Raw genomic sequence first — 106,527 nt, 5'->3', positions numbered from 1 at the left:
AGATGTTTTAAGGATGAAAAAAGATATGTAACATCTTTATTAACGCATGTTAACAAAAGAAACAATAAAAATTGCCTAGTTTTTTTTATATAATTATTAAGTAGAGGAAAACATACAGGGACGTGCCAAAAGAACTATAAGACGAACAGACTATGAAAAAAAATCTTCCATTTGCCCCGGAGGGTTAGCAGCATGTTCGAATAGTGACAACCGCTTTGATGCTCATTGTAAGCGAAGTACCGATGATAAACCGACTAGAAAAAGTGAATTATAAAATAAGGTGAGATTTATATTTAAGAAACTGACAATACACTATTATGTTCATATGTATAACAAGCTGTTTGTCTCTTTCAAATCAACTCGATTTAATTTGATTAATATATCAAAATGTTCTCCAAAATGTTTTGAAAGTACATTTTTGTCGTGAATTAAAAACTACCGTCAAGTCTCCCATCTACAACTCTAGTTGATCTTCGCACTTCTGGTGTTTGGCAGGATGCTGAAACAAAAAGTGTTAATAAATAGACTGTTCTAATGAGTTAATTTAATAAAGGCGGCAGTTAATTAATCATAGTATTTGTTCTTAAGTTATTAAGTATTCGACAATTTGAATATAACAGTCGTATTACTTAATCATAATTGAAAAATAATAAAATACCGGAAATACAAACAACGAAAACAAACAGAACCAGAAAAAAGATAATGTGATTAAAGAAAGAAAAAATCCCCCCCCCCCCAAGCCGAAAACAACTGAAGAAAATACAGATAAAATAAAGCACACAATTTCAGCTTCTTTTAGCCTATAAAATGAATGTATGTTGAATACATGTAATTATTACAAATACAATGCTATCACTTCTAAGGTGTATTTGAACTATTAAATTACTTAACAAAGCGATAGTCAAATGGAATATAAATAACATATATCATCGATAACTTTTTTGTTTAAATTCTTAGCTTGACATCAAACCCATTTGACAGTGACTTCCAATAAAATAATAGGATATTTTGTATGAAATCCAGTGACTTAATCATATATATATGCTTTCTTCGAATAAATTGTTTTCTCCCTTTAATTGTTCGATTATTTTATAAGCCATGGAAATTATATGTTGACCGCAATATAACCTGTCGATTGATTTATTAGTTGTTCGTCCATTGGCAAATATTTCATGCACATTTAAATAATTATAAATGAATTACAACGGTAGTTTCGGCAATGGGTAGACCAAGATCAAGGGCCGGACATTAAGAATGTAAAAGGTTTGCCGTAAAGAGGTGTGGATCCCGTAAAATGCTTATTGAGTTGGTCTTTGACATGCGGACAGTGTGGCAATATCCTTACAAGAAACATCAAATTTAAACAGACTGTTTGTCTTATTCATTAAAAGGTAACAGCGGAACGGATACTCCTTTAGAAGTGTTATACTGCTGTACTGTAGAAATCTAGGTGTCCATATGTCTTTAATGTTGTCAACTTTCTGGGTAGTACCCGCTAGGGAATATAACGAAATCATCTCTATTGCACAGATCAATGTTAAAATTCACACAATGATACACATTCATCTAATAGATATACCATTTTAATGTTTACCTCAAATTTTATGTAAAACAATGCAATTTTTGAGCCTGTCTCAAGTCAAGAGCCTCTGGTCATTGTTAGTCTGGTATGTTTATTAAGTTTAGTTCATTTAAATGTTTTGGAGTTCAGTATAACGTCCATTTTCACTGAATATTTGTATTTAGGGGCTAGCTGAAGCCCTCCTTCGAGTGCGGGGTGCTTGCTCGCTGCGTTGAAAACCCATTGCTGGTCTTCGGCTGTTATCTGTTCTTTGGTCGGGTTGGTGTCTCTTTACATATTGCCCATTACTATTCTCAATTTTAATCATATATTTTTCTAGTTGTTTCAGTTGCAAACAAACGGAATTAATTTCTCACCGTCTTTTGTTGTAAGTGTCTCCTGTGTTGGTTCTGGATAGTCAGTTTCTATTGTCCCTTGTGTTGGTTCTGGAAAGACAGTTACTAAAAAATGTGGAAATTTAGGGCGTGCTTTTTCAACTATAACATCGCATTCTCTTATACTTTTTTTGTGTGTATATTTGTAGTGTCTCTTGATAAATGATCTTTTAGAGCTTTTTATTTGTATTTAGTTAAAGAGATAGGTTGTTTTGGCTATTTTTATCTTCTTTTCTTTAAGATGTCTTATACCATGATGTTAGTGGTGAAGTATTGTTTAGGTGAAGGCTGTGGTGTACATTAAATACATACTTTAGTTAAAATATCTCATTTTGAAATCTTAAAAACATTTAAAAAATGGAAGAAATCTATGTGTTCCGTTTCAAGAGCTTACCAGAAACTTTTATCATCACAATACTCTTATTTTCCCTTTTGCTGATCAGTTGATGATTTATATGTTTTTGTACAAAAACCAAGGTAGCATTTGCATTAGGCATATTGGACATTTTTAAAATGCTCTTTACGGATCAGTTAAGACCCATTTGGGTTTGATGCTCGCATGTTTTTTATATGTTGGTCCCATCTGTATGCATGGAAGAATATTCAAGAAACATGTGCCATTTGCACTGAGATTGGAATTCTAAGTTTTTACCACCATCACTTGGTCAGTATCTAGTTAATTAAGTTGAATTGCAATAAAATATTATTTTTTACCTTCTTTTTTATCCAGCATTGGTTGTGTTGTTTTCTTCACGTGTACCACATCTAGAACTGTATTGAATTATTGATCGTATTAGAAAAAACAAATAATACAAAGAAAATAATTAAAATGCACTTTTTATGTCAAAATCATACGAAAACGATTCTGGTGTTATTCGAAGATAAAACAATGTTTCTATGGCAAAGCACAAAACAAGTATACAGATGACAAAAAGACATATAAATATATATCATTTAAATAAACACACATGAGTATATGTCTGGTATCTCTAATGATGCTTTTTAACTTCCAACTATTTTACATAGTAATTTAAAGTACTTTGACTAAATTACCGGCATACCCCTGTAATAATAATTTCTTTACCAAAAAACAACAACTTAAAAAGAGAAAAAATATTGTGCTTATTATTTCACATTTGCATTTTCTTGTATATAAAAAGAATAATAGGGAAATACAAAACATCAATATTTTTTATTGTTTTACAAACCTGTAGACGAAGACGATTTGCAGCTTAAGATTCCCATTTGATAGCATTCTTTACAACCTTTAATGCTTCGAAGTAGCTATTACATATCCCGAGCGTATTACAGAAGAATATAAGTGTCTCTCAAAATTAAACAGATCATCCAGTTATTAACTAAGGTAACATCTCTCTGAAAATAAAACAAAACAGCCAGCAATAGACTAACGTCTTATATATGAAAAGGCTAAAAGGAATTTTAACCTACAATTAATGAAAATAAAAATAAAACAAAACAGTTGGTGATAAACTAAAATCAAATTCCCCGGCATAAAAAAAAAAAAAAAAAAATAAAAAAAAATTAAATAAAACAAACCCCAAAGCTACACAACTTTAATTTGACAATAGAGCTATGTTTAAGGGTGGTAATACCCTTTAACGTCAGTCGTCAAACAGTCATTTTCGACTGACGTTAGCGTCAAGTTGGTTAAAAATTTTACCGTGATTCGTCAAAATATCATTATCGTGATTCGTCAGATGTCTCAAATAATTTTCGTTACCGTTATTTTTAGAAAAAAATTAACGTGATTCGTCAAATTCAGTCGATATCTTTATCGACTAAAAGAAAGTGTACATTTTTATCGTCATACACCAACAAGTACCATTACGACCCTCAGGTTTCTGACAGAAAATTATTATGGATTCATTATCATTCGTTGAATACACATTTTCGTTGTTTTCGTGGGTACAGGTGAACCACGAATTCAAATGTTCCACGAACATCATATTTTCAATAGGCTTTGTATACAGAAATTGGCAAAACTACGAAATCAAATACCCACGAATATGCAAGTTTTCAGCAATCCACGAAAATTGATACCCACGAAAATAGATGAATCCACAGTAGAATAGATAACGAACGACTAAAGATCAATGTATTGGTCCTTTGTATTCGAAAAAAGAGTTTAAAATCCCAGATGTTTACGTAAATTCAGTGTACTGTGGACAATAATCAATTATTTATGTTAAGAAATGTGTACGTGCATGTTTGTTCAAGCCTTCAAACTGCTATATGCATGGAATTTGAACTGGTAAAACATTTTTTTTTTCAAGGAATGACTGTTTTTTTTTCTATGAAGAAATAAAGAATATGTTATTTCGAAAAAAAAAAAAAAAAAAAACTATTACAATCAAACCTAATAATTTAATCCTTAATTCCTGTATAAGCCGTAGTAAATCAATCAAGAAAGTCGATGACGTCACGGTCACATGACAAAATCATGTCTATACGCTGACAGAAAAAACACTGACAGCCAATTAGGAGACGCATTACATTCCGAATTAAATTATTAAGGTTTGAATGTGAGGTACAGACAACTTATCAGAAGATTTTGCTGTATGATGTCTCATGCAAAGATAATATGTTCATGTATTTCATTTTTTTTATCCTGTAATCAGCCAACTATTGTATCAATAACAGGTACACAGTTTTGAGATGAAGTTTGCATGAGACAGATTAAATGTTAGTTTTTTGACAATTGCGTATTTGAAAACTGTAAATCGGAGGTATGTGAAGGAAATTTATTAGCACCATTTATTTAAAAATCCAAAAGGATTATACATGTGCAAAAAATTTCCCAAAAATTCCGTTACTTACAAAATGACCATTTGCGATCATCCCGGTCGGTTATTACATTTTAACATGTTTATTTACACCACAAGTGACCTTTATGCACCTACGCATCAATATTTTTCAATGAAGACGTAACCCATCGTTCACCTTCAGTTGAAATTCAGAAGGAGCATAGATCAATTCTCTATGGTTGTTTATGATGTCTTCTTTTATAACTGTACACATCCGATGATATGGTAAGTTTCCAACTCAATGCTTAATTCACATTTCATGTATTTAGTTTTGGTAATGTTGGTTAGACAGGCATTCGTTTGATGTAATTGAGCCGTTGATTTTGCAATTTTATTAGAGACTTTCTGATTTCAATTGGAGTTCTATATTTTTTGTTGTTTTACTTTTACACATGATTGTTGTTTGTGCTGTATCTGTAGGGGCAACACCATATCTGTCATGAAAGTAGTTCAGGTACTTAACAACACTTGAGTTTGATGATAGCTATAGCATAAGTTTTCATAGACACATTACGTTTTATTTGATAATAATTTGTTGGAGCGACTTTTGTTTTCATTTACAGCCTTAACACATTCGGAAATAGTACCCATGTCGTCTTTTTCATGTTATGATAATTGTTTGACTAAATTCATCCGTATTTTATAGTAGTGTTTCTTAATACTACGGTTCTTTGGTTAACACATGTCTTAGAGAAGTGGTGTTGAAAGTGTTCAAGTAACCAGTAATATCTTGTTGAGTCAATTATATATGAATGTAGAGCGATTAAAATTGTAATTAAAACGTTTCAACTTGGAGTCGTCAAAATTGAGATTCTGCAACAATTATTATACTTAAAAAACAGATCTTTATAGTATGGGGCTCTTTTCAATTGAGCTTAATATACTATCGACAAGGAATACTGTATACATTCAGGACATCGAGACATGGTTGTTGACAAAACATTATTTCCCGTTACATCTTTACAAACATCGACTGGTCTGAAAAGTCTTTTACATGCAATATCCGAGATGGTAGTTTTAAATTTTAATGGTTTGAATGGGAATTTGTATCATCAATATATTAAAATAAAGTTGTTCAGAGAAATTTCGAAAAGAGTAGAGAATAAAGCTTCGTGCGGATGTGATGAATATCACACGGATGTTGTGCGATTGGCAGAATCTCAACTAATTAAGGTAGATCATAATTATATACTTTTTGAGACAGAATTTTCTTATAATTTGCCAAAATGAAGATTTTACTATGCTTTTTTCAAAAATATAATAAAAATTATGGGTCCCAGTGCTATTTTTCAAGCTATAAGTCGTTGAAAATTGACTAAATTTGGTTAGATTGTTCATGAAAAAACACATATGTGTGCAGAAAAAATTTCTATGAGATAGAATTTTGAAATAAATTGTGAGAAGATAGGTTTTATTGAATGTTTTAAGAAAATAAAAAGAAAGAATGCTGTCACAGAACTTGTTTTCTTGCTACAAGAAAAGATAAAAAAAAAATCCATATTAGACCAGTATAAATGATTTACTAAAAGAGTTGTCTCCCCTTAAATTGCTCATTGAAAAAATGATTCTAAAAACCCCCCAAAAATATATTTGTTTAAATATTCTGAATAATACAACTTTTCTTTATACAAATAAACAGTCTAATTATTAAATTGCAAATCTGTTTTCAAATTTGAAGATTTGGCCAAATAAGTGACCGATTTTGTACTGTAATTGTACAATCCAAGATGGCGGTATACCATGAATCTACCTTAAACATCATGAAGAGAAAGTTATGTAAAATCTTTTGACATCGCTGCACCTACGTCGCTGAGCAGAGTTGACGGACGGATTAACGGGATGAACGGACGGACAGATAGAGGTAAAACAGTACTCCTCCAATATTTCTAAAGCGGGGTTATTATTAGGTTGAAACAAGTTATTCAAGAAAATACTTTTAATAATGAAATAAAAATGTAAATTAATTAGGTTACAATGTGGTATATAAACAATATAATGATAGGTTTAATTATTTGAAATGTACAATAAACAATGTTCAACTTACTAAAAGAAAAGCGACTTGTCCAGCACAGCAGTTATAATTGTCGTTAAAATGAACATATATCTAAGTAAAACTTGAGTATAAGATAACATTATATTTCATTTTGTACAATCATTTAATGTTCTTTATTGAAATTTATCACAAAACTGAATAGAAATTGTAAATGAAAAAACGATGAATGCTATATGATTGAATTTAACACACTGAATACAAAATACACAAAATCAATATAATGATTTTTCTTACAACGTAAATGAACCATTTCTATCAAAAGACATAACACTTACCGACCTTTACTTTTGTATGTTACACGTACAAGAAGTAATGACTACAATAGCTCAATAAGAAGAAATAAAAGGACATCAGAAATATGATAAAATCAATTTCGCTAAAAATAAAAAAAAAGGACATTCAGTTGAAAAGAAAAATCGCGTTTTATGTATATACATGTGTACCATATGTGTATCTTTGAATTAGATATTATCATTTCAAGTTAAAATAATTATTTTGAAGATAGTTATAATTCAAGTATTCCACTAAGATTCATTGCAAATTTTGTGTTCGTATAATTTTACCTGGATACAAAAACTGTCAAATCATAGCCCGATCGTTACACAGTCTATACTATTTCTATTATCCTTAGAAAAACACACAAATGAATATTCGGATTCAAATGAAACGATCATTGTAAACTACATAACACATCAATCACAATTTTATGCTGATAATATATTCATTCTCATGTGAAGGACTAGGTAAGAGTACGGCCGAATTAGCTCTTAAATCATACATTTTTTTTTAGCTATATTGAATTAGCAGCATTAAAAGTTAAATATATGTGCCACCAAATTAAAGTTATGTGGTGATTTGTATACAAACCAATACAAAATTACAGCTATAATTTCGGATATTGCAAGTCACAGACTTTTCAAGCCAGTCCGCATTGTTAAAGATGAAAAAGAGAAAAGATCTTTCCTTAATCTTTCCTTTGCCAACAAAGGTATCGATGGCGTCAACTTAGGCAATATCCTTCATCATAAATTAGTTCAATCGAAAATTCCTCCTTATTTCAAAGACCAACCTGTACCAATCATTTCTTATACCTATACTAAAACTATTGCAACTAAAATTTTCAATTACAAACACGTTTTGCAGGATCTCGATATTGACGACTTTAAGTCTAAACCTCCTGATTGCACTTGTGCTAGTTCCCAATTGACATATAATTCTGCTGGCCACGTTATTACCGGTGACCTCAACATTGTTAATAACACTTCTCTACGACATCTGTTATCAAAAGATCCGAAATATCGTGAGCCTTAATCCATCAATTGGAAATACAACTTCAAAATTTTGATGGATTCAGGCAATGGGCTAAGCGCGAGAAGGAAGACGTAGACACTCTTTCCGAATGAATTAAGGCAGTGAGGTCGTTGATACAAATCAGAATTAAGAAACTGAATGGATCTATCAATGCCCATGCTACGTCAATCTTTAAAGACCCAAATGTTGCAAAACACCTATCCTACCTTCATGACAAATATGTGGTTGTCCCTGCAGATGAAGTCCCAAACAACATCGTTTTTGTGTGTAAAATTCATTACATTAACTGCTTGATAAACGAATTAGGTATTGAAAATTCACTTGGAAACTCAACATATACCCTCACGACACTTACCAAAGAGGAAATCCTGGATAATCATAGGTCTGTTCTGTGTTCCTTTGGAATTTCAACCAAAGATGAAGAACTGGATTTTCCACCACTGTATTGGATACCTAAACTACATAAGTGTCCTAACAAACAATGGTATATTGCCAATTGTCTTCCAAGTGCTCCACGAAATCTCTTTCTAAATTATTAACATCTTTTTTTATCAGCAATCAAAGACGGGCTTCAAAGTTATTGTGAAACTGCCTATTATAGAGGGGGCGTGAATTATATGTGGACGCTTAAAAATTCCAAAGATCGTTTAGAGTACATACAATCTAACTCTCTTTCATCTTGTAACAGTATTAAAACATTTGACTTTTCTGCTCTTTACACAAGTTTTTCACATTCCAAACTAAGAGACAAATTGAAAGAGTTGGTTATTGCTTTGCTTCATAAAAAAGAATGGCCAACGTAGATACAAGTATCTTGTCTTGGGGATGGATAAATCCTACTTTGTAAAGGATCACTCTGATTCCAACAAAAAATTCTCTGAAACTGATATTATCAAGATGCGTGATTTCTTGATTGACAACATATTTGTTACGTTCGTAGGACTTGTTTTTCAACAGACTGTCGGCATTCTGATGGGAACAAACTGTGCCCCTCTACTTGCCGACTGGTTTCTTTATTATTATGAGGCTGACTTTATGCAGGAACTTCTTAGGAAGAAAGAAAAGAAGTTAGCAATATCCTTTAACTCTACTTTCCGCTATATAGATGATGTTCTTACGCTAAATAATTCAAAATTTGGTGACTATGTGGAACGCATCTATCCCATCGAGCTAGAGATAAAGGATACTACAGATACAATTAAGTCGGCCTCATATCTTGACTTACATCTAGAAATTGACAATGAGGGTCGGTTGAAAACAAAACTTTACGACAAAAGAGATGATTTCAGCTTTCCAATTGTGAACTTATTTTAATTGTGAAGTAGCAACATTCCAGCAGCACCTGCATATGGGGTATATATCTCTCAATTGATACGATATTCCCGTGCTTGCATTTCCTATCATGATTTTCTTGATAGAGGGTTGCTGCTCACAATGAAGCTATTAAACCAAGAGTTCCAAATGGTGAAGTTAAAATCATCCCTTCGTTAATTTTACGGACGCTATCACGAGTTGGTTGTTCGTTATTGAATATCCGTTTCCCGAATGATATCGGATATGTTCCTTACGTCGTAACTACAATCCCCTTCCCTTTCTTGAATGTGACCTACCGAATAAGACTATTTACCGGATTTGTTATCACATAAGAAACACGATGGGTGCCACATGTGGAGCAGGATCTGCTTACCCTTCCGGAGCACCTGAGATCACCCCTAATTTTTCGGTGGGGTTCGTGTTGTTTATTCTTTAGTTTTCTATGTTGCGTCATGTGTGTTGTTATTTGTTTGTCTTTTTTCATTTTTAGCCATGCTTGTCAGTTTGTTTTAGATTTATGAGTTTGACTGTCCCTTTGTTATCTTTCGTCCCTGTCTTGTATGAATATATACCCTTTTCATGAGTTACACGAAATGACAGCAAATTATGGTCAAAATGTTTTATATGTAGCTCATTTTATTTTAAATTCTAAGACATATCGATATGATGACTTTAAGATACTCATTTTAATTTAATATTTCGCAATGATTGTTGCATTTAAAAATATTTTTTTCTGTTGGTCCTTGCTTGTTTTCAAAGGTTGAGGATGATAAAATTACACATGCTTTATCTGAACATGCTGAAACACTATCACTTACCTTATACGATTTAAAGTTCTTGGTAGTGAAAATACATGATGTCGATGTCCTACCTAAGGACTTGGGATTCATTGTGGAACCCATGTTGATTGTTTATTTGTAAGAATATATAAAAAAAAAACTCATTGTTGAAAATGTACGATAGCCTATACATGTTAACATCCACGTACTTTGATGTTTGATGAATGGTGAAGTGGTAACATATTTCAAAGCTGTTTCTTTCAAACTAATTATTGATATTGATCAAAGTTCCTGAACTCAAATGTTTCATTTGAAATCATTATCTAGTTATATTATTAATTCGTATATTTTAACAAATTTGATTCGTTTAGGGATAGTCACATGTTAAACTATATTTTCGAAGGTAGAGAGAAAACGGCGGACAGCAAAAAGCATATTGACCGGAAAAAAGCATATTGCACGATTATTTTTAGAATATCTAATAAACAGCTGCGCCGTCAATAACTCAAAAATGAAATTTTGAATCAAACCAAAAAGTATACAGATCTTGAGATTAATATAACAAAGAAGCGTGTACAGTTTCAAGCAATAATCATAAATTGTTTTTGAGATACGGCGCGACATGTAAAAAAAAATTCCCCTTTTTTACAACATACTCAATAACTCAAAAATGAAATTTTGAGTCATCACCAAAAAGTATACAGATCTTAAGATCAATATAACAAAGAATTGTGTAAAGTTTTAAGCAATAATCATAAATCGTTTTTGAGATACGGCACGACATGTAAATAAAACCTCCCCTTTTTTTACAAAATACTCAATAACTCAAAAATGAAATTTTGAATCATCACCAAAAAGTATACAGATCTTAAGATTAATATAACAAAGACGTGTGTAAAGTTTTAAGCAATAATCAAGAATCGTTTTGGAGATACGGTGCGACATTTGAAAAAAAAACACCCCTGTTTTAGTTACAAAGTGCCGTAACTCAAAAAGTTTAAATCTTATTTTCACCAAAAAGTCTACAGATCATTTGACCATTATAAGAAACAAATATATTAAGTTTCATGAAATTTGGATAAGTCGTTCTCAAGTTACGGTGCGACATGTTAACGCCGGACAGACAGACGGACAGACGGACGGACACCGGACATTTGTATACCATAATACGTCCCGTCAAAATTTTGACGGGCGTATAAAAACCGATATACTTTGTGACGTCATATAATGAATTTCAGGATATTGTTTAACGTTTTGAAACTAATGATATCTGTGATCGATTATTTGACGAAAAAAAAAATCTTCAAATACATAAGATGTCCAAAAAAAGTAAATGAAATAACAACTTATATGTTGTTATTGTCAAGGAGACAATGTAATATTTATAAAGTTCCAACAAACCTAAATGACGTTTTTGATACAAACATGGTCGGGAATTAATAATATAGCAAATATAGCCTTTGTATGAGGTCAATACAGGACATATCGACCCAAATAAGTATATCAACCTCGGACTTCGTCCTCAGTCAATATACTTCTTTCATGTCAATATATCCTTGTATCGACCTCATACAAAGGCTATATTTGTATAATATGAATGGGAACAAATATAAATCAACTAGTACAGAATTTCATTTTTTTACAAATCTTTATATCATACTATTTGACAATTGTATATACTGTTGATCACTATCTTTAAGAATAAAATATTGAGATTTTTTTTAATTTTTTGAGCGATATGAATACAAAACTAAACATATATGACCAAGTATCTACACAATAAGAAAACTATATTAAAAATACTTGATATCACATTTGTTTTGAATTCAAAGGAACACTTATCATGTTTATATTAAAATAATATAATAAAATAATATGATAAAACAACCTTTTGACCTCTTGGTTTTGAAAAAGATAGAGACGAAAGACACAAAAAGGGACATTCAAACTTATAGGTCAAACTGGCTATCAAAAAAAAAAAAAGAGGGAACGACAAACAACGGTAATCAAAACACTACACGTGCAATAAGATAGAAAATAAACATGTACATTTTATATTCATTTTTTAAGTACTGGAAGCTTAGATGTACTTCACATTGTATTTGGAAAAAGGCAAACTACCCATAATATAAGTAAATAAATAAGTAAATAGATAAATAGAAAACATATTAAAAGAAAACATAATCTCTTAAAAAACATCAACATATAAATACATTGGAAAATATTGATAAATATATTTCACACAAATAAATGAAATTCTTTCAAAAGAAATGTTTATATACAATATGATTTTTCTGACATTATACCAACACTGCAAAATTAAAGAACAAAAAATAATCATCGCAAATTTGTATAACAAACACTTTTGGCTTACATTTTAGACGAAGTATAGATGAATGTAATTCTTAGTGTTAGTTTTGTATAACTGTTGGTAATCAAATTGAGAATGTAATTCGTAGAGTTGTCACATATATATTGAAACAGATGATTCTATAAACCAAATACGATAAAGTGCAAGTCACATGATAACGCTATACTTAAAATTAAAAGACATAACGACCCTCTTTCCCACAAACAATCTAGAAAAAAACAACTGAATATATATACAAATGAATATATATTTTTGAACGATTAGCAAGTATAATAGACAAACATATGAAGTGCTTTAACGAATCTGTGTCATACAATTGTGTTTTCTCACTGCCACCATCTGTCCAACTCATCATATTCTATGAAAAAAATTGTCACAATAATTAAAATGATAATAATAGTGATGAAATCTATGGTTTTAATAATTCAATGTTATCCATATTATATAACAATAATAAAGTAATAATGATAATGATAATATTTCTGTTTAAATGCAATTTTGTCATTTAAAGCTTAAATGCGATTTTGATTTTTTCGATTTTGAGAAAAATCTAGTTTAATTCATATAAAATATTTAAAAATGCGAGTTTAAATCTGTCGCATTTTTTCGAAATAATAAAAACCTCGCAATGATATATAATATACAGTATACATTGTGAAGAGAGTCAAAGGTTTATTTTTTTCGCACGAAAAAACGGCTTCCTGTGTCACTTGGTTCCTTATGACTATCAGACATTAAAATATCACTTTAGATACCGTCATGGCGTTCCTCTTACATTATTGTTGTCTTAACGATAAAGCAACAATGGCCATTTAGACACTCCATTTTTTTTTTAGAAATGTAAGATGTTGATATTTTACCTTTCGTCTCCGATTCAGAGAAGTTACCGTCAGAGTTTTCAGATGATTGAGATTGTCCCTCTTCTTCCACGATTCCACTTGTCAGCATCTAAAGCAATAAAATGCGACATATCCTTTCACCCAAAAACAATATTTGTAGTTGTCTTTCGTTTAATTTTTTTTTTTTAACAATCATATTTTCTTCAAATGTACGACCTATTACCAGTGTATGTTTTATTTTTTTGCGTGACTGGAGTATTCGGGTTAAAAATATAACAACATTATAGATTTATACCATCGTCATTTTAAGAAGAAATACATTTCAAGTTCTTATTGTTTACATGTATAATCAAATGCAAGAGATGTCACATATAATGTAAATAATTTTCTAGAGCATCTGCAAACCATTAAAACTACAAAACTGTAAATAGTAAGTCAGTCATCCTTTTAACGAAATGAACTTAAAATTTGTGATAATAGTCGTATGATAGAAGCATTGAAACAGCTTATACATGTATTTATGATGAATATATTATCGAAAGTTTGTTATAAGATAATAATTTCCAACACAGCGGAAATATAATGGAATAGAATATACTTTAGTAAATTAATTCCAACCTTTGCATATTATTTTCACTGCAAGCAATATTAAAGGATGCGTTCCTTTTGTGATACTAGAAAGGCTTTGTCATATATGTTCAAATAATACAAATATTATAGCAAAGTGAGCATATTCCCATTCTCAATTTTTTATGCACTTCATCTGGCATGAATAAATATACATACATTCTATAAACAGACGTAATACATATTTTTATTCATCAAACTAGTTTATTGAATTGATATCAACCTATGTATTGTTATTGTAGGGTTACTTTTTCTCGATTTCTCGATCTTTAAGATATGTTTTGTAGATTGATGTTTCTATTGCGTCCCGTTATGTTATCTGTTTTGTCTTCAAATTGTGAGTTTTGAATGACATTTGGCATATTTTTGGCGTCATACTTCAAACAGGAAATTATCCATAGAACTTCTATCGGTGTCAAATAACTACGAGCATGCTTTTACAGTTGTTGTCCATTCGTTTTCGATGTGTTTTGTTATTTGATTTTGCCATGTGATTAGGGGTTTTCCGATTTTGATTTTCCTCCGAGTTCAGTATTTTACTTTTTGTTATGTTTAAGGTAAATCGGAATATTACGATTGATAACTCCTTTAATTTTAAAATCAAATATGAACAGTCCCTCCTTTGAATAGTGACATAATGATAACAATTATACTACATTCTTCTTATATATGTTGTACGCTTTAGGTGGCTCGCGAGTCTAAACCAAATTTTTATTTTAATATAGGATTTGGCTATATTTTTCTACAAATGAACTTTATCTTATACTTAATAGAAAACTAAAGTAAACATATGGGGCACCGTTCATTTACGCTCACAATCTGCCTTCGAACGAAGCATACATTTTTGTAAAGTTGCTTTTTTTCTGTTGAACAAAAGAGAAAAAAGGCTATATCGAGATAAGAAAAAAAACTAAATTACAGAAATCGCTCAAATTTTACAAAAGTTTACCTTTAGTACAGCTTATTTGAAAATAATACTACTAATAAAAAATATAGGTCACCGATGAGTTTAAAAAGATATTTCAATTTTAATGCCAAAAAATGGCATTTTTGCACCAAAGGGAGATAATTTACAACTTTTTCAATGATATATACAATTTAAAAGTCATCTGGAGCCAACGCAAAGTCATTCTTTTTAATGTTTTTTGTACCATATGATAAAGTAACAACTAATAAAGGTAATAATAAAATTTGTAATAAAAACTAACTGTTTAATTTTTTTCCGAATTTTTTATACCCTCGAGCCTCCTTAACTAGTTAAACTAAAATTGATATAAACGTCTATCAAATTAGTGTAATTTTAATACAAAACAACATAAACGCATACTGCAATTGTAATAAACATGATAGAAATGCATCTTTTGGTCTGATCTTAAAGAATAAAGTACAAACCATCTTCTTTATATTTGCGTTGATTTTCTTTAATTTCTTCAACATCTTTAAGATATAATAAAAGTAATGACAATCTTGTTATATGGAATATATAAATTAACTGCAATAACAAATTAATATTAAATCTTGTAGTGGTCCTATTATTTTGTCATATTGAGATCTATTATAAGTCATTTAGTACTTGTGTGATCTGTAATAGAGTATTTACAGTGAACAAAATTTTACGGACAGACACATATGGACGAATGCTAGTTGTTCGACGGCTACATATTATAAGATGAGTATGTAACGGTATTTTTAAAACGACTAAATCAATCATCTTTTACCTTACATAAGATTACATACATATAATGTATTTCAAAGTAAAATGAAATCCTTAAGTAATTTATTCAAATAACACAAAACTGCACATACATTTCTAAATCAAGTTATTAGTTTGATTCCCTATAAAAGGCATTTGCTTACCTTGTCATTTTTTCTGTTATTTCTTTCATGATGCTTTTCAAATTTTTTGGTCTGAATATCCATCTTGTTTTGGAGTATCTACGATGAAGACATAAATAAGCAGTATTGAAATAAATTTATATGTTTTCAAATAAACAATTAATCTGTTAATTCTATAAAATATGTATTAACATTATCTTGGTTTAGGGTGTAGTCGGATTTATTTTTTAAAGAATAAACTCTTCTGTACAACGCAGCACTTCACATGTATATACATGAAGATGGGACCATTACCATACACGAAGATGATATTATAGTCTTAAAGACAATTATAGTTACTGTAGTATTTGAATTTTCCAACTTGTAGATAGCCCTTTTGTTCAATCAGGCAAAGAAGAAAACTTTGAACGTGATCGAATGTATAAGTAGAACATAGGATTTTTAATTTGTAAATGAATAACTGAAGAATGTATATTTCAAAGTATCAATTTTGAAACATACAATAAACGAATTTTGAGTATTTATTGAAAATACTTTTTAGATTCTACAAAGGTTCACTAACTCATAATTTTGTATGTATTTATGACGTTTTAAGAATTATCGAATTCATTTAAAAACCTAACTTTTGGCATACATTTTCGAAATTTTACCTGTAAAAATAATATTTGACGTAAAAAATAATATTATTCAGATGTCTCATAGCGATTTGTAATAATGATAATAATAATCGGAAGAAATATACTAAGGTATTTTCCATTTTGGGAGGGATGTTGATGATTCCGTTATTGTGGAACGGGAAAGGCTTATTAACTTTATTATTTATTATAAATGTTATAAATTACCATGATTACATCATGTACATTGAACAGACTACAGAAACTCAAGAAAATATAGATAATATATACACGGAACTTTGTGATATAATAATACAGGAGATGAACGATGAAATTCCAGTTTTTAACGCCAGTGGATCCTCGAAAAAAACCCAGCTAAAGGTGAAAAAGCAATTTTGGAACGATGACCTACAAACATTATGGAATGATATGCATTTAAAAGAAAAACAGTACTTGAAGTTTGAAGGACGTACCAATGTGAAAAATGAACGAAGAACAAAGTTTCAGCTAGCGCAAAAAACCTTTGACCGCAAGCTACGCCAGTATCAAAGACAATATAAACAAAGTATGTGCACTGACATTGAAACTATGACGACGAATAATCATACAGATTTTTGGAACAAAATCAAACAGCTAGGGCCTCGTAGACATATATGACAATATATGACAAGGACGGCGAGATTGTTAGTGACGAAAAGGTTGTTTTAGAAAAATGGAAAACAGATTTTCAAAATATATATAGTATGGATAATTCAGCGGACGATTTCTATGGTAATTTCCAAAAATATGCCTCTAGTCATAAAGTCATATTAGGAGAAAGAATGCTCGATCTTTGTTTATTGAAAACGAAAAGTTGAATTCAGCTATAACTATACTAGTAGATGAAATTAGGCCACTTGTCTCAAGAAAAAAAAAAACCCCGGTAAATCGTGAGGAATTGATAATATCTCTTATAAAGTAATGAAGACAGAAAACGTTACAGCCGTTCTATATTCTATGTTTCAATTAGTTTTCGACACGAGAATTGTACCATTATTATGGCACCAGGCCTTCATCTGTCCGATACTTAAACAATGCTACAGACAAATCATCAGATAAACGCATTCCACTACTCTATCGAGGAATCAGTTTGTTGTCGTGTGTTTCGAAGCTGTTTAGTGGATTTATAAGCAATAGAGTGTCTTCATATCTGGAGGATAATGATTTACTTTCTGAGAAACAAAACGGCTTTCGTAAAAATCGTCACTGGTGTAATATGGTTCGTGTGAGGATGATATATTCACCCTTTACATGCTTAAAAGCATAATAAAAAACAATCCCAATTATTGCCACATTTATTGATCTAAAAAAGGCTGTTGATTTCGTAGATCGTAATATGTTGCCGTACAAACTGTTGCTTAATAATATTGATGGGAAAATATATAACTCTATTAAAAGTTTCATATGTGCAAAGAACCGCAAGTATTCGATTAAACAATAAAATGTCCGATTGGTTTTTATGTAACTCTGGTGTAAAACAAGGTGATAATTTATCTCCGACATTATTTTCTGCTTTTATTGATGATATATATATTTGCTAGATACATTACATGATTGGTGTCAAAAATGGATAGTCTTTTTTAAAAAAGGAGTGAATTTCAGTTCAGAATCGGAGGGAAAATCTTGCAAATTACAGTGAAATATAAATACCTTGGAGTTATTTTCAACGAGAAAAAAGATTATACATCGAATGCTGAAAATCTTTTTGCAGCTGGTGGAAGAGCACTCGGAGCTATTATATCGAACATACACAGTTGAAAAGAATTTGGTATAAAGACTTATGAAAAACTGTATGTCTCTTGTATTGTGCCTATACTCGACTACTGTTCTTCAGTGTGGGGTTTTAAAGACTTAAATTGTGTCGACACTGTTCAAAACAAGGCCATATGATACTTTTTGGGAGTTCACAAGTTTGCTCCAAAGCTGGCTATCAATAGAGATGTTGGATAGTTATCTTCGAAAGAACGTCGCTGGTGTTTTATGGTTAGATATTGGAACCGATTGATGGATATGGACAATAGTAGACTTTGTAAAAGGGTGTTCCTGTGGGACTACGAACTATCTACGAAAGATTGGTCATCTAGTGTAAGAACAATAATGTCTTTAGTTGGTATGGATGATAACTTTCAACAAATGCTTAAATGGGATGTTAATAGCGTCAGAAACAATCTTATGGATATATGTGCAACAAAATGGCATACAATCTTATCTACTTTTCCGAAACTACGTACATATAGAACTTTTTAAATCTACATATTCAACAGAAACATATGTTAAACAAAATTTAAAACGTAGAGAAAGATTAGATTAGATTAGAAACAGGACGTTTTGTTGGTGAGCCAAAATATCAACGGATATGTAGAATGTGCGACTCCGGACATGTTGAAAATGAACTACACTTTCTTATTGAATGCAAATTTTACAATGGACTACGTAATCAATTATTCTCTTGACTTAGTGAAACCGTATTAAATTTAAATAACAGTGAAAAGTTAAATTTATTATTGTCAGAATATACGCGAAAAACAGCTCGATACTTAGAACATTCATTTACAAAACGCAGACAACACTTATATTTAAATAATTAACATGTATATGAAATTCCTGATGACAATCTGAATGAGTACTATAGTATCTATTTGAAGTGACTTATAGGTCCATAGGGCCGGGTGTAATTTAATTGAAATATTTCAATATTGTACATAATTTGTTATACACAATGTCACTATAATAAACATATTTGTATTGTATTGTATTGTATTTACATAAAAGTTCTATTTTTGTCATTTGTTGCCATTGTGTACGATATAATTTTGTAATCTGTCATATTTGCATTAATTTGAATAACTGAAATACAGATTTGTACTTACCGATATTTTATCCTCCTCCAAGACTTCAATTGTTCTACCATATTTGAATAGAAAACGTGATTAAAATTTTGCCAGCCAAACAATGGTTTGTCAACGCATGTGAATAAAGTGACAGTCGGAGAAAATATTTATTAAAAATGCTATGTAAAACAAAATTGAGATGATATTTGTGTTCGCAGCTATCTCCATTATAAACTAGACGAATTAAGTGTTAAGAATTAATGTAATTTGCAACACTGGTTTAACAAATTGCAAAGGTTTGGTGTACATATATGAGATACCAGATACAACTTGCTATGTTTGGTATTTTTCATATGATTATAATGTTTATTTATTTATAACTCAAAATTCGAAACGGAGTAAATACTAACGCTGAATAAAAAAGACCCATTAGATACCTGGATTACATCTATAACTGGGACCGACTTGCACAATCCTAACTGTAAATTTATGGGGCATCGATTATCATACCAGGTTATGCTCACGTTACACGAGCCTTTGTGACATGCTAACGCCTGAATTAAATTCAACTTGATGTCTATGTTTTGAACGAATAAAATTTCAACATATTTCAGCAAACTGCATACTAAATTCAATGGATGTGACATGATTGATTTTATTATCTGAGAGATCATTTATTTGTTGTTATAAGCAGGATAATTCAGTTACTGTCGTCGGTTGATGTCTATAAGTTTTTTCAATGCTTTCACGTATTGTCATTGCGGGCCTTTTATAACTACGCATACGGATAGGTTTGCGTATTTTTGAAATACCGCATGATGCCATAACTTCGCAAAACCCATTATGCTATGACCTCTTGGGAACTTGTCTCATAACACATATCCTTATATTGATTTATTTTAAGATGGTTTTCAATTACATCAAAAGTAACATAATTTTGTATTACCCTTTTGATTTTAAAGCTCCATTTCCCTCCGCTTCGTTAGTTGACTTGAGTCTCAGATCAAAATTTGTGTTGTACAAAAATACTATTACAAAACAAAATAGAAATATCATTATTAATAAGCAAGTACGAGTACTATTATGTTTCCTTATAACAGGAGTCCCTAGCCTTTATATCTCTGTTTTTTTTTTAATATCACTCTTAGCATTCAATGAAAGTACATTTTGCAATAACAAACGTCTTAGTCGTGGAACTAATTCGTTTCATATGATAGAAAATCTATTGTTATACATGTTATATGCTTAGTTCTATAAACAGTGGAATTCACAACAACATTCTGACCGTATATGTATATGAATAATCCACAATAGCATGATATCCGTATCCCATTAATATTCTATCTATTCACATCCATTGATGGAGTTACTTCAAAATGTATGAAATGAAAGAAAGTGGTGTGTTTTGTACGTTTTAAAATGTTATATATTATAAATACAATAAATCCATTAAATATTGTATCAGTAGTATAATAAACTTGTCTTATGTATAGTAAAACGATTGCTTGATTGCTTGATCCGTTTTTAATGCCCCTTTCAGCACTATTGTGATATATACTGACGATCAGTTATTATTGCTGAAACCTGAGTATTCGGATTAAAGAACGACATTTGATAGAAAAACTTAAAATCTTCGTTATTTATAATTTGAGCAGAGCGCATCTGCCAGATGCGGGATTCGAACTCACAATCTCAGTGACAGGTTAGTAAATAGTAGTTCGACTACCTAGACAACTTGATCACCAATGCCCTTGTCTTTCGTGGACAAATGTATTTAAACAAATGACAAAATAAAAAAGAGGCAGTGTTATCTTTGTGTGTTGTATACTAGCTATCAATTTTAAAGTTTTAATCCAACATGTTTTGCATAAGAAAATGCCTGAGCCAAGTCAGGAACATGACAGTTGTTATTCATTCGTTTAATGTGCTTGAGCTTTTGAATTTGCCATTTGCCGAAAGACTTTCTGTTTGGAATTTCCTCGGAGTTCAGTAATGTTGTCTTTTTACTTTTTACTGTTTTACCGAATTTCATTGTTGAAGGTCTCAATATGAATTTGAGATGAAGAACAGTAAAAAATAAGCGCCGATCTGTTGGTTTTCATTATAAGATAGAAGTTAGGGTGAATACACTATTTTAAAACACTAATTGCATTTAAATATAGTATATAGCATGAACATATATAATAAAAATGTGCTCTACACTAAGTTACAGGTAATACCTCGTACAAACATTGGACTGTCATTTAACTTGTCGGTGTTTCTGTTTTCTTCATCGTCATCTGTGTTCTTTTTCATGCACTTAGCTTTTATGCACTGAGCTTTTATTTTAGAGCATAAGTATGGAAATGTACACCAAATTATAAAGTGAACAATACAAACAGGTAACGCAAGAAGCTGTAGGTGTATTGGAAAAATCGTTTTGACGCTATATTCTTCGAGGAAATCAGTCTGAAGCTGTGACCAGTGGAATTCAGACTCCTGATGTACTTGTTGAAATGTATCACTAAAATTAATTATTTAGACCGATTATTAAAATTGTTAAACTGTACAGGTATTTTCCTTTCAACAAAATATTCAAATTAAGAAAGAACAATATTTTACATTGTACTTAATACCACATTCGTATATAAATAATTGCGTTAAATAATTATTAATAGGATACTGTTGTTACAAATACAATCAACTGAAATAACTATTAAAGTTATTGAAAATATAAGAAGCAATTATAAAACAGCTGTTCAGAGAACAACTGAAGGTCTTTTCACCTGTAAAGATCTATTTTGATATGTAAATATTATAATTACTTTTAAAATGTCATTTTCAGCGTCAAATGATAGCTTATTGTAGGCTGATTCCAAAAATATACGTTTTCTATACATTTTTTTCTTGAAAAAGTACGATAATTTGTTACTTCCGGTATTTTTTTAATGTTAAACTTTACACTGATCCCAAAATTATATGGTTCTATATACTTTTATATTAAATAAGTACCCGTCACGTTTAATTCCGGTTTACACAAGGTCATTTCCGGTTGGCTTTTCGAAGTTCAAATTGCTTGCAACCAAACGCAAAAAGTTCCATGACTTTATCATGTACACATATAAAGTAGAACTAGAGGCTCTAAAGAGCCTGTGTCGCTCACCTTGGTCTATGTGCATATTAAACAAAGGACACAAATGGATTCATGACAAAATTGTATTTTGGTGATGGTGATGTGTTTGAAGTTCTTACTTTACTGAACGATTTTGCTTCTTACAATTATATCTATCATGAACTTTGCCCATTAGTAACAGAGAACTATATTTGGTAAAAATTTACATAAATTTACCAAATTAATGAAAATTGTTAAAAATTGACTATAAAGGGCAATAACTCCTTAAGGGGTCAATTGACCATTTAGGTCATGTTGACTTATTTGTAGATCTTACTTTGCTGAACATTATTGCTGTTTACAGTTTATCTCTAACTATAATAATATTCAAGATAATAACCAAAAACAGCAAAATTTCTTCAAAATTACCAATTCAGGGGCAGCAACCCAACAACCGATTGACCGATTCATCTGAAAATTTCAGGGCAGATAGTTCTTGACCTGATAAACATTTTTTTCCCCTGTCAGATTTCCTCAAAATGCTTTGGTTTTTGAGTTATAAGCCAAAAACTGCATTTTACCCCTATGTTCTATTTTTAGCGGTGGCGGCCATCTTGGTTGGTTGACCAGGTCACGCCACACATTTTTTAAACTAGATACCCCAAAGATGATTGTGGCCAAGTTTGGATTAATTTGGACAAGTAGTTTCAGAGGAGAAGATTTTTGTAAAAGATTACTTTAATTTACGAAAAATGGTTAATAATTGACTATAAAGGGCAATAACTCCTAAACGGGTCAACTGACCATTTTGGTCATGTTAACTTATTTGTAGATCTTACTTTGCTGAACATTATTGCTGTTTACAGTTTATCTCTATCTATAATAATATTCAAGATAATAACCAAAAACAGCAAAATTTCCTCAAAATTACTAATTCAGGGGCAGCAACCCAACAACCGATTGACCGATTCATCTGAAAATTTTAGGGCAGATAGATCTTGACCTGATAAACATTTTTATCCCTGTCAGATTTCCTCAAAATGCTTTGGTTTTTGAGTTATAAGCCAAAAACTGCATTTTACCCCTTTGTTCTATTTTTAGCCGTGGCGGCCATCTTGGTTGGTTGACCAGGTCACGCCACACATTTTTTAAACTAGATACCCCAAAGATGATTGTGGCCAAGTTTGGATTAATTTGGCCAAGTAGTTTCAGAGGAGAAGATTTTTGTAAAAGATTACTTTAATTAACGAAAAATGGTTAAAAATTGACTATAAAGGGCAATAACTCCTAAACGGGTCAACTGACCATTTTGGTCATGTTGACTTATTTGTAGATCTTACTTTGCTGAACATTATTGCTGTTTACAGTTTATCTCTAACTATAATAATATTCAAGATAATAACCAAAAACAGCAAAATTTCTTCAAAATTACCAATTCAGGGGCAGCAACCCAACAACCGATTGACCGATTCATCTGAAAATTTCAGGGCAGATAGATCTTGACCTGATAAACATTTTTACCCATGTCAGATTTGCTCTAAATGCTTTGGTTTTTGAGTTATAAGCCAAAAACTGCATTTTACCCCTATGTTCTATTTTTAGCCGTGGCGGCCATCTTGGTTGGTTGACCGGGTCACGCCACACATTTTTTAAACTAGATACCCCAATGATGATTGTGGCCAAGTTTGGTTTGATTTGGCCCAGTAGTTTCAGAGGAGAAGATTTTTGTAAAAGTTAACGACGACGGACGACGACGACGACGGACGACGACGGACGACGACGGACGACGGACGCCAAGTGATGAGAAAAGCTCACTTGGTCCTTCGGGCCAGGTGAGCTAAAAAAGGTCAAAATCTAGAATGTAGAATTTACCTATGATCTTGACCTTAATTTCTTAATTATATTTGGTTAATGAGTTATATCACCAAACGCATATTTCGAATATAAGATGGGAGACAACTCTAATTTCATGTTAGCATACCCTTTAAACTAACATGTATGTGTTACGAACAGTCGCAACTAACAATTTGGTAAAAGTATGTGGTCGATATCTTATACGGTTTTTAGAAAGAAGTGGAAATAAGCCAAAATCATAATTAATAATATGACATTTACTTTGACCTTGACCATATTTTCTTTTTCTTTTTGGACCAAGGGTCTTAATTCAAAATATCCTATGTCTCTATCACTCATGGTTTACGTAATAGTTATACACCCCATTCTAAACTCTATATTGTAAACATTGATTATTAAATGAAATAAAACTATAGATATATTTTATTGACAATATCAAACCATGATGTATAAGATTTTTTTTTATTACATGAAAAACCCACTAATAACCGTTTTTTGGTTATCTTCGTTCAAACTCGTTTTTTAATGTTAAACTTTACACTGATCCCAAAATTATATGGTTCTATATACTTTTATATTAAATAAGTACCCGTCACGTTTAATTCCGGTTTACACAAGGTCATTTCCGGTTGGCTTTTCGAAGTTCAAATTGCTTGCAACCAAACGCAAAAAGTTCCATGACTTTATCATGTACACATATAAAGTAGAAAAAAGGTCAAAATCTAGAATGTAGAATTTACCTATGATCTTGACCTTAATTTCTTAATTATATTTGGTTAATGAGTTATATCACCAAACGCATATTTCGAATATAAGATGGGAGAAAACTCTAATTTGATGTTAGCATACCCTTTAAACTAACATGTATGTGTTACGATCAGTCGCAACTAACAATTTGGTAAAAATATGTGGTCGATATCTTATACGGTTTTTAGAAAGAAGTGGAAATAAGCCAAAATCATAATTAATAATACATTGTAATATGACATTGACTTTGACCTTGACCATATTTTCTTTTTCTTTTTGGACCAAGGGTCTTAATTCAAAATACCCTATGTCTCTATCACTCATGGTTTACGTAATAGTTATACACCCCATTCTAAACTCTATATTGTAAACATTGATTATTAAATGAAATAAAACTATAGAATATATTTTATTGACAATATCAAACCATGATGTATAAGATTTTTTTTTATTACATGAAAAACCCACTAATAACCGTTTTTTGGTTATCTTCGTTCAAACTCTGACAAGTGAGTATATTTTACCAATGTCAACGATGTTTGTCATATTCCTATTAAATCCATGGGTTAATATGGCTCAGCAGGTCAAGGTTGACCGTATCGTGTATTCCTATTACAAACAAAAATACGTCATGCTCCTTCTATGCAGTTGTCAATATGGAAGGATATGAGACGGACGACATTTTTTGGCACGCGTTGGACTTGGTAAAAGAGACTAAAGATAAAGGCTATACTATAACCCAAAGTACCTACCTGTATCACTTTAATAAAGGTAACCATAACTATATTTTTTATCTAACGGTTAAAAAAAAGCCCCCTTCTTCTGGAGAATACATAAATATTCATATTCGGACCTACAAAAGGAAAAGTGTGCCTGCAATAGAAATCCGACTACCAGACACGCTCAGCATACAAAGATACAGATTTAATATTCCGTAACTCTCTCTTTTGGGTGCAGGGGCTGATTCAGCTAGGGGTTTTCAACTCAACAGAAAGGGGTTAGGTTTCGAATCATTTAAATACATTGATCTTTAAAATCGGGTCGAAACCGCGAAACCCCTACTCCGGATCGGTCACTGAATAACGTGGGGAGGGGGGATTCCGATAGTTAGAATTCCCTCCTTTAACAACATTTCGATGTTTTAGAATAGAGACATGATCGGGATGAAAAATATTACAGCAAAGGAGTAATTAAAGGATTATTTTTGTATTCAAAATAGACGCTTATTTTTTTTGCAATTGGAACTTTCTCAAATGTTTTTTTTTAATATCTTGAAACAATTTGTAGTGAAAACTATTAGTAATTTCTTATGTTCATGCTATTTAAAGAATTATCAATTTCTATAGTAACGAATAACAATGGACTTTGGTTGCGGGATGTAGAAGAAGGGGTTTCCAGAAACACCGTTCGTCACACCCTGTGGTAAAAATCCGTTGTTATTCGTAACAATAGATCTATTCAATTTGCACTTGTTTCAAAAATAGAAACTATGAAGTATAACAATAGAACTGGTGTGTAAAATAAACAATTACCTTTTTTTCTATTTTGTCATAATCTTTAACGGTTGCGAAGGAAAAAACAAGGAAAACAGTGTTTGGGGAGTAAACTCTTACATTACAAATTGTTTCGCTAAACAGGTTTCACAATCACAATAACAGTTCGACAACATATGCAAATAATCTAAGCGACATCTTGAGAAACGAAAAATCACCGTATTTGGCAGAAGAAAAAGAAAAGTGGAAAGACCTAATATATATATATAAAACAACTTTTATAACTCTTACCTGTAGATCGCTATGAGCAGATTCAACAATAAAATCACAGCAATTAATCCATATGCTGCCTTTAGATATGGAGAAACATATAATCCTAAGGTCGATGGACATCTGCTTAACGCACCACTAGTGTAAATAGTTTTATCGAAAGTACAATCAGGTTCCTTAACTGAAATAGGTTTATAATGTGAAATTTATAATTGTCGACTCTTTCTTAATCTCAACTTAATGACATATGTATTGAATTTTAAAACTAGAATGAAATTAATTATCAGACTCTTTGCCTGTTTTTTTGCACGATTCTGTTATAATAATTGATTTTCTCAAAACACATGAAAGTTAACTGTGAGAATTTTAATATCAATTTCTAATGTTTATTTTTAAACAACAAAAAAGGCTGGTAGTCGAGAATAACTACAAATTAACATGTGTTTCCTTAAGTGTTGCCAAATTGAACAGGTTTGACAAACCGGTTACTCGGATAATCGTTCGACTGATTACCCGGTTAACCGATAGTTTAGGTTGGTGTTTGAATACCTTATCTATAGTACCCTATAAATGTAAGTTTTTAATAATACGATAAATTGAAGTTTGTCCTTTGAAATAATTAGACTGTCTGTGAGGAGACCTGGCAAAGTTTCACTTTTAGACTTTCTTTCTTTTTGAAGATCTCCCCGGACATTAATTTGTTTCAAGTATACGAAACCAGTTTGTTAGTGTTTGGTAAATCCGCCCGTTCCAACCGTCCAGATTTTCTTGTACATATTGTTGTGTATGCATTTTCGTTTAAATTTGTCGGAGCATTTTATGGTCACTGATTCCATTGTTTACGAGGCAAAGGAGGCGGAGCTCGACGGTGATCTTATAACTTCTGAGATGGAAGTTGAAGCACTGGTTTAAGCTCCTTTCGTTCTTTGCTTTTCCTTTGATACACGGCGGGGCTGGAGAATACAACAACAAAAATAATTCAATCAAAACCCTCCTCAAAAAATAAGAGAAGCTCAAAGGAAACTATTACAAAAATCTGGAATGCAGATTTTTGTTGCATCATCATACACAACAATTTTTTAAAAGAATGACCTTTGATAACTATATTGACAAAGGCATGACAAAACACGAAAATTGATAAACAAAAAGTTACAAAACACACTATACAAAAACTAAGACTGTAAAACACGAACACCACCAAAATAACCGGATGGGGATCGATTTCAGGTGTTTTGCAAGGGTATTTAAATCCTGTTTCACAAGTATAAACCAAGTTATTTAGTAATCATCATGAAAGAAGCCATTATGTATGGATATAATATATCTCGAAATCTCAATGTGTTTTATGCGTTTGAGTTTGCTTGAGCTTAATGTTTCTCTGAAAACAGTCTTGCTTAAGAAACATAGAAATATAGACGAATGAAGATTAAGTCTACTACGGTCGACCAAGGAACAATACTGTTATTAAATGCTCTTCTAAAATAAAACACGAGAAGTGGTTAAAACTATGAAATATTTTACTCACGTGTATCACTGTCTAGATTTAGCTCTCCAAAAAGCATCCAATAACCATTCTGCATTACTTTCTCTATCTCTGACCAACTCATGTCAGAGTTTGGGTAAAGTAGAGAATAAAATGACACATTGTAGCTCATCATGATGACTGACATAATAATCATAAAGGCAAACGTGTCTTTAAACTGAAAGAAGAGAAAAGGATGTTTTTTTTGTGTGTAACTTTGTTCTGTGGAAGACTTTCTTTCTTTATTGTAATTGAATTCTTTATAAATAATTGTATAGACAGTATTGTTAAAATTTAAAACAAAATAAAGTTTTGAACTTGTAACTCTAAAACTGACGTACTATTTAGAATTACTTATCTTATTTCATTATACAGTGAAATCTGTTTTAAGAGGCCACTAAAGGGAGAATAAAAAAAGTTTTTTCTGAATACAGGTGGTCTTTTGATACAGGTTCAAACCATATGAAATGTACTACAGAGGGATCGTAAATTTTCAGACTGTATTTTGTTTGGATAAGACTAATCATTTCTGAAAAAGAATCACGTTTGTTGCATGACGCTACATATTTCAGGGTAAACGATTCATTGTCGTAAATTGAAAAAAAATGAAGAAAAAAAAAAATCTCAAAACTGAAAAGTACATAAAATTATTGGCAAATACAATATTATCAAATAAGTGTAAAACTGTGGTATCCTTCCTACAGTTAGTTATAAAGTCACAGTCAGAAAACGATTCATTTGAGCAAGACCCTCTCTAACTAAAGTAGTATCTGTATGATATTGAATATATATACATAAACATTAGCCCTTATCGCTCCAGATTTAGTTCGATAATTGTATTTTTATATATTTCTATTACGTAAATGTTAGACGAAACATACCATTTTCTGAATCATAACAAGCTTTGGTCCAAGAAATTCAGACATACTGAACATATGTAGAATACGAATACTGAGTAGAATGAATGTTACTACCAATAATATTTTCGACGTGTCATGATATATCTGATCGTCTCCAAACTTGAAGCCCATTGCACTTGTGTATGCTAACATTACGGTCCAATCTAAACGGTTCCACCAATCATTCAAATAGTTTTTAAATCTTTTTCGTAAGGCGGACACAATTGCCTGAAAAAGTACATCTGATTTAGTTTAATTGTATCTTGAAAGTTAATATCATATTCATATGTCAACAAAAGAAACCAGATCATGTCATATAGAATAGAATTGAATATATCGTACTGAGCTGAGCACACTGTCATAAGGTCTAGTTGTCCCGGGTTTCTCGCCTAATTTTACTGTTGTCTATGTTTTCAGTGTGAAAGGAGAATGCACATTCTAAATTTACAGTTAATAAAATAAAACGTTTGAAATGAATGAAAAAAGTTATGCTTGTGAAAAATGAACAAAGTATGCAATCGAATATCTAGATTTATAATTTATTATTTAATTTAAGATTAAACATATATTTATTTTTTAATTTTCCTCTAGTTACGATCTTTTGATTGTAAGAAGCTTCTTCCCAAGGTCAAAATCTAGGATGGTCTATGAATTTAATAAATATTTCAAAAAGTTTGACTGCACATGATGTATGAAAGATTAACTGAATGAAAAACTAAGACAAAGTAATATACGAAAAAAAAGAAATAAATTTTTACAAATATTCTTTCTAGATACTAGCTTTTGATCATTGAAAAGCTTCTATTCAAGTTTGGTACACATCAGAGTGAATGTTATGTTAACTGTCCATACAGATACAACTAAGTCAATTTATAAGTAAATGACGTAAAATAAAGTTTTTGTTTTACAAAATTTACCTCTGGATAGTATCTTATGATCATAAACAAGCTTCTGTCCAAGTTTGGTAGGAATCCAGGGTAGTTTAAAAAAAGTTATTAAAAATTTCAAAAACTTTAATCACAAGGTAAATATTTGTGGACGCCGTCGACGACGACAAAGACACCGACAACGTCGATGACACCGACGACGACGACGACACCGACGACGGAATGTTGGATCGCTACGTCTCGTTTTTGCGACAGAAGTCTCAGGCTCGAAAAAAAAAAGTGAGCAGACATTTTCAATAACAATAAGAGGTGTGTATGTTTTAAGAACCTGCATTTTTAAAAGGACGGTAGAATTTCTTGGTGCAAATAGTTCTTAGTATGTCTTTTCAGTGAATAATATTATAATTCATCGCTTGATTGTATTGAAAGTTGGGCAGCTGAAAACTAAAGACAGTGTATCTATACCTTTTTTAGTATATATGTAACACTCATAAACGTGTCCTTCCCCCCAAACGTGTCCGATTCCCCCAAACGTGTCCACATCGACGTCACTGAACTGCAAAACATATATGGGCGCCCAAACGTGTCCATTTTTCAACTAACCCCTAAACGTGTCCAATCTCCGAAACGTGTCCATATCAAGCGTTATTTGGCTATTGCTATTTCATTAATGATAATACTTTTACTATTTCATTAAAAATAAAGATAAAGTCGTAAGGTCTTTTTTAAACCGGCAGTACAAGCTGGGTAAAAGTGGGGGCGTCATTTCGTCTATGTCGTATGTAAATTATAAGCAAACATGTTTATATTAACTGTACATATACCTGGTCAAAATGTCCCTTTCTCTGCGCATTAGAACATTTATTTTCTCTCTAAATATGCATGAAACTATTGGACAATAGCAATCAACAGTCTAAAGTTAATTTATACACTAGAAATGTAAAATTATTAAAACTTGTATGTTCTCTCTAAATATGCATGACATACTTGCAACTGGACAATACGCAATCAACAGTTTAAAGTTAATTTATACACTACAACTGTAAAAACATTAAAACATTAAAACTTGTATGTTCTCTCTAAATATGCATGAAATACTTGCAACTTGAAATACGCAATCAACAGTCTAAAGTTAATAGATACAGTACAAATTTAATTTGCAATTAGTAAAAATACATTTTTATTGTGCCATTCTCATCTAGGGTCTGTTTATTTGAAAACAGAAGTCTGTTATATCATCTTATAAAATGTGCCTCGTCTAGGACACTTATCTATTTGTATTACTACTCCTCTTCGCTAAAAACCGCTACTAAAACAGCAGTCCCTTTGTTCATAGCAGGATTGTTTCTGTAATCAACGATATCTTCTTTATTGTAATATTTGTAGCTGGTCATATCGTCCAGGGAGTTTTACTAAACAATTCCGCAGAATACATCTGTTCACTATCAAAGTACTGCGTGATACCAGTGTTGACAAATGTAGACTGGCTCCCGGTATGATAATACAGTTGTAGAACCTATCTAAATTTCTAACATGATGTCATTCAAATAATGCATGAAATATTTGGCACTGGACGTTATGTTTAATCGTGTGTCTAAAGTGATGCTCGAAACCTAAAATTTATTAAAAATAACTGAATAACAGTTTATGATTTGATGAGCTTTTAAGATATCAGAAATGTTGAATAATTGGAAGTAAATAATGCTGAACGATCGCCGTCGGATTGATATAAAAGACATCACCGGAGTTTATAATAAACAAATAATTTACACAGTAAACAATTAATTCAACTACCTTTAATTTTTTGTATGTTCGCTATTAATGAGCATGAAATACTTGTAACTGGACAATAAGCAATTTCAGTCAAAATTTAATTCATATGATACAGATTAAATTTGCAATTATGATAATCATTAACAACCGGCATTGAACAAACTAATGCTAATAAATGGCTACCTCATCAATTGCTTCCCTCTTAATAGAATTGCCGTAAACGTTATCGATTTCATTTAGGACATACATGTATTAGCGCTAAAAGACGTGAGACGTTCTGGTGTGTAATAGTGGACACGTTTTGGGAAAAAACAATTATTGGACACGTTTGGGGGTTCTGAAATCGGACACGTTTGGGCATTATTGAATATTACGGACACGTTTGGGGAGAATAGACACGTTTGGGGGAATAGGACACGTTTGGGGGGAAGGACACGTTTGGGAGTGTTACATATATATATTTTATATTGTTGTATGTTGTATATACATTATGTACACAGCCATGTATCACCATCATTGATGGCGATCCGATGGATACATCTGTTGTAGGGTTGTCACTGACTCAGACGTACTTATAAATATAATTATTTTCTGTGACTGTATCTTACATTAATTTGTAGGATCCTTTACTATAGATAATTTAGCTGATCTGTAACAATAACATCTTCATGCCTTATATATCATGTACTGCAGTACGCCGCTAGATTAAAACTGACGTGGAAAGGTAACACACGGCCAGCGAAAGCTCTTTTTTTGAGAGCCTAGATGGTCGTGTGGTCTAGCGGGACGGCTGCAGTGCAGGTGATTTGGTGTCACGATATCACAGTAGCATGGGTTCGAATCCCGGCGAGGGAAGAACCAAAATTTTGCGAAAGCAAATTTACAGATCTAACATTGTTGGGTTGATGTTTAGACGAGTTGTATATATTTTGAAGTTAACATTACCAAATTTATATAATAACCTTAGACGTATTTGGAACAACTTTTTAGAATTTTGGGTCCTTACTGCTCTCTAACTTTGTACTTGTCTAGCTTTATATAACTATTTTGATCTGCGCCTCATTGTTGAGTCCTTTGTAGACGAAACGCGCGTTTGGCGAATTAAATTATAACCCTGTTACCTTTGATAGCTATTATATGTGATTATTATCAAAAAAAAATATGAGCATACTCTTTTAAGGACGTTCTTATGTGAAATTAAAAGCATGTAAACTTTAAAATTAATATGATAAGTCAGACTACCATTAGTTTTAGACCAATATAAGCCAACTATTGATAGGTTATTTATCTTATTTACGAAATATTTTATTTTAACAAAATGGCAGGACTTTTACACTAAATTAGCCTTGGTATTATTTTGGTCTCAAATCAAAAGATCAAAATAATACCAAGGCTAAAAAAGGGAAAGGAAATCTATAGTATAAGTACTTACATATTGGTGAATGATCTTTTCTGAGCTTAATGTTATGAGGAACAATATTTAACACTGTATCGTAGGAGAAAAAAACATACTGACAAAGATTCCGAAACCTGACATGAGTTCATCCTTAAAGAAGTTGTTCTAGTTCCTTTAAAATTATATATCAACGAAATAATGAGTAGAAGATTTTAAAGGAAATGAGTTTTTAGAATAATGGAAAGATTGATTAAGGATCGATGTTCACAACGTAGCTATACAAAACAGAAGTTTTGAAGTTGATGTCATCCCTGCGAAAATTTTACGATCACGAACTTCTTAAGAAATACCTGTTTTACCTCTGACGACAAATATTTAACTTTGAAAGAAAGCAAGCATTAAGCAAATAATAAAAAGACGTTAAGACATATACAGGCTAAATATGATAATTTAATACCTGTTTGGTCTCATCTAGGAAAAAACTGATCATCCATCCTATAATCATGAAATCTGTATACGAGAGTTCTTTATTTAAGTTGAAAAGTAACATGTATGAATATGTCACCAGCAGACCTAGGTACCCAATCTGAAATACAAAAGAATAAAAATATGAGAAGTAAGTTGAAATTTCAATACATGGTACGTTTATTTTAAATCTTAAGAAAAAAAATATGTCAGGTATATGACAAGTGTTATCCATTCGTTTGATTGTTTTATGTGTTTGAGTCTTTGATTTTGCCATTTGATAAGGGACTTTTCGTTTTTAATTTTTCCCGGATTTTGGTATTTTTGTTATTTTAATTCTTTTGCATATTGAAATAAATGAACGTTGGAACTCTGCTTTCTTTAAAATGATTTTTGGATTCAAGTTTATATCAACTATCTTACCATCTGTACAAAGACTTTCATAAATGGCAGCTTGTATTTCTTGTAGAACCTGTAAACATTGTGAATGTAATATACGAATGTTTTAAAAGGTCAAATAATATTCAATAGTGTTATACAACTCAGGACTGTGTGGCGTTCGTAATTGAAGGGATAGTTGTTAACCGGTGTTCAAACGTTTGTTTTCTTACTAATTTAATAATAGAATATATGTTGGCTATATTGTACTCATCTATACCATCTAACTAGAGATATAGGATACAACAGATACAGACAAGTGGAAACAATATAATAGGGCTTGAACTTCCTAACAGGATAACATTGAAAGAAAGTAGCTGCACATAAGGAATTTTTTAAACCAATAGTTCCAAGTGGCGAAGTTAAACTTAACACTTCGTAAGTTTTACGGACGCCATCCTCAGATGGTAGACCATCCTTGATTACCCGTCTCACAGATGATAGCGGATATGTTTCGAAAAGTCGTAAAAACAATCCCGTCCCCTTTTTACAAATTTGACCTACCAAATTAGACTAATTACAGAGTTTGTCAACAAGAGCATTATGACGGGTGCCACACTCGGAACAGGATCTGCTTTCTTTTCCGGAGTATATAGTTTAAACATAAAAAAAAATCATCGTTTTTACCGTTATAATAACGATTTGCTTTGGAAAGAACCAGTCAATAAATATGTCTACCCTTGTTTCACTTTCAATTTGGATATTTTTTCATTTTGATAACTGGACACGCCTAATACAAACATAACCTATCTCTAGCCAAGTGGTTCAACTTCAGGTAACATGAATACGGATTCGATGAGGTTGAATTATTAACTTGCAAGTGAAAAGTCCATCAGCAATGTTTCTTAACGTAATTTGACAAAATGGAACCAAGCTGGCTTCTAAAAGCGATTTGTTTTGCACTATTTCACTTTCATGGAATATTGAACAATACAAATCATATTTTAATTTGTTATATATCTCGAAGCTATAAATGCTCCTATAATAATTAAGAAATAATTGATACAAGCTATACTTCAATGTAGTTTAAACATGGGTAGGCATTAAATTCGTGATTATTTTTACCCGAGCGATAGTGAGGGCTCAAATAACACGAATATAATGCCTACTCATGTTAAAACATCAATTGTTTTGATTCAGATTAGGAAAATTAAGGTAATTTCTATGTTCGATGTGTGAGGTTAAGGTGATTATGTAAGCTCTTCCATGAACCTCCCTTTTTTGTTTGTAAAGAGGCAAACGGCTGGCACTGTAATTTTTCAGAGGGAGGAGTTTTTGAACATCCAGCATAAACGATTATCGTATCTAGGTCAAATATTTCAAATTCGGAATGCGACACAGTCATAATAAATGAATTAGTAACAACTTGTGCATCATTTAAGAGTTTGGAAGTGTTTTAAGTTAATGAAATATATTAAATGCATGCCAATTTGATAAAATTCATTATTCTGCAGTAGTCAATGTACGCACGTGCAAACAAAAATTATTGGATTTAAAGCATTGGTTTATTCATAAAGCGAAAGAAGCACGCCATATTAGAATATAAGTTTAAATATAACAACTTACCATTTAAGAGGACGGGCCTCCATGTTTATCATCATTAGAGGCATCATAATGAAGTGGATGGTAGCTAGCAGGATGAAACACCAGATCTAAGGAGTAGAAATAAAAAAAACCCAATGATATGCTGATTGGTTACCTAAATATTTATTAATGTTTTCTACAAAAACAGATTTTTTTATATTCATTACAGATATAAGTATATCATTAAGAACAGTGGCATTACTGTTTATACGGGTTTCAGCATAGAGAAACCTCAAAATCGTATAAGTACATGTAGCAATAAATACATAAAGGTCACATATGTAACGATTCAAGAAAACAAAACCTAAAAATTTACTGATTCCTGCTTTAGATAATAACATAAAAATATAATTTCATCTTGTATATGTCATTGGAAAAAATCAATCTAGCTATTTTTTTATAATGATAAGAAAGAAATACGCAGCCTGTCTCCACAGAATATTTCATCTCGTATTTAAAATATTATTTTTTCAATAACGATAACATTTACAAAAATCTAGTTTGGCTGTTGGTGTATGCAATTGTTCGATGGTCCGCATGCGTTATTGATATTCTTACATACTAGGTAAACACACGAGAACCTTTTGAAGGTATCAGTCTTGTTACTTGTTTTTTTTTATCCTAAAATTTGGAAAACATACATCAAAATAGTAAATCATTGAGTTTTTCTGGTCCAATCTTAAGGAATTGTCAAATGTTTCAACCACTGGTACAAGTATGTATGAACGTAAACATGATGTTTATCGTAAAAACGAAAGGCCAATAGATTCAAAATGATTAAACGCATGTTTTCTGTAAATTATTTATTTTAGAGTTTATAACTCGTATTTCCAAACGACAGCCAAACTGCGTGTTCATTGCCTTAAAACTGCAATTGAAAATTTTGATTAAAACGAAAATGATCATCTTCCGGACCAAGATCTAAAACATGCTACGAAACAACATCTGATAAACAAATTTAATAATAGTTTTAGATATTTGGATGATATTTTGGCTCTCAATAATGACGACTTCAGTATGAATACTAAAGACACTTACTTTAAACAAATCCTATACTAACAATTACCACTGCTCTTTCCTCAATCTTGATATCTATATCACTCACGGAAACGGAAAGCGTAAAATTAAAATTTAAGATAAAAGAGATGATATTTCATTTCCTATCGTTAATTATCCATTTGTAGATGGTGACGTTCCCTTGTCACTATCTTACGGTGTTTATATATCTCAAGTTGTACGATTTGCTCGTGTATGTAACAATGTTTAAGATTTTAACGAGAGAAATTTATGTATTACTGAAAAATTATTACACCAGGGTTTTCGATATCACAAACTAGTCAAAACATTTACTAAAATTTATCATCGGTATAAGGACATCATTCAACATGCAGACTTCCTATACGTTCAGGTATTTCACATCCAATTTTTTAAAGAAATATTCTTTACATAGCACAAAAATGTCAGTATTCACCTCAGAAACTAACAAAACATTTAAGTAGACTTAAGAAGGGATGTAGTTAAAATACATATAGGGTTTTTGCATCGGAACTAAACACATTTATTCAAATACCAGTTGTTGGCATGACACGGGTTATGTTCTTCTCATATATGTTATGATGGTATGATACTAAAACCTTTACGGGAAGGATTGTGCCTGGTATTCATTTGATGAAATCATAATCTTTCAGTCAGTTTAATGAAACATGTGTTAAAGTCTGGAGCTGGCATGTATTCTGTTGTTAATTATGTATTATTGTCATTTTGTTTATTATATAGAATACATTCTTTGAAAACAATTTGACCCTTAGTAGTAAAAATAATCCGACGAAAAATGTAAGAATCTTAATAAATACCTGACGAAATGAAAGATTTGATTCTCCATACCACATTTTATTGAGGATTTTGTTGACGGTGGTGTTATCAAGAAATGTCTTGTTTTGGGTCTTAATTGCATCTTCTAAATATCCGTGGTTAAGCAACAGTCGACTTGCGTGACTTACTGGTTCCCCTAATTCATTTTCAACCTCTTCTTTATTAGTAGCATTTTGTTCTTTTGATTTCTCTTTCTTGGATTCAGTCTCATAAATACAACTTGTTATTTGAATAGCACGCTGCGTTAATGCTCTAAAAAATACACATATTGTGGTGTAAAAAAGTTTGATATGATATATAAAATTTATTAATTCTTCTACCTTCAGGTTATTGGACTCCACATAAAGTACAAATAAAAACTAAACCCCTGACGGTTGGAATATTGCCTGATATTCATATGATTAATACATAATCGTTCTTTCAGTTTGATTGAGGTCTGGAGCTGGGATGTCAGTAACTGCCAGTAATCCTTTGTTTTATATGTATCATTGTCCGTTTGCTTCTATTCTTTGTTACCTTTTTCTGACATCGGACGCGGACTTCTTTATCTAAACTTGCTTGAGGTATATATATATACTATCTATAATACTAAAATTACGAGGTCCAATTTGTCAGCCGTCATCACGTAAAAACGACGAATCAAAGAATTCAACTTTATATACAACTAATATAGTACAAAGGTGTAGATTAAAAATTACACCACTCCAGGCCCTGTTGATTTCCACGTAATTAATATTGCCAATAATTAGGAAGTTCCGGGTCGAGTCCGATACCAATACCAATAGTATAATCACCTGTTACCTATTACCTTATCTGTACGTTCCGCATCTGACAGGCTCACCACCAAACGGTGTATTCAGGATTAATATGCTATATACACGGGTCATAATCACAGGGTTGACACTACTAAATTGTCAAATTGTTACCTATTGTAGTATTTTAATCCGTAAGACTTTCTAAGATAACAATACGAATACTAAAAATCTGGACTAAAAATAAGTTTCAATTTGTGAGCGGGCAAGACGTAAAACAGCAAATCAAAGAATTCAACTTTATTTATAACTAATATAGGACAATGCTGTTGATTAAAAAATACTCAATTCCAGGACCTTTTGTTTCCCAAATAATTAATATTACCAATAATTGATAAGTTCCAGTTCGACGGGTTCAAACAGAAAGATTTGAAAGCAGAGAAAATTGTGTATCTTATAATCGGCATGACTTTATCAGATGACAGTACTAATACCAAGATAAGGCTTGCGCATAGTTTTATACTTTAATTCAGTCACGGACCCGCGATATCACGGGTGTGTTCTAGTATATACTGCTAATATTAATCCAAAGGAGTTTACGTAAAAAACAATCAAATATAAACAATAATACATATTATATCAAATATAAAGATATGCAAGTTTCAAACGGTAATTCTACACAACAACTTTTCACAAATTAAAGTGAAAATAGTCTTCTACTAATGTCAATCATCTTCTTTTCATAAAAGTGATGAAGATTTGTCCCCACCATACGATGTTTATCTACGGTATCTATAGACAATTAAATAGTATATCCCATATCGTTCGCTATGACCGAGCACGCATTTCTGGTGACGTGATTGATTTGGAATTTTCTTTCGGTATCTTTCGCCTCTTCTAGTAAACTGTTTTTCATGGTACTTCTAAAATAGTGTGTCCTCAAAATTAATTCAAACGGTGAAAAAATAGATGCTTTTTAAGGATACTTTGAATATATTACTTACACTTTCAAAATTTGCAATTTTTTTCTTTCTATATGTGTTGTTCTCCATTCATCTATTGCCTCTTGAAGAATGATACATCCGATTAAAATATGATGAATTCGAACCTTCAAAATATATCAAATTATCAATCATACACTCTGTAGAAGAATGATCAATTACCGACACTTTTTTCTAAATTGCTCACCTTAAAAAAAATATCTTCACAATGAAATGGAACATATTTGAAATCCACCCAAAAAGATGGAGCAAATCATTAACTTCTCTTAATACTGTAAGATTAGAAATTATTGCAATGTTTGTATCATGTGTATTGCTTTGAACGAGCTTTGTGTATACCTGTTTTTGTAGGATGGTTGTGAACTTTTTATCAATCTTGTTTTTACACTTTCTTTTAATCTTGTTGTGCAAAGAATGCAACTAGTTGAATATAATCAAACAACTCTCATTCTGATATACAGTAGAATACAAATATATGTATAAGTATATTTTTCTAAAATTCCATTATTGATCTCGTATTTTTGGTCATTCTTTAACAATAGGTGTACGGAATAATGTCTGAATTTACAGTTTTATGCTGTATGTGCACACGAGTTTTCATCTAGAATTCATATCTCAACATTTTACCATATTCTAAGTTATATCAAAACAAACTGTAAATTCAGAAATTTCGTTAAATTTAGCTTAAACACCAAGCCTTCCACAGCCTATCCAACGAAATACGATATATCAGACGTGAGAGTTTGTATACTTTAAATAAGAAACGCTTTCGTCGATTTGCAGATTACCATTTTTTACCTCAGGAAAAGCGTATTTACTTTTGGGATGTCGACAGTCTTTGAACAAATATGTTCAAAACACCTAATAATTACATAATACCCGTCCGTTCGTCAAAAAGTATTGATCAAACTCCGTACGTTGATTGATTTCGTTCAGAAACTATTTTGCGTAAATAGAGGTAGAAAATGTAATCACAAAAATATTTAACTCCGATGATAACTCAAAACAAGTTCCTAATCAAATGGTAAAATCAAATTTTAAACTCATCAAACAATGTCATATATTTGACTTGGTACAGGCATTTTTTTAAAAGTAAAAATGGTGGATACCACTTAGTTTTATATCTATCTAAACCTCTGACTTGTATGACAGTCTCGTAAAATTCCATTATATTGACAACGAATAGTATGTGGACCTGCCGAGGAATATTGGTTTTTGTACGAGCCTATTCCAAATGAAAATTCCAAGAGAACTTAAAATAACAGCAAAACCGTCAGCAAATGTCTACTTGAAAGTCTTTCAATCGTAGTTGTGCGATATATAAGATAACGAGAGGCAAGGACTGTCATACATTACTATGCAGCGTGTTTTACATTTTACACCAATATATTGGAGCTTTATTGTCAACTCCGTAAATAATTCATGAAGATTGATGGAAGTACCGATTGAAACAGAAAATTACATTTGTTGGTTTAGTAAAATCTGTAAATGCCGACTGATAAGATTGATTAATTTATCCAATCTAACCAATTAGTGTTGACAAGCCAACTTCATTTAAACAAAAAACATTTTATAATGCTTAAAGTTAAGCTTACGCATCCTGTTTCTACAAGCTGTTTTGCCCCAGAATAGAACTTTCTCTGCAGTAACGCTAGAAAGATTAACCCATAGAGTTCTGAGATGGAAACTGCCAGCATCATCGTCTTTTCTGAATTATATAGAAAAAACCAATCACAAAACACATCATCATCATCATCATCATCATCATCATCATCATCATCATCATCATCATCATCATCATCATCATCATCATCATCATCATCATCATCATCATCATCATCATCATCATCACAAACATAACAATAAGAAGACAAGTGACAATTGGGATAAAAAAATATATTGAGTTGACGAACAAGCACAATTTATGTTTTCTATAATAGTCACCTTTACAATAACAAAATTATAGCATTTACAGGTTAAACATATGTTTTATGACCAAAGGGTAGTATTTGTGTCCCTTTTTGCCATTGAGGCATACACTTTGCTGAATAATTCTGCTGTTTCTGTGAATATTGAATATGAATTACATTTTTAGGACAGGAAAGATTATTGTTAGTTTTCTTGAGTTTATCTTGTATTTCCATCATATATTTTTTATGACGTGGTCATTAAAAGATCATCCTGTGTAATGGTTAACTTTTGGGTTATCGACAGGAAAAAATACCCCAACATCAAGATTCACCATAGATCTAAGAATTTCAGTTACTGCGAGAGTAAATGTAAGCACGTCTTCTCAATCTAAATTAGAAATATGCATACATTATGAATAAACTTTATATTCAGGGCTTTAATTAAACTATGCATACTATGTGACGCTCGAATTAAATAATGTTAAATACATTTACATGACAGTTGTTTTAAGTAAAAAATCTTATACAGGTAAGAAAACAAACCTTCAGATTCCGCCGTGGTCACAACAGTGGCTGTATTATGCTCCTCTTCTTCATTTCCTAGTGTGTCAACACCTAGGCCAAAAATAAAAAAACGAAAGTTAAATTTGACATTATATTTTCAAAGTATAATCGAAAACTAAAGAGATATATCATAAAATATGGAATAAAACAATTAATTAAAATTGGATTTTCAAAATGTATTGAATTTTACCTGATTTAATTTGCGCTACTTTTGCGTACATTTATTTGTATGTTAGATGGTAATGATGATAAAATTTCCGCATAAATGTATTTCTTCTACGCGTTGAAAGCTAAACACAAATCTATTCTTTCTGTGGATTATTCTGGCCGCACAAAGATTAATAAATATAGACAAACTAAGTTTTGGCGTTTAGTATATAAGGTATAAAAAACATTTTAAAATTTTCTGATGATTATTATATTTATGTCTGTATGTATGTATCATGCAGAATTTTACAAAATTATCTTATTTAAATCTATTGTTTTGTGCACATACAAATATATAATATATAAAAATATCTACACACAAATAAGAAGTCAAACCTCCAGATACTTCCGTTGGCAAAATATTTTGCGTTTCGTGCTCCTCTTCTTCACCTACCACATTGTCAATATCTAATCAAAATAGTTAAAGATCTAAGTTAAATTTTCCAAAGTATATTATATTCAAGTCACCAACTGAAAAACTGAAAAAGAATTGTTTAACATATCAATAAGCAAAACTAATAACTAATTATACATGTCACAATAGTAATAGATATTAACAAACTGGTTTTATTTGTGCATTTTGCAAAGTATAAGACAAAAAGAATTTTTAGGAAATTAAATGTCAGTAGTATAAAGGCAGTTCAGTCCTTGTTGCGGGCTTGTTCAATACTTTCAGTCGGTAAGAACAAAATCAAAATCAATGTTTCAAACAAATAATGAGGGGAGGCCTACAATCAGACAGATCAAAACTGTTAAACTTGTTCTTTGAAAACGATTTTAATGTTTTAAAACACTTTGTCGATGCTTCTTCGTGACAACTTTTAGTTGTGCACAAGTGCACGAATCAAACAGAACTCCAACGAACTGAGTGTTTACAGACTTTAGATTCTAAAAGGTAATTTGCTTTTCTGTTTTGTTTTTTTTTCATTGTTTTTGTTTTGCTGATTTATAGACAAAACTATTTTCTTATGCAAAAACAGAAGTGGAATTTATTAAATGTATATACAAGGATATGAACTCCTTTCTTAAACATGTGTAACACAAGTAAGTTGTACTTGTAAAACTGTAAAAATTTGTTGATTCCATTATTAGTTCTTATAAGTTTTGCTAATTAGTTATTATAACTTAATTACTCTATTTTGATCATTACAGCAGCACAACAATGTACAAAATGTTAAAGACCGACAAATGAGCTAAGATATATGTAAACTTATTTGTAGATCTTACATTGCTGAACATTATTGCTGTTTACATGTTATCTCTATCTATAATGATATAATATATATCTATATAATGTTCAAGATAATTACCAAAAACGGCCAAATGTCCTTAAAATTACCAATTAAGGGGCAGTAACTTAACAACTGGTTGTCTAATTCATCTGAAAATTTTAGGGCAGATAGATCTGGTCCTGATAAACAATTTTACCCTGTCAGATTTGCTCTTGATGCTTTGGTATCAAAAATATAAGCCAAAATCTACATTTACCCCCATGTTCTGTTTAAGCCATGGCAGCCATCTCAGTTAGTTGACAGAGTCACCGGACACATTTTTAAAACTAGATACCCTAATGATGGTTGTGGCCAAGTGTGGTTAAAATTGGCCTAGTAGTTTCAGAGGAAAAGATTTGTTTCCATTTGTGATATCACTGTAGGACACTTTCAATTTCAGGTCAATACTAAATTTTTGTGGGGTACGTGTTTACTCTATTGTTTGACTTTCCAATTTGTTGGCCCTTTGTATTGTTATGCTTTCATCCTTTATATTTTCTTTATAAGAATCGATTTGCAGATTAAGCAATTTTTATCCTTTTAGTTTTGCTTTGAAAAAAATATTTATTTAATTCTCTTCAAATTATTCATTTAAAAAAACTCGAATTATGATATCAGCGTATTCAAATTTTCTTTTTTTGTATCATGCTGAACCGTACACAATTCTCATAAATTAGTGTTATGTTCTGTGGGTTTCAAATGAAAATTATCTTTAGAAATTAAGAATGCACGTGCCTGTTGTCATTAAATCAACAACGTCGTCATAGGTAAAATAGCGATAAACAAGTTATCATTGGTCATCTCAACTCGATTGCTTTTCTCAAGCTCAAGCGAGAAAATCAATCCCTTCGTGATGATCAATGATAATCTATAATTATAAACGTTTTCAGAAAATAAAGATTTCACAACACATTCCGATCATAGGAGAATGAATTATTTTTGTTATATTTGTATGGAAAAATAAATTAAAATTGTTTTGAATTAAAAAATCTTCTAGAAATAAGAATTCAAACCTTCAGTTTCTTCCGTTGTCAAAATAGTTTGCGTTTCGTGCTCTTCTTCTTCATCTACCACATTGTCAATATCTAGGGCAAATAATAATTGATGATTTTAAGTTGAATTTGACATGTAATATTATTTTCAAGTCACCATTCAAAAACTTCATTTATATCGATCAACCAATCCTTAATGAGCACCGTAAAACCTGAAGTGTCACTGTTATTCTTTTATTCATATCGCTATTCCAAAGTATTTATTCGTCAGTAGCATATCCCTGTGACACGTTCATTTAATGTGAACACGAACTGGTATGAAACAATGGAGTTAAAGGAATATTTGCTAATTTAAAAAAATTGAAAGTAAGCTGACCAAGCAGTGACTGTATATTCATCATTAGCTTGTTATCATAAATTAAAGGGTATTTGCTTGTAGTATATACATACGAATTAAAATTTTCATAAACGGACGATAAATACACCATTCGCACACAATGTATCTCGTTGTACATATATGTGAAGAAACACTTAGATTTTTTACTCAAAACTAGGATTCTGAGGTACATTTAAAAAAACATCATTTGCAGGCGCTTTAAAAAAAATTTTACAGTTAAGAAATCAAACCATCAGATTCCTCCGTGGCCCCAACAGTTGCTGTATCGTGTTCCTCTTCTTCGTCTCCTGGTGTGTCAACATCTAAAATTATTTGAATGCACTTAAATTAAATTTGATATTATATGATACAATCAAATAAAATTGAGAAAGGAAATTGGGAATGTGCCAAAGAGACAACAACCCGACCAAAGCATAAATTTAAAAAACTTGAAAATCATGTTAATATGTGTGATAAAACAATAATTTCAACATCCAAAATGCACAAAAAGACATACTTAAATAAAAAAAATAAAACAAAACAAATCATTTTCATAACCATTATGTATAATTATGTGCTACCATATATTTCTTGTGTCATAAACGTGAAGATTTATGATTTTTGTTTATATCAGATCAAATATCTCTTTGCATTAAAAGTTCTTTTCATTTGTTTAATGTTTTCCTGATTTCCATTATTTCAAAGCTTTCACTACTAGCGCACGTAAATTTATTTTCATTTTGTTTAATTTTCCAATTTTGTTCAATCAGTGAAGTGAACATTAGGTAAGTTTTAGAACTATATTGAATACACCATATTCACCCTTTTCTTTCCAGCGTGGAGGTTCATAAGCCAAACCTGTCATCTCTTTCAGATCACACCACAATCCTTTTTCAAATTCATTTGTTAAATCCTGGAATCATTGATATTTTCTACCAGCAATTTCATATACAAAGCAAACTGCATTAAAGGCGTTTTTTTTTTTAACTAAAAGGAGGGTCACCAAGTGTATCGTAAAATGTTTCAAGACACAATTGGTTAATCAATATCGCAACTATTCTGGTATATATTGACGGCCAAGATACATGTGAAGTACTAAATACATATGTAATGTCTTATCGTTGTTTAAATTCTTATGCTAGTCGAGTATCAGGTTTTGATAAATTATGGAGACAGTTTACTGAAATTTATATCAAGGTAACAAACAAAAACTGAGGGAATATCAAAAGGAGCACGATTGCGTTTGCTTATATGGTAAGCATCTCAAGCCATACATACATCCATCGACATGATAATTTACAGTCAGTCAAACTGTCACAATTGGGAATACGAAACAGTTGGCACAATTACAGTTCAGCCGACTATACTGGTATTTAAAGAAATTGTCAAAAGATATCTAAATATATAAGATTGATATATGCAATATTTGCAATGGTGCCAACATACCTTTGATATAAGAAAAACACAAGTTATTTAACAGTATTTATAACATGAATACACCAGAACCTTAATAAGTTATTACTTGTGTTTAAGTCTTACATGACTTTTTGTCACTATGTTGTGCTTTTGTTTATTATGGTTTATTCTAAATGCAAATAAGTACGAATATTTATAGCATCTACCCTGCATTAATATCTACCTTAAAGGAGTGTTACATACTCGAATATAAATGGCCTATCATATATGAAAATAAATCTTTAAAATGGTCACCATGTCTATTCAAAGACTTATTGCAAAAGTGTAAAAATGTGGATGCTGTTTCCGTTATTCACATTGAGTTTGTTTTAATGATATGATAATTTTAATCATAAGGTCGGCTTGATTAATAAAATAAACAAATGTTCTTACTATACATAAATCACTGTTCCCCAAATGTTTTGATAATTTGAAAAAAAGCGATGTTGCAAATATAGCCTCTTTTTTTGTAACAATTCTATTGATGGTCTGTATATGCTACTTTTTCCAATCTGCCAACCAAATATGAAGGCAAACATGGCTGACATGACATGAATTAATTTTTTAAGTTACATAATAATAATTATAATAAAATGTTGAAAATGGAAATGGACATTTTTGTGTATAGATCAGATGTCTCCCATGCACGTTGGGCACTATTAAATAAAACTTGTTTCTACTATGAGCAACTTAGGTTAAGTTCAATTAAGATCAAAACCAGGTTTTAATCAGCGTTCATAAATGATTCATTTCAACAGTGTTCTGAAGCTTCTTTTTTAAAGAAAGATTCTGTTTTAGGTTGACATATTTCAGTTATTTTAATTACCTCTTCGTAAATATATTCAATAGATCTATGATCAAAGTATTTTTTGATGCATTCTTTCGGAATATGCCATTTTCCATTTTTTAACAGAAACATTGATAATGCATTTGCATACAATTCTGTGTCTTCACCCTAAAATTAATAAAATATTACAAGTTAAGAACAATATCTTAAATTTATTTAATTTTCACATATTGCTAAGATATCAGGTAAGGTAGGTATAAACGGTAACAACGTAGAATATTTTATTAGTTTGGTTATTGACTGCTTTATTAAGAATGGAAAACAAAAATTAATGTTTGAGAAGTTCAGAGCACTGTACAATTTTTTTCTTGAATATAATTGTTTTATGGTAAAAAAAGGAATTCTACTTGAGTATGATATAAAATTTGATCTTGGATTTCTTTTCTTCGAGGAACAGATGGGTGACGCCCCATTAGTACATTATTGAGCAGAAACTGCATACTGTTAAAAGCACTAGCTTTTATGCTAATTTTGTGTACAATAAAGTTCATATTTAGTATAATGTGCATGTAGTGCTTTATAATTTATCTTTTTATTCGTTGTTTTGTTTGTAAGACCATATTATTCATTGCTACTTATTGTTCAACCTATCAGTTTTCATTAATATTTTAATAAACTAATGTTCATCGCAAAAATAAATAAATAGTCTTTATAGTCATGCTCATTAGACTTTATTAAAATTCGAAGGTCTTACGTTTGATTTTGAAAAAAAGGATAATCTGTATAGCATGTGTTTGATAGAATTTTTTGTTGTTGATTTTAACATCTTTGGAGGATTGTTTGTTTTGTTAAAAAAATCAAAGCAGATAAACACTATCTGACTTCTTTTCACTTACGCCAGAGAAACACAATTAATTTGCATTATTAATGAATTATTCGTTTATTCTTATTTTCTTTCTATGTGATTTTTAATGTTATTGTTTTGTAAATTAATTAATAGACATCATGAAGTTATTTCCTTTAAATTGATTTGAAAAACAGTATAGTATACTTACGTATACTTCATCTTGGTTGGCCATTGACACTGAAAATTAAATACATAATTACGTATTAGCTACAGTATTTATGAATGTTACATAAAATCGTGTTATTCACTTGGATAGTTCGGAATGTAACAAATTTAAACAAATTGAATCCGTTGACAAAGTAAAGCTTTATATATATATGGAGACTACTTACATAAATATGGTGATGAAAGATCCACGTATTAATAAGATACTTGCATTCTGTATTTAGTTAAGGGTGTATTTTGTGCCCATAAACTAACAAAAATAATATACTCATGTATGCATATGGTGGGTAAAACACAATGGTAAAACATTAGCTTACTTATAACAGTTGAAAAGTGATTTTTTTTATGAAAATTAAATAGCAAGAGCCGATCCAAGCAACAAACTCTGTGTGTTAACTTATGATAAAAATTTCAAACGTCATGTTTACTTATGTAAGTAAAAACGTTTGAACATAATTTGACAACAGTTTACAAGTTTACAGTCTTATTAAATTAAATGAATTATTGTAATCGCTCTCACGTTAGACCAACACATTGAATCATTACTAGTATATAGTTCAAATGAATAAGCCATTGGAAAAAGGCAACACAAAAAAATATTATTCAGTTGCGTCGCGTTATTAAAAAGAAACACTAGTATTATATGTATATGTATAATGAGTTTATGATGAGTTTATGTACACATATAATATATACTATTCAGTTCTACAATGTTAGAATAGAAAATACCTCCAATCACAATATGACATATCAGCACTTCAAAGTCCAAATTACTTTGCACATTACTAATAGATGATATTTCTTCTTGGTTATCTGTATAATCAGTGGCCTCTGCATAGAAAGTTGTTGATTTTTTGGCGGCCCATGGAGTCTTTAAATTTGTTGTATGTTGCGTTGTATTTCGGAAACCCTCTTTTTCAAGTGTCAACACAGCGACTTCGGAACTGTTTTTCTATCAAAGATACAAACGAAACTGCAATTAAATTCAGAAAGAATACGTGTATGTCCGTTATTCAGATATGTATTATATGTTGATTGTTAAATCTATATGAAACATGCATCAAATTACAAATAATTGCATTGTTAGGTCTGTATTGTCTTCCTGGTACTCCGCTCCCTCTACTGATAAAAATTGACCGCCACGAAATAGAACACTAGTACAAATGTTGAATGTGGCGTTGATCTGATGAACAGTAGTTGTCGTTTGTTTATGTTATTTATACGTGTTTCTCGTTTCTCGTTTTTTATATAGACTAGACCGTTGGTTTTCCCGTTTGAATGGTTTTACACAAGTTATTTTGGGGCCCTTTATATCTTGTTGTTCAGTGTGAGCCAAGGCGCCGTACATGGACCTGTAATGGTTTACTTTTATAAATTGTTATTTGGATGGAGAGTTGTCTCATTGGCACTCACACCATATCTTCCTATATCCTATAAAGAACCAATTAACCATTCAATCAATCAATAATCCCACCGCTTGGTAGACGAGAGTTTTGTTGATTTACAGTCATAAACAGTTAGCTAGTTATTTAATACTTTCATACACATGCCAAACTATAAACTGGCAACGTTATTCTAACCATACTGGCATGGCAACATTTACTTTGAAACACATGTTCCTAGATAAAGAAAGGCAACAGTAGTATACCGATGTTCAAAACTCATAAATCGATGGACAAAAACAAATCCGGGTCATACACCAAAACCAAGGGAAACGCATTAAATACAAGAAAATGACGACACAACATTAAAATGTAACACACACAGAAACGAACTAAGCATTAGACAAAATCCGATGCTAATAACAAATATAACATCAAAACTAAATACATGCATTTTGGCTTGAAAAGTACCGTGACACGTCTTATAATAATGTAAATTCACACTCAAATATAAGAGGAAACAAACGACACAAAAGAAACATAACGTTAAAATGTAACACACACAGAAACGAACTATGATATAACAATGACCATATTCCTGACTTGGTACAGGACATTTTTTAAAGAAAAAAATTGTGGGTTGAACCTGGTTTTGTGGCATACCAAACCTCCCTCTTTTATGGCCATGTTAAATATAACATTAAAATGACAACACAACATTACAGGACTAAAATACAAATAAATAGAACCCAGTTGACAAAGAAACACACAAATAATAGCTACCAAAAGGCAACAGGTTTAAAATTTAATACGCCAGGAACTTCTTTGCAAGAAATATAAGAAGGAAGCAATACAACTTTACTTTCTGCTATAAAGATGATATTCTCTCAGCAAATAATTTTTTTTAATATTTTGGCCACGAGCATCACTGAAGAGACATGTATTGTTGAAATGCGCATCTATTGCAGGAAAATTGATACCGTTAATGTTAATAGCAACATTCCAGTATATATCACCCTATTGATACATTTTTACCGAACTTGTATTTCCTATCATGATTTCCTTGAAGGATACTGTTGATCACAAGAAAGATATTAAACCAAGGGTTGCAAATGGTGAAGTTGAAATTATCCCTTCGTAAATTTTACGGAAACCATCACGATTTGGTTGACTGTAATGGAATAACCGTTTCACAGATGATAAAGGATATTTTCTTTATCTCGTGACTATAATCCCCTTCCCTTCTACGAATGTGACCTATCGAATCAGAATATTTACTGGGTTTGTAATAATATGAGCAACACCAAAGGTCAATCGATGACTTTGACTGTCCCCATGGTATCTTTCGTCCCTTTTTTATGTTCAAATCAAATGCCTGAATTGATGAAATTAACACGGAAGTTGTCTATTTATCTGCATGGTTATCGTTTTACTAATGCTTTTTTTGGAAATTCCAATAACGTATTGCTTTTCCGATAATAAGCTTACTCCTAGTAACGCTTTTTCCAGATCTGCATGTATTTTGATATATTTTGACTTCTCTCATTACCAATTATTTGTATCAACTAAAATCCTTAATACACACATTTAAAGGTAGTGAAATGATATCAATGTAGCGTTTAGATGTTTGATGATACAAACAACAAAATCAACAAAAAAATACACGTACTGCAGTGCAAGTAATAAGTCTATACGACTATTCAAAGGAATAAAATGAATTTAAAAATGATAAACATTTGGATTAAACCTTAGATAAATACCTTAAAACGCACAATTGGAATTAACAAGTTCTGCGCACCATCTATTACTTCACTTGTCAATCCTCCATTACGTAAAGATATAATAACTGGTAACACTTTCTCACCTAACACATCTGCATTGAAAATGTGTTTGTTAATGTTATTGAAAATCTTTTTATCGACAGCAAAAGTTAAACTTTGTTCGTCAATGATGGAAAATTGTCCAATTTCTTCAAGAATATTATATTTTGAGTGCCTAACGTTAACGTTGACATTGACTTACATCTAGAAATTGACAATGAGGGTCGGTTGAAAACAAAACTTTACGACAAAAGAGATGATTTCAGCTTTCCAATTGTGAACTTTCCATTTCTAAGTAGCAACATTCCAGCAGCACCTGCATACGGGGTATATATCTCCCAATTGATACGATATTCCCGTGCTTGCATTTCCTATCATGATTTTCTTGATAGAGGTTTGCTGCTCACAAGGAAGCTATTAAACCAAGAGTTCCAAATGGTGAAGTTGAAATCATCCCTTCGTAAATTTTACGGACGCCATCACGAGTTGGTTGACCGTTATGGAATAACCGTTTCACAAATAATATCGGATATGTTCCTTACGTCGTAACTACAATCCCCTTCCCTTTCATGAATATGACCTACCGAATTAGACTATTTACCGGATTTGTAATCACTTAAGCAACACGACGGGTGCCACATGTGGAGCAGGATCTGCTTACCCTTCCGGAGCACCTGAGATCACCCCTAGTTTTTGGTGGGGTTCGTGTTGTTTATTCTTTAGTTTTCTATGTTGTGTCGTGTATACTGTTGTTTTTCTGTTTGTCTTTTTTATTTTTAGCCATGGCGTTGTCAGTTTGTTTTAGATTTATGAGTTTGACTGTCCCTTTGGTATCTTTCGTCCCTCTTTTGATAATATGATATTGGAAGTCACATAAATAGTGAGATGAAGCTGGATATTGGCAATCATAGAACTCATTAAGGTCACTTTCCCCCATTAAAGAAACCTTATTGATTTTCACATGAGTTTGAATAAAGTAAATAACATAGGTTAGAATTTAAGGTGTTAGATTTACTCATAGATTTATTTGTCATGTATTGATATTCCAAAATCATGAATAAACGTATACATGATTCATTCGGTTGTTTGTTTTGCAGTCTAATATTGGTTTTTCTTAATCGTCTGAAATAAAAAAAAAAATGCCACAGTACTTTAAAAATGTTTAAACCGCCAAAAAAGATTCAGAATTAAACAAAAGTGTTGACTGCTGAGTGGTGATAACCTTTGGAAAAGACACCTACTAGCAGCGTGTTTGACACAGTGGTTGTACAAAATGGTTTCACAGTTGACATGCTTGAAATACATTGACACCCTTCAGCTAACAATACCGTATCTATATATATATATAGTTTTTCATTGTAACCTTAAATTATCCATTTTTTATCATGTGGTCTGTGGTCTGTGGAAGGGTTTCTGTTTGACAATCGTACCACATCTCCATTTCATTTTTATTTACTTCATTTAAAAGAGAAGAACATACCAATGGGGCGATAACAATTCAATAAAAACACAAAAGAAGAAACAAACAGCAATAGCAAAACAATAATGAAAATATTGCGTAAGCAAGAGGAACTATACTACAAAGTCAAATTCTTTGAAAGGATAAACATTTCAGCTTCATTTGTTGCATCCGTTATGTCATTCAATGCAGGTTTCTTCACTTCGAAAAGATATCGGGATTGTGAACGACAAGTCGAACATATCCTGGTTATATATTTCGTACCGTTGCTATTTTGCACGAAAATGTACCATTAAGTTGTTTTACTAAAGATCCACAATTAGTTAAGCAGAATATTGAAACTCTAAAATGGTTTAAAGACTTTATTAGTGTGAAGGGTTTATCTTTAAAATAAATCAACTTTATGAATATCAGGTTTATTAACTAGTAAATGAATAGTTATCTGCAAATGTCTTCCTAATTAATAATACAAGATAAAGTAAAATATAATTTGACAGGAAAGGCAGTAAATCAGGACACAAGCTAATAGTATACAAGAAGGATGTCTAGAATACAAATATGTAAATTGAAATTCGATCAAATGCATTCATTCGACGACCGTACTGAGGTTTTTTCTTATAATGTTAGAAATATCAGACAACCAATAGATAACATTTTCATAAGATGCTCGCATACAAAGCGTTCAAATGGTACATACATATTAGAGAGAACTTATAAAAGTAAGGCACTCATAGAATTCAGCAGTTGTCGTTTGTTGATGTGGTTCACAAGTGTTTCTCCATTTTTCCTAAATGAATTCATTTTTTTTTATATAAATAAGGCCTTAAGTTTTCTCGTTTGAATTGTTTTACATTGTCATTTCGTGGCCTTTTATAGCTGACTATGCGGTATGGGCTTTACTCATTGTTGAAGGCCGTATGATGACCTATAGTTGTTAATTTCTGTGTTATTTTGGTCACTTGTGGAGAGTTGTCTCATTGGCAATCATACCACATCTTCATTTTTATATATACCGTTGGTTTTCCCGTTTGAGTGGTTTCAAACAAGTCATTTTAGGGGCCTTTATAGCTTGCTGTTCGGAGTGAGCCAAGGCTCCGTGTTGGAGACCGTACTTTTAACAATATGTGTTTGCTTGTATATATTCTCACTTAGATTGAGAGTTGTCTTAGTGAGACTCATATCACATTTTCTTATATCTGTATTTATCCATTTACTGTAGTTTTCCTTTATGGTAAAAAATTTATAGTTGTTACGATTTATACTTTGTGTTTCTTTACTTTTTATATCTTAATGAATAAATCATATCTTAAATCAAAATGCAAAAAGTTTAAACTATTGGTAAACATACCACTCGCCATTCTATGAAAGTAGTCGATCTCACTTTCTTGATCGTCAGTATCCCCTCTTTGAAAAGTATGATATCCTTTCTTTACTAATTCCTGTCCATAAATAAAATGTCAAATGTAGTGTTCAGCCAACAGTGTGAATAAGCCAATACAGACCCGTTATTTTATGATTTTATCCAAAAACAAATAATGCACAATTTACATAGTCCCTAGAAGATAGATCAAATATATAATTACTGAAAAATCACTCCTTTTAAACGTTGGTGCACTTGCCTTAGGGAGACGTGTTTAGAAAGAACGAGGATAACTTTTGTATTTTGTAATTTTAGCTTCTTAAAGTAGTATTTATTTCTTCTTGTTGTTTATTTTCATAAATGCTTACAAACAAACTCTGGTAAAACATTTCTACATAGTTTTGGAAATGCGGAAGATACAAATTGTATAACTAAACTCATAAGTGGAAATGAACTACCACCACAACCACTTGCAGTGTTACATGCATGAACCATATAATGAACAAATAGCTGAAGCTTATCTGATCAAAATGAAAAATCTCTCTCTTTCTCTCTCAAATGTTATTAAAATGTTAAAGTCGGTGGACATGTTTGAAATATACAGTAAAGCTTTACATTCACTAAAAGACCAGTTCTGAAAATAGTTACCTTTATTGTATCTTTACTAGTTTTATGGTGAATAAATACAGTATTTAAAGAACCATGATCATGATGATAAAACAATACTTTCTGTCCCACAACATGACATGGCAATTTCGTTTTTTCTGTAAAAAAAGGAATTAAAAGAGATAAGAAGAGGAATAATAAATTGGCAATGCTTTAATAAGTCAATCCATTATATGACACGCTCAAAATGCAGTGTATGATATATGACACATTCCTTTGCTCACTTAAATCATTATCAAACAGGAATATCGTCTTCTCTAAAGAGAAGCCTAGTTACATATAAACATTAAGATAACCAGTGTTACTCTACCACATTCTGTATGTGCCTGTGTAAAGCCAGGAGCCTGTAATTCAGAGGTTGTTGTTTGTTGCGGTGAAACATTTTTTTTTTTGTTCATTATTTTTTTACATAAATCATGCTGTTAGTTTTCTTGTTATTTTTTTTCATTTACGGTGCTTTTGTAGCTAACTATGCAGTATGGGATTAGATTATTATTGAATGCAATATCACACCTATAGGTATTAATTTTTGTGTTATTTGGTCTCTTTCGAAGAGTTGTCTCATAGGCATATATACCACAACTTATTTCTAAATATATTGATTGTGTCCTATTCCTTATTATGTACTTGTAACTGAATATACAATCTAATGCAAGCATAACTAGATACATGTACGACGAGGTATTGGATGTTGCATCATTACGACTTGATGTCATACCCTGATGTTTGTAATATATCTTGAATTCTATATTCCTAACGGATTTCCTTAATCTACCGTTGCTTTTTTTATAATACATCCATTGCAGTGTTTCGTTATATTTCATTTCGATATATATATGCAACTTCATTTGTATGAACATATAATATCGAACGTCAATAACAACTTATAAATAAATCATAATTATATACATCAAAGTATTTATTAGAACATATCCCAGGTTAAGATTATTTACATTTTATCCTATGAAAATGTACTGATTGAAATTTGTAGGCGATCTAGATTTACATATAAGTTGTATTTGTACTACATGTAAATTATATTGTATGAATTCTACCACCAGTGGTGCTTAAAGACTTTCATTACCCGAGAGGGTCTCAATCCATCGAACACAAACAAAATACATCAACTCATGTCAGGGCTTTTTTTGTAGAAGAGGGACGAAAGATACCAGAGGGACAGTCAAACTCATAAATCGATAATAAACTGACAACGCCATGGCTAAAAATGAAAAGGACAAACAGACAAACAAAAGTACACATAACACAAAATAGAAAACTAAAGAATAAACAATGAGAACGATAGCTGACTATACGGTTTAGTATAAGCTAAAGTGACAGAAGGTAATTGTGAAAATCATATCACATCTCCTTATTGTTATCTTAATAGTATTAAAATTACTCTTACTGCACATTATGAAGATTTCTTTTTAGTAAACATATATATCTCAAATGTCGTTCTTGTGTTGATATTATCAATATTATTTTGATAATAAGAGAGGAGTAATAAACATGTAAAAATATTAAAACCTTATTAGCATAATAGGAGTATGTAGGTAGTATTTATAATTAAGTGTTACCTACTTGAAAATTCCATAACTTCTTCCATTAAAACAAACTTGTCTTCTTTTTGTATTTTATTGTCGTCGATATCCTGTATATCTAATTCTTGGTGATTTGCAAATATTAGATACAAAACAGGTTTGTACGACGGTCTATTTTCCTTTTCTACCCTATACCATATGTCCACATTAATCTACATACAGTATCAAATTAACAAGGAATGTAATATGACACACATATTTGTTACATACAAGTTAAAAAGTATTATTACATACTGTGATAGCTATATTATCGCAAAAATAAGAATGGATCGAAATTAGAATTAAAAATTAAGAAGTCAAATAGAAACACCACACAAACGAAAAACTACGGGACAAAAGTCAACAAAACTTTTCACATAAACAACATACTATTTAGCAACACAAAGATAAATTAATTATTAAATCAAATTGCGTTTTAATTTAGCTATGTTCAGTGTTGTATTTAAGCAATTCTGACCTATAATGGTTTAAATTGTAACTTGGATTGAGAATTGTCTCTTTGGCATTCATACCACATCTTCTTATACCTATTTACTCCAGGAAATTATGTATATTCCTGTAGTCCAGCGGTAGCCGTTTGTTTATGTCATACTTTTTTTTCGAAATTGTTTTTTTCGAAATAAGACCGTTAGTTTTCTAGTTTGAATTGTTTGCATTTTTCAAGTTGTAGCGTTTTATAGCCGACTTTACGATATGATTTGTTTTATATAACATCTTTAATTTCAAAATTGATATCACAACCGATATACACCGGTCATGTAAGAAAGTTATGACGTCATTGCAGCAAATCCATAAAAAGTCCGACAATAAGAGAAGCCAACAATATGCGCGTCGATTGACAAAAATAACGTCAATTAGATAGTAAACAAAATGGCCGTTGATTCGAAATATTTTAATGTGATATCAGATTTGGACGTCAATTTGAGGAACGAACGTCGAATTGAGGAAATGGACGTCACATTCAGGAACATCCGTCAACCGGAGTCTAACATATATATATCTGTATTTGTAAAAGGGTAATTTAGAGGATGACATTTATTGTTGTTCTTTTCTTTCAAACATGTCAAACTAACAGCTATTATCAATTACCTTTTTTGTAATATTGTCGTCATTAAATGCAACATCAAGATGTCCTAATGTATCTATTTATTAAAAAAAAGAAAAGAAAAATTTGTCAACACATTTTGCACATGTTAGATAATAAATGCAGATATAAGAATACTTATCCTTTGTTTTTAAGTGTGTTACTTCAATATTAATGTTTTCGAATGTAAATGAGTGTAGAATATACATTTTTGTTATTCTCCTGACCTCGACCTTATTTGCACTATTGGTTATCTCAGTTGAGTTTTCATGACTACATAGTTTAAGATATTAAAAGAAATGGGGCATTTAAACTAAGTGTTTGTAATTTATGAACTGTGCACATTTGACCTTGACTTGTTGAAAGTTTAGTTGTGCTTTTTAGGTTTTAGCATGATATGTATTAAACTTTAATGTACATAGTATTCCTCCGTAGTGACTATCTATGCTATGTTTTAATACGAAAAATGTTGCTTAAGAATTTAGTTATGATCATACAAAGATGTATTTCAGCAAAAGTGAGGTAAACATAAAAGACAACAATCCAGCAACACACATCTTTAAATGATTCATAAGGGGTAACACATATCTTTCAATAGTTATCAAATGTCCCAGGATTATAGTTTAATACGTCGGACGGGGAATGTGCATTTTTGCTATGTTTCTTTATTTAGTGTTATATCTCGTCTTACTATTTTTAATACACATGACCTTTGATAAGTGTTTGATGTGACGATACGTTTCAATTTCTGTTCTCGTACTATAAACATGATGATTACCAACGTATTTATTTTGTAAAACATAAATCTGTACTTCATTTTTAACTTACCACACAATTATTTTTTTTTTTTATCTGTGTACGTGGTTTTATTTGATAGCAGTTTGTCTAATGTTTGGGTTGTCTTTGTGACATGTTTTAAATCTAACACCTTAGTTTTAATAGTTTTTAAGATTAGACCGATGGTTTTCCAGTTTGAATGGTTTTACATTGGTATTTTTTTGTGCTCTTTATAGCTTTCTGTTTGGGTTGAGATACGGCTCCGTGTTAAAGGCCGAACATTGTCCAATAATTGTTTACTTTACAAATTGAAACTTGGTTGGAGAGTTGCCTCATTGGCACCAAACAACAAACTATAAAGGACCCCACCATTTACTAGTGTGAAATCATTCAAACGGGAGATATGCAAAATTCTCAAGGCAATAAAAAGTATAACGATTTGACAACTACAACCGTAGAAGATTTAATAGCTGTTGAAATATATAACCATCAATGTTTATAACAAGTAGAAGGAGGTTACCAATGTTCAAATCTTTTAAACCCATTCAGGAGATAAACATTATAGAAAAAAGTGTTGAAATCTTATAATCTATAAAAAAAACCCACAGAGACCAGATGAATTGGACAGGAATCCATATACAGTCAAAAATGGGTACTGAAACCATTTGTTAATTAGAAGATCACGCAAATATTATATTATCATTTTAGAATCTATATAAGACCATGAACCATACCACTAGCAAAAGAGAGCAAAAATGTACCCACATCTCATCGGTCAACACATTTGCAAGGGTGACAAAATATCACGTTAGTAGGCTTCAATACATATGAAAAAAACAATCCTGGTATTTATTGAATAGGTTTTCTATATTGAGGTAAGCGCCCATTGCTGCAAAATCATTATTTTTGGTCGTTTTATATATCTTTACATATTGGTCAGTATCAAACATTAGAATGAAGTGCAATTGAAACACTTGGATGAAAGAACGAAAGTAAAATTTACATCAATAAAAGAAAACAAACAACTAAAGTATTTGTAAGAATTTTTGTAACTACAGAACCTTCAAATGTTTGTACATGAGTTCAAAAAAATAGACAAAAGTAGCATAAAGGATATTCAAATTAGTGGTTGAAAAAATCTTACAATGCTATTGCAAAAAACGTCAAAAAAACGAACAACAGTACCTAAAAAGCAGTTTGGAACATAAAAGCACAACTTACATATTTTCTGCAAATAGAAAACGTGTAAAAAATTATTTAGAGAGTAATGATTGTTACCTTTTCCAAGTATCGGAAGATGATCTGGATAATAAAAGCTTATTGCTATAGCCTCACATTTAAGGTCAAGTATGCTGTGTCGGCTTGTATGATTAGCTTGACTTTTCTCATTCAACCATTCTACTTCAATTTCATATCTACCGTAGTCAATCAGACCATCACAAATTGTTAGTACTTCACCATCGACACCTAGATAATATCAACAGTCAACAATTAGTTGAATTTCACGCTGGATAGGAATCATCGTTGAAATAAGTTAAATCGAATGTTATTATTAAAGCAAATTTCCGACAGCTTTATAAGATGTGACTCAAATAAAAGAATTAAAATTTTCACAAAAAAAAGAAAAATATGAAGTATTATTTGCAAAGCTCAGAATTTAGGAAAACCTTGCATTTAAGCGTCAAACACACAATCTATATATACGAATGTAACACTTATCATTTTAGGGAGAGTTTGTCTTAAAGCATTTTGTAATGAGGAAGGCAATGTATTAGTTCTTCTTTATATGTATACAAAACAAGTTTGTCTATAATGGAGCGTTGTTGATTTAGATTGGTTTTTCACTATAAGATAGTATATGACAAATTATCGAAATAATATGTAATGTTAAACAATTCTAATGTCTGTAAGAGATGCTGACTTTAATTCAGGAAGTAACTAATCATCTTCAACAATACGTTTATGATAATATTCTGGTTGATTTCAAACAAGACTAATGTCACAATCGATCAAGACAACACGAAACAGTTTGGAATTAAAAATCTCATTGAAATACATTTTAAAGGATCGTATCTCATTTGTCTGATTAGAGACAACCTTGAAAGCAAGATTGTGGTATCATTTTTGTATTAAAAAGTTTCTACAGGTACAAAATATAACATCAAAGATTTATCGATAAATGAACAGGTAGATACATTCTTAATACTTTGTTCAGGCAAATACTTTGGTGATGGCAATTTTGTGTTCCAAACATGTCGAAATTGATATGGTATTTAAAAGTAAATGGGAATTTTTTCCATCCAACATAAATATAAACAATAAATATATCTAAACATATATAATACATTTTTTTAATCTTTGTTATTCCTTTTGTAGCAGTATGTCTGTGTTGGTTAAATCTTTGCTCTTATTTATAGTTATCATAGGCACCAGGCTTATAATTAGATACGCCAGACGCGCGTTTCGTCTACATATGTGACTCTCAGATAAATTAGTTAGAAAACCAAAGAAGAATTAAGTTGAAGAGCATTGAAGACCACAAATTAAAAAAAAATGTGCCAAATACAGCTTAGGTAACCTATGTCTTGGATAACATGGATTAGAACTTAGCACTTCGAATATTTAGCATGTATTTTACACATGATATCAAAAAAAGGTTATTTTGACAAATTTTGCAGTTTTGCACATAATGCAGGAAGTTTAAAGCCTTAATGTAAAATGCACTCCATGTAACAGAAATATATATAAAAAAAATCTAGTGGTCGTACGATTTACGAAAGTTGTATTTGACGTCGTACTATCAACTTTTGATTTTATAATTCATGTAACATAACAGACCTTATCCAACCCAATCCGTTCCGAAGTATAATTCATGACATAAAAATAGTCAAAACAAAAAATGTCTTCTAGGTCTTTAAAAGAAGTCTTCTATCATATATAAAGCGGTTGGGTTTTATTCTGCTCTGGTAATTAAATATGATTAAAATAAATACAGATGGGGTATAAAAACATACGAATACATGGAGCTCTATAAAGTTGTTTTCCAATAAGTGTTGCAAAGATATAACAGATTTATTCATTTCTAGCATTTATCTTAAGTATATCTGGCCCCTTTTTATTCTATTTAAAAAAAGAAGGCTAATTGCTTACTTTGAAATCGGATTTTTTTTTAAATGACCATTCCATAAAAAGGCAACTGTTGTTTGATAAAATTGTAGTCACATGTGGAGAGTCGAAAAGATGTTGCTGTCAACCTAACGAAACGAACCAACAAATCATGCACAGACACCGATTGAGGTATTATTTCAAAAATAATTTTCATTTGTCCTTGACAGCATATTTCAATAATTTCTGTAATTGAAGTAAAGTTACGTTTCCGGAGCAAGAGAGATCACCTCCTTTTTTTCTATGGGATTCATATTCCATAGTCTTTAAATTTTTATGTTCTGTTTTGTGTACTGTTTGTCTGTTTCTTTTTTTATCCATAGCGTTTGTTTTTCGAGTGAGGAATATTAAAGGTATGGTTTGCCTTTCTAACATGAAAAAGAAAGAGTTTTACAAAATGTGTAGCTTGAGGACCCTTTCTTGAAACTACAACCCTAGATGAAACGATGATTGACGGTATCGTTTTCTTTCAAGTCCTTATCCAAATTAGTTGTGCATTTGATATGCCAAAATGTCATATCTAAAGCATTCCAAAATTAGTCATAATAATGTTACCTGGTAGTGGAAATATTTTCGAAACTTTGGTTTCTTCAAAAATACCATAGTACAATTTCTGAGTTGCATTGTCTCTACTTTTCAAAGTTGTTGATCTGAAAGTAAAAATCTATAATGTTGGCATCACAAAGATATCTTTCATAATTTATTACAAATTAAAGCTTTCTAAATATTTTATTCTAAGTAACACGCAAGAGAATCTTCACATTCGTCATGATGGACATTTTAAGAATACTCTTAATTTAGAGATAAGGAGGCGAATATGTAATCATCATTTTTGAAAAATAAATCAGCACTGTTTTGAGATTGACAAACCAAGTATTACAATTTCTTTTTTATATTTCAAAGTTTTTTTAACGAAAATTTACCATACATGTACTTACCTTTATAACATTGTAACTATATTTTGTAACCGTGCAGCTAGAAGTCTACCCTTGGTATATTTCTGATTTTTCAAAACCTTATTCCAACAAAAATACTGCGCAGTATTTCAAACAGAAGGTTATACTTACGTTTTAGATGGTTCCACTATTCTGGAGAATATGTGGTCGGCTATTTTGTGTTTACCTAACATATAGCAGTCAGTGCAAAGACTGTTGGGTTCATCCTTGCATTTCATGCATTTCCATCTCATTCCTTGCACTGGTTTTTTGCATTCCATGCAAATATGATCATGATGGATTCCTTAAACGGATAAAAAGCAGTAAATTGTTTATGAAGTATCCTTACTGTTTGTTTTTGATAATTGCATTACTTAAACATGTTGTACACACACTTTTTTCTGGTTCATTAGAACTACAGAACCCCCCCCCCCCCAAAAAAAAAAAAAAAACCTAAAACGTATCATACAATAAAACAGATATTTGGCTCCAAAGAATACTGACAATGAATAAATGGACTGAATGCTTCATTTTAAATAAAGCGGTATCCTTTGCCAATAAGTGATGTTGTACTCGTTCATGTCGTTAAGTTTGAACAATGTTAACAATTTCATACCTACCTTCCCAGTACATTTATCAAATTCAAAAGCAGCTTTTGCCTTACATGAATAAAAAAAAGTTTCTAAAATTGTTGAAGAAACATAGAATGTAAGATTAAGGTAAAAGAGAGGCATAAAATAAAAAAAAAGGTCTGAGCGACACGAATTCTACAAAAAACACGATGGTGATCTTAAGTTCTCTGGACAGACAAACAACAGTAGGCATCCGTCTCGTTGCTAAAGTGATTTAAACACTTGATGATATATCTAATACACTGATTCAATATTAAAGGAAATAAGGACTTAATTGTGAATACGACAATTGATACCTATCCATTGTCATCTTTGAAATCGATCTATTTCATAACAGTCAAACAACTATTGATGGCGCCCGCAGAATTTTGGAAAATGTCACTCAACTTGGTTTATTATGTTCCTTTTAAGCAGCAACCCTCTATTAATAAAATAATGATAAGTAACGGAGGCTCTGGAGCCTCGAATCAACTAGCAGATATACTCTTCATATACAGCTGCTGCTATAAAGTGTTAAATAAAACTATACAAATTCTTGAATTTGAATCATATGTTTTATCCGAAAGTATTGTTCTCAACTCACTATCTAGATGTATTAGAGACGTCGACGTTTAAACATACTAAACATTCGTTGCAATACATTGGTCTGATATTTATTTGTTCTACTGATTGTTTAGAACGATCGAGTACACATATTATTATTGCGCTATTTACATTTACAATTTTCCTGTCATACAGAATCATGGCAGAGCAAATCATTGGAATAATAAATAAACTCATCATAATGCAAGGATTGAAATTTTGTATTTGCGCCAGATGACTGTTTTGTCTTGAAAAGACTCATCAGATATGCTCGAATAAAAAAAGGTAAAAAAAGGACAATAATGTTCGAAATTAAAGAGCATTGAGTACCGAACGTTCCTTGTATTTTGCAAAATACAGCTGAGGTTATCTATTCCTAAGGTAGGAAAACTTTAGTTTTTCAAATATGTAAAGTTTTAAAAACAAATGATATATAACTATGATCCTATCAATGTTAATTTATGTCAACACAGAAGTCCTGACCTCTAGGCTTGCGAATATAAACACCACCAGCAGTGGTTGTAAATAAACTCACCATATGGCTGAATATCTTTAATTGTTTTACATAGGCGGTAATAGTAACATTTTTTCTTGTAGCTCAGTCCATATCGTAAACTTGGATATGTATGATAGCTCGTTTCGAAGCTGTGACATTTTTACATATGTGGTTAAATTTTCGGGGTACGAAGTGAGATTACTTTTTCCGTAAATTAGCAAACCCCGAACATCCTTTTGTGATGCGGCTCCTTGTGGTAAAATATCCCCTTTTTAACACAATAAGTTCTTTGAAAATTTAATACTTTGAACACATTGAATAGCTCCATAATTTTTACACATTTATTCTATGTTCCTCTACTTTCCTAATCACCACAAATAATTAGGTTCAGTCATTTGTTAAAAATATAAACATGTCCAATATCACTACACAGGGATTTTTTCTTTACACGTGACTTTTGAGTTCCTCATTTCGAGGCGCATTAGGGATGTTATCCCATATATACCAGGATATGTTTATGATATGAGTGGAATAATGAAAATCGGATTTTTCGCAATTTATGATTTGTATATAGTTATCACAAGTATCAGGCTTATAATTTGATATCTACATAGGAGGCATCAGCGCCGATCAGATCAAAATAATTATCAGCCAAAACAGGAACAAAGTTGAAGAGCATTGAAGACGATATATGAATTTATCTTACCTCCTATATATTTCTAGAAACATGATTTATTTTAGAGCAACCGCGTCGAAACCGTGTATATCACATATTAGGTCAGTAGGCAGCGCTCAATTCAATACACGGTGATTAGTTGTGTTACGTCCTTTTATTATAACAACTCGGTTTTGAGGAAAAATATTCTAACAGACGGAGAAATTATTATGAGCTATTGAAATAAATTATTGAATCACAAGTTGTAATTGGTGGCATTTGCTTTTGTATAGAACAATGGAAATTAGTTCTTTATACAAACGGTATTGAAGACTCACTATTCTAAATATCACATGTTAAAGATAGTCGGTAAGATAAAGTCGTTACAAAGTCTGTTAATGACCTAGAACGATATATATGGGGCCAATAAAAATACACGGTAACTGGTTGTGTTAAGTCACCTTATAAATAACACAATTTCAAAAGACGAAGAAATTGATGAACGATTGAAATAAATTTATAAAAACAATTTTAAAGCTAACAAGTTGTTATAATTTGCATTTTTTTCATAGATCAATGAAAGTAGGTTCTTAATACTAACGCTATTAAAGACGTAATCACTTTGATAGGCTACTTTTCTTAATACCACATGTTAAGATAGTCGCAAGATAAGTTCACTCTCATCCCTTATGAAATTAACATAGAAGTAAGTCACTACCACATTATGTGACTAACAGTGTTAAAAAGCGGCGGTCGATGTTTCTTAAATAAAAAAAAAGTACATACACATTATAAATCTTAACGGTTGAGCTGCTGAACAAATATAACTAGTATCTATTCTGTATTGTTCTTCATGTAACGAATCTTTTGCAACGTATTGAAAAATTCAAATCATCGGTTGAAATAAAGCAGGTTTACAGTCCTAGAAGTTCAACCTGTCCGCATATTCTAAAAGGCAATAAAGATTTGTTTTGGTTGTTTTTGTGCAAAAAATATGCATTTGACAAATATAAACAGTATCCATTATAGTCCAACCAATTACCATGTTTAGGGTGGAGAGCATGCAAATTATTGATTTGCAAAAGTTTTTTGATCGTTGACAAATACATATAAAGTGTTTCATTTTTACTTCTTATAATGCAGATTAAATCATTCCAACGTAAACAGAAACTTTCTTACTGTTATTAACGACTCAAAGAAATCGCTTTGAAATAAAAACTTTGTTCAATAATAAAAAAGAAATCACTATCTTTTTTTTTCTGTACCTGCAGGTCCATTATCGAATATTCTCAACTTTTTATCTTTCAAATTGTAACTAATATTTGTGCCGTTGTCCCATTGAACATGAACCAATAATTCATTGTCTGTTCCCTGTAATATTGCAAAGAAATAAGCACATTAGGAGACATTAGGGTCCCATTGTTCCCAAACACATTTACTCTTCCAAAGTTAACATAAGTCAGTACAACGTTTTTATTCACTGTTATGTATAAAAAAGTTCTTGGTTTAGACCAAAAGATGAAAAACTACATTCGATGAACTCATGACTTTATCAATAAACATTTATATCATTGTGAAAAGAGTGATTTTAGAATTTGTTTTGAAATGCATTTTTTAATCAGTGTAGCAACTGTTTTTGTCCCAAACAGCAATGCGTTAATCATAAAAAAAGTGGTCAATTGGTAATCTTATTTTGAGGTGAGCCGAGGGACGACCGATAATTCCTTATACAAGGCGGCGATGACTATACAATGCAGTGTATACATTGTGTACATATCTGAAAAAAACCCATAGCTTAGCCTGAAAATAACAATAGAAAAGAACAACAACAACCGTATACAACAACGTATTATTGTCATCGAAATACTGCTCAGTCCGCTTGATATAGTTATTTCATCCCGTCAGATATAGATATTTAAACGCGGAATATAATTTCACAGATATGGATAAGGGTAGGTATATAAGCATTATAATTATCAAATTTATTTGAACTTATCATGATATCGAAGAACTTAATTGACTGTACAGCACAGAAATAATTAGGTTCTGAAAAACAATTAAGTATCCTAAGATCAGAAACAGAACATCTTTTGACAAATTTTTGCTTCAGTGGGAAATTTTCTATTAGGGCTCATTCGTAAGAAGGTTTCATAAACTTGACGATGGCAAACATTTAATTCTGAATCAATAGAATTCCGTGCTCGTCAAGTTCATCGTTGGAATTAAGATAGTTATAACGATATATGTTTACCTGCTGAATGGAAACGATTGTACCGACGCAATCTTCTCTTTCATTATCATCGTTACCTGTATCCTCCTTGACTACTCGTACACCAACTTTTGCATATTCTAATAAAAAAATGTTTATAAGCTTGTCATATTAATGCATGGTATGATTTCAGAGGAGTTAAGATACAATATATTATTAATTAGCTTTTGAACTTGATGTTGTCCCTAACTAAGACTTAAGAAGTTTACTAATGGGCTTAATTGTAAATCGTAGGTAAGTTCTACAATTTTGTAGAAGATGGCAATTTGACTTTTCAAGTTTGCATTTAAAAAAATCCCATTTTTTTACAAATAATTGATGCAAGCTATACTTTATTGTAGTTTTAACATGGGTTATTTTTGGGGCCCTTTATAGCTTGTTGTTCGGTGTGAGCTAAGGCTCCGTGTTGAAGGCCGTACTTTAACCTATAATGGTTTACTTTTTAAATTGTTATTTGTATGGAGAGTTGTCTCATTGGCACTCACACCACATCTTCCTATATCTAGTTAGTATTATATTCGTAATTATGTATGCCCGAGCGATAGTGAGGGCTTAAATAACACAATTATAATGAGTACCCATGTTAAAACTTCAATAAAGTATAGCTTGCATCAATTATTTCGATTCTGATAAGGACAACTCAGGTAATTTCTATGTCCGATGTGTAGTAGGCGAGTGTAATATTTGAAAAAGACGTCTAGTTAAGGACTTTAATGCACCCACCTAACACACGGCTAATTTTTTTTTTAAATGAAAGAATAATGATTAAACTTTGATTTTTGCCCGGTCGTCACAAAATCGTACGGTGCAGTTTTTGTAAAATTGACGTTTATTTCAGAAATTAGTTGAAAATTATATAATTACGACATGTTTTTCAAGCAAAGGAAATTAGCCGTATCTCTTCTTTTAGACAGAATAATTAAGTGAATTAGATTCTTAAAATAATGAAAAACAATATTTACAACTGTAAGTCCGCATGCTTTTGCATTCCTTCTAAATATTTGACATTTTGTACGAAAATTTTCATAATCCCGACCTTTTCGGATCTACAATTAAATTTTTATTAAATGTTTTTGCAATCTATCCGTTTTAGATCACACCAAATTACTCATCAGTTATCGTTTTTTCATTGAAGATCAAGACTTTATCTCAACATTTCTTAAAATCACGAATTTCTGTAATTTTATGATGTTGGGTAAAATCATTATAATTTCCGGAACCCCTTATCTATTTCGTTATCGTTTTTTACTTAATATATTAGGTAGCACTCCACAGTTAGGTGTGTAGTTTCGCATTTTGGCCCCTGTGGATTTTTCAAATATGAGAGCTAGTGTGCAATAAAATTCATTTTTGGATAGCTGAGTATTAAAATAGCCTTTGTATTGGGTTTATATGAACATCAAGATTATGTAATGTATGTAATATAGGCTGTTTTCTGTATGACAGTCCGTATTTGCATGTCCCTACCATACATTGGTCCGGCAATTATTGCAATGTTTTTTTCCAACTTTTTATCGCACGAACTTTGTGATTGGATTTTACGAAAAAATGAGGCGAAAGACACCCATTTTTTATTTGATCATTAGGAAGATTTATGAAAACAGTTTCTAAAAAGGTATCACTCAAAGGCATTGAAATTCTAGTTTGATAAAAATTTTGGGGGGATATGTGACATGTCCACCCCCCTTTTTGCAATATTTTATGGTAAATAAATGCAGAATGTTGCCATGGATACACATAAAAGGAATTACTTTTCACTCTTTTAACTTTTGAAAATCAAATCTATGGAATATACTGATTACATACATATGCACATGTACAACACAAACAGTTAGGTTAATGTATTAGAAATCCAGGAATAGGAGATGATAAAACATTTTGTGGCTCATTTTTAATTTTATTTTCTAACTGTGGAGTGCTACCTTAGTCGATTTCCGTGTATTTAATAGTGCTATTAGAGTACGATGAATCATATTTAAACGGTTCTATTTCTATCTTTAACTTCAGTGTAACTTAAATAGATATACAATCGTCCAAAATAAAGATCAAATCAAAGTAAAACATAGTTTTTGAGTTCTGTAGAATTCACCCCTTTCTAAATAAGGAATCGTATCGGAAAATTGTAGAAAATCTTCCGAGTCGTGTCAAATTTTCACAGTCCAGTTCACAATGAAACCCTTCCTTTGCTAAAAAGGAAAAAAACTATCCATTTATAGACACAGATGCATAGTCTGTCATATATTTACTACATAGAAACTATGTAGTTAACACTTAAATGAAGATACAGTTGTATTGCCGCAGTGGGAAAACGAAAAGATGAAGTTTACAGAAGACTGGTCGATGAATATGAAAAAAATGAAAACATCCCATTTGAAAATACAAAATATCATAAGAGTTGCTATAAATATTTCAAAAGTAAGAACAACCTATCAACTTCTGTTTTGTCTGTACAAAGACTTTGTACTACATGTACCAATTCTACCGACCAGTAGATCTTCTCATATATCAACGAGGACAGTAGATCTACAACTCATTCTGATTTGTCTGTTTGTATATTTTGCAAATGTATAAAGCCTATAAGCAAGTTACACAACTTCATAAGGTATCCTCTGAGGCGCATACTCAAGCTGTATTGAGTGTTACTACATATATCTCCTACAATGATCTGATTTACAAAATAACTCATGAAAATTTACTATTAAATCTTTATACCATCGAGCTTGCATCGCTAAATATTTGCTACAAAATTTGAAATCAGAAATTAAAGAGCTATTTAGTTCTTAACATAAAACAGCTTTTACTAACATTTCGACGATTAAAGATGACGTCCCTGTACACAAGGAAGTATTCTGGTTAACAACTTTAATTACTTGATCAGTTAACCGGGCTTAATTTCTGCCCGAGGATCGTCGCCGAGAAAACTACACAACATATTATCAGCTTCAACAAAAACTAAAAAACCATGGTCAATTTATAGTTACATGTATACAGCTTCAACAAGGCCGATGTACATCCAATATTGTATACAGTAGCTCTATAATTTTGTCTTATGCCGTAATGACGGAAAATTACCCGTTTAAAATGACTGTGATATTCGGTCTGTAAAATTTAAGATCTGAGCAGTGACTGCGAAACTGGTTGCAAGCACTTAATGCAGCTACTTTACGGAAGCAGATATAGGGTAAAGTTGTAATACAATCAGATGAATATCCATTATCTAAAAACATTTCACTGGATTATTCAATTGAAATTATGCCACCTGCTTTAAAAACATTTATGTGTTGTCTTTTGGATGATGGCACATCTGCGGCAGTTAATAAAGCGTACGATATTCCTATTGACAAAGTTCTTAGATGTATGGCTTTAGTAGAATGTATATTATCTGTAAATATTTTTTTAACTCTTTTTCATTTAGGTTTATCACTACCAATGCACCGTATTTATGGACACACCTTTGATAACTATTAACAAGTTTGAGTGATCAGGAGATTAGAAACAATGAAAATGGGGCATACATTCTACATGGCATTATTTTTCTTCTGGGGGTTAAAATTTTATCCAAGACAATGTCGACCCAACTACAGAAACAATAAAAGATTTCCGTATGACTTTGGTTGGCTAGAAGGCAACATCGGTCCGGTATGATGTCAGCCAACTTTCTACAATATTTGATCTGTTCACGCATTGGTATAGGTATAGGGGGAGGGTTGAGATTTCCAAAAACATGTTTAACACAGCCGCAATTTTGCGCCTGTCCCAAGTCAGGAGCATCGTGTGTTTCTTAGTTTTGTATGATTTTTTATTTTAACTTGTTGAGTATATTTGGAAGCTTAGTATGACGTCCATTATCATTTCAAAGTAGTACATTTTTGTTTAGGGGCCAGCTGAAGAACGCCTCCGGGTTTGGGAGTTTCTTGCTGCATTGACGACCCATTGGTGGCTTTTGGCCGTTGCCTGCTTTTTAGCGGGTTGGTGTCTCTTTGACAAATCCCTCATGTCCATTCCAAAATTTTAATTCAATCTGTATATATATATAGTAGATATTGTGTCCGCTTTGAGCAAAACCTCTGCTGTACTGATATATGCCCATGCCAAGGAAGTTGTCTTTGTATGGATATGTTGACCGATAAGAATGATGAGATTACAAGTGAAAATGAAGCTATAATATTCCGATATCGCAATATTCCGACACCTAAATGGTCCAACATCCCATTGGTCCGACGTTTCGATCACAGGATTTTAACATTAGAAAGCCAAATAAAAGGTTTAATATTAGGATAGCCTTGTCCTCCGTTTGAAGCGGTGAAACAAGATAAAAAAAAACGTAATACTTAGTGCCAAAGTAGACGAACGTCATCACTAGTGTAATATTTAAAAAGAGTACTAACTACTTTGTCAAGTATTGTTTGATTAATTATATATCTCAAGATACACGGCGGCCGACTGAAGTTAAATCAAACACATTTTGACGTACAATGAGTGATCACATTTTCCTTGTGATGTTTTATATTAAAATTGTCAATTTGTTGATATAAATATACCAGTAGCACTTTACTCATTTTACTTATGTTTGTTAATACTCTTATCATATCTGATTTAGTGATGTATGAGTTGTTAATGTCTGTGTCATTTTGGTCTTTTGTGGATAGTTGTCTCATTGGCAATCATACCACATCTTCTTTTTTATATATCAACATATTGCAACATATATAAAAGAAAATCTGCTCTATGGTTGTCAGGCTTTCAAACTAATTATATAATAAGAGACCATACGTTTCCTCAATTTTAATAAACAGCTCATCATGGGACTTTTCTAAACAATTAAAAATACGTCATATGTTATATTTTCCCCTTGCTTCAAATATTTTGTTTCGGATTATTTATATCAAATTTGCAGATATATATGTTTGTAAATACGTGCAATCAAATGATATGGAGGCATTATATGATTTAGATAATGCAAGGACGACTACAGATACATTGTGTGACTTAAATGTTGATTTTCAAAGACTCCGAGAGAAAACGTTATGTAACATGCGTTACCGTTAAAATCAACCAAAATTAATTAATATTATGATAGAAATATATTTTCCCAACAGTAATACAGCATTCCTATAAAATCGTTTCGTTTTTGCATTTGTTTTGACTCGATTTTACAACTGGAAGTATCCGTGAATTGAAATTGCACCCATGACCTTTGACCTCGATTTAAAAAAAAATGCACCATAATTTCTTTTGACGACCGGGATATTTAGAAAGTACATATTCTTAGCTTTCTAGTGATATATAATTTAGCCGTGTGTTAGGTAGGTGCATTAAAAATGTAAATTTGGCTCTCATATCACTCGCCTATAGATGTATAGAGTGATTATGTATGCTCTTCCATTAACCTCCCTTTTTGTTTGGGATAAAGCAAACAAATGTCAATGTAATTTTTCAGAGAGAGGAGTTTTGAACAGCCAGTATGAATGGTTGTCTAATCTAGGTCAAATATGTCAATTTCGAATTGCATCACATGACAGCCATAATGAATAAATTAGTAATAACGTGTGCATCATTTAAGAATTAGAAGTGTTGTAATTAATAAAATATATCAAGTGCATACCAATTTGATAAAATACATTATTATGTGGTGTAGTCAATATACATACGCATGTTCAAACACCTTTTATTGGATTAAGAGCATGGGTTTATTCACAAAGCGAAAGAACCACGTCATATTATAATATTTCACTTCGCTCTACATATGAACGTTAGACCAGACTATAATTTTTGAAATAATCAAAAAGACGTAAATATCGACTATGGAAGCATGTGCCTTGAGGAAACACAATCTTTTTAGTTTGCATAAGTCATCATTTATAAACACCAACTTGCTGAAAATAAACGATTAAAACATCGATTTTCTATCTTTATAAACAGATATATTTTATTCGACTTATAGGTAACGCATTGGAACACCTGTTATCTGAACAGACAATTGGCTAAAAGAAGGCACTAAGTTAAACGATCAATCTTTTTTGTTGTTGTTGAAAAACTAATATACCATTCATCTATGTATTTCTTACTGAAACTTCAACACTTTAAAGCTTTTTATCCGTCGACTAAGTCAACAGTTGTTCTTTAAAAAAAACGGTACAAATAACCTATGTTTTTGTTTCAATTTCTGTTCAATTTTTCTAAATTGATTAAAGATAAAAAAAAAAAATAAGTCAGACATGTACTGACTTTTTACAACCAGAAACATAATGTGGATTTTTAGAACCCAAAGGTTCGAAAGGGTTATAAATATAAGATAACGCAAGTTTCTTATGCTTCTACTATCATGATTATACTCTCATATTATCAATACATTTATTTAACATTAATTTTTAACATCATCATCGATTTAAAGATAGAAAGAGAATCTCGGCCAAAAAATGTAATATATATAGATATATACCTTTTGTTACGGAAGGTAAAAGGTCTTCATAGTATTGTACTCCTTTCGTCTTTGTCAATATCATCAGTTCACATTTACCTTCTCGACCAACAGCATGACATGATTCATGGTCAGTTCCCCATTTGACTATTGCATCACTTCTGAAGGTTTTTCTTTTAAAATCGTGAATTTCAACTACTTTGCCTAATATATAAAGAAATTTGCGTAGCGTAATAAGGCCTAATCAATTAAAGTGAGGAAGAGTATAACGAAATGGATACCGAATAGGAACCCTGTAAAATCAAGAATTTACCGATTATGTCAGAACTCTTGAAAAATAACAAATTCGTATTGTGTTGCACAGGTTTCAATCAATTTTGAAAGTCAAATTAATGTTTTGTTGTGTTTGTGTTAATACACTCAAACTTTTTTCATACTTTCACAGATCTTCGTAATTTCCTTCTAAACTATCAATCTATCTTCGGAATTACAAATTAAATTAAACTTAAAATACGATATCTGGAATGAATAAGTGCATATTTGATTAATTGTTCTATTGGGGTTATTTTATAACTTTAATCGATAAAACTAGTACTACAAAGAGGATATCCAAAACATTTATGTCGAAGAAACACCACATCTTCAGTTGAAATTCGAACAATATGTCTAAGACAAACAGAATACCACAAAGTATAAAAAAACCCTAATAGACAAATAAAATTCAAATATAAAATTAGATAACCTGTAATGCTGTCGTTTTTTCTCAATACAACATCTGCACCCTCCTGTATGCCACATGCAAGAGTATATCCTGTCATTCGTATGTCAAAACGATGTGGCACTTCTACTCTGTAAAAAAATAAAGTGTGCATTTGTGTTTACGTTATAGCACACTTAATTCTCAAAAATGATTAAGTTGATACTATAGTGTAATTCACTGGCTGTTTCTGTATTGGTCCTGTTATAGATTCCAGGTTATCTGTATTTGACCCGAGACTCAAAGAGTCGATTGCCAATACAGCTGATCGAGGATCTATAACAGAGCTGATACAGAAACAGCCAGTGAATAAAACTTCTATAAAAAAACTTATAAGAAACTTACCGTGAAGAAAATACAGATTATCTATAAAAGTTACTATATCATAATGTAGTGTTTTAACTGGCTGTTTCTGTATTGGTCCTGATTTAGATTCGAGGTTATATGTATTGGACCCGAGACTTGATAATCTATAACTGGGTTAATACAGAAACAACCAGTTCGTTCATAACACTTCTATTCCATGTCTTTAACGAAACGTACCGTAAAGAAATACAGAATTTCATATCTGAACTTGGGAGAACTTGTCTGTTCGCATATTGTACGTCCATGGATTTTTTGGTAACATTGTCAGTTTGAAATGATTTCTCGTCTAAGTACTTAATATTTTGCTATTACAATTAATGTCAGTAATCGTAAGTCGTACTCGAAATTCCTGTAAAATATTTCCGTTTCAAGACTTCAAAACTTTTTATTCTATGATTTTAAGTTATATCGTAAGGCGTAAGAAAATTTAAACCGGAAGTTAAAGTCCCATTTAAGCCCATGATGTTTTTTCCGTATTGCATGACCCTGTTCCTAAAGGAATATTTACTCTAGATTCATATCGACAGTGGAATGTTTTCAGTATTGCAAAGGCTGCTTTATCCGTATTAGAGCTGATTTTCTCATATCATTTGATAAAATACAGTATACAGATGAAATTAAATGGTCGTCAGTCCATTTATTCTATAGAAAGTTCAGTTAACAAAAATACGTCTCCTATGTAGATGGGTGATAGTATTTTTTGTGAACGACACGTACAGTAAGTAAATACCAGATTAATATAACATTTGTAAAAAAGAGGAGGTTTTCGTTATTATTGTTTTTCTTCGTTTTTTTTCTAATATTTCATTTGAATAACATGAACATGTTACAAATGATGATACTCACAAAGGATTAAAGATGTTTAAGGTGTATGTTAAGCTTCCCATATTTGGACACGATATGGCCTTAAACGATGATTTTTTTAAACAAACGGTTTTGTTTTACCAATGAAAAAAAAATAGAAAAAAGGCAATGCAATTTATGTTTTAGTTTACAATCGTTTATGTCTTTTTTGTTGTTCTCGAAGTGTTTCTTTTCATAGTATTTACTGTATTATTTACGCATAGACTCTACTTTAAAACGTGCATGTTTTACAATATTTTCTTGTTTATTGTTTAATTGTGAAAGTTGACTCTTTAATCATATTTATAAGAGTGTTGAATTCACGCGGCGTATTTTTTATTACTGATAATGTGAGTAAACCAAGACAAGGCATTGTGCACTGAACTGCGTTATATATTGATTTAATGAATTGTTGATTCCTATTTTTGTGTATTTATTCCAAACAGATTAAACTAGATAATCCAATATTCAAAAAGCGGAATTGATGTTTACAGCTGTACGCACATGCAAAGCAATATTGAAATACAAAACTTAACCTAACATATACAAAACAAAATGATCAAAAAGTTATAACCAAAAGTTTAATCTAAACCAATATTAGTTGTTTCCTATTGTCAAAACACTAATTACAATCACAAATTGCCGTGTCGAGAGTATATTTCGTAGTGTCATAGAAAACTTACAGTTTTTAGTTATGCACCTTTATTCTCTAGAAATATCCTAAAAGTAGTCATTGGGCAAAAACATCGACACAGAAAATTATTAAAATTTTAATATTTTTCAACCTTACTCATTTACATGATCTTATGAATTACAAAACCCCGTAATATAATTAAAAATAATTCGATTTGCTATTTTTATGAAATTTTATGATAATGTGCTTAATATGTTAAATAATGTTATTTCACTACAAGTGTTGACATAACTTATCATTTTAACTGCACCCATAAAACGCTATATTGTCAACACACATGCTAATAATTTGAACTTTTGCTTCATTGGTAATTAAATTCTGTGGTTCATAATGGTTTATTGATTAATTTTGTTTTAGATGTTACTTTGATTTACTTAAAGGAGATTATGTTCGACTTTTGAACGTTCATGAGTATAATTCTATAGATATTTCGAAATGACGAATGATTCGAAAACATTGCCAAAATAAAATGAATCCAGAAAAAAAAATTGTAATTTTGTCGCAAGTGCATCGGGCGAAAGTCGTGCGACAGTCGTACGACAATCGTGACTTGTTTGTTGCTATTTTTACAGGGTTTTAAATTCATGGGATGCGCGTGTAACTGTCGAACAAATGTTGCACAACAGTCTTAGTCACTCGTGCGTTTGACTAAGAACTACTAATCTATGAAGAAGGCCCGATTTATTGGGTGCCATTTCCTTTCAATATTGTTCGCTGTTATCATAAATGCTGACAATATGATCGCATATGACCCACAATGCAACCAAATGTCACGTCTTGGTGCTGCATAGATGTCGTAGGTTTGTTGTGACCCGGGCTTATATCTTTAAAAAACAACATGTATATGATGTGAATTAAATGTCATTTATCAACAGTCGTGGTCTGTGATAGAATACAGAATGGAAATGGAAAATAATGTTTAGGACTTCAATAAGCGGAATCTACGTAGTTCTTGAAAATAATGAAGTCAGGAATTTTGTTACTCCAAATGACATAAAACTTTTGCGAAATTTTTCAGGTACAAAGATTAGGTTTCCAAATTTGCTTGTAAAACATATCTAAGGCGAAATAGTACATTCTCTGTTTTACGGTTAAATGTTATTACGATCCGGGTAAACAAATAAATGTTTCAATAAACTTATTTTAAAAAGGTTCCCAATTCAACACAGTATTTAGATCTTTGTTTTTCCTTGGCATAAGTTTTGATTTTGTTATCGAAAAACTTAAATCATACTAAATTGTATTGGTATACACATATGCCTTTAAATGGTAATAAAATATGTCGATGCATTTGTTTTGGCATTGCACAATGTCATTGTTTACTGTGGCTGTTGAGTAAGTATTTGCACTAAATCCAGTGCAACTTTGGTGAGTATTTTAGTCTTAGATACATTAAGTTTAACCCTTCAATGTCGTTTAATGTACCATGCAAGTCATGATTCATGGTTCATTTTTTCTCATATCTGTCTTTCGTAAATTTGTTTGCTACAAATTAAGCTGTTATTGTTCTCAATTATATTGTTACATGTTTTGACCTTTCATAGGCGACTAAATGGTATGGTTTTTAAATTTTTTGTGGAAGGCTGTATTGTTGCCTTCACTTTATCACATCCTCTTTATTTAAGGTTTGGAACATAGTTGTCTCATTGGCAATCATACCACATCTCTTTTTTATGAGACACAACGTAGTCGAAATGAATAAATATAAACACCAAAACGTTGCTTAAAGTCTGCATACTATGTTTTTTTCCAGAGACAAAAACCCCTCCATAAGCATCCACAGGACTAGTACAACAGTCGTCGAATACTGAGTGTATAAATATTAGTAGCTTTAGATTTTATATAGATAAGGGATATATGTTAAGTGGTAATTTTGAAAATTTCAAGTACGGAATAACGATCCTAGTGTTTGTCTTGTAAATCAAATTACTTTCAACGTCCGCTGCATGTCCTTCCACTATTGCTTACGCAGTAGTTTTAACATATCTTCCTCTGGCGCATTAGATTAGTTTTGAAGTTTAGAAGATGATTTAAATGCGTTATACAAATGTTTGAAATGAATAGAATTTTCTATTGACGTTTATTATGTGCAACTAAGTGAAAATAACGTAAACTAGCTAAATGTAATGAATGCAAAGACATTAAATAAAATAAAACAGACGAACAGAAAATTAATTGTTACCCTTTTGTATCCTCACTTTCGATGCGTCTAAATATATGAGTGTCATCATGTTCATCATTCATATAGCAGGACGTGCAGAGATCAACATCATGGCAGTTGAGACATTTCCATCGTATTCCACGCAACGGATACTCGAAACATTCGTGGCATGAAACGTCTGTATGTTTCACTCCTCAAAATACAGTAAAAAGTTGTGAGCTTATATATCTACCAGTTTATTTTTACAATTTGACGATTTGGATCATAGTATCTATAAATAAATTAAGTTAATACTAACACCGAATCGTGTTAGTTGAACAATCAAGTTTGTTGTTTAGTCTTGTCGTAAGCTCTGGGTTAATTATTCTGCTATCAGTCTCCTGGGGTATAATCCGCCCTGACTTTAGTACTTCGGAAATAACATGATTTATAACAAACCTTTCTAAAATTGTCCGATTATACATTTTAAAAGTGTTTGAACCTGAAGTTTAAACTCCACCAGGCAAAGTTGACCTCCGATTGATTATAATTTTTAAAGTGTTTTTTTGTCGTAGCACTTCGTCTGTTTCGGTTCGTACATGTATACATTCTTTTAAATATATGACATTTGAGCGTTCCTGATGCTGTTAAATCTTAGTGAGCGCTTTAGATACATCAAATTTACAACGTTTTGTTGTTGTTTTAACCAACATTGGGTCGACATCGTTGACTCGCTCATTAGCCAGTAATTCGGTACTGAAATTTACGTTAGACTCTTGTTATATCAAGAATAAAGCAATTGCAAACCACTGAACCAATTTAACCGTACTTGATATTATTGTTCGTTTCTTAACATTTGTTTTAAACTTCAGTGTGATCTTAAAAATCAATTTCAAATTATCGAATATACCGAATGCTGTAGTATAAAGGAAAGTATGATTATAATGAAAATAAAATAAAGAATAGAAAACACACGAACATTTTAGATTTCATTCTATCTATAGATAATACATTTCTTAAGAAATCCCTGTATACGCGCCTATCATTCGAATTATCATAATACATGTTATTTCACCTACCAATCTGAGCATTATCGAATAGAAGAAGATCAAACTGGTTTTTCTTTCCTGTACAATATAACTGTTTTTCATCAGAGGGATCCCATAGAACCTCTACTTCTTTTCCGGATTCTTCTACATTGACTATTGTTCCAATATCGTCATCGTCACCGGATGTTTTTATTTTTTTGACAACTCTTGTTCCTATCTTTATTGTCTCTGTATTGACAAGAACGATTGTACAGATGGAGCAACTGGTGCAATGTTCATAAAATATGTGACGGAAAGGCAACAATTCTTAAGTATTATATGCTTGGAAGTTGAAAATTTATTTTGAAGATACCACAAAGAGAGCAAATACATTGGCAACGCGTAATTTTCAAAAAAGAAGAACTATACATCACTGAGTTGTAACATAATTATATACTTAAGGCAAGATCCACATGTAATATTTTACTTATATATATGGTTTGGTATTGTCATGATTTCGTTTAATATCTTTCTTGAATTGGCCGTTTATAAATTCGTAAATCATTAAGAAATAGGGTTTTAACTCCCTTATGCAAAGTTGGTCTTAGATGAATTTTGCTGTTAATGTATGTCATTTGTGATAATTTCACTTCAAATGTTTTGATTTTTGAGTTTTGGATTTAAAGTTTTGGATTTTGAGCGTTTTTGATGAAAAGTCATATAAAAAAGTAAAATTACAAAAATACTGAACTTTGAGGAAAATTTAAAATGGAAAGTTCCTAATCAAATGGCAAAATCAAATGATAAAATGCATTAATCGAATGAACAACAACTTTCATATTCCTAACTTGGAACGGGCATTATCAAATGTAAAAAAATGGTAGATTAAACCTTGTTTTATAGCGCTAAAACCTCTCGCTTGTCAGTTGCATCATTTTCCATTATATTTACAACGATGCAGACATAATCAGTAAAATTGTATATATAGGGATACAGCAGTCATCACTGTGTCGAAATCACAGTTAGAACAAACACAAAAACACCCAACTATCACAAAGAACCACATAAAAACATCTATCAAATTTAACAACGCCATTGATTGCTAAGAAACACGTCTTTGGCGTCAGAATGTAAACGTCAATGTTTATAATTTTGTCGTTCAAAGTATTTTCAAATTTTAATTTCACAGGTACAAAACAAACCAGCAAAGAGTAAAGAAAATTCATTTAACACATTGACGGGATGTATAAATACTGCAACAAAACTGTTATCATATAAAAAGTACTGTTTTGCTGGATAAAAGTCTGAACTATTTCAAATAGAGTATAGATTTTGTTTATTTATTTCAATTGATACCTTTAAAACTAAAACAATATCTATGAATCCAAGACTCCAACTCCTTTAAAAAAGTTGTTTCACTAACTCAAACATGAAACTCACCAGTTCAGGAGTATAAAAGTTGTTTTGCACCCGTTCCGTTTCGTTTAGAACGTTTAGAACGTTTGTTTTTAATGATTCCAACTGTTTCTTATTAACCTTAGAAGTCGGTATTTTTGTTTACATATTTTTTTAAATATAAGTCAATGGTTAAAATAAAATCTATTTTTTGATTGTTGGATTTTCCTGGCTGCTCATTTTTTCTATCATTAATTATCTCAAAAACTAACCGGAAGCTTGGTTTGTTGAAAGATCTATGACGAGTACTTTCAAGGAAATACGTATGAGTTTTCACATTTGTAACTCATTCCGTATTATTGCAAAAACTATTTTGCATTGAAAAAAACCAAATGTGACTTTCGAAAGTCCTCTTGTTATTTTGAGAATTATTTATATAGCTGTGAATATAGCATTAATGCAATCGTACACAATGACAATGTGAAACCGTTTACTGTTTGGATTTGCAATGAAACAGTAGCTAAAACATTGAACATCACACTCACAAAAGTGGTTAATTGTGAACGCTTTACCCATAAATGTAAGATTTTAAATCATCTGAATTGAAAGGATTGTCTGACCTTAAGGGACATACACATTATCATTTATAATCATTTCTGTTAAAGATATTTGGTTGTGCAAGGTTTTGTGGGGCAAAACAAGTATTTGATTTAAATATGTTCAACATATCATAGTTTAGTTCTCGCTTTGATATTTGTCAATAGCTTGGATAACACAAACATATAATAATTTATTATTAACTATCGAGACAATATTATTTTTTTGGGAGACGTGGAACCTTTCAAGGAACTAATCTCTTAGGGAAAAATGGCTGTAAATTTACGGAACAAAGCACGAAGTTACAAAACAGTGTCAATATTAATACTCAAATCTTAGACACAACCATTACCTAGATAAGGCATGGCAAACAAATTAAATAAGAAAACAAGTTGTATACTTTATGGAAAATTTACACGATGGGAACAAACATTTAGCGAAATATGTACAACGCTTGGCACATGTCGTATTGATTTGATTTATAACTTACTACAGTATTCATTTATGACACAATTACTTACCTCCAGCATAACGTTTAATTATTTCATATCCAGCAAATTTAGTAAACTGCGACAGAGTACCTTGGACAGAGGCTACATCTTGTATGTCTAACTGTCAAAATATGTACCCCTCTGTTAATTAATGGTTATCATTTTCAACTTTACTGTGTCTTTTTGTGTGTGCTAATTTATTCCAAATTTGATAGCGGAAAAAAGGGGAGGGTGAGAATTCATATCAAATTAAAAACCTGTCGTCTGTTTCAAGTCAGGAACCCCTGGCCTTTTATTAGGTTTGTATTCTGTTTTATTTTGGTTCATTTATGTGTTTCGGAGTTAAGTGTGAGTTCCATTTTTTTGCTCAACTGGTATACATTTTTAAAGCCCGACTCGGCTTTCGGGGAGTGTTTGCGGTGTTGTGTGTTGAAGATCCATTGGTGGCCTTCGGCTGTTCTCTGTTCTTTAGTCTGGTTGTTGTCTCTTTGACACATTCCCCGTTTACATTCTATCAATTTAATAAAATATATATAGGAGGATTCAACTAATTCCTCATTTATGTTCTTTTTTTAATTAAGGATCAGAATTCTTTGAAACCTATGGACGAAGTTATCTTTAAACTTATAAGAGGGGCAAAAGATACCAGAGGAACATTCAAAATCATGGATCGAAAAATAAACTGACAAAGCCATGGCTAAAAAAGAAAATAAGACAAACAGACGAATAATGATACATAAGACACAACATAGAAAACAAATCAATAAGCAACACGAACACCACCACAAACAGGGGTAATTTCATTTGCTCCGGTTGGGTAAGCATATCCTGTTCCACATGTAACACCTGTCGTACACATACACAATGGTACTTTGTTTTTAAAATTAAAATTAAGACGGCTTTGAATATTATATGGAAGATAATTTATAATAAGCAAAATTAATATAATAAATATTTGAATTTCAGATTCATTTCTAACCTCATCCACTGTTTGGAAGATTTCGTCTGCTGTTGTTTGATGTTCAAGTGGAGTTTCAGTTGACAAATTTGTTCCTGATTTGGTATCTGAAGATATATTGAAACTGTTCGTATCTGACAAACCTATTGTAATTTCTTGCTTTGCTTTGTTGACACCTTTTTATTACCTATATCACACCATTTATTTACTTAAATTAAGGCAACAGTAGTATACCGCTGTTCAAAATTCATAAATCGATAGAGAAAAAACAATCCGGGTAACAAACTAAAACAGAGGAAAACGTATCTTATATAATAGAACTACGACACAACAGATACACAACACCGAAACGTAACCCACACACAGAAATGAACTATAATGTAACAATAGCCATTTTCAGTCATATGTCACTTCTAACCATTGATACTAAGAACCAAAGAAAAAAGACAACTTGCACGTGAAAAGTAAGACGACACTACAAATTCAATATAAAAGTTGAAAATATTTTGTATACTTTAATGGCTAAGTAAATGGCTAAACTAATTTTATCAAAATCTTTAAAAATGAACTACTATTGAACGTTTGTTTTTCTGTAGTCTAATTTGTCAACAGCGTCTTCGTATGCAGTGACCATAACATGAAATCTTTTATAAGACCTTTCGCTATCGTACATCGCACGTTCGAGATGGAAAACCATGATAACAGGACAGGTATACAATTGTATAAAGAAATAGGTATACACTGATTTTATGAAAATTAAAACATATCAATTCACAAAGTTATTTAACAACGTTTATAACAAAGTTTAATTACAAAAATGGTATGCATGGAAGATAATGAAACATTAAAACGCATATCGTTCTACATAGTCTCATTAATATAAAAAAAGATGTGGTATGATTGCAAATAAGGCAACTCTCCACAAGAGACCAAATGACACGGTAATAAACAACTATAGGTCAACGTACGGCCTTTAACAATGAGAAAAGCCCATTCCGCATAGTAAGCTATACAAATTGTCGATTAAACTGTATGGATTCGTAAATATTAACAAAACGAGCACAGAGGAACTAGATTATCATTTATGCATTGCATTTTAGTTTGTTCTGTTACTCCGTTGTTGATTTTGTAGGGGGCTACTAACTTATTTAATCCGCCACATTCTGTTATGTAACGTCAGTTTTAGATGGACTTAAAGATATATTTATATAGAAAAATATGTATCTATGATATATATATACCTTCAGCATTTCGATCAGTTGTTTCCTGTTCATCCAATTGTGAGACGGCATCTACGACAGACGGTTGCTCTTGTACTTCTGTCTAATAAACAATTGAAACAAATCGCCTCTCTCATAAAGTAATAACAAATTATAACACATTTGTTGAGTTAGTGATAATGTATTAAAAAAATTAACGGAGTTTTGAACAAATACTGTATTGATATGTGATTTTTTTCAAATCATTGATTCTGACGCTGGATAAATGAAAAACATTAAAAGCATTTTCTTTCAGATTCTTTTGTTTTATTACATAAATTAAAAAACAAATTCTCTGAATGAGCGTTCGTTTGTATTTCATGAAGAATACTTGTCATTTTCACTCGCTGTCATATTTCTAAAACAAAGTCTACCAAGGGATTAGACAGAACTAATATCGAATATATTTGGCAAGTTATTCATAGCTGAAGTACCATATACTTCTTTATTAAATAATTACCTTCAATTTGTTTCCCCATTGTTTTTCAATATTTGTATAATTATATCATTGTCATTGATGGGACTGATATTTTGTAAAACAAACGACCACATTATGAATTCGTATAATTCAATCTTTTGACGCAGTTCTATTTTATCTACTGAACTGAGAAAGGAAATTATCAGTCACTAAGATCATAGGAAAGTTTCGTAAAATAGCGATACAATTGATTTATGAGTTTGTGAACTATTTCCTACCTCATCGACTGTTTGGTAGATTTCGTCTTCTGTTGGTGGTTGTGCAAGTGGAATTTCAGTTGACAAATTTGTTTGTGGTCTGGTATCTGAAGGTATATTGAAACTGTTCGTTTCTGACAAACGTATTGTAATTTCTTGCTTTGGCGTCACCTTTTTTTATTTCATATATTACACCATTTATTAACTTAATCATATGTTAATTCTAACCATTGATAATAAAAACTTCATTGTCCTGCCATTCTCTGCATACAAAGCCTACAGAGTATTTGTACTTCGTTGAGCATCTGAATTCGTTTTCCTCCGATTACGAAACCTACGAAAATTGGTATGATGAACCCATAGCACTTTAATGAACGAGTTTTACTATTTAAAACCCATATAAACTAGTTATCTTTTAACAGTCATGGGCATTACTTAAACAAGTAATTTTTTAAAGTAACTTATATAAGTAATTTTTGTTTATGAAAATAAAATAATTACTTAATAGAGTTATTTCAAATTTCAATAAAACATAGACTAAATGTAGTTTTGATGAGTTTTTACATAATTTCATATCATAAAGTTAATAATTTATTATATTTGAAAGGATTATAGAGATGAAGGGTTACTCTAAAAATTATGCCAAAAATATTACTCAAATAAGATATTTGATACATTTTTAATAAAATTAGTATTAAAACTTATTTAAGGAACATGTGTACTTGGTTTGGGTTACAAATTATAAATAACGTCAAGTCTTAATCAATTCACATGTATCTATCTATTTATATCAGTCTACCTTCAAGATTTTGGAGGAACATGATAATTTAATTGTCCCAAGATACCAATCTTTGACCAAGAAGCGTCGGTATGAAAGATAAGTGCGTCAGAAAGTTAAAGAGTGTTTCAGAAGGATTAGATTTAATATGTCAGGGGAAAAATAACCAGATGACTGTGAAAAATTGTTAAACCTAGTAAAATCTGTATTATTGGACACCTATAAAAATAATATTCAGAAAAGTTACTTATATAAGTAATATTTAAAATAGCCTCGTTTTCAACATTACTTGAATAGGTAATTTTAAATGTTACTTGTTTAAATAATGCCCCTGACTGTTTAACGTACTTATCAAAGGTACTAGGATTATAGTTTAGTACGCCAGACGCTCGTTTCGTCTACATAAGATTCACCAGTGACGCACATATTAAAGAACATTCTTCATTTGATAAAATCCTTAAAAAATGTTCTACTATTGAACTTTTATTTTTCATAAGACTGATTTGTCGACATCTTCATCGTATGCAGTGACCAAAACATGAAATATTTGAAACGAACAAAATCCATACGCATAGCAAGCTTTTACTAACCAGCACAAGTTCGTGATGAAAGGAAAGGTAAATAATCGTATACATAAATAAGTATAAACCGACTCTAGAATAATAAAAAATAATAATACAGTCACTGTTTTAACAAGGTTTATAGCAAAGTTTACTTAAAGACTGGGTGTGCAGGGAAAATATTGAACGAATAAAATGCGTATCGTTCCTCTATGTGTTTCGGCCATGTATCACCTTGACATGTGATCCAATGAATGTCATATAGTTTTCACTTATTTAAACGTACTAGTTATTTATGTGACTGTATCATACGATCCTTAATAATAGATACATGCATGTAGTTAATCTGCAATCAATTCTATTTGAATGCCTAATATTTATCATGTACTAGATTCAACTGACGTGGAAAGGTAATACTAGGCCATCAAAAGCTGAATTAGAAGTTCTGTATAGGTAGCCGAGTGGTCAAGACACATTTTTCATTGAGTCTGGCATTCAAAGAAAATTAACTTTTACTTATAACAGTACCGGTATACCATATCAAGTATAATGCAAGGTTGCATTTAGTACATTGTTACAGTTATATTAACACGAGAAGCCTTGATAACATCCACAACTTACATTTTTGTCAATATATACCTCCCTCGTTTGACATTTGACTAACAAAAGTTCTCAAAATCGTGTAAACATCATGTACATTGTATCTAGATACTGGATTATAAATCGAATTGCGATATAGTGATTGAGAGCAAGTTTTCTAAATATGAAAGATTTGGCCATATAGTCTTAAAGAAAACATATTATCATTTAACATGGCAATAAAGTATGGTCAAGTGTGTTTGATGGCAAACCTCTAACAGTTGTTTACCAATATCAAAATCTTTTACATAGTATCAGCCATAGATATATCAATAAGAAGGATGAGCTATGCTATGACTTTAAGATTTTATCAAGAAAAATATGAATATACAAAAATGTTATACAAAACCTTCAGCAGCAATATCAGCTGTTTCCTGTTCATCCAACTGTGATATGGCATCTTCGACAGACGGTTTTTCTTGTACTTCTGTCTAAAAAGATATTTGAAAAATATCGTTTTTCTCATAAAATTAATTACAAATTTACACTATTTTAACTTCAGATGTATATTTAAAAAAAAAATGGCAGTGTTAGTAATTTTACGCGGTATTAACAGTCAGGATTCTACTTCGTCAAAATTATCTCTCCAGTACGCCTGTTAATTTTCACAATCGTAGACTTTGAAGCCTTTGTAGGAATGACGCGCTGCCAATTTTGCTCTTGAAAACCGATAAATTTATCCGCATAGCACCATTACGATCCTTATATGTCAGTTGTATTTTAAAAGACAAATGTATATACTAGCTAATGAACATCAGTTAATGATCTTGTCTGCATTGATTCAACTTAAAACTATTGTCTAATCGGTTGTCAGGTGAAATTTTTGAAAATTCATAAACATTTAAAAATAATTCTAATTAAATATCTCATGGAAGGGCAGACTAGATGTTTTTAGTTGTTGAAGACTACAAACCTTAGTTATCACACACAAAAAATTTTTTTTTTCGAAGAAATGCATTTTCATCATCCAACTTGAAAGACTGTTGTCAAGTACTTTTAGTAAAAAATAGCTATTCGAACACACCTACTCTGTTGAATCATTAGATAGGTATTTCACTTGACTCATATATTTCATCTTTTAGTACTGTGATTGTTTTATGTTATAAAGTCAACCTGTAGCTTTGATATATAAAATTGATAGAATCTGAAGCGAGATGATGTATCCAATATTCTTGCTTTGTACGTTTTCAAGACAAAATATTCAACTCAAACACGCCCTGAAATTAAAAGGTGCACTCGATTTTCTCTTTTCAATACAATTGTTACCCATTTGTTAGAATTTTTTCTTGAGTCACATAATGGAAGGGCAGACACGAAAATTACTGAACTAATAGATTGCTATGTTCTCCGTCCGTGGTATTTTTTTTCTAAAAAAAATCGGAGGTTATGCATTTTCTACATCCAACTTGATAGATACCCATGTCGTCGACTTGATATCTAATTGTTCTGCTTAACTATGTAAAAGATAAATTGAAACCTTATGCAAATGGTGTTTTTAAAATAAAACACTTCGTAATTGAGAAGAAAATTGTCATTTTATTTGTTTCTATTAACTCTTATTTTTTTTGTTACTATAGTAAGCATTTATCGCCCTCTCTTACAAAGAGCTTCGATTCTTTTGTTCTATTTCAACCGGGTTTCCGCCTGCTAATGATATAAACAAGTTTTTTTCTTACACATTCTTTTGTTTAAGTACGAAAAAAAAGCCTGCAATATTCTGCAAATGAACGTTCGTCTACATTTCTTGCTGAGTTCTAGTCATTTTCACTGGCTGTCATATTTCTATAATAAAGTATCGCAAGGAACAAGGAAGAACTTATATTGGCCATATTTGGGTAGTTACTTATCGTTATAAGAGCTATTCACTTCTTTATTAAATACTTTCCTTTAATCTGTTTTTCCCTTTATTTGTTTCTTTATTAATATTTGTATTATTATATCATCGTCATTGATAGGACTGATAATTTATAAAACAAACATCTACATCATTAGTTCTAATCTCAATCTGTTTACACAGTTCTATTCAAATGCTTTTTGTTACGTATTTGCATAAGGTTGTAATTTGTAGATTTCTCCTGCTAAGTGTATTCATGAAAGAAAAAAATTCCCAAGCTGTCAATAATATATTACATTGACCTATAATGGTTTACTTTTATAAATTGTTATTTGGATGGAGAATTGTCTCATTGGCACTAACACCACATCTTCCTTTATCTATTTATCCTTTTTTGATAGCATCAATTTTTTACGATACAATATATAAATGTTACTCCATTACAATAACGGCAGCAGGTATGAACTGATTGTTTAAAAATTCAACAGAAAAGTAAGTAAGTTATCATATGAACGAATCAATTTCAACTTTTATTATTTGCAGATAACAATTTCCGAAGTATGTAAATCTATGAACTATGAAACATAAACTGAGATAGGTCTCAATCAATGATTTTTAAAAAGAAACCGAGTTGTTATTTTTTCCTTATGAATTATTCATATTAAATTACGTTATGATGTTCGAAAATCGTATAGTAGATCACAAAAATATGTTATAAAATTCGATAGTTTTAACAATAAACTGAATCATAAACACAGTAGTTACACATGGTGTTCGTCGAGTTTATTTCTATTTTCAAAAACAACATAACTCAAAGTTTTACCTTTTCATCGTAATTCGCATAAACAAATATGAATTAATTTAAACATACAGATTGTAAGCTTCTGGTTTCGGAGGGATCTGGTGTTTCAATTTGTATCTCTGTGGTTGTTTGGTCGAGTTGTTCTTCTGTTGCTTGATTGTATTCTGTCCAATTTAATTCTGCTCTTGCATCCTGAGATAAGATTAAACTGTTGTTGTCTGACAACGATTTTGTAATTTCTGGAGCTGGTGACACCTTGTTCATACCTGAAAAAGCACAATTAAAATGCTTTATTCCCTTTTCTTCATAACAAATTACAAAAATGCTGCTCTAGAATAAAAGAATAAACTGATAAAAAATGAAAGGTGTTTTAAAGATACATTTTACGTCAGCTTTATTCTGAAGGTATGCCTTCTATGGCAAAAATGCATTTATGGATATTGAATATATTTAAATTCAAAATAAAAAAAAATTAAAAATATACAATAAACATTCTTAACAGACAGTCCCTAAACAAATGGGAAATCAAAACTCAAACACATCAAACAAATGGATAAAATTGTCATATTCCCGACCTGCTACATTCATTTTTCTATGTAGAAAATGTTGGTTCTAACAAAATAAACATACAGTTTTAATTTCTTAGAATAATCAATAACAATCAAACACCCGCACAGAGAAAAGCGTAGGGTCAGTTATGCGGGTGAAATATAATTATGATGCATATTGACGACAGCATATCATGGAATGTCTGGAACATCAGTCATTATATTGAGGGTCCAATCTAAAATCATAACTGAAGTGTGCATTCTCTTAATTTTGTTTTGAGAAAACAACTTGTAAGGCTGGTTTATTTTATATTTATTATAAAGATTGAAAATATACAACATTATCTCAATTACCTAAATACATTTAAATTTGGTGTTTTTTTAGGATGAAAACAACAATTGAAATGATTGTGGTCATAAATTTGAATAACTTGGATATCTGTCTGTGTCTCTTCTTTTTTTTAAATAGCATAAGAAGAATCAAATAGACGATCTTAACAGCTGGTTCGATATATATAGATAGCACACAATGTCTGCCAAATAGCTGTTTTTCCAGATTTCTTACAAAACAGTCACCAAGACTTATAGACAAGACTTTTAATCTTTGAATATCTCACTAATATCCCTAACTACCTATATCTCAATTCGCGATAAAATTTATTACATACGTTCCATAACATTAACCAAGATTTCGACAATTAAAGTCCTAGTTGTCAACATTAGCCCCGAGTATTGTCTTCTTTGTTATAATTTCACTTTAAAATTCTACATAGGTTGCATCTTGTCAATACAGCTGTTTCACAAACCACGCCTTTGTGTCGAAATTTAATGATAACAAATATTTTGTTTTGTTTACCATCTTGTCGCCAGATACTTGTAAGATCTTTAGACTTCATCTCATAGAGACAAGAGCTTGAGAATTTTACCAGTATAATTACAATAGCGGCAAAATTAACTTCTAAGGAAGACCAAACGGGAAAGACCAAAATCTCTATCTATATAATAGTCTAATAAGATTTTAAGGAGTTTAAGGTATATACATGTTGATCACATGTTGGTGAGAGATCATATCCCGTACAAAATGAATACCAGATGCAAAAAAAAAAAAGAGTTGTATATGTACGACAAACAGGCGATTCTCTGTATCAAAAAGTGTTATTAAACTTTTATAAAGAAAACCAAACAAAACAGATGACCAAGTAGCAAACCATTCAATGCAAATCTAAAAGTCATTGCAAAAGAAAGAGAATTTGGCACAAACATCAACCGAATGACCAACAGAAAAAACCTTTTGGATTAAAAAAAATAAAATATTTGAAGCTGACGGATTGACGACTAAGCACGAACGATATATGTAGTAAAAAATTTAAACGAAGAAATAAAAAAGTTTTTTGTGATGTAATGTATCTTAGCAATGTAATTGTTGTTTCAATTAATAAAATGTTTAAGATATTTAGCTAATCTTCTATCGTGTCCATCTTCATGTATAGTATATTATATATTGTATTACATTCATCGAGTTGATTCTAGGTAACCAAGTTGTCTAGAGCGATGGACAAAGTGCATGTGGTGCTTGTATATATCATTAGATTGAACGCAAATACCGGCGAGGGAAAAACAAAATTTACAGTTTTAACAATTGGGTGGTGATATTTATAGTAATTATATATATACTATGTGCTTTCAGTCATGTATAACCTTCACTTGTGTTCAAAGCATGGATCTGTCATAGAGTTGTGACTTGTTTAGAAGTACTATTTATTTCTGTAACTGAATCATACGATCCTTTATAATAGATATTCAATCTAAATGACTAATTTATTAAGTACTGTGTTATGTTACAACTCTGGAATTTACTGACAAGGAAACATTATGCCAGCTGAACTGTTAGTTCAGTCTAGGTAGCCGAGTGGCCAAGAGCTCTCGACACATTTTTCATTGAGTCTGACATTGAAAGAAAAATCGGCTATTTTTACTTGAAACAGTACCGGTATATTAAATCAATTATACTGATGGGTGGCTTTGTGTACATTGTTACAGTAATTTTTACACAAGAAGACTCGATAACATCGCCAACTTACAATTTTTTTTATCTATTGCCACCGTTTGACATTTGGTAATTATCTCCAACAGTGATTGCATTATCGTGGTATTTGACTTTAAAGACAATGACACCATCTCCTTACACCTTATAATCGTGGGAAGGACATAGTGAACAAATATACAGTCAATTTCATGGGCTGGGAGGAATAAAAAAGGAGCAAAGAGTAACAAAAATTCTCACAATCATATAAACATTATGTACACTGTATCTAGATAAACAAAATATAAAGTGATTTGCGATATGGTTTTGGGGAGCATTTTTTTCTAAAAATGACGCCTTAGCTATATAGTCCTAACATAATATAGATATAGGAAGATGTGGTGTGAGTGCCAATGAGACAACTCTCCATACAAATAACAATTTAAAAAGTAAACCATTATAGGTTAAAGTACGGCCTTCAACACGGAGCCTTAGCTAGTATATTATGGTCAAGTGTGTTTAATGGCAAACCTTTATAAGTTAATATAGTTGTTTACAAAGATTCAAAAACTGGTACATAGTATCAATCTTTGTTCAAATTGACGCTTTACAGATATCGACAAGAAGGATGAGTTATGGATGAACTAAAAGATATATTTACATGTATATAGAAGAATATGTTTATATGCTATACATATACCTTCAGTATTAATATCAGTGGTTTCTTGTTCATCCAACTGTGAAATGACATCCTCGACAGACGGTTGCTCTTGTTCTTCCGTCTAATAAAACATTTGAAATATATAGTCTTTCTCATAAAATTTCTTTAACTTTAAATGTATAGGATATAACACATGTGTAGTGTTTGTGATTTGTAAAATTCAAAAAGATAAAGGAGCTTTAAACACTTATTGTATTGATAAGTGTTCTTTTCAAACGCTGGATTAAAAGACTGATCATAAACTCTTATCATTCAATCTGTTAACACAGTTCTATTCGTATGCTCTTTGTGTGACATATAACCATTATGTTGTAATTTGTAAATTTTCTCCTCCTAAGAGATTTTTTTTTATAATAGAACATAAATAAAGTAAAACTTTAAGCATAAATTGAATAGAAAAAATCAAAAAATTTAATTCAATTACAATAATGACAGTAGGTATGAACTGGTTGTTTCACAATTCAACAGAAAAAATACCAAAAACATTGTTATCATATAAACGAATCACATTTTCAATATTAATTTTATTTGCAGATAACAATTTCTGAAGTACTCTATGATTTATGAAACATATATTGATCAAGGTCTATATCGATTATTTTCAAAAGTCTGATTTGTTATTTTTGACAATTTATGACCCATTCATCTAAAACTACGTTATGTCTTTCGAAAATCATATAGTAGATCAGCAAAGTATATTCTAAAATTATAATCGGTTTTGAAATTCTATAGTTTTAACACTTCGCTGAATCATAAACAACGCAGTAATCCATGGTTTATGTCGAGTTTATTTTTGTTTTCAAAAAGAACATAATTAAAAGTTTTATCTTTTCTTCGTTATTCGCACAAGACAAAATAGGAATTAATTCAAACATACAGATTGTAAACTTCTAGTTTCGGAGGTATCAGGTGTATCATTTTGTATCTCTGTGGTTGTTTGGTCGAGTTGTTCCTGTGTAGCTGGATTGTCGTCTGCCAAATTTGTTTCGGATCTTGCATCCTGAGCTAAGATTAAACTGCTGGTTTCTGACAAATATTTTACAACTTCTGGAGCTGGTGATACCTTGTTCATACCTAAAAAGGCACAATTAAAAAACTATATTCCCCCCTTTTTTTTGAATTATTTCAAATTACAAAATGATTTTCCGAAAAAAATAGAATTGTACTAATAAATAGAATGAAAGTTATTTTAAAGATATCTTTTGCGTCAGCTATATTTTCAAATTATGCAATTAATGGTCAAAAATGCATTGATTGATTTTGGTTAAATATATATTGATATTCAAAAGTTGAATAACAAAGCTTACTCAAGGAATATTCTAAACGAAAAGTCCCTAAACAAATGACAAATAAAAAATTTCAACACATCACACGAATAGATAACAATTGTCATAATCCTGAGCAGGTATAGACATTTTCTTATGTAGAAAAGATTGGTTCACACCTGTTTTTTTCAGCAAACTAAATCTTTCACTTGTATGACAGTCGCATAAAATTCTATTAAATTCACAACGATGTGTGAATAAAACAAACAGAAAACAAACGCATAGAAAAAAGCATAGGGTCAATTGAAGGCTTCAACTATGAGGGTGTAATATAGTGAAGTTACATATTGACGACAGAATATTCTACTACTACACAAGTTATTTTAAGTTAAGGGTCAAAGTTAGTTTCACAAATGAAGAGTGCATTTTCTTAAACAGAGTTGATTAAACAACGTCTTATGCTAGCATATTTTAGATTCATTCTGAAGATTGAAAATATACCAACATATTTTGAAGAGTGCATTAAATTTTAATTACCAAAATTAATTTTGAATTTGGTGTACATCTGGGAGGAAAACAACAATAGAAATATTTCTGGTCCTTAATGAAAAAAACTTTGATATCTGTGTCTAATCTTTGTTAAAATAGCAAAGAATGTTTAATGAGAAGAATCGAATAGACGATCTAAAAAGATGGTTCGATATATTTTCAAACATTTATTGACCAACATGGTTTTTTTATATTCAATTTTAACCTTGTAATTTACAGTAACCTATCCATGTTAACTGAATGTAAATATCCGTTTTCTCAGATTTCTTACAAAACACTTACCAAGACTTAAACAACATATGCCGAAATTTGCAATTATAGTTATTACATACGTTCCATATCATTACCCAAGAATTTGAAGTCCTTAATGTCAACACTAGTCACAAGTATTGTCTTTTGGCTTATAATTCACTTTAACTTCTATATGGGTTGCACTTTGTCAATACAGCTGTTCCACAAACCACGCCTCTCTTGTGGAGAAATTTTTAAATGTTCAAAGATATTTGGTTTTGTTTACCTCCTTGTCACCAGGTACATGTATGTTATTTACTCCTAAACTAGTAGAGACAGAACTTGGGAATATTACCGGTATAAATACACATAGCGGCGATAAGGCCCTTATTTGGCCCAAAAATTACTGCAAATTTACAAGTTTTCATACATATTTTCAAATTACTGAAAAGTATCTAAGGTAAAAAGTATTCAGAAAAACCAAACAATTTGGGACATTGAACAAGTTACCATGGCAACAAATCATGACTTAATATGCATATTTTGTAAAATTTCGTGATTTTCCTTGTTTTTCATCAAATTTTTAAGTATATTTTAGATTGAAAAAGTATGTGCGCACCCAAGAAACAACTTTATATTTGGTGAGATTTTGTCAATAGTTATAATAAAGCTTCTGTTAAATTATTTTGTTGTTTCTTGGCTGCGCACGATGTTTCCACAACAGAAATAAAGATAGAAAACTGCAGAAATTCTGCATTTTTCATCGTTTTTGTGAAAGCAGTACATTTTATGACGTAAATGTGACGTCATCAAATAACAATCTTAATGTTTTTCATTTATATTTCTTGACCCTATGCATTTCTAAACATTATGTGCCAATTTGAAAAAGTGATCAAGCATTTTATTTTCTTGGGCCAAAACCAGGCCTTAATGCCCCTACTCTAATTCTAAGGAAGACGAACAGTGAAGGAAGGGGTATTGCAAAAACGATATATATATATTCGTATTATAAGTTTGAACTCATAGGAGTTCGTTGATTAAATGACTCACAGCCCTCGGCTTTGAACTTTTAAAAAAAGTAGTTCATAAAAACATTCCATTCTAGTATAATTGGAAATTACACTGTTTAGTAGTACATAAAAGAGGGCTGAAAGATACCAGAGGGACATTCAAACTTATAGATAGATAAATACTGACAACGCCATGACTTAAATAGAAAAAGACAAACAGACAAATAATAGTACACAAGACACAAAATAGAAAATAAAAGACTAAGCAACACAATCCCCACCAAAACTAGTTGTGATCTGAGGTGTTCAGGAATACTATACAGATACTGCTCCACAATAGGCACCCTTCCTATTGCTCATGTTATTACTAACCAGATAAATAGAATAATTTGGTATGTCACATTCGTGAAAAGGGAACGGGATTGTAGTTACGACATAAGCAAACAATGTAAACTTAATTCAGATAAAGGTAGTATACCTGTGTTCAAAGATATAAATCGATTGAGAGAAACAAAATCAGAGGTACAAACTAAAACCAAGGGTACGACATATAAAGTTGATGGCATTCGACAGATGACATGAGTGGTCCTGCAGATTACAACTTACTTAATCAAACATAATTTGGCACAAATGATTATCATTATTATTCAAATTTAAATACCAAAATTGTAAAATATTCTATTTTTATACAAATATCATAATAAGTATCATTTTATAAGAACTAATTTTTTTTAACGAAAAAGAGAAATAGGATCCGGAGCCTCTTAAATGTCTAATGCAAACTACAAAACGCATAAATTCTAAAAAGCTCTACTGCATATCTTTTTTATCAGTAATTAAAAGAATCACCAGAGAGTGTCATCGTACAAAGAATTTTAAAGACGTGGTTGTAAAAAATTAATGGAATACATCAAATGCTTTATTGAATACACATTCAATGTGTGTATCAAGAGATATTTATCGATATTAATATTGCAATTCAAGTATATGAAAAGAAACAAAAACTTAGGTAATTTTATTTTGACAGTTGGGAGATTAAACTCGAAAAGTAACACTTTACAGTCAAGTTAAGATGGCTCTTATATGCCTGTCAAAAACGCCATTAATTGCCGAATGTTACTAAATTTTTTACCCCCTACGACTTAGCAATTAAATTTTTTACTGTTTCTTATGCTCATTTAATTGTAGTTTTAATAATGTCATGTAAGCGGGATGATTATATAGCCATTAAACCAGACCCAAGCCAACATTTTTTTTAAATGTCCGGTACCATGTGAGGAATGTGGCAGTTGTTATCAAATATTTCGTTGCTATGTGTGTTGGTTTTACGTTTAATTTTTGCTGTACTTTGATGTTTCCGTTCTTCCGTTGTTTCTATCATAAATTTGATTTGTTTATGTCAGTTATAGTTTATTTTCTCCTTATTGATTTATGACTGTTGCCTTAAACCTCTTTATTTAAAGTTGAAAATTAAGTCACACCGTTTATTAATTTTTTTCTCGTTTTGCATTTTATGCGCCACGTATTGACCTTGCTAGGCAGTGATGAATCATAGTAAATATTACATTTTTCTTTTCGAAATAGACATTGATTGTTTTTTATAATATCATGTTTTGCACTGTTGGAACAGTATTTATAATAATAAATAAATGTCGATTGTTGTAACAAAGGTGCTGTATATTTTAATTGCTGTTTAAAGAATAAGCAGATTTCGATATTTATCAATAGATGAAAATTAAATTAAATTATAATGCATGTAAACTTGCAGTTACCCGTACATATTACATTACTTATGTTTAATTATTGCAAACTAATTGCCCTAAAAGTATATATAGGAAGTTTTACATACAAATTAAGGTGCCGCTATATATGCACTTGATATAGATAAGTTATGAATAAAAAGGATTTTGTACTTACTTTTTGTAAATTGTTACATCGGTCTCAACATTAAAAAGCTCGACTCAGTTGTAAGTAAAATCAGCAAGTTAAAACACATCTTTGAAGGTTTTAAATAAATCGTATTTTAAACGGAATACATATCTTTCCGAAAATCCTATGATATTTGTTGACAATAAAAAAATCAATACGAATATTTAAAGTTCACATGAAGTGCATTTAACTATAAATCTTTTGAAGACATACGTATATGCTACTTCAAATAATTAATATTCTATTGATACGCATATTGATTTTGAAATCATTATGGATTTTTTTCCATTCCTCTATATTAAAGTTAAAATGAAAATGTTTTACATCAATTTTTTAACACAGTCACGTTGTAAATTTTGAATGTTGCATCTCACCTGACATTGAATCAATTTAATTATAAACTCACAGTAAATGAATATATAAATATAACATATAAATCATAAGCTTAAGAGCATGATTGTTGTAATATTAAGTATCTCTGATGTTCATGGAATTTTCTTTTCCAAATTAAATAGAAGAAAATTGTTTGTCTCGTCATGATATATTTAATCTCAAATAGTCAGACTTCTAAAAATGTGTATCTGATACAAATTACATTAATACATGGCAAATTTTTAGTATTTACCTTACCTATAAATTTCATACCTTTCTGTAATGTTGTACTTATCTGAAACTTGGTATATCTGACAAAAAAGATTTCGTTTAGATTAGAAAAAAAAATTAGGACAAAGTATGATCGCTTTATGTTAGAAGTGCAGATAAAAAAAAATAGAGGGACAACGAAGTGTAATCCTTCTTTTAGTCGTTTTTTTCATATTTTTATTTTCTAGTAGGAAGTCATGATATTATCGAAAGAAAGACTTTTAAGATACGTATATTTGCTGCATCTTCCTTTGGTAAGCTGCATTCAAGATAAAGACGTATTAGAGAACAGACTGGTTGGTCTGAAGTTCGAGTAGGATGACATTTTTACTTGTAAAACATTAACATGTTAACTGAACATATTGATATGATCTCCTCCTGCATTTCATTTGCTATCGGACAAATAGCCAACAGTCATCATCTGCAATTACGTTTGGAATAAATATGTATCAAAGGATGTCATTCAGAGGAAAAATAACTACATCTAATTTAGCCAAAAAAGAAAAAAAAAAGAAAAAACCCAACATAAAACAAGTTTTGATAGCAAATATACACGCATGATCAATATAATCGTGCACCTATATTATGCTCATGTATATCAAAATACGTTGCAAACATGAGGGTTCATTTTGAAAGACGGGTAATCCATTTTGTACTCGTGCATCTATATTGTGATCATGTATATAAAATATATCAAAACTTCAAATAAATTCAAAAATGATAAGATTAATGCAATTTCCTTTTTTTCTCCGTTCCTAGAGTCACAAATGTTACCTAACAAATAACCTTCAACTGTTACATTCCTGTCAATAGTAGACCTGTTATAAATTCATTATCACTTTAGTATTTTTCAACATTTAATCGGTGTTTACTATGTTTTCAAACTCGCTAATGCAGGTTACATAGATGAATGAACAGTTTAAAAAACCTGAATAAAAACGACCCGTCATGCTTAATGTTTCCTGTAAATTTTTTGCTAAGAAGGTATTTATACCTTCACAAAATTTTTGACATTTAAATACGAACATGATACATGTAAATCATTGATAAAGATCAAAAAGACTTTTATGGTATTTAGGTAATGTACTTTATCATAGCTTAGTTGTTTAAACACATTTGATGAATGTTATCACAATATTACTTTGTCAAAAACGGATAATGTCATATTTTGTTTTAAAGAATATGATCAATACAGCACTTGTGTAAAGCTTTTCTGTACTTACATCTAATTGAATAAACATTAACGGTACTAATATTTATTTACCAGATGCGCATTTCGATAAGTAATGTCTCAAATGATTTTTACAAAGTGTCCTGGTCAGATCAATAAAAAAAACAACATGAGCTTATTTTCACTGAACAGTTAAGGTTGTCAATACTTTTAGTGAATGATTACCATACCAAGCATCTGGCCTTATTCGTTCTTAGAATTCATGCCAATTTTCAATTATTCACTTAATTTTTATAGTCAAAATCGATAAATGATTGCTGCGTCTTGCCTAAACATATTCCCTGGATAAAAGTATATCTACAAAATAATTTAAACTGTAGTAATTTTTCATGAACCAAAGTATAAAAAAACTTTAAAGAAAATAACACAGTACCTGTTCAATACAGATATCTGTCATAAGTTATCTTTACCATTCAGACATTCAGATTTCTTGTTATGGCAAACCGAATTTTACAATAACGTGATCAATAAATGTCTCTATTATAGAGACATTTTTGTATGAGTAGATGTAGTATTAGTGCAAATGAGACAACTCTCAATCAAAGTCACAATTTGTAAAATGTAAACCATTATAGGTCAAACACGGGCTTCAAGTGGAGCCTTGGCTCACACCAAACAACAATGTTAAATGGGCCTCGATTCACGAGAGTAAAATTATATAAACAGGAAAACTAACAGTTTATTTCAAATAAAAAAGAGAAATGAGAAATACGTATGGATTACATCAACGAACGACAACCTCGGAAAACAGGTTTCTGAATGAAGACAGGTGCACACAAATGCCGTGGGTTTACACATTTTAACCAGGTTTTCCAAAAAGCCACCGGACCAACTTTTGTACGAAGTTGAAGCTGTCGTTAAACGTATGATAATAATTCATATATACACTTAATATCAACGTATGTATTGTGAATCGTAATCAAATGTAGTTTTTTCGTATTTACATCAAAGAGTATCGTGTGTACTCGATGACGCATTGAAGCAAAAGAGGGACGAAAGATACCAAAGGGACAGTCAAACTCATAAATCGATTCACGCACGGTTCTTATTTCGATTTCTTTCCCCTGAAATTACAATTAATGGCACAAATATTCATAAATATAAAGCAAATTTATATTTTCATCTGAAGTTGGCCTGTTATTTAGTTATAACAGCATATAATGAATATGTTGACATTTTTTTGGTCGGCTTTTCGAAAACATTAACAAATGAGAGTTATTCGTGTTATTTTAAGCCCAAAGTAGTCAGCACATCGGAATATTAATTTTGTGGTCATTTTAATAAATTTTCTGTTTACAAAACTTCGCAAAAGATAAGGATTTTCTTATCTCAGTCATAGATTACCTTAGCCGTATTTGGTACAACTTTTTGGAATTTTGGATCCTTAATGCTCTCAATTGTGTATTTGTTTGGTTTTATAACTATCTTGATATGAGCGTCACTGATGAGCCTTATATAGTCGAAACGCGCGTCTGGCGTACTGAATTACAATCATGGTACCTTTTTACATTCATGGATAGTGTTATAAAATATTTAAAACAGAACACTATTTTTTCTGCCGTAATGACCATTAGACATGCGCAAATTTTAAGAAACTTTAGAGATGAACAATTCATTCAATAGAACGAGATTAGATAATATTTGTTTTTATTAAATATAAGCTGTATAATATAAGGTAGTTGAAAAAGATTCAATAAGTCATTTGAAATAAACATAAAACCCCTATTTAGATAGTTGCTATAGAATATATTAGCAATAAATATGAGTACTAATGTGGTAATCAACAGGTTTGCAATCTAATAATAACAAGTAATCCTGTGTTAGGATGCTAACACAAAAGTCACCAAAACGGACCCCACATCATTGTTCTGCGGTATCCATGATGCCAGATAAGGTGTCTGTAAAGTTTTATTTAATATAAAGAAATTTAATTTTTTTTTACATTTTAGCCATTTCCATGGTAACGGCAGCCATTTTGGAATTTCAAAACTCAAAAGTCAAGTCCAGGTAAACAAGGCATCATTTGTTTTGAGTTTCATCAATTTTGAAGCATTTTGAAATTTTTGAAATTTTTTTGTTTCCATGGCAACGGCGGCCATTTTGAAAATTCCAAGCTCAAAAGTCAAGTCTACATAAGCTAGGCAACATTTGTCATAAGTTTTATCAAATTTGAAGCATTTTGAAGTTTTTCATATTTTTGACGTTTCCATGGTAACGGCGGCCATTTTGAATATTCCAAAGTCAAACCCCCGCTTCATTTTTTCCCTCCATAATTATATACCATCATATACCATTTAATGTCTCTAGAATAAATTTAACATTGATGTTCTGGAATGTTCTATGAAAATTCACCCCCCTAAAATTATGCCAAGGAGACCCCCTACTGAAATAAAATAAGTTCCATATTGGAGCAGACATGTGTCTCTAAATATTCATAATAGTAATCATAATTCCATCTACTCTACATACAGAAAAATATTTAGGAAATGTAAAAAAAAATGACCCCACCCATCTTTGAGCCCCCTAATTATGCCAAGATGATACCCTGGTATCATGGACATTGGGTTCTGCAACCCCCATGATGCAGACCCGTTCCCAGAAAAAATATGAAGTTTCCATCCTCTACTGCTTCCCCAAAAATGGTAAGACAGTTTAAGGGGTTAGAAAGAGAAGAATAAGAATAATAACTAGAATTGCAATTGCAAGCAATAGCGGATGTCACCCTTCCCTCCATTGCCACTAAGCGGCAGCCATTTCAAAAATTTTTAACAGTGAATGCACATATATGCATGATAATTCATCGTTCTACAAATTTTCAGAACATTTGAAGCATTTTGAAAATTTTGAAATTTTTGATGTTTCCATGACAACGGCAGCCATTTCGGAAATTCCAACTTCAAATTCTGCTTCAACACATGACAGTCAATAGTATTGTGAAGTTTCATTAAGTTTAAAGCATTTTGAATTTTTTGAAATTTTTGATGCTGTATCCATGGTAACATTGTAGTTCCAATGATTGTCATAATCATTCAAAACCTGTATATAGTTGAAAACTATATTGTATGAAAATTAGATGATTCTAAATTAAGGCATACCAAAATTATTCACCAAACCCTGAAGTTTTTGGAGCATTTTGACCTGTTTTGCATTGTTTCCATGGTAACGGCAGACATTTTCGAAATTCCAACGCTAAATTCCACCGATACCAATGTTGCTCATCCTTACTGTGAAGTTTCATTAAATTTGGAGCATTTCCATATTTTGGAAATTTTTGGTGTAGTATCCATGGCAACATAGCAGTTCCAATGATTGCCAAAATCATCCCAAAGTAGTATATAGTGGGCACCTACATTGTATTAAAATCTAAAGATTCTAAGCTTAAGCATTCTCAAATAATTCACTGAACTCCAAATTTATATTTTTTCACCATTTTCTCGTTTCCATGGTGATGGCAGCCATTTTTTAGTTCCAAAGTTGCACTGCAACTGGAAAGTCAGGGTTCCTTGTTATAGTGCAACATCATTCAGATGGGTTCTTTTGGCTCTAAGAAAACTGCCGGACAAAATTAGGTGGAAGAAAAATAATAATAACTAGATTTGTAATTGCTAGCAATAACGGATGGCACCCTTCCCCCATTGCCAGGTGAGCGGCAGCCATTTTGAAAAATCCAAAGTCAAAGAGCGCATGTTGACATAACAATTAACATTTTTGTACAATTTCATGAAGTTTGGAGCATTTTGAAATTTTTGAAATTTTTGCTGTTTCCATGGTAACAGTTACTATTTCCAAAATTCCAAAGACAGGTGCCACATTGGTACATGCCATGTTACATATCTATAAAGTTTCATTGGGATTGATGCTATATTCTTCAAGAAAATGTAGCTTTTATGTGTTTTTCCATACGGTCAATGTTAAACTTTCGCCCTGTTTCCATGACAATGGCGGCCATTTTGGAACCTCTTGATATTGCATGCACATCTAGGCATATCAGGTAACACTTCCACAAAGTTTCATCCACTTGGGTCTTACAATGAAGAATTTAGAATTTTGAAAATTTTTCACATTTTTGCAGTTTCCATGGAAACGGCAGCCATCTTGAACCATTCCATGGTGCCTGCAACTCTTCACCTAAGGGTCCTCAATATAATAGAGTTCCATCAACTTTGGTCCTTTGGATTTCGAGAAATCTCCTGGACAAAATGTGTGGAAGAAAAATAATAAAAACTAGATTTGTAATTGCTAGCAATAACGGATGGCACCCTTCCCCTATTGCCAGGTAAGCGGCGGCCATTTAGAAAATTCCAAACTCAAAAGTCAAGTCTACATAAGCTAGGCAACATTTGTTATAAGTTTCCTTAAATTTGAAGCATTTTGAGTTTTTCATATTTTTGCTGTTTCCATGGTAACGGCGGCCATTTTGAATATTCCAAAGTCAAACCCCTGCTGCATTTTTTGCCCTCCATAATTATATACCATTTAATGTCTCTAGAATAAATTTAACATTGATGTTCTGGAATGTTCTGTGAAAATTCAAAGTTTTGACCTTTTTGCATTGTTTCCAAGGTAACAACAGATATTTTGGAAATTCCAACGCCAAATTCCACATCTTTCAATGTTGCTCATCGTTACTGTGAAGTTTCCTGAAGTTTGGAGCATTTTGAGAATTTCGAAATTTTTGGTGTAGTTTCCATGGCAACATAGTAGTTCCAATGATCACCAAAATCATCCAACACCTGTATATAGTGGGCACCTACATTGTATTAAAATATAATGATTCTGAGATAAAGCATATTCAAACAGTTCACCAAAACAAGAAACTGGATTTTTTCACATTTGTTCTGTTTCCATGGAAACGGTAGCCATCTTGAACCATTCCATGCTTCCTGCAACTCTGCACCTGGGGGTCCTTACTATAGTAGAGTTCCATCAACATTGGTCCATTGGATTTCGAGAAATCACCTGGACAAAATTTGTTGCAAGAAAAATAATAATAACTAGATTTGTAATTGCTAGCAATAACGGATGGCACCCTCGTCCCCCCATTGCCAGGCGAGCAGCAGCCATTTTGAAAATTTCAAAGTCAAAGAGTGCATCTACACATGCAAGTCATCATTTTTGTAAAATTTCATTAAGTTTGGAGCATTTTGAAATTTTGGACAATTTTGCTGTTTCCATGGTTACGGCAGCCATTTTGGAAATTCCAACTTCATAATGTAACTCCGCACATGTCAGTCACTATTCCTGTAAAGTTCCATCCAGTTTGCAGCATTTTGATTTTTTTTGGAAATTTTAACATTTGTCCTGCAACCATGGTTACAGTAGATAATTCCAAAATTCTAAAAGCAGACATCTTATTGCCACATGTCATGTTCTATATCAATGCAGTTTCATTTACTTTGTTCGAATACTCTCTGAGAAAATGCAGATTTTATGCATTTTTCCATAGGGTCAATGCAAAACTTGGCCCCAGTTTCCATGACAACGGCGGCCATTTTGGATTATCAAAATATTGTTTTGACATCTAAGCGTACCGGGTAACATTTTTATAAAGTTTCATCCAGCTGAGTGTTATAACGAAAGAGTTACAATTTTTTATATTTTAGCTGTTTCCATGGTAACGGCAGCCATTTTGAAAATTCCAAAGTCAAATTGGAAATCAGCACATGTCAGTTACCATTCCTGTGGAGTTTCTTCCAGTTTGGAACACTTTGATTTTTTTCGCATTTTTGCTGTTTCCATGGAAACGGCGGCCATCTTTTACCATTCCATACCAAGGTGCACAACTTTACATGGGGGTCCTCATTATAGTAAAGTTCCATCAACATTGGTCCATAGGATTCCGAGAAACACGACGGACAAAATGTGTGGAAGAAGAATAAGAAAAATAAGAAAAAAAAGAAACGTAGAATAACAATATGTCACCCCAACTCCGTTGAGGGTGCCATAACTAGATTTGTAATTGCTAGCAATAACGGATGGCACCCTTCCCCTATTGCCAGGTGAGCGGCGGCCATTTAGAAAATTCCAAACTCAAAAGTCAAGTCTACATAAGCTAGGCAACATTTGTTATAAGTTTCCTTAAATTTGAAGCATTTTGAAGTTTTTCATATTTTTGCTGTTTCCATGGTAACGGCGGCCATTTTGAATATTCCAAAGTCAAACCCCCGCTGCAATTTTTTGCCCTCCATAAACATATACCATTTAATGTCTCTAGAATAAATTTAACATTGATGTTCTGGAATGTTCTGTGAAAATTCAAAGTTTTGACCTTTTTGCATTGTTTCCAAGGTAACAACAGATATTTTGGAAATTCCAACGCCAAATTCCACATCTTCCAATGTTGCTCATCGTTACTGTGAAGTTTCCTGAAGTTTGGAGCATTTTGAGAATTTCGAAATTTTTGGTGTAGTTTCCATGGCAACATAGTAGTTCCAATGATCACCAAAATCATCCAACACCTGTATATAGTGGGCACCTACATTGTATTAAAATATAATGATTCTGAGATAAAGCATATCTAAACAGTTCACCAAAACCCAAAACTGGATTTTTTCACATTTGTTCTGTTTCCATGGTAACGGTAGCCATCTTGAACCATTCCATGTTTCCTGCAACTTTGCACATGGGGGTCCTTAATATAGTAAAGTTCCATTAACTTTAGTCCTTTGGATTTCAAGAAATCGCCTGGACAAAATGTGTGGAAGAAAAATAATAAAAATAATAATAACTAGAATTGCCATTGCAAGCAATAGCGGATGTCACCCTTCCCCCAATTGCCACTAAGTTGCAGCCATTTCGGAATCGTTTAACAGTGAATGCACATATATGCATGGCAATACATCTTTTTGTAAATTTTCAGTACATTCACAGCATTTTAAAAATTTCATATTTCTGCCGTTTCCATGGCAACGGCAGCCATTTTGAAAATTTCAAAGTCAAAAACCTCATCATTACTTGTCAGTTAACAATAATATCAAGTTTAATTAAGTTCAAAGCATTTTGAGAATTTTTGACTTTTTTGCAGTTTCCATGGCAACGGTGGCCATCTTGGAAATTCCAAAGTCAAAAGTCTCATCCAGACTTGGCAGTCAACAGTAATATTAAGTTTCATCAATTTTGGAGCATTTTGAAATTTTTGAAATATTTGATCCTGTATCCATGGTAACAGAGTAGTTCCAATGATTG

General features: G+C 31.3%; 1 protein-coding gene across 1 annotated transcript; it reads right to left on the bottom strand.

The window, feature by feature from the left end:
• Window positions 1–11,857: 11,857 nt before the first annotated feature.
• Window positions 11,858–97,654, bottom strand: LOC143075771 (uncharacterized). The gene is made up of 47 exons (XM_076251330.1): window positions 97,458–97,654; window positions 93,363–93,559; window positions 92,465–92,546; window positions 89,263–89,459; window positions 86,907–86,988; window positions 84,602–84,687; window positions 83,888–83,969; window positions 82,668–82,753; window positions 81,719–81,809; window positions 79,257–79,454; window positions 78,220–78,391; window positions 74,120–74,226; window positions 73,399–73,581; window positions 66,939–67,036; window positions 65,953–66,058; window positions 62,455–62,626; window positions 61,943–62,037; window positions 59,501–59,689; window positions 57,451–57,503; window positions 56,342–56,513; window positions 54,743–54,858; window positions 54,083–54,173; window positions 51,216–51,328; window positions 48,803–49,025; window positions 48,057–48,085; window positions 47,041–47,169; window positions 45,582–45,672; window positions 45,011–45,082; window positions 44,405–44,476; window positions 42,457–42,528; window positions 41,893–41,964; window positions 41,035–41,147; window positions 39,443–39,546; window positions 37,668–37,938; window positions 35,797–35,882; window positions 34,216–34,264; window positions 33,785–33,913; window positions 29,254–29,499; window positions 28,376–28,550; window positions 26,872–27,031; window positions 21,615–21,898; window positions 20,342–20,423; window positions 19,435–19,468; window positions 15,933–16,010; window positions 15,468–15,512; window positions 13,470–13,557; window positions 11,858–12,967 (listed from the first exon to the last, which is right to left on the bottom strand). The coding sequence occupies exons 2-47, from the start codon at window positions 93,555–93,557 to the stop codon at window positions 12,936–12,938; spliced, it is 5,502 nt and encodes a 1,833-aa protein (XP_076107445.1). The 5' UTR covers window positions 93,558–93,559; window positions 97,458–97,654; the 3' UTR covers window positions 11,858–12,935.
• Between the last annotated feature and the right edge of the window lie 8,873 nt (window positions 97,655–106,527).

The sequence above is a fragment of the Mytilus galloprovincialis genome, chromosome 5 (genome assembly GCF_965363235.1).
Source record: "Mytilus galloprovincialis chromosome 5, xbMytGall1.hap1.1, whole genome shotgun sequence".
Lineage (NCBI taxonomy): Eukaryota > Metazoa > Mollusca > Bivalvia > Mytilida > Mytilidae > Mytilus > Mytilus galloprovincialis.
Note: the sequence above shows the minus strand (reverse complement) of the source record. Positions and strands in the feature narration are given on the sequence as shown.

Excerpts from the sequence above, each read along its gene's own strand:
- LOC143075771 (XM_076251330.1), bottom strand. The coding sequence starts at position 93,557 with ATGAACAAGGTATCACCAGCTCCAGAAGTTGTAAAATATTTGTCAGAA. Across the intron at positions 79,455-81,718 it reads AATTAAACGTTATGCTGGAG|AGACAATAAAGATAGGAACA; the intron begins GTAAGTAATTGT and ends TTGTCAATACAG. Across the intron at positions 15,513-15,932 it reads ATAACAGAAAAAATGACAAG|ATGTTGAAGAAATTAAAGAA; the intron begins GTAAGCAAATGC and ends TATATCTTAAAG.